The sequence below is a fragment of the Opisthocomus hoazin genome, chromosome 14, assembly GCF_030867145.1.
Source record: "Opisthocomus hoazin isolate bOpiHoa1 chromosome 14, bOpiHoa1.hap1, whole genome shotgun sequence".
Lineage (NCBI taxonomy): Eukaryota > Metazoa > Chordata > Aves > Opisthocomiformes > Opisthocomidae > Opisthocomus > Opisthocomus hoazin.
This window is the reverse complement of record NC_134427.1, coordinates 9,743,404-9,870,826: the sequence shown is the minus strand read 5'-3', so window position 1 is coordinate 9,870,826 and position 127,423 is coordinate 9,743,404. Positions and strand designations below refer to the sequence as shown.

The 127,423-nt window shown below is 47.0% G+C and overlaps 2 protein-coding genes across 6 annotated transcripts; both read left to right on the top strand.

Moving 5' to 3' along the window:
• Window positions 1–9,534: 9,534 nt before the first annotated feature.
• Window positions 9,535–96,704, top strand: DOCK11 (dedicator of cytokinesis 11). Of its 3 annotated transcripts, XR_012765466.1 has the most exons (54): window positions 9,535–9,690; window positions 28,263–28,379; window positions 28,603–28,692; window positions 29,402–29,484; window positions 30,643–30,712; window positions 32,915–33,010; window positions 35,820–35,954; window positions 37,207–37,384; window positions 37,837–37,916; window positions 38,483–38,566; window positions 40,613–40,753; window positions 42,449–42,658; window positions 43,028–43,150; window positions 44,157–44,239; window positions 45,729–45,851; window positions 46,029–46,105; window positions 47,062–47,246; window positions 47,349–47,414; window positions 47,582–47,674; window positions 48,078–48,201; window positions 48,870–48,991; window positions 49,452–49,538; window positions 51,390–51,479; window positions 52,961–53,079; window positions 55,309–55,378; window positions 55,458–55,583; window positions 56,133–56,204; window positions 56,597–56,743; window positions 57,216–57,299; window positions 57,702–57,813; window positions 61,486–61,664; window positions 63,769–63,885; window positions 64,601–64,676; window positions 64,976–65,079; window positions 67,106–67,217; window positions 67,350–67,416; window positions 67,942–67,989; window positions 68,507–68,649; window positions 69,312–69,427; window positions 71,255–71,392; window positions 76,896–77,078; window positions 77,751–77,864; window positions 79,463–79,678; window positions 79,760–79,817; window positions 81,288–81,394; window positions 82,378–82,500; window positions 83,383–83,496; window positions 85,274–85,420; window positions 86,455–86,665; window positions 87,007–87,197; window positions 87,872–87,972; window positions 89,918–90,056; window positions 92,614–92,989; window positions 95,933–96,704. XR_012765466.1 is itself a non-coding variant. In XM_075435132.1 (53 exons), exons 1-53 carry the CDS (start codon window positions 9,589–9,591, stop codon window positions 92,734–92,736), a joined length of 6,213 nt encoding a protein of 2,070 aa, XP_075291247.1. In that variant the 5' UTR covers window positions 9,535–9,588; the 3' UTR covers window positions 92,737–96,704. The 3 variants fall into 3 exon arrangements, 2 of the variants coding, with proteins under 2 accessions (XP_075291247.1, XP_075291246.1); XM_075435132.1 differs by having other exon boundaries at window positions 49,455–49,538; window positions 92,614–96,704; XM_075435131.1 differs by having other exon boundaries at window positions 92,614–96,704.
• Window positions 96,705–99,770: 3,066 nt separating this feature from the next.
• Window positions 99,771–117,267, top strand: IL13RA1 (interleukin 13 receptor subunit alpha 1). 3 transcript variants are annotated; one of them, XR_012765506.1, is made up of 11 exons: window positions 99,863–100,038; window positions 103,243–103,400; window positions 105,242–105,377; window positions 107,192–107,312; window positions 109,554–109,738; window positions 110,139–110,290; window positions 111,541–111,673; window positions 112,142–112,238; window positions 112,844–112,928; window positions 114,462–114,972; window positions 115,912–117,267. XR_012765506.1 is itself a non-coding variant. In XM_075435586.1 (10 exons), exons 1-10 carry the CDS (start codon window positions 99,957–99,959, stop codon window positions 114,576–114,578), a joined length of 1,266 nt encoding a protein of 421 aa, XP_075291701.1. In that variant the 5' UTR covers window positions 99,771–99,956; the 3' UTR covers window positions 114,579–117,267. The 3 variants fall into 3 exon arrangements, 1 of the variants encoding a protein (XP_075291701.1); XR_012765505.1 differs by having other exon boundaries at window positions 114,462–114,982; XM_075435586.1 differs by having other exon boundaries at window positions 99,771–100,038; window positions 114,462–117,267.
• The last annotated feature ends 10,156 nt before the right edge of the window (window positions 117,268–127,423 follow it).

Below are 127,423 nucleotides of genomic sequence, written 5' to 3'. Positions count from 1 at the left end.
TCTGTCACATCACAGGTGTCTGTAAGGTTCTTGTTACTTACCACAAACCGTGTCAGTATATCCCCAGTTATTTGGTGCTCTACTTAATTTATTCTGTAACAGCAGCAAGTAAAAATTGATGAGTGAATGTGCTTATTTACTTACATTTAAATTTTTCTTTTTTCTTATAGAAAACTACTGCCTATTTCTGTTTAAAGCAGTCAAGCTTGGGAAAAAAAAAATGTGCTTTCAAATGAGAAATTGGCTAATTCAGAGCAGCAGCAGACCTTAAAGACCTGTTGTTCTTCAAAGAAAAAACAAAAACTCTTAGGAGCCCATCCTATCAAATGTTGCTGGGTGTTCTAAAAATCAGTACGATTAGGTGGATTTCTTTCTAATTCAGAAGATATGGCAGACAATAGGAGGACATATTTTTGGATCTCATTATGGTAGACAAAATTAATTGGGCACTGTACTGGAAGTTAGTGGTTGCCTGAGGAGCAATGATCATGGCCTGAATAGATTCATTGTGGAACAGCCAGTGACCTTGACAGCTGACACTTTGAAATGGGTACTCTGCTAAAGCTGAAGAAAACTATAAAGAAAACTGATACTGGGGACGAAGTTGCTACCAAAATGGAACCTTTGCTGAGTTCTGTCCAGCCATTGCTTCTATCTGTTGTCCGCACACTTTTGCTCATTTGGACATTTGCTGGTACTTGAATGCAGTTCTTGAAACCAGAAAAGCTTTTTCAAAAAAACCCAACTTTTTAAAATTTTATTTTTGGTCCATCTGGCTGTTGTCTGTAAGCCTAAATAAATTTCTGTGGCATAGGATACAGTCTGGAGAGGGCTTCAAACACCGGATGCTGGAATAATTTGGAGCACTAAGTCGAGTACAGACCCAGACAACAGGCTGGTGTTGTTCTATTCCATCATTCTCTGGTTTGAACAGAAGATTTTTTTTATGACAGGAGACAATTAACCTTTGGCACCAGTGCAAAATGAGGAAATTCTTACAAGACTTTCAGAACACAGGCAGCATTTGACAAGCCCACTGTAATGTGAGTTTAATGTTAGGCAACATCAGGCTCTCTCCTTTAAGATAACCTGTGATTTCCCTGATGAAGACTCTAACCCATGAATCTGTGTTTTCACAAGGGTGGAAATCCTGTAGTTACGTTTTCCAGTTCAGTGGGGCTTGTGCTCATAGACGCTTTGGTGCCTTGAGAATAACATCTGCCTACCAAGTCCTGAAGAACTGAAGTAAGCACGCTGTCATCTGTGAAGCAAGAAAGGTAACAGACAAAAAGAAGATATCCACATCAGTGCTATCGCAGCTCACATGAGAACAGCCGGCTTGTGAGACATGGGTGGGAGCTGCCAAAGTGCTCTGCTTATGCTGCTGAAGCTAGGGAAGCTTTTGTCTCTGGAAGGAGAGATGGCTGCCTCCAAGAATTCACTGTAATGCCTGCTGCAGGAAAATTCCAACCAGCCATCACTTTTCTGCCTCTAAGGAAAGATGTAGAAAGCTTAGGTGGGTGGTGGGGGTGATGGCCAAGATTTTATTCCTCCATGTGGAAAAGTGGCTCAGGAGTGACAGGGAGTTCCGAAATAAATATCAATTAGAGCTTCTTTTAGACCAGGCCACTTTGCAGCCTGTTGTGCCTACAGTTCCCTCATATGTGATCAGTGCACTGCTGAACACTGCGGCAGAGCCAGGTCTGTAAATCAAACAGCTCTTTGTGCCTATTTGACCTGTCTTGCTTCTGGGCTTGGTCGAACATTTGCCTATGGAAGCATCCCCTTCACAACAGGACTTCAGCCCTGTTCTTGCCCTCTGGAGCACTGGTCAAAGTGAAGACAAAGCATTGTTCTGGCAGGGAAGAGCTCTGTAACGAATCTACTGTCATGCACACACCCTGGAGGGTCACAGTTACCCAAGGTGTTCAGAAAATGGAATTGGAAAGACCCAGACGGTCCCCAGCCTGCCGTGGGCACAACCTCAACTCCTGCTCTGTGTGTTCCTGCACAAGGAGCAGGAGATCCACACAGCTGCCCTTGTAGCTCCTTGCTTTTGCTGTCTGTAAACCGATATTCCAGACCAGTTACACAGTTCGGAAAGTTTGAAAAGGTGAGAGATTCTTATATTGGCCTGATTTAAGTGCAGTAGTTCATGCTCTAAAGCATATTGCAAAATAGATTTCTTTGAAGGATGGTGACCCCTTCGTACTGTTTTCCAGTTGGCCTAGCATATCTGTACACAGAAACAAACAACAAGGCAATTTCATCCCTTTTTTTCTTCTGCCTTTTCATGCAGACTCGTGCTGCAAAATACTGGGCTGAGACCAGGCAGCAGTGACATTTTGACATCAGGTGGGATGTCCAGCAGCTGTGTATATCCTCCTTTTAATTGCAGTCGTCTTTGTCCAAGCTAGAGAGATGCTAATGGGAGTTGTGTGAGATCTTAATAATCCTCTTGTGTGACAGTTACTGTAAATGATTTTTAAAGACTTAGAAGCAGAGGAAGATAAATTGGGGAATACTCATAAGCTGGATTCTGCTTCGTTACCATACAGCTCTACTTCTTAAACCCAAAACCGTACTTTAATGCCATCACTCTCATCTGCTTAGTTGTAGTCCAGGATGGAGAAAAAAGGGCCGACATGAAGAAGAGCGTGGCCAGCAGTTCAAAGGAGGTGATCTTTCCCATCTCCTTGGCACTGATGAGGCCGCAGCTCAGCGGCCACCTCAGTGTGCAGTGCTGGGTTCCCCAGTACACAAGAGACATGGATGTACTAGAGAGAGTCCAGCAAAGGGCTGCTCAGATGATGAAGAGCTTGGAGCATCTGACACATGGGGAGAGGCTGAGAGAGCTGGGGCTGTTCAGCCTGGAGAAGAGGCAGCTCAGGGGGATCTTACCCATGCATGTAAGTTCCTGATGACCTACAGACGACTGATACAGACTCTTCTCAGTGGTATCCACTGGAAGGCCAAGAGGCAATGAGCACAAATGAAATGCAGGAAATTCCATTTACACATAAGAAACAGTGGGGGTGTTCTTCCTGTCAGGAGTGGTCAGACACTAAACCAGACCCAGACCTCTGCACCTGCAGGTGTTCTCAGCTTACCCCAAGTGGTTCTCTCACCGGAGGACGTGTGTCTTTGCAATGCTCTGCTTGCTGGGGATGGAGCCTGCACGGGCAGTGGGACTGCCGAGGCAGTGCGGTTGCTGCTGCGTGCGGCCGTGCTCATGAAGTGCTGGTGCAGGCAGCAGTTCTGCAGTAGCTGTCGGTGCTCTCCACTGGTGCAGTGAGCCCAGTTAAGTTGCTGCCGGCCCTCACAGACAGCTGTGTCTTGACCCCTCTCCCCTCCACCATCTGGGTGTGCAGAATAACTGAAGTGATTAGAGGAGGTTTTATCTCTGTCTAGTTCTCTGTGGCAATATTTACAAAAAAAAAAAAAAGGATCTTAAAAAATGAAGAAGGGGGGATTTGGAGACAGAGTAGCTGTCTGTCTAATTTGTAGTTCTGTATCTGAAAATATTTAACACTAGGAGTTTCAGAAGCAGCATGTCTCTTGGTTTCATTATCTTAAATCAGATTTTATGATAAAGCATCTCATTTTCCAGGAAGTAAAACTTGGGAAAACTTTTACTTGATGTGTTTCAACAGAATACAAAAATCTAGCTGTCACTGGGCTAATGCTGTCTCTTTGAGGCTGGTAGCTGTGCTGGGGGCAGTGTGGTACGTTAAAGGGATTCACCATTACTGATGATGCCTCTTAGTGCTACTTCACTGGCCCTTAGTGCAAGGAGGAGTTTATCCAAGGCCCTGCAGAGCCTCGCGTGCTCTTCCGTGAAGGTGGGTGCTGGCGGGAGCTCGCAGGATGCAGCTCTGCCGGCCGTGGACGCGGTGCAGCTGCCGTGAGCCCCATCCCCAGCAGCCATGGCAGCTGAGTGCACAGAGCACAGCGGCCCTGGCACAGCGTGCAGCAGCGTTTGGTCCTGCTGAGCTGAGTGCTCCCCCAGACTGTACCCTCCTGGCAAAGGCAGCGCTCGGACTGGGCATTCCTCCCATCTTCGAGGAGCCGTGCCCATGCACTCCGGGGCGAGTCAGCAGAGGGCAGCCCTTTGACAGCAAGGACTTTTTAACCCTGTATGGAGCATCAATTTATTGTTGCACAGCGGCAGCATGCTCCCTTCACAGGCGTAGAGTAGCCAAAAAGAAGTGGCTGCTTATTGACAGTCCGCTTGGCAGCTCCAGGGGTAAGTGACACAAGTCAGTAGGCAGGACAGATGGCATATAGTACTAACAGCAGTGGCTATGGAGTCCAACGGCTGCTCTTGCCGTATCCAGCCTTCCTCGGTGTTTAGAACTGTCCTGGTGCCACAACTGCCACCTCTCCTGAGAGCACCAGAAGTGCTGGCTGGCTGCCTGTATAGCTAAGGAGTGATATCTAATCAGATTATCCAAAATACATAGGTTTTACCTTGATTTGTCAGGAGGCACAAGCTGCACAGATAAAATTGCTTAAGGAGCTCTTTACTGCAGAGGGATCTGGACAGGCTGGATCGATGGGTCAAGGCCAACTGTATGAGGTTCGTCAAGGCCAACTGTATGAGGTTCAACAAGGCCAAATGCCGGGTCCTGCACTTCGGTCACAACAACCCCATGCAACGCTACAGGCTTGGTGAAGAGTGGCTGGAAAGCTGCCTGGCGGAAAAGGACCTTGGGGTGCTGGTCGACAGCCGGCTGAACATGAGCCAGCAGTGTGCCCAGGTGGCCAAGAAAGCCAACGGCATCCTGGCTTGTACCAGGAATAGTGTGGCCAGCAGGAGTAGGAAGGTGATCGTGCCCCTGTACTTGGCACTGGTGAGGCTGCACCTCGAGTACTGTGTTCAGTTTTGGGCCCCTCACTACAAGAAGGACATTGAGGTGCCAGAGCGTGTCCAGAGAAGGGCAACGAGGCTGGTGAGGGGTCTGGAGAACAAGTCTAGTGAGAAGCGGCTGAGGGAGCTGAGGCTGTTTAGTCTGGAGAAGAGGAGGCTGAGGGGAGACCTTATCACTTTCTACAACTACCTGAAAGGAGGTTGTAGTGAGGAGGGTGTTGGTCTCTTCCTCCAAGTAACTCGCAATAGGACAAGAGGCAATGGCCTCAAGTTGCGCCACGGGAGGTTTAGAATGGATATTAGGAAAAAATTCTTTACTGAAAGAGTGGTCAGGCATTGGACCAGGCTGCCCAGGGAGGTGGTTGAGTCCCCATCCCTGGAGGTGTTCAAAAAACGTGTAGATGTGGCACTTTGCGATACAGTTTAGTAGGCATGGCGCTGTTGGGTTGATGGCTGGACTTGATGATCTTAAAGGTCTTTTCCAGCCTATGATTCTGTGATGCTAAGACTTGTAGACCTGGAGCAGTCTGTGTCTTGGCTTTGTTATCAAGAAAAGTCAATGTGCAGATGTGATTATAAGGCCACATTCTTTTTTAGGTTTTGTTCTTTTTTTTTAATCTTTAAGTATTTGAAATACATTAAAACACCACAGCTGTATCTCACAGGAATTTTGAAGCTGAGAAACCGAAGATGTAATAGCATTTATAATCCTCTCCCTCCCCAGCAAAAAAGCACGTCGGGATCTGTGTTACTGAGTCTTGCAGGTTGAGTGCAGGAACACAGGCCTCTGTCCAGTGGAGTGAAGCACTGGGATTAATCACCTGCTTAAGGTTAATCACATAGCTAAGAGTTTTTCTGGGACAGGCCCATTTGCAGGTGATAAAAAGGCCTTCAGAAAACCAGTGAAGGCAGTGCAAACCAGAGGATTATTTCCTGGTTATATTAAGTGACTTTTCTCTTGGATGGCTTGTGAGAAATGATATCCTAAGCCTGCCGCTAACCCTTCAACTTGTTTGGGAGGTTTTCAGCGCTGGACCAGGAGTCCCTTATAGCCCTTATATCAGTGTCAGCTGCAGACTGATGGATGTTAGCCAAAAAATCTTGATTCTTCCTTAATGCATCCTCTGTGCAGCAGTGCAACTGGTAGGTGGGAAGGATTCCACTATCAGTCTAACACGATGTCCTTTGCACATTTTGTTTTCTTGTAGTCTGTGCTGCCTACCAGATCTGGGGAGGAAGTGGCCCTTATAAATGCTTATAAATACCTTAAGAGTGGGTGTCAGGAGGATGGGGCCAAACTCTTTTCAGTGGTGCCCAGCGACAGGACAAGGGGCAACGGGCACAAACTGAAGCACAGGAAGTTCCGTCTGAACATGAGGAAGAACTTCTTCCCTCTGAGGGTGACGGAGCCCTGGAACAGGCTGCCCGGGGAGGTGGTGGAGTCTCCTTCGCTGCAGATATTCAAGACCCACCTGGACAAGGTCCTGTGCAGCCTGCTCTCGGTGACCCTGCTTCGGCAGGGGGGTTGGACTAGATGACCCACAGAGGTCCCTTCCAACCCCTAACATTTGTGATTCTGAGGCAAGCGAGATCTGCCTTCTAGCGCGTTCCCTCACGGGTCACTGCGAGCTGGTGCTACTGCTCACCCTTTGATCAGCCAGGAAGGTGTGGAGGCCTCCTATGGCTTGGGAAGCAAACCCCGGATGGTCTGAAGGCTGGATTTGGTTAAGAATTTAACTTTCTAGAAAGCTGTGTAAAGAAGCATATGTCTCCTTTTCCAGTTATCTTGTGTTGCACAATTGTGCTGTTTTCTCTGGGAACACTGAGATTTCTGGGGTGAAAAGATTGCGTGTAGTGTGGCATCATCCCTCCCCCTGTTTCAACTCTCCTCCTTGGCCACTGGCTGAAGCAGCCTGGGCAGCTCTCTGCCCACACCGTGATGCTGTGGGTTTTCACCGTCAACACGCGTAATGCAAAACACTGATATTTCCAGTGTTTTTCTAGTGTCATGTCACTAATTCCGTGCTTGCTGTAAGGATGGTTCAGGTTTTTTAAGGTTGATAGTCAAGGTCAAAAGCTGCTACAGGCTGGGAGTTTTGGATCAGCCAAGAGATCCAACCTTTTGCCTGCGAAGTCCACGCTGTTTCAGCAGATCCACTTCATTTCTCTTTCTTTTTTCTGAGTTGATATTTATGTTTTATTGAATTTTCCTTTTGGGTTAGGTGGGTCATAAAGCCTAGCCAGCAGCAGACCACATTTCTGTTGAATTTAATTCTTTCCTCAGAAAGAGGAGTTCACTGTCTGAACTCAGTGAGCAGAGGAGGACAGACAAAGCAAATGGGAAGCACTGCCTTTCCTGAAGACAGTATCAGCCTGCAGCAAAGACCTTCTTTCTTCAGAGAACCTGGTGTCCGCTGCAGTTCCTATGCTTCCAGTAAATGCCTGGGACAAGGGCAGTCAATCCCGTAGCCCGTTAGCTGGAGAGCCTGCTGCTCAGGGCTTTTGACTGAACCTGCTAAAGGCAAAAGAGAGGCTGCAGCTGCGTACATGGGAAGAAAACGCAAGCGATTTCAATGATGCTTATGTTTTGGAAAGGCCTGGGATCAAAATGATACTAGGACCCCAAGGCTCTAGTATCAACGAAGATGTGAAAATGTGTCTGCAAGTTCCCCGTGGCAGGCTGAGTTCGAGAAGGTTTGGTTATCAGAGGCAGGGCAATTCCCCAGTGCCTCCAGAATGGCCCCTGCATGTTCTTGGGTGTCTTTCTTATGCTGATAAACCATCGCTGGCCTTCCTTCCCTCTGCAAAAGGAGGTGAAAACTGAATCCTTGCAGCCTTGGGCTCGTCTTGTCACAGTGGTGCTGTGGCTGCTGTTTTCTTGCCTTAGTACTCCTTGTGCTTGAGACTCTTACTCTGATGTTTGGTCTTCCTGAGAGGGAGTCACATCTTTCTGCGTGTTGTTTTCATGTGATGTGTCCTTCCCATTGCTTCTATTTTCCTTTTGTTTTCATGCTTAGCTCAAAATTACAGCCTCCCTGTTCACTGGTCTTCCGTGGCTGCTTAGTTCAGCTGAGCGGGATGCTGATGTGCAGCTGATCAGGTGCAGCCCCTCGCTGGCACCACACCAAGCTCATGACCTCCGTAGGAACTTTTTGCTTTGGACTGGATAAACAAGGGGTGGGTGCTCTAGGGATGATTTTATTTCCTGTCAAGTGACCCATCACAGCACTTTTCTCCTCAGCCCCTTGGCAAACACTCGGGTTCTCCGAGCTGCTCCTAATCTCGCAAACCGAAGGCAGAAATGACACTGCCGTAAGCGCCGCTTACTGACCCCCAGTCAGCAGTGCCGAGTTGGCTCGTGCTCTCTGCAGTGCCCAGCCTGCTCTGAGGGACCGCAGGGGCCCGGGGCTCTCCCCTGCAGGCAGCATGAACGGGGCCACCCTGTTCTGTGACACACGCTGCTGTGCTGCCTGTCCTCTCGCGGCCGGGTGAAGGAGACCCAAGTGAGTTCACTTACTGGTGTAGCCGTAGCCCAGCTCATGGCAGCACGGTCGCTGGAGCTGTGTGGTGTGATGGTTTGAAGTGGCTGGTAAAATCTCTGCAAGAACGTCCATGGGTGCGGGGATAAGGAAGTGAACCTCAGCGCGCTGCGGCTGGAATTGTGTGTCACAGTGGTTTTTTGCTTCTTAATTGAGACGGATTTGGAAAAGCTTTGTGTTTGTGAAAATGCTAATTCTCCGGCTCATAAACTCTCTTTTTTTCTGTCCCTCATCTAATAGATGTCTGATAATTAACAATAAACTCTTAGATTTGTTTTGCCTCTGGTGTAAAAAATCAAAGCAATGTTTAATATGAAATGGTGCCTGCTGCTCCTTCAGTGAAGTGCTAAAAAGCAGAACAATAACCGGCCTGCATGCTTTAGAAGTCACAAATAACATTTTGAACGGTTTGGATCATAATAGTTGCATTCATTACACCCTACAGATTGGCTCTCATAGTCTAAACAGTTTCTCTATATGTTGTGTGACTGACAGCGTGCCTGTAATTCCAGTGAAGTCCTTGTAAATAGTATTTAATCAACCATATGGCACGATATGTGTAAATTCCTTAAGAGTATGACTACACGGCAACTCCATCCAATTCAGTATCTTGCTGTGAAGACACAGCACACCATAAAATAAGTAAAAAGATTGAAAAGTAAGGCTTTAACGTACAAAATATAAAGGATCAATGGCTCTCTATTATAATTTCTAAAGCACCACCCTCCAAAACAGTGGACGCTGACAAAGTAACAAGGACTAGGAACTGACCTCGGCCCTAAGGAACCTGCCTTCCACCTCCTCCCACCCCGCTGTCGCAGCCGGGCAGGACCCCGGCCGCTGCAGCCACAGCCCTTTCCTCCAGCAGCCCCCTCGGGCCGGAGACGCCCGCACCTCGGCCTGGCCCCGCTGGGCCCCGCAGGAGGACGGCGGGGACGCGCCCTGCCCCTGGGGACAGCGCCGGGTCGGCGGCCCGGTACCCGCAGCGCGGCGGGGAGGGCGCGGCCGGGCCCGGGCGGCACCTGCTGCGCGGCGGGGACAAAGCGGGGCCGGGCCCAGCCGCGGCCCTCCCCGGCCCCGCCCGCCGGCCCGCCCGCCCCGGCCCCGCCGCGCCCGCCGGCAGGGAGGGACGGAGGGAGGCAGCGCGGCTCGGCTCGGAGCGGCTCGGACCATGTCGCCATGTCGGAAGTGAGGAAGTTCACGAAGCGGCTCAGCAAGCCGGGCACGGCCGCCGAGCTGCGGCAGAGCGTCTCGGAGGCGGTGCGCAGCTCCTTCGTCCTGGTGAGCGCGGCGGCCGGCAGCCCCGCCCGGCCCGGCCCGGCCCGGCCCGGCCCGCGGTGCCTCGGGCAGCGGCCGGGCGGCGGGGCACGGGCAGAGCCGGGCTGGGGAGAGGAGAGGAGCGGGCTGGGGACGGGGCAGAGCGCGGGATGCGCGGGGCGGGGACGGGCAGGGCGCGGCGCGGCGAGGCGGAGGGGGAGGAAGGGGAAGGCCGGGCCCGGGGCTGGGTTCCCGCCTCGGCTTCCCCTCCGCGGGCGCTGTGTCGCGCCCTGCCGCCTCGCACCCCACCTGCCGTCACCCTGCCCGTCTGGGTGCGGCCGGAGGTGCGAAGATCACGGGGAATGGGCACGCATAGCACCCGTGCTGAATTCGTGCGTGGGTGGTGGGAGCGGGAACTGGGGAGAATCCCCCTGTGCGGGGCGATGGGCGAGCGGGTAACGGAGCTCACCCTGCCCGGGGGCGCAGGCAGCGTGACGCTGGCGAATAAAGCGGGCAGCGAAGGGCACGGCCTGGCGAGGTGAGCGGGAGGCGCGGGCGTGAGCTGGGAGCCCGCTGTATCCCGGGAGTCGCGCCCCGACGCCTGGGGAGAGCGTCACGCGCGTCCTCGGATGCGTTTCGTCCCGGCGGGTGGGATGCGGCAGCAGGTTGTCCGTGCTGCGCTCGCAGCTGTGCAAACGTCAGCTGCCGTGCGCCGGGTGGACACCGGGGTCAGCCCAAAGCTTCCCTGGGCTGGGCAGGATGGATTTCACTGGCGCTCGTTGAATTACTCTCGCATGTAATCGGCTTTGACCTTGGCTTTGACGGAAGGTTAGTCAGTGGGGTGTGCAGAAAGTGCAGTACAAGTTCAGTGAATAATTCCTGTTAGTTCTCCACAGTCAGATTAAATAACATGTGCTGTTAAGTAAATGGAGGATTTTAAACAACTCATTTAGAAGCAAAGATTTCTTCTAAATTTACTGATTTCTGAAGCTGGAAAAAGCCATGATGATAATCCAGTTTGATTTCCTAGTGCCACGGCTATTGCTTCCTACGTGCAGTTGTTTAGGGATCCTTACGGGCTCTCACATGGTTTGCTTTCCCTCTTTCATCAACAATACGTAGGGATGAATGCTTTGTACAAGCTGATGGAACCTCTCATTAAAAATGAAATTGTTTGTATAGTACCTGAAGAGCTTCAGTATCCTACAGGCAAATGGTTACTTGGTGCCTGTGCCAGGTGCCTTCTGCCAGAGGGGGAAGGGATGGGTGGGACTGCAGATGAAAATAAATGAAACCCTGACAGCAACCCAAAGGAGCCAGCAGAGTCGAGCATCCATCCGCAGCCGCTCTCTTTCGGAGCCTCTCTGGGGTTTCACAGCCCACACCATTGCTGCCAGCTCTCTTTCTGGCTGAGAGATCCCCAGAGCTGCTGTGCTGCCCAGTGTCTTGGCCGAGTTTCCTGCTTTTAGCAGTTCTGCAGCAAGGGATAAATCCCAGCACCTCTGCATCGCTGGGAAGAGCCGTAAGACACTGCAGCGTTTGGGGAGCGGGGAAGGAGGTGGCATAACCTGATGGGACTATCTCAGATGGCACTGTGGCCACCCTCAGGGATTAAGGATGAGGTTCACGCTTTCCAGGCTGCTCCAAGAAAAAGGTGGTTCCTCTCCATCTACCGGCTCATCGTCCTTGCAAGGGAGGGATGCCTATGTGCTGGTGGCTGCTGGGGTGTCAGTAGGGTGGCAAGGGCATCCCGGCAAATGACGGCGGGGAGTGGTGGAGAGAGGGGGAGACTGAAAAGCCGTAGTTTCTGACCCTGATCCCGAGGCAAGGCTCAGCCTTGGCGCTGATGAGCCGAGCTCACCCCTGCACTGGGTGGCCGGGAGTGGTCGATGGGTGCGTGGGGAGCAGGGGCTGGTGCTTGGCAAGGGGATGGAGCAGGCGGGCAGCGTGTCCCTGGGTGTCAGGAGCTGGGGCTTTCTGGCAGTCTGGAGCAGGCTGGAGTCGCACTAGGGAGCTCGCTTGGCAGGATCCCATCCCCTTCCTGCAGCCTGGACACAGCAGGTGATGTTAAGTCAATAGGAGCACGTGAATAGTTGAACACTCCCCGAGACCCTGGGGACACCTGGCCCATCGCTCGGCGATCCTGTCAGGTGCCCTCGCTGTCTGCCTGCCTGGGGGCGATCCTAGCCGAGAGCACAGGGATCTGTGGTGGTGAGCATGGGTGAGATGAAGGGCTGGAGAGCAGAGGTAGCACTGTGTGTACCAGAGCACACAGCTTCATCCGCAGGGGAGTGGGCACTGTAAGGCTCTTTCGGTGCATAGGTTGAGCTCGGCAGTTGGGGCATTCAGGGCACTCCCTCGAGACAAGGAACTGTCTGCAGTCAGAAGCCATTTGTAGTTGGTGAATGAAACATTAGTAAATGAAGACGTCTCGGTAAGGAAAGCTTTTAGCATCATGAAAGTGATCAGCTTGTATGGAGCCATAATTTGTGCGTTAAAGGAGACGCAACTCCAGCCAGGAGCACTGTGCTCCTGCACGGCCAGCCTGAGCAAGCGTGATGTCTGGTACGCAGCAGCTCCGAAACTGCTGTCCTGCAGGCGCAGTGAAGCTCTGGTCATCTTATTTCTGTTCCTGGTTTTCCGTTTATGCTTATCTAGCACCAGGAGAACATTTACGCTTCTCTTCGGTTTGCAAAGCTGGAGTGAAGTTGGTGGGAGTTTGGGTGGTGTCTACTGGCAGAGCTTCGCTCTGTTGTACCTGTGAAAGGGGAGCGTCGGATACGGTGGTGGTCGGACATCAGCAGCAAAGGGAGGTTGGCCCTTTCCGAGGTGTCCTGGGGTAGCCGTGTCCCACCCATTGCCCTTTGGACCAGCTGCTGGGATGCAGTCAGTGCTGTTCCTGTCGTGGTGTAAGTGGAGCTGCGATCTGGAGCTGTGGTGGCGAAAGTAAGCATAGGCTGTAACGGGGAGCTCAGAGGCTCATCGGTCCCCGTGGATGGGGAAGGATGAAGTGCAGCTTTCGCTCGGGGCTCTTTTGTTTCCTCTTACTGCGCTGTTCCCAGCATCCTGGCCATCGTTCTGGCCTTGCATCACGTTCTCAGACGGGCTGTGTAAGGGAGGTCTTGGTGAGGAGTGAGTTCGGCAGGGACCCCTTGGAAGCACGCACAGCCCCGTGGAGCGGAGCCGGCAGTGCCCGGGGCGCCGCAGGCAGCCAGGGTATGTGAGAACCCTGGTTCTCTCTGCGCACTTTTCTTTGCAAAGCTGTCGGGCAGATTGTATCGGTTTCAGCTTTGGATGGTCCCTGGTGTGTCCTACTGATTATAACTCATGGATGGCATTTTGGCAGAATAACTGACAAACAAGGTCACTGTTTAAAGAAACGGACAGATTTAGCAAAAGCATTGGGTTGGCAGGTGGGATAAATGGCACACCAAAAGAGGAAGGAGGTTAAAGAGAGGAGCAGTCAAAGCCGAAGTGTGATAACATAAACCAGTCTTAACCAAGAGGTTACCTGCAGCTTAAACTTTGGGGCACTGAAAGTAGTCTTAGAAGCGCAACTTCAGAGCCCGAGTACAAAGTGCTGATGATAGCTGGGAGAGACATCTGGGCAGACCTCAAGGAGAGCAGCCAGGGCCCTTTGGCAGCAGGTAGGTACGGGTGATTTTGGCTCAGATCTTCAGTGCAATCTCCCTCCTCCCATCCTCGCCACGCGCGGGGTGTTGCCAAGTATTGATGGGAAAGTCATGCGGCACAGCAGGAGAAACCTGCGCTGAGGCGCTGGCTGACACGGGACCCCGAGCACTGCGAGATGGAGCTCAGGCCTTGCCAGGAGGATGCACAGGCGTGCTCTGGTGTGCAGTCCCCTGGTCTGATGGAGGTGCCCATGCCCCTCTCCTTCACCCGTCTCTGCTTTCCCCCTGGAAGCGTTGTGGGACTTCGTGGAGTTGAGCAGTTTGAGAGCACACGCGCGTGAGTGAGATTTGTAATCTTGGGTCTCGAGGCGCTGCTGGGAGATTAGCAAAGGCTCTGCCTTCCGCCTCCGGACCCGAACCAGCTGCACGTGGTCACTCATTTCCCCACACAGATGTAGGGCTGAGCCAGAGCCTCCCTGGGAGCAGCGCGCTCGGCAGCGGCTGGGTCCCGCAAGGAGGGGGCCGTATCTCAAGCTGGTTGTGATTTCCAAAGGTGTCACTCTCTGCGTTGTGACAAAGAACGTGTGGGAGACATGAGATCAGAGGAGCAAGCACTTGACAAAAGCCAGCCAATCCATTTTCCCACAGTCCTGCCAGAACTAGTCATCTGGTGGCAATTTTGAGTCTCCCACAATTACTCTGATTTTCTTTAGATCATTTCTATACAGATTAACTGAAGATACATTTACTGCTTCGCCACAGAGATTTACAAAGGATGCAGACGCAGAGCATCTTATCTGAGAAGGAGCAGCTGCAAAGGATTTGCCCCCATTGAGTGTTGGCCAGCCCAGTGGCACGTCCCCGGGCACCCCAAGGCGCAGCTTGGTGGCACGCAGGCATGCTCGCAGCTCTCGGCCACACATCTGCCAGCACATCTGCCAGTACACGGAACTCCCAGCAATTTCACTGCGGGAGAACCTCCGTTTGCGAACATCCGCATTGATCTTCGCCATGCAGAGGTGTTCAAACCGAGCGCCTGCTCTCCTGCGTTACGTGGTGCTGTGGGATGTGCTCCCTGAAGCCTCACGGTGAGACGGCGGGCAGCGTGCCAGGAGGAGATGGGTTTTGTTTGATCCTGGCTGGGCTGGGCTTGTATGGGTGGCCCGGTTTCAGGCAGATGCAAAAAGGAGATAAAAAGCTCCTTAGTGGTGATATTAAGAAGGTTTTGACTGGAGGCAAAAAGGCATTTTGTTCTTTCTGTGTTTTTTTTTTTCAGCTTGAACTATATTATTAGTGTCTGAATTTATACTCATGCAGAGGAGATCAGCTTTCTGCATAGAATCCTCTTTTAATAAGCTAAATTCACTTTGATCAATGTGCAGACTGTTCATATGCAGCGTTTGTAGTGATCTTGGTGCTCAAGAGGGACACCGAATATATGCATGTTCCCCCTCGGGCGTAGTCAAGACGCAGTGTTTGCATAATTTACATAGAAAAAGAGGCGTATATGAAACACGGGAGGAAATTCTGCCCCTGCGTAAGTGGGAGGGAGTTTTGCTGTCAGTTCAGCCGGGGCAGGTTTTGCGCGCTGCAGCGGGGTGCCTCCGGAGTCGGCCACCGCAGCTCGCTCGGGTGACTTCTGTGGAAGTGCTTACAGAGAGATTATTGCTCACAGGGGCTTATTCAAGAAAACACTTAAACGCATTCTTAAAATTAATCACATGCTTTCCTGAACTGGGGCTCGAGTGCTGCAAGGGGCTGAATTTAACTCAGCGCTGGCGGAGTGCCGTGGCGTGGCCCTGGGCAGCGCGTGGCGTGGAAATGCTCCTGTTTGCTCCCACCCGAGCACACACCGGTTGTGCAGCGGGTGAAGGGCACCACTTTACGGAGAGGAGCAAAGCCCCGAGTACACTGTGCAGCTCTTCGGGGCCACTTAGCCAATCTCCGGCGTGTCTCCTACCAGTGCCCACTTCAGAAGAGCTGAAGCCATACCTTGCTGCCCCGCGCACGCCTGTGCACTGAGGAGTGGGTACTATAGGATGGGCTGTAGTCAATGCGTCCATTTCTTGAGGTTTTTGGAGGCTATGACAAGCTTTTGATGGGCACTCAATCTTATCCTTCCCAAGGCGTCATTTAAATATATGCGTCCTCCTGCCTATTGTAAGAAAGCTCTAGGAAGAGAGGAAAGCATCCAGCCCTTACACTTGCTGGGCAAGGCTGAGAGTGGTTGGCTCTGTGCTGGAGAGAGTGTCATGAAGGTGCAGGTGTCCCTGCATGGACAGGTCTGGCCCAACCTGCCACCGTCAGTGCAGTGAAATGCCTGGAACAGATGGTTGGTGGCGGTGCCTGCAGCTAATGCCAGCAATGCAGTTGCAGGCTTGGTGCTCTCAAAATCCAGTGAGAGGATGGCTCTCGGGCTTTGTTTCAGCCTCTTCTGGTACCTGGAGATATTTGCAGAGATACCCCCAGGACCAGGAGCGTTTGAACCTGGGCTACCTGCTGTGGTGCGTATTGTAGCATCCTTTTACATATGCAGCTTGGTGGCTCTTACAGCGTTTCACTTAGCCCGTTGCACGCTGATGGATTATCTCTAATGATGCAAAATTACACAAAGCTTTTGACATTTCTGTGGCCTGAGAATGCAAGTCACGGTCACACCCAGCAGCTGAACAGCAGCCGGGCTTGGGGCACACGTGTGCTTTAGCTTCCCTGGCTAATTGGCCTCCTCACTCCTGTTCTGTCCAAGGAAGAAAAGAGTAGTTTCATATGCCTTTGTGGGCATTGCTGCCATCTCAGAAATCCTGGAGTATGTTTCGCTGCCACCGTGTCTCTCCATCTCTTTCATTCCCTTAAAAAGTACAAATCAAAGCTCTCCCTTCCTGGCTCCTCTTCCCTTCAGCACAGCCCTGACTTATCTTTACAGCTTTTCCCTGCCTCCTGCTGCTTCTCTAATGGGGTCAGGTCTGCTTATTCCTGACCCCTTGCTCACCCCTCTCTCCTTTCTTGCTGAAATGCAATTTTTTCTCTCCCCTATTAATATCTCCTGCCACGGGGCTGTCCCTGGGGAGCGGCTGCGGCTGGAAGGAGACCTGCCTGTTTTGGTCCAGAGCACTCTCTGCTCCATCATCCTGCTCCTGGCTCTGTGCTGGGTGACAGTCCCCCCGCAGCCCGTTCTCTTCGTCCCCGGAGCAGCGGCACTGCAGGGTGCAGCCAGAAGGACGGCATCTCTCCTGTGCAGCGTTGGGACCTGCTCACGTCAACGTGCCGCATACATAACTGTATTTTGGCAGTGGCCGGGAGCCCGGGCTGTGGGTTGGAGCTGCGCTGCAGTGGCCGGGTAGAGCAGGGCACATCTCCTGGCAGGTCTGGAGGAAGCCATGGCTCTGGGTGCCGGCTGGCCCTGTGCCTGCCAGGGCTCTGCCAGCCTGCCGAGCCTGCGGCTCTGCGGCTCGGCCCTCGGGGACACGGGGTTCGCTGGAGCAGGGCGTGAGGGGAGCGTTGTGCCAGCTGGAACGGGGTGGAGGGGCAGTGGGAGGCCAGAGGCTTGGCAGAGGCTGGGTTTGTGATAGGGGCAAGTGGGAAAGGCACAGTCGGGAGAGGAGAAAGGAGCCTCCATCTCTTGGAGGGAGACGGTGGTACTGGCTGGGGTGGGCTGAATGCACGCAAAGCTGGTTTTCGGGGAGGCAAAGCCAGCTGCCGACAGCCAGCCGCTTTCCGTGGCAGTTTGGGGCTCCAGGAAAGTTGCGTTCGACTCGAGTTTCCCTCGCAGTTCTGCCTTTCTCTCTGTGCCTGGGGAGCCCTAAGCACTCCCTTGTCGCTTTGCGTGGTGCTGGAGCTTGTATGGATGTCTTCATCGGGGGGAAACTTTGAGGTGCTTCTGTCGACAACCTTGGGTTGAAACATCACCGAGCCCATCCATGGGCCCTCGTGCGTTTGCAGGAGAGAAAAGAGTTTAACTTTGCAGCCGCCTGCACCTGCGTCCGACGCCCGCAGCCTGAAGAGGAGCATCGATGGCGGCTGAGACTTCCTGCGCGGGTTAAACCACCGCTGACATCTCTGGGGTTTGGCTTTGCTGCTGGGGTGTTTGCCGTGTTGCTAAGGCCACCCAAAAACTGTCTTGCAACTTCCTGCTCTGGTTTTCCCCGGCGTTGCTGTGTGGGCTTGGGCAAGTTGTTCCGCCGTTGCCCGGCTTGCTTCGTGCCCCAGCGAAGCCGAGGAGCGTTTCGCATGCTCGCCTTCGGGGAGGGGCTGCGCAGTTGGCTTGGCCCTGCATGCAAGTGGTTTCTTGAGTGAAAAACAAGAGGTTTTAAGAGCAGGCAGGAAAGGGAGGGGTTCTGCTTATGTGCGATTAATTGCTTTAAGATGTTCTGAAGCTGGCTATTCTGGAACTGGATTCTAAATATAAAACTGATACTACATAAATAAATGATGAAATACTAGTGACATCTGAAAAGCACTTTGGGATGCTCCAGTTAAGAACTTATATAAATAACATGTATTATTGTCATTGTAATTACTGTTTTCCTTTTTTAGCATGCCTGTACTTACAGCATGCTTTGAGAAGTCATATCTGGCAGAAATTCAGTGTCCCATAGAAACCAGTACACTTTTGCCAATTTCTATTAATGCTGTTATTTTCAGAGGAGAAAATCAAAGCTGTGCTGTGTTTTCATGTGTCTCATGCTCTGCGGCAGATGCTCAGCCGGATGCAGGTGCAGCTCCGCTGATGTAGGGATGCACTGGTCCCTCGCTCTGCTCCTTGTGCAGGAGGGCTGGATTTGAGCCGGGCTGTACCTGGGCAGGCAGGGACATGCGGGACTTCAGGTGTTGTGTCTGGGGACTGGAGAGGCCGTGGCACTCTGTACTGAGCTGTCACTGCTGTCTCTCGCGTAGAAGCACTTGGTGACCCTGAGGAAGGCCAGGACACAGGGGACAAGGGTACTGAGCGCAATCTCAGATGCTTGCCCTGGTTCACTGCCCTGGGCAGGAGCAGCGCGGGATCGCCTCGGGTGGGTGCTTATGCCAGAGCCGGGCCATGCTGCCGCTCGCCTCCGGCAGTGCTTTTCCCACTGACTCCGTACTTGTTCAGGGCATCGCTTCCAGAGGTGATGTGCAAAGGGGAAGGGCGCATGGGCTGGAGCAGCAGCACTGCCTCGCAGCCTGGGCCACTCGCACCTCGGCTGTGATCTGGAGCTGCTTCATTGCAATGCGGCTTCTTTCTGACGGCTGTTTCCTTTGCTTAAGTGATTATGCAAGAATCTCAAGCTTTCAGGAAAAAACAGCGTTCCTGGCCCTTGCGGCTGCAGAACTGAGTTTCAAAATGTCATCTGCTAAAGGCTGTGAAGTGTGGAGTCCACTTCTGAGTAATTGGGAGGGAAATGAAGAGCTGTACACTGATTATCCTGACTTCCTATAATTTCTAAGCCAGTTAGAAGTTTACAAGGCCTGGATTAGTTTTATTTGCCAGGACTAAGCAGTAATAACAGGTAAATGTTTGTATGTCTACATATATTTGACTGTTTCTTCAAGCCAGCCTTCTCTGAGCTGGTGTCTTGCACTGATGCTACACCACTCTCTCAGAGACAGCACTGATAACTGCAAGCACTTCTGTTGTCACTGGAGAATTGGGCGTTACATTGAAAAAGGAGACATTCAAGTTACAAAATACCCAGAACCCAGTGTGCCCTTCGTGGTGCTCGGGCCACCCGGGGCCATCGAGGAGGGAGGAGGGAGGTGTGGGTCGGTGAGATGCTTTCGCACAGGACTTGAGTGGGGTGGAGGGAAGCACAGGAGAGGGGGAGGCTCTTGCTCCACGCGTTCCGATGGAAAGTGTGAGTCATTTGCACTGCAAGTGTTTTCTTGCAGGGTGCCAGGGCTATGCACCCATCCTCCCCTTCCCCGCTACGTGGCTTTTTGTTTCTCTGAGAGCGCCTGTCGGATACAGCCACCTCCACTGAACACAGAGCAGGGACAGAGGGGGGCACAGCATGTTCGTGCTGCCTGCACTGTTTTGGAGCTGGAGAGTGACTGGCATGTAACTCCTGTATGGAGGTGGGAGTGTGGGGGCTCTCACCCAGAGCACTGTCTAATGAGACCCCTGGAAGTGATGCACTTGCAGCTCTGTCTCCTGCAGTCCGTGCGCTGGGCTCTCTTTGCCCCGTGTACCCGTTTCTGGGTGTAAAAGAGACAAAGCGAGTCCTGCAGCTTGTCATGGTGATACTGGGGACTGGGGAAGGGAGAGTCTGCTTGCCTGGACCGCAGGTGGGGAAACGTTTTCTTCCAGGGTGTAGTGTGAGTACTGCAAGGGAAAAAGGCAGTGCTGGGGTACCCTGCTGAAGGCATCGCCAAACAGCTCCTTGGGGAGCCCGCGCTGCCCAAGGGAGGACCTGTTTGCTGCTGGGAGATGAGAGCCCTCGGGGGACTGGTGTGCCACAGATCTGCTCCCGCGTGTTGGGCCAGCCCGTGCAAGCCTGTTTCTTGCTTTCCTCTGTCTGCTCTGGGCCACAGAGCATCCACATGCATCCACGCATCCGCGCTGGCAGCTTCGCTCTGGGATGCCCAGGGCATGGGGTGGGGACGGGCTGTCCTGTGGCGGGCAGAGCCTGCTGGGCGGGCTTGCTGGAGCTGGCAGGAGTGGTGCTGTCTCAGAGGCTGCTCGCCCACTGCCTGCGAGAGGGCTGTGCAGAGCCTTACTCTGAGCCGTGTGGGCACCCGATCTCCCTGTCAGGCCCCTTTTCCTCACCTCATGCTTCGTCCCTTCCTTGTTGCCCACGGGGCTCCTTTCTCCTGTCTGCAGTGCACAGCCCCTCCGCCATTGCCTCTCATCTTCCCTGTCCCCATCTCCTCACTCTCACAGCTGCACAGCCCCAGCCTTTCCGTAACCCCCACTTCCCGTGACATGGCCCCAGCACTCACCTGCCTCCAGTGCGGCCCCATCCCGGCTGAGCCAAACCCGCATCCCCCATCCCGCCCGCCCCTGCACCACCCTGGAGCAGCTCCTGACACCCTTCCCTCTCCCTGCTTCCCCTCCTCCTCCTCCTCGGGAGGTTTTGCTCCCGGGACACTTCACAAAGCGCTCAGTGTGTCTGTGTGTCCATCCTACAGCCCGTCTCTCTGCCTTGTCCCAGGTGCAGACATCTCCCCCGGGGTCTCAAGCTCAGCATTTTTGTGCCTTCAGCACCACCAGGACTCCTGTCTGGGCATTCCTCGTGTGTTTTTAAACTTCCTTCTCTCTGGCCAGTGTAAAAATAGTTTTGGCCTGCTCATACCCATCTTTATTGACTATGTTTCACCCCTGTGGTTTTACCATAGCCCAGCTCGGCACCTTGCCCCGGGCCCTGTTGTTACATCCACCAGAGTGCTGGGTTTGCAGCAGGCTCGTGGGTGCGAGCTCCCCATCACCTGGCGAGAGCTGCTTCACTGCCTCTCTTCTGAATTCCTCCCAAAACGTGGCTTTGCTGAGCAGCCCACAGACCCCTTGGCAGCGGCAGGGCTGCGTCGTGTTGTGGCTGCTGCCATGTGTGCTGACTCACGCTGCCTCCCTGTTTGCCCTTCCTCCCCATTTCTGTTTCCACCTCTCCCCTCTTTCCTGTGCTTTTGGATGCGAACACTTTGGGGCGCAGATTTTATTCTGGCTTTGCACAGGGTTATGGTGGTTCCAGGCTCTGGGTAGCCACGCTCAGGGTTTCCTACTTTTCGTTGCTCTTTCTTATGCCCAGGCTCCTGGAATGATGAATTATGTGTGAATCTCGGCTTTTTTAAATGAAGCTGTGTGGCCTTCCTGCAAGCTGGAGTTAGAGCATGTAATCGGAATCAGACGGCAGTGCAGGAACTGGGGGCAGAAAAAGTGAAGAGTCACAACTGTGCTATTTAAAAATAATAATAAAAAAAGGTGATTAAAATTCACACAGTTTGAGAGAGCCCCGTCCTGAGATCTTGGGATCCCTGGCTTTGGAAAAGCTTTTCTATGGATAGAAATTCCACAGTTCCGTGTGCTCATGTGGGTTGCCAAGTGAGTTTTCTCAGCTCCCATTTAAATTCTGCCATGTACTGTCAGGTTTCATGAGCATAATGAAACATGGAGGGTTCTCTTTGCTGTCTGCGAGGTATCTTTGCATTTCCAGATTGCGTGATGTGGTGGGAAGTGGTCCCTCTCTGCCTTGGGCTGCTGCCAGTCTCAGGACTGACGTGACCGTGACTAGTATGTCCAAAGGGTAGTTGTATGCTTCCTTTTTTCTCTCCCCCTTTAGCTTTTGATCAGGTCTCCCGACTGACTTTGCCCCATATTTACTGTGTATTTCACCTACTTGGTCCTTTGGGATTTGTTTTAAAATTCAGGCTTTGCCAGGCTTTCCACGTAAGTGCATTACAAGGTTGCAGCAGATGAGGCGGTCAATAGATAGGCTGTAAAATGCTCACTAAATTTTGGGGAACAGTTGTACAGTCTGAGGCAACACATCTGTATGTACACGCGATCCGTGCTATTTCCCCTTCTTTCTTTGGCTGCTCTAAAGAACCATCACTTTTAACATTCGGATCGCTTGTGTCTCTCTAGCTGCTTTGTGGGTGTGGATGTGTGCACTGGGCTGAGCTTCGCTTCTGAGGAAGCGAGAAAACACCACGTCCCGGGTGCTGCCCACCCCGCAAGTGCTTCGGCGGAAGGCACGGAGGAAGCGCTGCAACCGGCTGTGCCGAGCGGAGATGGAGCCGCGTGTGTGTGTGCGCTGGCCCTGAGCACCCTGAGAAGCGAGAGTCGAGCTCGGTGCGGCTCTTGCGCTGGGCTGGGGGTTGTTCTGGGCTTGGCTTCCACCATGCAATGGGAAACGTGTGCTGGCAGCTGACGCGGGGCTCGTGTGAACACACAGGGATGAGCAAATTGGTTAAAGTGGAGCCAAACCAGCTGGGTTTCCCATTTACTTGTCTGGATATTGTTTTAAATGAGAGCCAGACTGAAAGGAATGAAAATACAAAAGCTTTCTGATAGTTTTCCTTTGGCTCCTGTTTCAAAAAAAGATGTCCCTGCTCATGGCAGAGGGGTTGGAACCAGATGATCTTTAAGGTCCCTTCCAACCCTTACCATTCTATGATTCTTGATTCAAACAAAACATTTTTCCTTCACTTTCTGTACGTTTGCATCACTTGGATTATACCTGTTGTAATTGTGGGAGAAAAAGATCCCAGAAAAACATGGATCATATAGTAAAATCATTGGTGCGCTTGTATGGTATACAAATGCAGAACGCTAGAAGACAGGTCGCTACGGTTTTTCGGGTAAAAGAAGTTTAAAATGACCTTTCCTGTACTTCCCCGCACAAAACTCCAGCTGTCATTATGAACCCTTGTTTGTAAAGCAAATATAAGGGATCTTTTAAGCTTTGCAAATGGATACAGAAAGGTGACAATTTAATCTGACTTCTTAAGATTCCCCCCTCTTGGCTGGGGGTAATTCCCCTGCTCAAACATTTCCTTTGGACTCTCTCTGGCGCTTTCTATCTGGTGGGAGCTCATGCTCGGGCTGGCGGAGGGCGGCAGGGTGAGCAGGGCACCGAGGACAAGGACCTTGACCTGAGGTTTCCCTTGTGCCGGGCTCTTTGTGCTCGCGCTTGGCCAAAGGCAGAGCCTTGCGTTGGTGTTTGTGGGCATGGTTCTGTTGAAGTAATGGCATTGAATTTCCTGTGAAAATGCCAGCCAGCTGGTGAGAGTCAATGCTCCAACAGACAGGCTGTTGTTTCGCCTGTGCCATTGTCCGAGTGGAGCCTCATGACCCGGCGCGGACGAGCCTCGACCCTGGCAGAAGACCCCCTTCCTCATTCTCCACATGGCCCCGTGCTCAGGGGAGCAGGAGTCTGGGGGCAGAAGCTGAGGGACACAAAGAGCAACGTGGGGTTTTGGGAACAGGCTGGGGTGCGGGGCTTGAACCAGTGGTTTTTTTAAGAGAGATGAGTGAGCTCAGCTGGGAGGGTACACTGCTCTCCTGTTATCTTTTGATTTAAATCGTGTTTGTGTATGTTTTTCCACTATGAGGTCTTTCCCACGGGTCTTGATTTTTATCCCGGTGCGGGGGGCTGCAGTGCTTTGGGCCGGGAGCTGCGGCGGGGAGTGCTCGGGGTGCTAATCATGAATGTTTGTATTTACATTAAGTTAGCAAATTCCTCACCAAATACTTTATATACAAAACTCAGTTTGCCCTTTGTGAAAGAGTCATTAAAAAGTTAAAAACCATAGAAATGCCAGTTAGAAATAATGCATTTCCGTGTGAACATGAGGAAGAACTTCTTCCCTCTGAGGGTGACGGAGCCGTGGCACAGGTTGCCCAGGGAGGTGGTGGAGTCTCCTTCTCTGGAGATATTCAAGACCCGCCTGAATAAGGTCCTGTGCAGCCTGCTGTAGGTGACCCTGCTTCAGCAGGAGGGTTGGACTAGATGACCCACAGAGGTCCCGTCCAGCCCCTACCATTCTGTGATTCTGTGGTGCAGCCACAGGGGCCACGGCGGAAGGCAGCTCACCCCGACCTGCCCACTCTGCTCTTGCACAAGAGGTCGGGGGAACCCGAGGAGCATCACAGTGCACCCATCTGCCTGCCCTGGGTGAACAGCGGCTGCACGTGTGCCGGAGAACAGCAGGGCGTTGGCACACTGCACGTTTTTTCCTGCAGAAATGGCTGGATTTTGTTGCTGGACTGGCAGCATTTCTTTGTGCTTGGATATTAGCTTTCCCTGTGGAGGAATTTGTGGTTTCTAAGACTAATCGCTTTCGTGTAATGGCTTTTCCTCTGCTTTCCTAATGACTTTGGTGGGTGCCATCTGCTGCGGTGGCTGAGCCCTGGGTGCTGGGAGACGTGTGCTTTAACCAAGCTCGTCAGAAAAACTAAGAGTTTGAAATCTGATTTTCAGGGCTTAAAGCTTTACCTCCAGCCCTCTTGGGACACTGTGCACTAGGGTGGGCCAAAGGGTGAAAAATATTGGTGATGGCTGCCGCCTGACTGCGCAGGTCTGTTTGCAGGGGCATGGGCACGGCTAGCCCTGGTTTGGGACGGGCAGAGGAGCCTGTGTTTCCTCGGTGGCAGGCAGCGGACAGGCCACATCCTTTGGAGAGGAGCTGCTTTGCTTGCAAACAGCTTGACCTACACCTTTTGGCTTTGCTTTAGAGACATTTGCTGTGGTTCCTGTTGTGGCACACGACAGCCTGGCTGCGTGGTGCTGGGCACGAGCGCAGCCGGCGTGACACCGGGCTGCAGGTGACGGAGGGCTGCTGTGTGCTGAGACGGGGCAATCACGCAGCCCGGGTCGGGGGAGCTCTGCGGACTGCGTTTCTAACAGCTCCGGAGGACAAACGCCTGTCTGTGGGTGCTGCAGCGCCCGGCTGGGTGGCAGCTCTCCGCAGCCCCGCAGCATCCCTCGCCTCCCGCAGCTCCCCGGGCCATCGGCTGCGCGTCTCGAGGCTCGGCACGGGCTTGTGGGGTGCAGATCACAGCCCCAGCCTGCACAGCACGTTTTGTCCCATGTCACTAAATCCACAGGAGTGGAAGGGCTGTAGTGAGTTATTTTAAGGAGTTTTTTCAAGTGTGTGGTGGGCAGTGCTGTACGGCTTTTGAAGCCTCTCATGTGAGGATGTGGGGATCCTTTTTAGTCCTCACCCTTTAATTGTCATCGAATCCCACGAGGGTCCCTGCCGGGACTTTGTCTTGCTGGTCATCAGAGATGTCAAAGCTAGAAAAGAAACGTTATCAAAAACTCAACTTTTAAAAAGAACAGCTGTAGAAACAGAGTCCCAGTTTCAGGACCATGTTGCAAAACAAAAAAGGACTAAAAATATTGTGTAATCAGGTCGTCTGAGTTCTGTGTGCCCAAAGCCACTATTTAATGCCATAGTGATGTGAAAAGCTCTTAGAGGGAATCTAATTTGCTGGTACAGCTGCTGCCGGGACGAGGTGAGACAGGGAGCGGGTGTAGGCGGCATTCGGGCTCATGGTGCTGCTTTAACCAGCTTACGCTGCTGAGTTCTGCCAGGACTGCTGCGGTGATTAGCAGGGAGAAAAGTAAATTGGACAGGTCAGCAGAGAGCCGTATGCCTGGTCTGTAGGGTCCTGCCTGGTCTCATGGGATGGCTGAGCTCTGGGGACGCCTGGCCCAGGACCTACAAATAGGAGAGCAGCTCGTGAATGTCCTGTTAATTCACATCATTAATTTGCAAAGCCTGGCAGATTTTCAGAAGCACTTAGTGTTATCCTGAAATAAGACTGTTTTTTTCAGATGATTAACCAAATTCAATTAAGCGTTTAAAGAGAATGAGACTGAGAGAAAATGGATTCCTTTTCTCCATCTACCTGTTGGGTTTTTGGGACTCCTCTTTTCCAGGTGATCTGTTTCAGAGCGCTCAGGCCCGGGAAGCGGGAGCAAGAGGTGCTTGCCGTGTGGTGAGGCTGGCAGCATGCGGCGCTGGGGCTGGCAGCACTGGCCACCCCGTGCCCCCCGTCCCCTCTGGGCTCTCTGCCGAGCTGCCTTTACCTCTCCGACCGGTAGCCTGGTGGGCTCCTTCTGCAATGGCTGCAGTGCTAACACGGCGCTGAGGCTTGTGAGCTTGCTTTCAGGACTGTGCGAGCAGCAGAGCAAAGTTTCCAGAGAGCTATTAGAGGGAACTGCGTCAGATATCTGAGCTAATCCATGCTGGATTCCGGCAGCATGGAAAAGAAGCATTTTTGAATGCAGAACTGTCTGGGGCAGGAGGTATGTTTTCCCCAGCTGAGAGTAAGAGCTGCTTTGTGGACAGCCAGAAGCACGGCAGAGCGGGTGCTCGGTGAAAGGCTGTGCAGAAATCTCTCTGCCCAGAGGCTTGCACGGGACCCAGGCGTCACTTACGTTAGTAAAATGGGCCTTAACTGCACATAGGCTCTGTGCTGTCCTCCATCAGAGAGGTGCTTGGATGTTGTTCTGCTGCTGGGATGCAGTCCTGCGAAACACAGTGTGAAAGGTACCCGCCTTGCATTTCTGAAGTGCTGCAGGGAAAAGCTTTCATCTCGGTTTTGCTCTCCGAACGTATTAAAAGCTCACCAGTTGTGCACCTGGGACAGAGGAATGGCCTCTGCTCGGTGGGGCTGGTCCTTTGGGTGAGAGAAGCCAGAGGCAGCCTGAGAGAGGGGACTGCCTTCACTGCGCCAGCCCAATGGACCATCCAGGTCTGCTACAGACCCTGGGTTTTTCTCTTTTCACCATGTACTAGAGTATGGCAAAAAAGGAAAGAAAATTCTTTTTTCAATTCTTTGATTTTTTTAAAGGTGGTGGTGTATAAGAAGATATCACCATACAAAGAATTTCTGCAACATTTCAGAAAAATATTAAAACAAGATTAAAATATGACCATCCCCAAATAGCTCTTGCCTGGGGCCACTACCCCCTCGTGCGACAACTGCCTCACCAAAGTCCCAGCACCAGCTCCCCTTCAACGCAGGAGATGCTCAGCTGTCATTAAATAAAACCCTGGCTCACATTTGCTGCAAAGGGCTTGAAAACATTGCTTAATGCATCCGAGAGACTCGGGAGCCGAAGCACAGGACAGAAACCCGTTGGCTATGGCTGGTTTTGGAAGAGCAGTATCGATTTCTTGGCTTATCTCATGCGTCATGGGCAATATTGGGCTGTTTGGACGCTTGATGGTGCAGCAGTTTGCCCCATGGGGTTACATGTTGCTGAGCTTTTCATCCTCATTTTGGACTCATTTTGTCAGGCTGCATGTTTTGCTGTAGTCAGCGAGAGACCTTGTACTGGTCTCATTTTTAACTCAGGGAGCATGCTACAGGGGGTAAGGTTTGCTGCCGATGGGGAAGCATCTGCCGTTCCTCTTCCAAGGGTGGAAAGCCCAAACATGCCATCCTGCAAGGGTGTTGTCACCAGAGGCACGTGCCATCCGGGCATCACGAGGTGGCTGGAAGCGCTTCGTAAACACTGTCCATGGCATGGCCAGGCGTCGACAGCCTTTTGGTCAAGACTGAAAACAAGGCGAAGCTGACGTACCTGAATTCACTTCCTCTTTTATTGTAACCATTCATATACAGAGTCATGGGTTTGCTTTTGGCGTGAAGTTTAATTTTCACAACTGCAGTGCTAAGTGCCTGGCTCTTGCTTATGAAATCTGAAGTCTAGGGCTGGGCAGCTGAGATGACATTTTCATCCTTCAGAAGTTTGTGTTTTTCTGGCATTTTTTTAAGTTCTATTTTCTGGACTTGCAACATGGACAAAAGTACTGCAATAACCAACACAATGGTATTCTCCTAATAGTTTTTACTCGTGACTCCAGGGATTTTGGAGAAGCTTATTTTGCTTCCCAGAAATGTAAGTCAGAGCAAAACCAGGCCCCAGATTTTTCCAGCCTTCGGCTGTGGCTGAGGTGTGATTCATGGAGAGAGCTTTCCTGCCTTACCAGAAGGATGCCACTCTTCCTTCCACGAGGCGAGACTCCTGCGCTGGAGGCCGTAGCAGCCGGCTTGCTCTCATCTCACCAGTGGCACGTTTCCAGAGAGAGCACAACTGTCATCAGCTCCTCCAGCAAAACCAGCTCCAAGCTGAGCGGAGGCAGCGCAGGAGGCCGTATTTCTTCTCAGCCGTACGGATGAGCTGCTCGTACATAAAGATGATGAAGCTTGCAGCTGTTAAAGCTGTGGCCTGTCCAGAAGGATTTCTTGCTCCATTAAGAAATTAGAGAATGTGCTTGGACGGGAGCAGCGCAGTGCTTTGTTTCTTCCCGTAGCTTATTACCAGGCACAAATACCATAACCCCTTGTTTCCCTCGCTATAAAACGTGCACAACAGTGGGTAGCTGCATCACGTGAGTATCAGATTGCTGAATTAGCGAGCAGTCCGTTGTAACACAGTGACGGTTTGAAATTGTCAGACTAAATTAAGCACAAAATATTAATTATTTTATATGTTATATATATGTAATTTTTTTCATCTTCTATTTTTCCTGCAGGAAAAAACCAAAGTGGTTGAACCCTTGGACTATGAGAACGTGATCCTTCAACGCAAAGTTCAGATCTACAGTGATCCCCTCCGGGATCTGCTGATATTTCCGATCGAAGATGTATCTGTGAGTTTGCACTGGCTATTTCTCATGTTTGAGCTCCAGTCAGCTCCAGTCCTGCTTACCTTGGAAAATTTCCACTGTTAGCCGCAAGTTGATGTTGGCTGCATTACTGACATAAAACCGAAATGACCCACTGATGATTTGGTCCCACCACATTTATTTAAAGCAAGTATCAGTCCCTGAAGACCCAGTTTGCACCGAAACCATGTTTTCCTTTTCCCTGCAGATCTCAGTCATCGGTCGGCAGAGAAGGACTCTCCAGTCTACAGTGCCAGAAGACGCTCTAAGGAAAGCTCAGAGTCTCTTCGTCAAAGAGGTAGGGGCGAAAGGCCACTCAACACCTGCCGCAGCCCTTTCTCCCTGCGGCCAGGTGCTCTGCTGCAGCTCCTGGTCTGTGAGGCTGCAGATCACTTGGGTTCTCCTGTGTGGCAGCACTGGTCTCTGGCAGGCGGGCTGCACGAGGCAGTTCTCACACGTGCCTCTTGCGCAGTGCTTCCTTCCCATGGGTTTTGTACGCAGCAGACGAGGCGTGTGGCTTCGCACCGCCTGCCTGAGCAGCAAGGTGCTGGCATGCAGAGCAAGGGGTGGACTCCACAGCCACCCCGGAGCAGCCGGGGTGCCGCGGGTTTGTTCGGTAAAGGACCATGCCCTCCAAGTGTGGTGGAACTAAATGCCAAGTGGGGGTCGATGTCGAGTTAGAGGCACTGCATTTCTGAGGGCAGAAAATTGGTGCTTTCTGTAGAACAGTCCTCTCCCAAATCACTGTTCCTTTTCTAAAGCCTTGGAGCGATGTAAATAGAAAATCAGTAGCTGTGTGGCAGGCCAGCTGCCGTGTGATTTTTGTCTCTGTGCTGAAAAGGTTCCGTATGAAATTCCGTGTTGCAGTGCCAAACAAGAGAAGCAGCCCTGTTCAGACCCTTTCCACTTGTGCTTACCTCACCCAGCAGCCTGTAACCTTTCAGACTTGTGCATGGTTTTTTTTTGCTTGGTGTAGCTTTCAAAGAGCTGTATTGTTTTCCTTTCAGTGCATTAAAACCTACAGCTCAGACTGGCACGTGGTAAACTACAAGTATGAGGAATACTCAGGAGACTTTCGGATGTTGCCATGGTAAGTGTCGTGGTCCCTTGGAATACTAATGCATGGTCACAGGGCCGGGGTTTGATCGGGCTGAGGAGAGACAGCCTGCCATTGTTCCTGATGCCTGTGCCACAAGCAGCCTCCCTCCAGAGATACATCACTCTGAAGGCTGGGGACCCAGAGGTTTGTGTTATCACGCCGTTGTCACTCAGCTGTGTCAGAGAGATGCTGACAGTGTTGCCAGCATGGGTCAGTCATTTCACATCCCATCAACCGGCGTGCAAACAGCCCCCTCCATCTGGGACCAGGACAGTCTGGGCACGTGGCAGGATAAATGGTGTCGGCGGTGTGTGCTCACCCCAAACCGGGAGCCTGGTTGTCCCCTTGGGCTGACGTTCTCTGCGTGCTAGACGTGGTGTTTCCATGCTGGGCAGACCCACTTCGTGCCCCCCGTCTCAGAGAAGCTGTTGTACAGCTTCAGTCCGGTGGTGTAGTATTGCTGTTAATGTTGGCAGTGCTGGGGAGTTGTCTGCTCTGAAATGTCAGGCTGTGCCAGCGATTCCAGCCCCAAAGCTAATCAGGTTTTTCAGACAGGCAAATACATCTCTGATTTCTGCTGGATTGTTATTTTTTCAGTGGTGGTGCCTGCTCTGCTCCTGCTCCCCATGCCCCGTGCGCGTCTGGACCACTGTTCAGGCTACTTGTGTGCTGGCAGCTTGTTAAATGCCTTTTCTTGTTAGCTGACTGAAGTGGGTCTGTTCTGAGGATCTCACAGGGATGTGAAGCAGCAATGGGGCAACGCTGTTAATCAAATCGTATTAAAGTTTGTGAACAACCTTGCAGTCTGATCTTGCTTCTTTTTTAGCAAGATGGAAGATAGACAGGCCTGCTGCATCTCTGTGTTGCATAAATGCAAGTCAGCAAAAACTCTGCAGAATCAGACAGCTAACATGGAGAAAGCTAATTACATACTACTTGTGCTTAATTTCCATGAAATGCACTCAGAAGTTACCTTTCTCCAGCTGTATGGGGCTGTAGGTCTCTTGAAATCTGTCTTCTGCCAGAGGACAGTTCTGCTGTGCTCTGTAGTTCGCATTTTGGCTTTGGTTCTGGATCCACCATCAGCTGGCTGGCTTGGAGGGCCCTTGTTTTCCAGTCATTAAAAATGACAATGTGTTGTGATTTCAGCAAATCCTTTAGGCCAGACAAGATTCCATGCCATGTGTTTGAAACTGATGAAGACTTTGAAAAGGATGAGGTAAGGAGAATTTTTTGTTTTACATATTCTGCTCTAAGATTTGTTTAAAAAGCAGATTTCACAAGGCAAAGTTCAAATTCAGTTCCCAGAAATGGTTTTCTGGTGAGATGTCTTGTACTGTGATTCTGTGACCAAAACTGAGACAGTGATTTATTTCAAAATATGACAAGATAATCTTTTGGAGCCAAGAGTCTCCTAAATTATCTGGAAGATTAGCCATCGTGTTTCTGATGGCTTTTTCACTTCAAACAGTGCAGCAGTGGAAGAGAAAAAAGGAAGCCAAATGGTTACCAAGTAAAATTCTTCACGTCCAGGACTAAAATTGAGTAATTTGGTTTTCAACTGTAGTGTGATATCAGGGTTCCCCTCTTAAAAAGTTTTGTGCACTACCACATAACCTGCAGTTTTTACTCAGTCATTTCTACCCAACGTAGTCCCGGTGTGTCAGTCCCGTTCTGTACGTACTGTGCAGATGTTCAGAGGAGTTTGCTTCCTTGGAAGTCGGCATGTGTGTGCTCAGCGGGTTGCAGAGCAGATGCGCAGCCCTGGAGCTCTTCCATGGGGGTCAGCTGGGGGCTCTGGCAGTTGGGCCATCTCATTTTGGACAATGCAGATGCCATGTTTCCTTGTGCATGTTGCATTTACTGCAAAAGGGAGGGTAGCATTTTTCTGTCTCAAGTACCATGTGAAGCTTAATTCACACATGTGACAAGAAGTTTTAGTTTACGGGGGGAAGAGTTTAGCCCAGCTGTTTAAAATCTGCGTGGCACCAAGATGCTGTTGCTGCTGAGGACTTACAGAGGAAAAGGGAAGTTTCTTTCTTGCAGAGCTGAAGATTTGAAGGGGCTGTTTCATGCACGTTTCTCACAATTACTGTGTGTGTCCCAGCACACCTCACATCTGGACTGGGATGACTTCTTCATAAATGGAAATGTATTATCAAGTTTGGCCTTGATTTTTTTTGGCTGTGTTGTCGGTTTGCATTACATCGTTAAAGAGGTAACACCTCAAGTTAACAATATCTAATTTGGGCTGGAGACAGAGCTGCGCAGTGTGTTATCAGCATGCCTCTAAAAAAGCAAAAGGGCAAAAATATGCTCTCAAAATTTCGTGGAGACCTTTTTTGTTCTGATCGGTGTCCCAAATACTCAACGAAGTGAAGTGACTGATGTTGGTTGTGGAAGAGTATTCAAAGTGCTTTGGTAGATATTTTGGCATTTATGTCTTTTGGCAAGGCCATATCTAAAGGATTCTGTTTACTGACAGAGTGTTTGCATTAGAATTACGTAATGGAAATTCAAGTAAAAGAAATCTCTTGATCAAAAAGGTGAACCATTATAAAGGAGAAATAATGAGTTGTTTTACCCAGGGAAATAGCACATTAGAAAATTTACTTTCTCACTGGAAGTTTGATAAGAAGAAAGTGAAAATCTGCCATTCGGGATGCGGGAGGTGATATAAACCAGTTGCTTCATAGCTCATCGGCAGACAGTCCAGGTCCATCTCTGCTGCTGAGTCACTGGAAGTCCCAGGGCGAGTTGTTTTCTTCTCTCTGGGATCTGGTTTCCCTCCCTCTGCAGTGGAGGTCACAGGTGTGGCTGGAGAGCCGTCCTCCATCTCTGAGACCACGGGACAGGAGCAAAGATGGAGATCCCAGCTGGTACACCAAAAACAACCTGGCTGGGTCACTTGAAACTTTTTTTTTGCTAAATGTGAAACCATTCAGTTACATTTCAGCTACTGGGGTTCGGTGGTTTTTGCCTAAATTTAAAATGGAGAGTTGATTTATACAGAAGGAAATGATGAAATAAGTCTAGAGTTCTGCATTTTGTGACTTTCTGGACAGACCATTTTGAAAATTTCCTTCTTCCCCAGGTTTTTGAAATGCTGCCTAAGAACCAACATGCGTTTCCTCATTGCAAAATTGCTGTGCAGCTCTGTGAGCGTAGATGTAATCTTCCTTTTTAGAGCTGACCCAAACTAGCCTGCTTTGCCTCTTTCTTGGAAAGAGAGGGCCCTGAAGTTTTGTGTGATAACACTGTACCTGTACATGTTAGACATGCATTCTACGTGTTACTGTATTGCTGTAGTTAAAACAGTATTGCTTTCTGGGCTGGACATACCCCTTGCCTCCAAGGGGAATTTTGCAAGGGAGGCAGTTCACCTGATCTGCTCTTTTTCTGATCTTTTGCTCTCTTTCAGGATTCCTCGTCCCTGTGCTCCCAGAAGGGCGGTGTGATAAAGCAAGGCTGGCTGCACAGAGCAAACGTGAACAGCACAATCACTGTTACCATGAAGGTGAGTTTGATCCAGCGTTATATTAATTGTGAACAGGGCACAAGGTTAAGCTGAGACCAGGAGTGCAACGGGTGGATTTGGTTTTGGATGGACATCCATCTCTCTTGTAGCATATCCCAAGGTGGACTGGAAAACCCAATCTGGTAACAGCTTTTGACCCTTCCCTGCCCAGACTATAAGGCCAATGCACTTCAAATCATGGCAGGCAAGCCGAGCAAAAAGGCAAAGCGTGTTCTAGTAAACTAAGATTGGTTTCTGAATGAACAGCTGAGGCCTGGAAGAGGAAGGCAATTTAAATAACTGGAACAGCTGCCCTGCAAAGAAGACTTTCTGAATTGATAGTTTCCTTGCTGGTAGGAAATACGTACGGAGGCCAGCTTTAAATTGAAATGACAAGTCTGTGCTTTGAAAGCAGGGCTGATGTCACTGAGGAGATGGAGCATTACTGACCTAGAAGCAACAGCTGCTTTGTCTCTAGTGTATGTAATCCAGCGTGACATTGCTTAGGTTTTGTGATGGAGGTTTTTAATAGTTCCACCGCAGGTTTTTGCTGTGGCAATGAGCCCGTCTGTTGTTCCACCACACAGCTGCCTTGTTACAGCGTAGAGAGAATATCAGGGAGTTATGCTCAACTGTGCATCTGAAGGATGGCTGCAGTGAGGCTGCTTGGTAGGGATATCAGTAAATCTCAAAAAGCTCAATTGTTCTGAGGCTCGATTCAATGAGTTATGCTTTCGTGAGAAGTGGAACAGGACAGTTCATAGCGCTAATTTCAATTTGAGTTTTAGAATGACTCCTCATGAGCTTGACGGTGAGAGACTGAACAGGGTTTTCTGATCCTCTGCTTTTCCGAGCAGCAAGGTTGAAGCCATTTCTGCTCCTGTAACTTCTGGAGGAGGTATCGTACGTGCTTAAAGCGGTTTGTTGGGTCCATTCTTAACTAAGCCTCTTATGAGTGCTGGTTCTTTCATTGCTGTGACATGCTGAGCTGTTGGTACCTCACTGTTGCTAAGCATGGGCAGAGAGTATATTGTGAAGAGCGGCCCACAAGCGAACTGTAATTAGGCTACAGCTGCCAACCTTTATTTCAGAGTAACCTTTCTTTTGCAGAGAACGTCCCTGGTTTGGCCCAGCTCTCTCGCTGTCTGTTTTGCAGCGTTTTGGTATGCTGCGTTACAACCACGGTGTAAGGATTTTCTCTCTTCCTTTCTTTCATCTCTGCCCAGGTGGACCTTCCCAGTTCTCCAGCCATCCATCTGCAGTTGCAATGCTCACCAACAGTGCCTGTAGCCTGATCAGAGGGGATGTTCCCTCTGCTCCTAGGTTTATAGTATTCATTTCAAATAATCATGGGCTTCTGACAGATATTTCTGACAGCAGTGCTTACAAGGGGGGAAGATCATAGGAATAGTGTTTGCTGCTCGCTTCTGCATTTCCTTTTGAACAGAATTCAGAAGATGCAAATGGTTCAGCATGAAATCCCATAACCACAAGGGATATCAACCCTGTAATATCTAGAGAGAGCATCCACTGCCAGAGTTTGAGGTTGATTCACTGAAGTGCTCAATCAGTGTTTAAGCTGGCTTATCGCTTTGCACACTCAGCTTTCCATGTATTTTTGTGCTTTGTTGAACTAAAAGTTTAGTTAAATCTTATAAAACTTAAAGCTCAACAACTCATGGAGCATCTCTACAGCTAACTGATCATCTAAATGATGCCAGAGGTTACCCTTCAGAGGGCTTAGGTTACCGTTCAGAGTGCAATGCTCCCTTCCAGTTCTGCACGAGTGAGCGGTTTTATTGAACATGTGCTAGTGTCGGTAATGATGGGAGCAGGAAGTTGCTAGCAGTCTCCCATCTGGGATGAAAAATGCTGTGTTTGTTCATAGATCTTCCCAATGTGCAGAACAGTGGAAATACTTAGAGAGCTGCTGGCCTCTGCTTCCGTCTTGATTCTCCTAACACAGATATCTAGCAACTGTGAAATGCACCCTGCTCCTTACAGACCTGACAGCATATGGTGCTACCATAATTGCTGACAAAATGTTCCCCTGGATTATAGTCCAGTGCTTACTGGCTGACAGACATAAAGGAAGGTGTTCTGAGATACAGGAGAGTTTGGGGATTTGGGGTTTTTTCTCCGATTTAATGCAGTCTTCCTAAAAATCAATAGCTCAAACATAGGAACACTTCTCCCAAACTTACTGCTTTCTGAGGTGAGAATTGAACACTAAGCCAAAGCCAGTTCATGAAAATAGGTTTGTATAAAAAATCGAAGCAAAAAAAAAAAAACAACACAAAAAGCCAAGCAGTTGAATGGATTGCAGTGTCTCTTGGCTTGCATTTGAGTGCTGGGAATTTCCACATGTCTGTTCCAAAGTCTTCTGGAAAATTGCTTTGTAATTCTAAATGAGGTCTTTTATCAAAAAGGCTCTGGAAATACCTGCTTTAGGGTGGGATGGATCTTCAGGTGATGTGCTGATCTGAACTTATCGTGCAACGTTACTTTGTAAGGATAAATGAGGCTGGAGCCAGCTGAGAGACAAGCTGCAAGCCCTGGGGCTTTGCTTTAGATCAGCAAACTTATCATGACAACAACAAAGACATTAAAATTAAAGAAGATGATGAAATCTCTCTTTACAAAAACAAGTCACACTCAAAGGGGTGAATCTGCAACACTCCAAGGTCATCGATGTTTCTTGTTACGGTATTTTCTCAGTAGCAGGAGGGCAGATACCGAAACTGAGACTGTGGTTTGTAATATACAACAGAGTGAGCGCTTGCATGAGCAAGATGTTGTTCTTTTGCAGGTATTCAAGAGGAGGTATTTCTACTTGTCACAACTCACAGATGGCTCCTATATTCTTAATTCCTACAAAGATGAGAAAATTTCAAAAGAATCCAAAGGCTGTATTTTCTTGGATGCTTGCAATGACGTTGTTCAGGTAGGTGTGCTTTCTGCCTGGCCATACATGAGCTTATGCACTGCTAGCTCCAAGACACAAACACTTTCTGTGCCATCAAGAGGTGAAGGCATGGATTTGCAAACTAACCCAGAGCTGGTTTGCTCTGCCAGCCAAGCTGATTAAAATCCAGGCAAGGAGTCTCATAAGGGTGCCATACTTTTGGCGAGGAAGACAGAGAGTGGAAGAACTGCTGCCAGAGTAAAATGGAAGCCTTTCACCATCACCTCATCTGCTGTCTCCCTGGCTCTGTCCATCTCCTTTACCTGGTTATCGTAGGTCAGTTGCCTTCCAAAACTACCTGAGGGTTGAAGCCAGTAAGTAATTGGTGTGACTTAGTCTTGGACACCTTCCTCCTCTGTTCACTGCTCACACCAGCTTCTTGTTTCTTCAGTTACATCCCAACAGGTCCATGCAAACATGCAGCCTCTTGGGACTTATGACCTGCAAAGGGCTTGTAAGGTTTTAGGAACGGGTATTTGTACAGGGCTTAAACCTGGGTTTGCTGTGTTATACTGAGAGTGAAGTGCAGCAGTGGATTGCTGCTGTGCCTTCTGCCATTGCTGTCTCTGCAGAAGCTTCAAGCACCGAGTGTGGTGGAGCCGATACAGGGCAGCTTAAATTACTCCGGCGGTTTGCTTCAGCATGGATGAGTCAGAGCTGTGTGTTTCCATTTATCTTTCTGAATACAGCAAAAGCAGGAGTGTGCATGCCTTGGTGATGTACAGGATGTACTTCCCAAGTTGCACTAGATTTGCCTTGGCTTCTCATTTGAAAATGCTGTTTAAAGGCCAGCAGAGCTCAGAAAATTTGCATTGAACCATTTGCTTTTAAGACAGATGCCTCTAATTGTCCTGAAGTGCAACATTACTTACTGTGTCAGGCAAATCCAGTTCCTGGCTTCTCTGGGTAAATCTGAAAGGTCTAACGACACAAGTAGCTTGCTCGCGCTCCTCAGTGCGATGGCTGTGGTTCAGCCTGGCTTTCTTCCACCCTCAGAGCAGCTGGCACCCGTGGAGCTGCGTGCTGCTGGATCGCAGCCGTGAAACCCTTTGCGATTACTGCAGGAGAGGCGCTGTGTCAGGGAAGGTGCTTGCATTGTTAGGTGATTTTCCCCTATTGTGATATTTCAGTTCAGGATGCTTTCACGGAGAGGACCCCCACAGCAGGTACTGTGCTGAGTTGTTGAGACAAATGTAATCCAATTCTTGCTCTTTCTTGTTTGTTTGTTCAGTGTCCTAAAATGCGCCGTTATGCATTTGAACTCAAGACAATAGACAAGTACAGCCACTATCTGGCAGCTGAAACTGAGCAGGAGATGGAAGAGTGGCTGGTAACTCTAAGAAAGATCATTCAGAGCAATACCGAGAGTTTGGGGCAAGAGAAGAAAGATACGGTGGAATCTGTGCAAGGTCAGTTTATAAATAAACACCTACCTTCCCCCCTTCTCCAGCAGGATGCAAGCAGTGTGCCTGGAGAATTATATACTTTTCTTTCTGGATTAATAGCAAGAATTGTGGCTGACACACAGTATCATGCCAAAGGACTTAGTAGAATGTAGACTATAGTCTGAGGAATAAAAGTGAAGGGAAACATGACCCTTCCTCTGGATGGGAAATCCATGGCAAAATTTCAGGACTCCTGGAAAATTTGCTTTGTGCTGAAGTTCTGCTTTGGAAAGACCTAGCAGGCTGTAATAGTACACTCTGGTACTAGTAATGTATGGAAAAATCTTACTCGTGAGGAATGGAAAAGTCTCCATGAACTGTTTCTCTGCTATTGTAAGCAAATATTGCAGGATGCTTTCTGGCAGAGCAGTGCTCCTGCAGTTGTTTTGAACATCTGTTTTTTTGTGTTCTTGCAGATGAGGAATCAAGCACTCAGGGAAAATCAGAGAACATCCTGGAGAGCCTGGAGAGAAGCATGCATCCGGAGCTGATGAAGGTATCGTGCTTGCAGACATCGCGCTCTCAGCCCGTAGCTGGTTCTCTCCACCATGTCTTTGAAAGGGGTTTTCCACATTCTGTGTCCTCAGCTCTGGGGGAGCTGGGCAGACGCCAAGCGCTGCTGGGGTCTCTGCTGTCTCCTCTGCCTGTCACATGGATGGGGCTCCGTGCTTTGAGGCTGCACGCTCCTCACCTCCAAGTGTGGAACCCTTAAGGAAGAACTTGGAGCGAATGAAGGGCAGTTGTGGTCGATACCGCTCATTCCTGCTCATCCAGGGTGACGGTCCCAGCCATGAGAGCGGAGGGGCAGTCGGGTGGCAGCTGCCTCGTGTATGATCCAGAGTGTGGTTGCCTACTTCTTTCTGCTTTCTCATTTGGCAGAGCCACATCACTTTACTTTCATTGCACCATGTTGGTGACTACAGCTGAGAAACCTTGGGTTATCTCATGTATTACAAAGGGAACCTGAAAAATAATTTTTTGTTTTGCTTCCGTTCTTTCCAAAGAACAAATGTTTGCCTCTGTGTGACCAGGCAGTAATATCAATGCTTTCCTTTGTCCTAGTATGGAAGAGAAACAGATCAGCTGAACAAACTGAGCAGAAATGAAGGAAGACAAAACCTCTTTTCTTTCGACCCGGAAGTCCAGGTAAACATCCCCATGTTTGCAAATGCGAGGGTTTGCTCTCTGTAAGAGCTCCCTTGGTGTCGTGCCTCCCCTGTTCCCTTGCACGGCCACAGCGTTCGCCTACAGAGGCGGTGTGTTTTTCTGTGGATTGTAGAGTAAAACTGCAGCCCATGTCCCTGTCAGCCAGAGCTGAACAACTTGTAAATGCACAGGTGATAGCTCAGATAAAGGGAGGACTCACAGCAGCCCCACACATGGCCTCCCTCCAGCTGTGCTGGCTTCTGTGTGATGCATCTTGATGTTGCTGGATTTCGAACGCATCATCTGGGCCTCTGGGACGTTCTCATGGTTGCAGAAGCAGCAGAAGTGGTATCGCAAGGACACCCGCGATGCTGCATGGGCTCAGCACGTCTGGAGTAGGGAGCAGTGGTGTTAAAGACCATGATAGCGATTTACAGGGAGAGTCTCAGTCTACAGGGAGTTTTCAGATGTAGGGGACATACAAACAGCAAAAACACCCCGTGCTGTTCTCGTGCACTGGAGTAGGGTTTCATTGAATATTGGCTTGTTTTCTTCTTGGCTTTGACGTCTTTGCTGAGCTTTCTGCCAAGGTCCAGATGTGGGATTTCAGTGGAATGAGCTGCAATTGTTAACACAGTTTTAAAGAATTGTTCCAAGTTGTTTCATGGTTTCTGGTTCTCCTTCTGGCATGCTTTGGCTTGTTCACACCTGTGAAAAAGAACATTCTTGTTTAACAAGGAAATGTAATTAGTCCTTGAAAGATTTAGTTGTACTAAATGAGCTTTTCTCTTGGCACTTCTTTGAGGTCTTTGACAGGAGAAGATAAGCATCCAGGAGGCTTTTTTTTTTTTTAATAAGAGAAGCTTTGAGAAGTCTCTATGTTCTAGTCAGATAATAAGAATGGAAATATTATTCAGGGCAGAGCATCTAAGATCTCTTTTTTTGCGTAACCAAATGGTTAGGCTGAATTCACTGCCCTTCCTCTATACCCAGAGCTCTTCATTCTGGTGTGGGTCAGCTGGATCTGCTGTAACACTGGGCATTCAAAATCACTGCCCTAGTCAATGCTGGTGTGTGCGTGCATGCTCGTATGCCTGGTGCTAGGGAAACTGGGAGCAGGAACGTAAACCTGCAGCGTACTTTCCTCATCGAAAGGAAACAGGGGAAACAATGGAAAGAGTTTCCCAGAATCAGATTAACAGCCTATTTTGCTGAAATTACGTGATTGTGACATATCAGTTTTGCAAGTGAGTTTCTGCAGATTTGAGGGGGAAAAAGGAATAGGACTGCGCCAGACTGTCACTGAGAGACGTGCTGGTATTTAGGGCTGCTTGGTAGCTCTCTGACCCCCGTGCCCAGTACGATGGATATGGTGAAGTCTGAGGGTCCTTATCCGGCCGATGGTATTTTGGTCATGTACACGTCTTCTCTCTGGGAAGGGCGGGTGTCAAGGCACAGACCAGGCGTGGGTGTTCTGGGTTAGGAAGGCGGTGATTATGATCAAGACTGTTTGGATTTCCCAGCCAGCTCTGCAGCCTTTGCTGTTTCTGACCACGCTGGTTATTGCTCTGCATCTAGAAATGCCTTCCAGTTCGAGATGTTGTTCACAATCCCAATGGCGTGTGCCTTCTCTCTATTTCAGGCACAGGGACCATGTCTTAAACTAGGCAAATCTTCAAAATGGAAGATACTTTTCTGAGTGTAACGACGGCTTATGTTCCGCTTCTTCCCCAAGCTCTAAATGGTGTTTGGGAAGATCCCCAGGGTTACAGCAAAGCAGGAAGGAACTGAAATCATACTGAGGTTTAGTTTTCTGTGCTCTACAAACCAGATTGCTAAAAGTTGATACATCCCCATGAATTCATGTCTTGAATACATTTGTGTAACATCACCAAATGGCACTCATTTGTGAATGTCTTGTACCTTTCGTACTGCTTTAAAAAAAAGTTGGTTAAGATAGTATTGGCTGTAATGTGATTCCTTAACATTATTCAGGGGTTTATCTTATTTTTTTAATGAGACCAGATTTGTTTGTTTGCTGTCTAGAGGCTAGACTTCTCGGGGATCGAGCCAGACGTGAAGCCATTTGAGGAAAAGTGCAGCAGGCGCTTCGTGGTGTGCTGCCAGGACTTCTCCCTCAACCTCCTCGCTCAGCTCAGTGACAGGTCGGAAGGAGGACCCACCAACGTAAGGGGAGCTCTGACATGTTCTGCTTTGTCTTCTTTCCCCTCACTGGCAACAAAAACACTTGGCAGATTAATCTGGGTGGATAAAAACATCCCATTTTGCAATGAGCTCCGATGGGATCTGGACAGGAGGTGGCTGCTGGTGCCAGGTCACTGCTGGATTTGTCTGCCCTGGTATTTTGGTGTTCCAAACGTATTCTGGGGAGGGGGTCTGTCCTGACGTGGCTAGGCCTGCCAGGAACTGGGGCTGCTGGGAAACCAGCGGTTCAGAGGCATAGGGAATGGGGAATGTGTGTCTGCCACGTTCTGTGTCCCTGTGAAAGTCCTGTTGGTATATGATTAAGCTCCGTCTCCAAACCACTCACTGCTGTGTTTTATTTCATTTCCCCTAATGGTAAGGGATTTCCCTGTTCTGAAACCTTCTTCTGACTCCCAGCCTAACTGTATTCACAGCCACTTTATTATATGCATTTGTCATGGTGCCAAAGTTGTGCCTTAGCCTAAAAAGCTCTTGCTTGTGTTTTCTGAGCCTCTGATGTCTGTAGACAGCTATTACATGGCTCCTCAGCCTTTGTTCCGCCAGGCTGAACAGACCAGGCTCCTCCAGTCTTTCCTCCCAAACCATAATCCTGATTATCATGTCCCGCATTTGCTCTGGCTGGAGTCAACCCTTTATGCAAGGGTGCCAGAGCAGCAGATAGCGTCACAGGGGAGGCAGCGGCACTGGCACTGACCGGTCTCTGCTGACGGTACTTTGTCTGATGCCTGTTAGAATTGCAAAGGCTTTTTTGTGATGGTTTCATGGTGGCAACTCCCAGCTGATACAGCAGGCTCGTTCTCCTTGGTAACACCAAGCAGATGAATGCGTTGCTGATAGCAGAGATTCTTGTTATTCATCCTTAATCAGGACCAGAGTCAGACCTAATCAGCAGATTTTTAGTATTGATGTAATGCCTCCAAGTTATGCTGTAATGTCTCGGACACACTACAGCCTTATCTTCAGGCCTCCACTTTATCTTTACATGAACACATGCCTGCTAGGATCTTTGAATTAAAAATACATGGAATTATTGCCACTTGCCTTGCACTGTCAAGGTCAATAGCTACCAACGGGTTGGCAGATTTTGCACATGTGGTTCCTCAGCAGGGTTAGCTTTGTATTTGAGCTCTCCTGGATGGGAGAGCTAACTTTGCTCCTGTGCCACCCAGCATTTAGCAGCTGAGGAACATTTTGAGTGTCTTGCAGTTGGGCCATCAACAGCTGATTGACTTTGGACAGTCGTGGAGTGGTCTTTAGCACGTGAACATAAACACTCTAAAGTTGATTTCTTTCTCATTGCAAAGGATAAACGGCTCTGATGGGTTTGGGTCATCTTTTCTTCCTAACTTCATCGTTTATCACTTCTGTAAAAAAACAAATGGCGGTCATTCTTTGTATTTCATTGATGGTTTTAAAGTAGCTTTGTTTAAATTGACTAAAGCAAAATGCAAGAAGATGCAGAAAAAAAATGATTTTATGTATTTACAAAGTGAATAAACATGGATTGTCTGTAAGAATTCTGTAAAATGCTGGTGTACAAAACTAAAAGAACAAACAGATGCAGAAGGGAAACCTAGCAGGGAAGGCAATGCCTGTGAATACTCTTGAGCCTGTACCATGCATTTTTTTGACGCATATATTCCATCAAATTTCCAGGTTGAGCCCTTTTTCCTAAGCTTGGCATTATTTGACCTGAGAAATAATTGCAAGATATCAGCTGACTTCCACGTGGACTTGAACCCTCCATCTGTCCGTGAAATGCTGCTGGATAACTCTGCGTCTGGAGCGGAGGGCACCAAAGGCTGTTCGCCAGGCGAGAGCCTTGTGCATGGTGTCCCCGAGTCTTGCCTGCGCTACATAAAACGGGTGAAGAACTGACTTTCTCCTCATTCTGTACCTCTCTTGAGACTGTGGCTGTTCAGTGGCATTGTGGTGTGTCATTATCGACTGTGTGGAGAAGCAGAAGCCAGCTTTTCTCCTGAGCTGTGGGGTTTTGGTCAGTGTCTCAAGAAAGTTGCCACTTTGGGCTCGCTGGCAGCAATGGGCAAAGCACCAGGTAGAGTTTTTCAAGACTTGACCATGCTCAAGCCTTGTGAGCCCCCATGGCCCATCCACAGCAACAGCCAGAGCAGGGTCTGTGTGCATTGTGAGAGGACAGCGAGATGATCGGGGCCAAGCCCAGCAGTGTGGGTAGGGTGTCCTGCTCTCTGACAGCCTACTGTCTATCTATTGCAGGGTGTTTTCTCTGTGACCGACCCACACGTGGAGATCTTCCTGGTGGCCCGCGTGGAGAAGGTGCTGCAGGGCAGCATTACACACTGTGCAGAGCCCTACATGAAAAACTCAGACCCGGGGAAGGTATTGGATGGGACCATGAGCGTATCTGCTTAGTGATGCTGTCTGCTGCTGTGGGGAGTACTGTGGTCTGAAATATGGGTTGTTTCTGCTGTTCTTCAGCTGCTTTCTGGCAAATACTGGTCTTCATCCATTCTGCTACTTGTGCTGTTCCTGGGCTGGCTTCAGCTGGGCTGTCCTGGGAGAAGTGGTTCCTTCCCCTGGAAGGAGGCAGAGGATTTTTAGAAACGTCCAAGCAGTTGGGGCAGGGAGACCTTTCACTTTACACTTCAACAAGGCAAAGCCTGGGCTGGCAGCAAAGAAGTGGGATGCTTCATCCCCTGAGAAAGGGGCTGCACTGCTACATCATTGCTACACACAGTGTCTTGGGCTGGTCCTGGCTCACACTGACTGGGAACAGTGATGTTTTAGTAGCAGCAGAAAATGGGTTTCACCCTGTATTCTGCTCACCCTGCCTCTGTCTTGCTCTATGCAGAGTGCCAAGGTCATATAAGCAAACTTATGCAAAGAGTGGTCATTGGTCCTGGTCCTGCTGGCATCAGTCTCTGCATGCCAGGTGGAGCTGATGCTGCCCTGCTGCACCTGGTAAAATTAGTCCCTGGAAAATCAGTGTATGGAAAACCTGGTGCGTGATGGCATTCCCTCGGCACACTTTGCAAACCTGTACAGGATGAGCCAATTACAGTCAGTGTTGGAAAATAACTACTAATACTCTTTGGAAAATAAAATACTAATATCCTGATGGTTTAATGCAGAATCAAGAGGAGTTTTAGTAGGACTGTGCCCGTGACGTGTTTGCTGTTGCTTTGCAAAAGTAAGAAGTGTGCATGGTGTGAAGTGACAGGGATGTCTACCAACTGCTTCAGCAACTGTTGCGCTGTGTGCCTGGGGACCTGTGCGTGCTGGAGTACGGAGAGTTTCTTCTCCCTGGAGAGCGCCGCGCTCTCTGCTCCTTTTCCAGGGCAGCGTGGGAGCCGCGGCGCAGGCTAACCTCCGTTGTGTTTTGCAGACCGCCCAGAAGGTCCATAAGGTGGCCAGGCAGGTGTGCAGCCGTCTGGGGCAGTACAGGATGCCCTTCGGCTGGGCTGCCAGGTAGGTCACGGCGGGCTGCGCTGTGGCGGGAGCTGCTGCTGCGCTTTGTCCCGGCGCAGCCAAGTGGATGAAGTCAGTGTAGCTGCAGCCGAGGGCAGAATCTGGCTCCGATTCCCAAGACCGAGTGGGGATTGGCCTGAAATGCTCTATCTACAATTAGAAACAAAATATTTGAAAAGTAAACAGTGCTGGGAAGATGCTAACCTTCCTGCTGACCTGTAGCTACTGCTGACAGGGCAGAACATTCTTGGGGAGAAATTACACCGTCCCGTGCTACCGTGGGATCAGCGCAGAAATTCCCTCCTGGCACCAGCCATTGCCAGGGACAGATGAGAGTGGAGGACCTCCTGGCCTGGCGGTGGCAATCAGCTGGGGTTTGTCTCCCATCTTAGACTCTGATTTAATTAATGTTCTTGGGAACGACTGGAGATAGTGATCCCATTCCCTCGCTATTTTTTTACTGGAACTGATAGAGTACGTCAGCGCTAACTCCCTTAAATCTTACATCAGAGGAAGGCCTGAAGGCGAGTTCATCTGCCTCCTATTGCTAAATTGCTGTTTGGTGCTGACAAAATGGAGAGCAGTGACGTGGGACCACCAGATGACTGTCACAGTGGGCTGGGATTTGGTGATAAGCAGCTTGCAAGGTGTATTCTTGAGCTGAATTTTCCTGTGACACTTTCAGGATGGTGTTTCTGGGATGCAGCTCGCTCCTGGGAGCCAGCACGCAGCCTGCGCAGTGCCTCAGCTCTCTTTCAAGTGGTGCCTCAGCATAAAGTTGGGCTCTGTGTGGGCATTGGCTTTGCTGGGCTTTGCATTTGTTCCTGCTGTGTAAAGAGCTGCATTTGAAGACCAAGATGTAGAGTGGCCAACAGCCTGGTGTGGGGAGCTGTGTTGCTCTGCATCCCTGGAACAGTTTCCCTGTGGGTTTCAGAGGAACCGTACAGAAAGGGAGTACAGGTGCTTTCATGTTCCTGCTGTGCACAGACACTCGCAGCCTTTATGTTCAAGGGCAAAGATGCGGGTATTCATCCAGGGCAGAGTTCAGTCTCCTGCTCTGGGTTCAGGAGGAAGCTGCTGTACGTCCTGAGACCGGTCTTCATTGCGCACTCCTTTCCTAGGAGGATTTCCATGCTCTAACCCCATGTGCAACCAGCAGGATGCTTTCCTTGGTGTTAGGGAAGTGAAGGGCGTTTGTGACTGTGGGCCGTGCTTGGAACTGGGCTGGGTGTGTAGTTCTCTCCTGGCTGGAGAGAAGGGAAACAGGTGATGTCCCATCCAATTTTGTGCGACATGGTGAGTTGCAGGCTGTGTGTGGTCTAACCACCATGTGAGGATGGGAGGGTGGTCAGGCAGTCTGGCGTGTTCAGAGTGGTCACAGGCCAGTGAAGCTCTCGCCTGGTAAACTGCCCTTCAGCCTGATGTGTCAAAGACCTCAGTGTCTGCGTATTTATCAGCATTTAGGAAATGCGTCTCTTCTTTTCTGCAGACCAGTGTTCAAAGACTCCCAGGGCACTCTCGATGCTGAAGGAAAATTCTCGCCTCTGTACAAGCAAGACAGCGGCAAACTCTCAAATGAAGATATGCTGAAGCTTTTAGCAGAGTATAAGAAGTAAGTGTAAGAGACTGGTGGAGAGGCTGAGCAGGCATTTTAATATACATTTTTAAACAGTTAAGTGTAAGCCTGAGATAACAATTTCTAAAATATCAGAGCGTAACAAAAAGCCCTGCTTGTGTGTTCAGCACCTGAGCTTTCAAGGTTCACACTCTTGTTCATTTCTCCCTGCAGACCAGAGAAGACAAAACTACAGGTCATTCCAGCCCAGTTGAATATCATCATCAAAGACATCCCGCTAGACTTCACAAGTAAGGATCTTGGATCTTATAATAAATGCTGATGACTCTAGCCTCAGGAGTTAATGCTTCTATGGGGGGTTTTGCTGTTTCATTAACAAGAGTATCTCGGGGCTGCAATGATGAATGAGTAATTCAGTACAACCACTGATTTGTAAGCCTTTCTGATGGATTCTGTGGAGGGATGTGGTCCAAGTGCAGAGGTTTACCTGAGGGGAGCATATGCTTTGCAGTTTGGCTGACACATCCTAAATCTGAAGGAAGCCTCCTGCCTGCTTTTGTTGTCGTTACACCAATCTCATATAGTATTTTTGATCCCCAACACCAGAGGGCTTCACAAACATGGTCAGTGTGATTCTTCACTTGGCATGTAAAGGAACTGAGGCAAAGAAAAGACTCGTAATGTGTTCAGTGTCACCCCATGGGCCTTCAGCAGCTCCTATCATGGGTTCTCTAGTCTCGCGAGTCTCAAGTCATCATCTCAGTAGCCTGTCTGCTTCAGTCAGGTGATGTTTGCATGACTGATAAAACAGTAACTTAATGGCTTAAGTTCCTGGAAGTCTCAAGGTGCAGGCCCTGGGCAGAGTAGCCACCCGTGCCTAGACACAGGTAATTCACAAGACCCGTCGACTTTGCCCAGAGCTACAGGAAAGTGCCGCTTCTGCAGTCCCCATTGGCAAGGAGAGCAGAGCCCCATGGTGCCTGTGCACCCGTCTTCTTTCAGTATTGCTAATGCAGTTGGGGACCAGAGATGTTGCATGATCAAGGAGAGAATTTTCCGTTAGTCATTTCAATGGGAGTGGTCCAAGTCCTGCTGGCTGGTCAACACACACAGCCCTCTGATGTCAAAAGAGCTGGATGCTCGAGAGCAATGGCAGAGTTTCAGACCTGCAAATTTCCTTTCATAAGGGCTGTATTTCTCATGTCTTGTGGGGTGTGCACTTAGCCAAGCTTTTCTTCTCTTCTAGATTGTGTCACAGCTTCTTATATTCCTATAAAGCCTTTTGAGAAGAGCTGTGAGGACATTGCAGTTGAGGTGGAGGAGCTTGTCCCAGAAGTTGCAAAATACTGTTATCCCTTCACTGTCTACAAAAACCACCTCTACGTCTACCCCTTGCATTTGAAGTATGAGAACCAGAAGGTATTTGCAAAGGTGAGCAACCTGGAGAGCAGTCTGCAGCCAGACTTGGCATGGTCTGGGGTGATGCTGCTGACCTGTGGCAATGGCTCATCCACCTGTTCTCCCTCATTTCAGGCAAGGAATATTGCTGTCAGTGTGGAGTTCAGGGATTCTGATGAAGCTGATGCCAGGCCATTAAAGGTGGGTACCTGTTATTTCTAGGGACCTGAGGCTCACTGCTGTGCACTGTGTGCCAGCCAGGCTGAGCATGAAAATAAGAAAGCACTGAGTTTCCCTGCTGGTTTAATTTGGCCAGCTAATTTACGGTGGCAGCAACCCTGAATCTGGCTCTTAATTTGTGTTCCCAGTGTATATATGGCAAACCTGGAGGCCATCTCCTGACCACAAATGCGTATGCTGCCGTGCTGCATCACAACCAGAGTCCGGAGTTCTACGATGAGGTAAAAACGAAATGGTGGGAGATAACAGATTTTCCTTGATGCTGCAATGCCAAGGGGCCTTTCAGGATATCTCTTTTTCCAGGGCTGGGTGAAATATGGGTAGAAATAGTCGTCAGCCCTTTGCCTTAGTAGAAGGGCTCACCAAAGCCAGAGACTTTGTCAATTTTTAATGCCAGTTTGTTTTCTGCTGTCTTTACTGTCACGCTTTGTGCACTCCAATCACACACTCCCATTAATAAGTAATGTGCAAATGTGATGAAAATGTTAGCCAGGAGTTATTTAAGATGGGTAAGAATGTGTCTTGTGTAACTGCATACAACATAACATTTGTGAAATAAAATACAACTTAAAATATTACTCCACAATTAAAAATACAGTCTTATCTATCATGATATCATTTTAGATTAAAATTGAGCTTCCAATTCACCTCCATCAAAAGCATCATTTGCTTTTCACCTTCTATCATGTCAGCTGTGAAATTAATGCAAAGGCAGCATCGAAAAAACAGGACACCGTTGAAACTCAAGGTATGTTCACTGCTTAAATTACTTCTGTTGGAGTGTAAGAATCCAAGATGAAATGAATGTAGGGACATGAAAAAATATTTTATTAAAATACTAGCTTATTTGAATTTTCTTTTTTGAAAGCAATCGAATACAAATCATAGGTCTAAAGTGGAATAAACTGTGATGGTTTTAGAGTATAATAAAGCTCAAATTTTTGCTGCAATCTGTCAGTTATTTCTGCGTGTTCTTGACTTGGCTTGTACGAATGGGCCTACTGTCAGTGAAGTCACCAGCAAAAACTTGGCGCAAGGTCAGGGCCTCAGGGACTGATCCTGCCAACACTAGGCATGTGTAAGAGCCTGAGCGTGCCCAGGTCCCACTGGTTGGGATGCCTCTCCATACAGCCAGTCCTTGGGTGGCTGAAGGACCCTTGTCGTGATGCACAAGACTCATACACCATTTCTGCCCCTCAAACCCACTCCTGATCTTGGTTGAACTGTGTCTGAATTTTGTTCACCGCGTAGAACGCTCTTTAACAAGGCTGATATGGTCAATCTCAGCCTCGTTGAAGCCACTTACACAACTGTGAGTTGGATTTTCTCAGGGTGAGACATAGCTCTTTTTGGAGCGTGAGCTAAACATGTATGGTGGTGTGTCTGCTAACTCTGGTCTGCTGGTTGCCTCCACAGTGGGATTCGCTTGGGTCCCGTTGTTGAAGGATGGGCGCATTGTCACCCTGGAGCGGCATTTGCCGGTTTCATCCAACCTTCCACCTGGCTACCTGGGTCTGGGCGACACAGAGTCGCGAAAGGTAAGGCGGCCGTTTAAAATGGGCTTAAACGTAAAGTGAAGAGGAAAGCTGAACTTTTGTTACCACTGTAAGTTCTGGGCTTGTATTTGCACTCTGCTAGGATGGAAGGATCCCTACTGGAGGGGAGCCCCTCAAAGCTTAATGTTCTTGGGGGTGGGAGACAGGACACTTTGAATTCCACTTTCCATGGCTATATAGGTTGCAGAGAATATTTTTGTGGCAGGTTGGATTGGGCTGTTGCATGTGGTGCAGAGCAGGAGTGTGGGCACGTGCTCTGTGTGCACGTTCTTGGGGGGATGCCTTTGCCCTGCCAAGGATACAGTCAGGTCGCTGGTGTTTGTGGGGCAGGGTGGCCTATTCTTCCACCCCAACCTGTACCTTCTGACCAGGTGGCTGTCAGCACAGAGCCACCATCTCACCCCAGTCTCAAACCAAGTACTTGAATGTTGTCTGTTCACAGCAGCCGAGTGTGGATGCGAAGTGGGTGGATGGAGCAAAGCCGCTGTTTAGAATCAGAATCCATTTGGATTCGACCATTTACACCCAAGTAAGTCAAGCACCTCGTTCTTAAAGACTTTCAACACAAATGCAGGGGAAGCAATTGCAGTATCTCCATGACTGCTACGCCACAGGCACTGTGTTTGCAGAGCAGCACTGAGATTCTCCTGTAGCAGCAGGTCTGGGATTACTTGCAGGGCTCTGCTCCTTAGCCCAGATGTGATGAAACAGTTGTGTGAGTGAATGAGCCTAGGGAGATGCTGATGTTTTCTTGGCCAATTGCACTGTAACTGGCAGGACCAAGGAAGCTTGAGCAAATGAGTTGCTTCAGTGATGCAAAAGAGAGAAGAACTGGTAGAAATTGAAGGTTTCCCTAGGTATTAGACTGTTCATTGAGTTTAAAAAAAAAAAAAAAGGTTTTCTGACAACAGAAGGCACAAGAAAACAAGAGTCCTGATTTCCCTTTGAAACCAGGCCAGGCTTACCAAGTCCGCATGTGTTCCACTGTCTTATGGTAGTGATCGACTTCCCCAAGCTTCATGTGATGTGCAGCAAAGATCCCCAGCGAATGCTCTGGGGGGGGGCACCTCCTGTCATCTCTGCTGATGCGGAAGTGCCCTTGGCAGAGCTTGTTGTCCCATGGTGATATAATCAGCTGCACTTACATTCACAGCAACTCACTTTCAGCATCGTCTAAACCTGTCTTACTGATTCTGTGCCGCACTGAGAGCACCACAGTAGTTCCATTCCCCACCAAATTACATTCCCAGATGCTTTTTCAGGGTTAAATAACCAAGGTAATTAAATTTAAGCTTGGAGAAGGGGAAGGGAGGGGAAAGGGGAGGAGAGCCTGTCTCAGATGGACAGCAGGAGGTCGGTGAGGCAGATGGTTAGGCAGTCTCAAAGAGTCGCAGCTGGGACGGAAGGGCTCCTGCTTCTCCAGACCAGTGTTGGACGGGGATTAGGGCTCGGGGTAGTGCAACTGCAGGAGAATTTTAACACTGCTGGCAGTTTTGTGCTAAATCTCGAGATTAGTTGGGAGTCGGGATGGGCAGTGGTTGGGTACGCTGGAAAATGTGGGGAGCAGTACTGTAGTCCTAGATGGCAGATGGGGACCAAGAGTGCCACTGGTAGTGACATGAATCATAGAATCATAGGTTGCAAAAGACCTCTAAGATCATCAACTCCAACCATCCACCCAACACCACCTTGCCTACTAAACCATATTGCAAAGTGCCACATCTACACGTTTTTTGAACACCTCCAGGGATGGGGACTCAACCACCTCCCTGGGCAGCCTGGTCCAATGTCTGACCACTCTTTCAGTAAAGAAATTTTTCCTAATATCCAGTCTGAATCTCCCCTGACGGAACTTGAAGCCATTGCCTCTTGTCCTATTGCTAGTTACTTGGGAGAAGAGACCAACACCCACCTCACTACAGCCTCCTTTCAGGTAGTTGTAGAGAACAATAAGGTCTCCCCTCAGTCTCCTCTTCTCCAGACTAAACAGCCCCAGCTCCCTCAGCCGCTCCTCACTAGACTTGTTCTCCAGACCTCTCACCAGCCTCGTTGCCCTTCTCTGGACACGCTCTGGCACCTCAATGTCCTTCTTGTAGTGCAGGGCCCAAAACTGAACACAGTATTCGAGGTGCGGCCTCGCCAGTGCCAAGTACAGGGGCACGATCACCTCCCTGCTCCTGCTGGCCACACTATTCCTGATAGAAGCCAGGATGCCGTTGGCCTTCTTGGCCACCTGGGCACACTGCTGGCTCACATGGGACTTGCTAGGGATGTGGCCCACTGCCACAGGTACATCAGCGAATTTTCAGGTGTAGGCTGCAGAGTAGGGGTTGACAAATACGGAGGCTGCTGTGTTGAACTTGTTTTTCTTCTCTTCCAGGACGTGCACTTGCACAAATTCTTCCAGTACTGCCAGCTGGTTCAGGCAGGAGCTAAAGAAGTCCCAGGAGAGCTTGTTAAATACCTAAAGGTGAACAGTGCCTGTCGGTGGGCTTCGTTCATGTGTTTACAAACCATCAGTAAATACCCAGAGCCCTGCCCTGTAGGAACACACAATCAGTACAACACTGGGACCGGTGCGGTGTGCACGATCCTGACTGTTACTTACTGGCACAACTGTCTGTGTGCTGCTTCCCACTGCCTTTCACAGCAGATACAACAAGTAGTCAGCGTCGCTCTGCCGTGCTGATGGCAAACCTTCCTCTTGGTGGGCTCACACACTCCTCCCCTGCTGCCCTAGATCTGATTCAAGACTTTAAGCTGTAGCACAATTCCTCATTTTCAGGATTATCCATTCAAAACAGGATTTTTTTTTTTCAAGCTGAGAAAGATCTTTGAGACTATCAGTCAGTTAAATTTGACCACAGGTGACCTGTGACCCCGACCTAGCTTTTCAGCAATCACTGCAGCATGAGTAAGGGCGTCGGAACAGGTCCAGGAAAGGCTTCTGCAGGGAATAGATTTCTTGGCTGTTTACTGTCCTTGCTTCCTTCCATAACTGCCTGTTTTTGGGAGTGCTGCTGTAGCAACAGCTCCACTTCCAGTGATGGGGATTTATCATCACAAGGTTACTGGGTGTGTTTCAGACAACGTACAAATATTTTAAGAAATAGAAATAATGGCAGGTTTTGAAGCTAAGCACTAAAAGAACAGTTGCTTTGTTGTCAGCATTTCAAGGGCTTGGGTAGGTCCCAGCCCTGCCCAGCCGCAGCAACCTCGCTGCAGTCTGCAGACAGGGAGACATTTACATGCTAACCACAAGTGAGGGCTTCTTACCACCAATACCTCAATAATTTCAGTAATTTAAATAACTAGATACAGATTAAGAGCCTTTCGTTAGATTTGCAGGTTTGAAAACTGAAAATGAAAAGCAGTGTCTTTCCTAGCCCCGTATTGTGAGATTCAGACAAAAGATCTGTGAGATGCACCAGATGACCTTGACCTGCGCCAAATCACTTAAATCTGATTTCTGATAGCAAGCTATGCCCTTTGGAGAAAAGTCTTACTACTAGTCATTGGGCATCAGGTTTCTTTGCTCCAAAGGCATTTGTGAAAATGGGACTTGGTCACTTCAAAAAACTGCCTGAAGCGATGAGAAGAGTCGGGAGCAAAACTTCAGCCTGAAATTCTGGATTGTTGGGGTCATATCGTAGCATGTGGCCTCTAATTAAGTCATAGCTGCCTGGGCACATCTGAGAGGAGAATTAATACCTGCCATGAGTGATTGATGTAGCTCCCTGAAGGCACGCAGCTGGGTTCTGTCAGCTGGAAGGCAGGCAGTCAGTGCTGCTATGGGTCCAAGTTCTCCTGTCCTTTGGCGGTCTGAAGCCCACACCCTGAAGTGTTTGCTAATGCCTGTCCTATTGCCACAGAAATGTCTCTGCACTATAAATATTGAACATCTGCAAAATATTGAACTAAAAGTGTCTGTGTTTTGAACATTTGTTTTAGTGTTTGCACGCCATGGAGATCCAAGTAATGATTCAGTTTCTACCTGTAATTCTTATGCAACTATTTAGAGTCCTTACAAATGTGACCCAGGAAGATGAAGTAGCTGTCAACTGCACCATGTGAGTGTCTGGTAAACCGTCCGGTTTTCTTCAGTTACGAGTGCAAAACCACAAACTAAAGTGCAAAGCAGGGTGCGGTTTCCCTGTACAAGGTGCTAAGTGACAGCATGGGCTGTCCCCTACTGCTTGCTCCCACGACGTGAAACACCGACCGCTGTTTTCTCCTGGCACAACTGGGTTGCATGGGGCCGTGGGGGGACCTTGTCCTGGGAGCTGCGTGGGGAAAAATGTGGCATTTTAAAGATACTGCTGGTTTGTTTTTCAAAAGAAAAAGGGTTTACTGGCGGGGATGGCTCTGGGAGCCCAGTTATTGGGGTGTCAGAAGGCTCCGGAGCTCCCAGGCACATCCCAGCTGCAGGCGGCAGATGTGGTTCCCCTGCGGGAGCGATGCCCCGCTCTCGTCCCCGCACACCGGTCCCCTGTGTCAGAAGTATTGCTGAAAATCCCAAGGTGCTGGGTGTGTGATGCTGCAGAAGGAGCCACTCCACTCGTTTTGGCTCAGAATCTGTGGCCAGAAGCGGGCCGTGGTTTGTCGAGCGATGCTCTGCCGTGCCTGCAGCCCCAAGAGGGCAGCACCCGCTCGAGCCTGGTCCCCCAGAAAGCCTTCTGCGAGGCCCAAAGGGAGCAAGAGGTGCAGAAGCACCTTCCCTGCCTAGCTCTGGCCATGGCACCCCTGTACCGATGGGTGCATTAAATGATCCGTCTTCCTCCCGTGGTTCTTCCTCTGTGAAGTGCTGCAGTGCGAAGGGGGATTCTGGGTGCCGCTCCATGGAGATCTTCCTCCGACTCCAGGAGGTACCGCACATCCATCTACCGAAAGCATCTCGCTCCCACGAAACTGGAGGTCGGAGGCTGAGCCCTGATCCCCCGGGATGCGGGGCTCATTGCAATCACAGCCCTGCACCGTGGGGTGCAGGCTGTGGGGACCTCTCCTGTGCAGAGCACTGTAATCCCACTCTGCTGGAATCACCAGAGGGCAAGGACAGGGGAACAAGTGACCCCAGCTACCTGCTTGGTGACCAGCTCCCACCTTCACTTCCAGAGATTTTTTTCAAAGTCTGACCTGATGCTTTCCAATTTGTCAACAGCTTCCTGTTTAATGACAACTGTTTTCTCATCCAGACTTTCAGAGTGGAATTTAAAACCCGCTTTATCTGATAAATGGCTTGTAAACTCCTCCTTGTGGTTTGGCCTGTGGGGTCTGTGGCAATGTGCAATAGTTTGTTGTTCTCTCTGGCTGGGACTGGAATGTAAATCCCCAGTGCTGGCTGGGGAAGCCGGGCGCTTGCTGCCTGCATCAGCCACCTGGAGCCCTTCCAGAGGGCTGGCATGTTCTCCAGGGTCTGCTGTCCCCAGTGAACTGCAAGGCAATAGCCCAAAAATGATCCAGTCCATGTAACAAGAAGCAAGGCAGGATACATAAGATGTAAATTCAGTAGAAAAGAGCCTTTCAGAATTAATAAACTCAGGGGAAGCAGGAAGGTATCAGACTATAACAATGATGGAGAATTTTTTTCCCTGCTTCTCAGCAGAGATCCTGGGGGAGGGGTTGAGTTCTTTTTGCCAACCTGATGTTGTAGTATAGCTGTTCATTGTCGCTTGTGTTATCATTAGGACAGGGCTACCAGTGAGGACAAACTCAGGCTGTACAGTATGGATGAATCTGTAGCATGTGCAGGAGGGACAAGTGGGCTTGCTCTCCATAGAGCAGGTCTGTAGACACAGCCAAGGAGGACTGGGTGCAAAGAAGATTAACTTAATATGTTTGTTTTTGACTTCTCTAACACCTGAGTGTTGTTCAGGTGCCTGGTGCTCACTGCAACATGAGTTTAAGTTGCTGCAGGCTTTAATCCTGGCATGCATGGAGGCCGAAGAGTAGGATATGTCCCCTGCAGAGAAATGCTCCACCTTACCCCTTCGTGCAGGGAACCTTGAACATTAAAGGCAGCTGGTCTGGGCGACACTGGTCCGACACCAAGGTGGAGACGAGGCTTTGGCCACCTCAGCTCCGCGTGCTCTGCCGAGGGTCTGTGCTATGGCAAGGATGGTGCAGCCACAGGAGCTGTGAGGGGTGCTAGCCTGCAAGTATTCTCCTTTTGCAAATGAGGCCGTGCCAGCAGTGAGGCTTTTGGGGTTGAGCAGGATTGAACACAGATGGTGTCTGCTTTCATGAGCTGGAGGAACTTGCCCTCACATTGCGTGCTGAACACAAACCACGTTTCTCCCCAGGGTTCTTCTGCACATCGTGTCCAAGTGCCATGAAGAAGGTCTAGACCACTACTTGCGCACCTTCATAAAGGTCAGTCATGACACACCGCTCTGCAAAAAACTCCCTGCTGGGAGCAGGCACACTGCTGACACTCTTCCTCTTGCCTCAGTACGTCTTTCGAGCTGAGAAACCCAGCGTCACGCAGGCGAAGATGACCCATGAAATCCTAGTCCTTTCCATGGCCACGATCTTGAAGCAGTCGGCAGATTTTCTAGCCATCAATAAGCTTCTCAAGGTGAAGTATTGGCAGTACTTGGCTGCCAAGGCTGGAGGGGAGAAAAGGGGGTCTGGTATAAAGCCCAACACTTTCACCCATCCAAACCCACTACAGGAGCAAAGCTACCAGGGCAGCTCCTCACATCCATGTCCTTGAGGTTCTGCGCTTACGACAAAAATGAATTCTTGTGGGGAACCCAGCTATGTTAAGGCTCATGGCAGGGCACAGCAAAGGGCTTTTAGTTTTGCCAGTTTTATCTGTTTTCTTCAAGGCACGCATGAGGGGTGTCTTACGGGTGGCAGACTGAGTTTCTGCCTCTCTGGGCCTTTGCAGGGCTTGCACCCCAAACTCTGCTGGCTCCTTGCAGAGTGCAGAGGGGATGGAGCTATTCCCACCCCAAGACTGGTGGGACTTCTCCAGGTGGCACAGGCACCCATGCCAAGCTAGCTGTGCAAGCCCAGCTGTGCTTACAAAATGCCATTTGAATGTGAGCTCTCCCTCCCACACTGCTGCTTCCCCACGTTTGATCCTGCTGAGAAAAATAATACTATTCTTTGTTCATTCTAGTACTCGTGGTTTTTCTTTGAAGCACTGGCAAAGTCAATGGCAATGTACTTACTGGAAGAAAACAAAATCAAGGTAAAAATAAATCTGTTCGATGCTGCATTACAGAGCCATCACAAACTAACTCTTCTCCAAAAATTTTTCTGAAAAACTATTTAACTCTCCTTGTTTAAAAAACCCTGATAAGCTGAACAGCTAGCCAGATATTTCTGGGTTTTTTTTCAATTTACCATTCCCTTCTTCCCCTTTTCGCTGTCAATTGTAATTTAAAAATTCCAGATCTCCGTATGGCTTGTGGAGCCTCCTTTCCTCTTACTAGATACCGTAATTTCAGCCAGTGCTTGCTTTATGCCAATGTTTTATTAGGAAACAACATAAACAGATGCTAAAGGGAACTTGTGCCTGTGCTTGGTTCTCCCCAGCTGCTGGCTTGCAGCACTGAGTGTAGGATGTGCTTTTGGTTTCAGCTGCCCAGAGGCCAGCGGTTCCCCGACTCCTACCAGCACGCCCTGCATTCGTTGCTGCTCGCCATCATTCCTCACGTGACCATACGCTATAACGAAATCCCTGAAGAGTCCAGGAATGTCAACTTTAGCTTGGCTAACTTCCTGAAGGTCAGCACTTTCTTTCCTTCTCCCAGGCTTATATCAGGAAAATAAAAACAACCACCCAATTAGAAATAAGCAGCAAGCAAACAATTGTGTTTGTACTTTATCATCTCTTTTGTTTCTGCAGTGATGAAAACCCTGGAGAGGATAAGCTTTCCTAGGAAAGAAAGTTTCTTTTTCTGAGAAAGAGACTATAATACTCTGTATGTTACCTAGGGTTTTCAGTCATGCCTAGCAACTGTTCAAATCCTGAGACGAAATATGTGTGCTCTCATTTCAAATATTTCTGTTGTCCACTGGAGATTTAAGGGATGTCATCCAAATAATTTCAGAGCAATAGAATCAACTACATTTTGGAAAGTCAGCAGCAGCCTAGAGAATCAAATCTAGCTGCTGGCAGGACAGTAGTATGGACATGATTTAGGATGGTTGCTTTTATTTTTAATGGTTGGTCACATTGTTGCTATTTTTTCTCCAGCGTTGTTTGACCTTTATGGACAGAGGATTTGTTTTTAACTTGATAAATGATTACATTTCTGGATTCAGCCCAAAAGACCCTAAGGTAAGCAGTATATTTCTTGAAGGGTGGTTTGCAGTTGTATGTATCTACATCAGTCAAAGCTCTGTAGTGATTATTTTATACCACCCTTGGAGGCCTTTTAGACACAGTTCCTGCAGAGTCTTCTGGAGGCAGAGACCTCTTTGTCTGGGCTGACAGCCTGTATGCAGAGTCAGAACTAAAGGAGAGGTTGGTTGACAGTCTGGATGAAAAAGATAAAGAAGTCCCAAGTGACAGTTGCATGCAGTGACACTTAGGGGGAACAACACAAAAATTTGCCTATTACTGCAGAGCTTCACCAAATGCTATTTAGATTCCCCAGTCCTTGTGCAACAAACACATTGAACTGGAAGCAAATAAGTCAAACTGTAACCACAGTTTGTGTTTGTCTTTTTTTTTTCTCAGCTGCTGGTTGAATACAAGTTTGAATTTCTTCAAACCATTTGCAATCACGAGCACTACATTCCTCTGAACTTGCCAATGACCTTTTCCAAACCCAAGCTGCAAAGAGTTCAAGGTATGTCCTTTATTAAGAGACCAGGTAGAGAGCTATAATTTATTAGTCTTGATGGCTTCTGACCAGATGGAATTTGGTTTGGTGTCAAGGAAAGATTAGCCTGATTTACATTAGCCACAGGAAAAGATGCTGTTCTGGCAGGTTTACATCATTTTGCTCCAGAATGGTATGCAGTCAATCCTTTCAGTATTTCCTGTATTTAGGTTTGGGTGATATAACAATATCCAAAAGAAACTGCCTGTGTTTCAGTAAATGCACAAACTGTGCAAGTGCAATCCCTTGTTCCCACTAGTGTCAGCAGTCCCTGCGAAGCAGGGCATCTCATCCATCGGTACTGTAGAGAATGGAGATACAGGAGGACAGATTGAACTCACTGCTCCCCTGCGAGCTCTCCTTGTGGCCACAAGAAGGTGATTTAGGTGACCTTCTGCTTTCATTTTGAACAAGAGTATAGTGGTGCACAGTGCATTCAAGATTGTACTCAAACCTGGGCTGAAGGCAGCCAGCAGAGAACTTGAGCCCCTGCCAAGTCAGCACGTACCAAGGGCATATGTTCTATGGCACCACCACATAGCCAGGCTGTTCTCACTGTCACACCACGTCCCCTTTGGGTCCTAATGCTGCTCACCATGGGGCAGACAGGGCTTGCAAGGGGCTGAGCTCAGGTGTGGATGGCTGCAGCTCTGCTACCAATGATGGTGTGGACCACAGTGCTAAGTCCAGCAGTGAGCCTCGCCGGCCTCCTAAGATTGCGATAGACATAGCCTCCTTCTCTCTGAGTCCTGATTTCTCATCTCTGCGGAATAAATACAGTAAAGATTGCCAGGTTTGGGTGCTAGTAGCCTGGCAAGAGAAGTACCGGAGAGGAGAATGAGGTTTGGGATTCCCCCGTGTGAAAGCCCAGTGGATTTATTCTGATGCAGGCAAGGGGGTCTTTAGTTGTGCCGCAGGGTGCAGCCATACAAGTCCCAAAGTGGTTCCCTTTGCAGCCAGGTGGCAGAAGCAGCAGAAACTGTCAACTTTCCCTTATTTTGGTATGTTTCGGACCGCTCAGAGCTTTCTGGACCAGCTGCTAATCTTACACTTACATCAGTTTGGCTACTTGCCTGGCATAGTTTAACACAGTGACTGCTAGAAATGGCTGAGAAAGAAAGAGAAAAACGCACAACCCCAGTTCCTCCCCGTTGCTTGTTAGTGGCATGATAACACAAGGATGCTCGTTCTTGGTTAACATTCGCCTTTGCATTTGCGATGGTTAAACTGAAAAGCTGTAAGAGCAGCTCATCTTTCCTCCTCTGTTTTACTGTGACTAGGAACTACCAGTTGAGGTGTTATTTTTTTAAGATTTTAAAATGGTGGCAGCAATTGTCATTCACACACAGCTCTTGACAGTAGAGCAGCCTCTCCTCAGGCAGCAGCAGTGCCTTTGCAGTGGTGCCTGTGCTCTGCCTGCCGCGGTAGAAGCATGTAGCGGTGCATCTCCATTGCGAACGTGTCTGGCTTTATGGACAGATCTGTGATTCCAGGGGACAGCGAGCGCAGAGGCGGGGAGCTATGATGTGCACATCGCCAAGGAGATATCCTGCTGGCGTGCCTCACCTCTTTGTCAGCTTACTTGAATGAAGAGAGGGGACATGCCCAGCCCCCTACAGCTCTGTCTCTGGGAAAAGAAGGAATAGCGCCCGGGAAGGTGGATAAAGAGGGCTTCTGCAGCAGAAGCTGCTGCAGAGGGGCCTGCAGGCAGACCACATCCCTGTGGCCACATCCTGTTGAGTTGGAGCGTTGTGTCTTGGAGCAGCGTCTCTGAAACCTCTCAGCTAATAAGGCTGGTTGCTGGTCTGCGTCCCTGCTGCCTCGCCTGGGGGACATGTGTGCCTCATCAGCCAGAGCAAACCCCGAGCCTGCCCTCAAAACCAGCAGCACAGAATTGGTTTTGCAATCTTGTGACAGCAAAGAACCCAAGAGATTGACAGAAACTGGGAGTTAAGCAATAGCCTTACAAGTAATATTAAAACATGACGTACTGTCCCGTTTCTCCAAGATTTAGAGCATTACTTATTCCTGTTTATTTTTGCTGTCTTTTTATTTGTCCCTTTTCTTTTTACACATGAAATATAGATTTTTTTTTTCATTTGCTGTGGAACGATTCACTTCAGTAGGTAGGTCCAACTGGGATCATCAAATCTTCTAATGTCAAATTAAATACACAGCTTCCAATCAATTAGCTTGCATCCAGCTAATGAAATAACCATGATGTGTGACACTTGGGCATTTGCTAACATGACTAACAATGAAAGCTAGATAATGCTCCAGATTGCTTTCTCTTTACTCTGAATCAGACTTTCACAAACCAGTACGTGTTACTTATGAATCAACGAACTTAAAAATACCTTGTGGAGCCACAGAGCTGTTGGAACCCTTTGGCTGGGATTTTCAAAGCTGTGTGCATGCACCCTGCCTTACCACAGAATAACTTTCACACTTGTGGGCTTTAAAGAAAAAAAAAGGTCTGAGCTGAGCTCACAGAATTTGTACCCTTTGGGGGAAGAACACACAGCTATAGGGTTATCCCCCTGGGAGGCTCAGTGCCAGAATGCAACAGTCAAACGGTGCCTGTCGTGGCTCTGGTGAGGCATATGGGTCGCCTGGCAGAGAGAACGGTGTCAGGGCAAGGTCATTCATAGCAGCCCAAGCGTGCACACACCCTGCACGAAATCTGTCTCTGTCGCTTCTCTGCTGCCTTATCCAGGCAAGTCAGTGAAAATGAAGCTGTACCCTTGTAGCAGCCGCTCCTTTGATCATAGTATATAGCCTGAATCTATGTGAGATGCAGGGTACGAGTTCAGTTAACCTAGGTGATAAGGTACTGAGCTGCCTTTCTCCTGGCAGTCAGCGCAGCTCTTAAGGAGCTGTGTTCAATATCTGCTGGTGGGAAGCTCAAGGAGTCTCACGGGTTCTGGCAAGCAGCTGGAACCCTTCTCTGGCTCCCTAGTCCTTGCAGCAGGCCTGGAAAGCTGGGCTGTGTAAACTGCTGGAGGATGCAGTAGCGATGGCTTGGCGCCATGCCCTTGGCATCCCTCATCCCAGCAGGAGCATTTACCTTTTCGCTGCTCTCTGACCTGGCGAGAAGAAATGCAGATTTCACGGAGGATATGGCACAAGCTGCAGGAATGGCACTTCTAGGGCTGGGCGACGGTGATAAACGCACCATCTCCACTGCCCGTTACCACCCTCACAGCTGCCTGGCGGAGGCTGGCACCTCCGCTGCCTGGGCAGTTTGGGAGTTTACAGTCTGGGGCAAAGCAGCCCCCAGACAGTAAGTTGTGCTGCCTTAGCCCGTTTCGTCCATCTCTGACTTTACAAATTGCTCTTTGGAGTGCTAAGCTTTGTAAAACATCACACTGCAGAAATCCTTTTAGCTGCTGCTGAAACAGTGAGGGCTGAAGTTGGTGATGAGCCTGAACTGGAAGATGCCAAATTTTTTTATATGACTGAGCTCAGTGGTGGAAAAAACTGTAGTCAGTTCAGGCTTTGTTGAAAGATCAGTGCACTGTAGGAGAGCGAGTGATGAACCTTACTCATAGACTGTTGTGGCTTACGTGACCGTTGTGTCTTGCTCTGAACAGATCCTCGGAACAGTTCCCTTAACCATTGCTTTGCTGTTTCTTTCAGATGTAAATCTTGAATACAGTTTGACTGATGAGTATTGCAAGCATCATTTCCTGGTGGGGATGCTTCTCAGAGAAGCCTCGGTTGCCTTGCAGGACAACTATGATATCAGATATACAGCCATCTCGGTCTTAAAAAATCTCTTGATAAAGCATGCCTTCGACAACAGATACCAGCACAAGGTCAGGCATATTTTGTTGGCTTTTAAACGTACTGTACTTGAATTTTATGAAAGAACACACATCAGAATTTTAGATCTTGCGTGGTTCACCAAGGGTGTTCTCATTACTTTTCAGGGAACTGTTTTAAGTAACTGATAGTGATGGCATAACAGTAATAGCTCTGAGAAATGATCTGGGAACACTAACAATGCAGTCAGATAACTGCAGTGCTCTTGTGCGGAGTATTTAGATAATAAAGCCATAGCCACAAAGGAACTTGAGAGTGTCATTAGCCAAGAGGCTGTTCAACAAAATTAAGCAACATCAATGTACTTCTGGTCTTGGGCTTAAATTAATATCCTGCATTAATAGAATGTAATTAGGAAATGGGACTGATCTCTGTTACAAGTCAGCTGCATGTTTTACTAATTGGTGTATCAGAGGAGAGGATCTGTGGATTCTCATGAGATGCTGGACTTCCACTGGGTTGATTTCAGCTTTCTTTGGTCAGAGGCTCAGCATGTGGTGTTGCTGAATGAGCCTAGAGATGGGCTTGTTTCCTTTCTTGGTGCTGTTCCCTGCTGATCCATACGTCCTTGAAAGTGCCCAGCTACCTGTGCAGACACTACCTGTCCCTGCTCTAGGCTGAAAACATGCTTTTGTTTAGAGTTTAGCTCCTCGAATTGCTCCTAGTGTGCTGCATTCCTGAGTTTTATCTGGGTATGAAGGGTGGGAGAACTGTTCCCAGTGTGCTCCTGCGCTCTGCATGGACCCAGTGCCAGCTCCTCTCCTCTCCCTCCTCTGCCTGTTGGGAAGGGCTGAGCGGGAGGTGGGCTTGCATTTCTCTGCAGCGAGGATCCATGGTGACTTGCACAGCCTGGAAGCAAAACTGCAGCCCGTGGTAGTTGGCAAGACTTGATATTTCAGGAGAGATTTGCCAGCTCTCTGCCAAGACTGGGTCAGAGTCAGTCTGTTTCTGCTCTTCTGGGTGCCTGAAAACCCTCACACTGACTCAGGAGCTGTTTGCAGCACTCTCCCTGCCTCCTCAGAAATGCCATCTGTCTTCAAATTGTCCCACTGGATTTTTGTACGTGTGTTGTGCTCCCGGCTGCGTGACCAGGAAACTGCCTGGAACCGGGACAGGATGCTCAGCTGGTGTCCCAAGACACCAAAGCAAAAGCTCACGTCACGGGCAGGACAGGCTGAGCGTTGGCAGGGTCTGTTGCTGCAGCCTCCCTCTGACCAAGGAGACCTCAGCTCCATCAGTGGCTGAGAGAGGGTTTTCTCAACCCACAGGCATTTTCGAGATTTCTTTTATCTTTTGTCGTACTGAAGCAGAAGAATAAGTTGGATTCTTGTATCAGTCAAAATGTGCCATTTAATTTGCAAGCCTTACATTTCTTTTTTTTTTTTTTTTTAACCTTTCTGTCAAGTCCAGAATAATACATTTTTAACAAAAAAGAACTGGATGTAAAAGAACCCTGCATTTAGAAAACGTCATTTTTTATCTGCATCACTTATTCCAAATTAGTCTGTTCCTACAAATTGTTTTAACTAGAAGTATTTGCTATGGCGAATTCCTGACTGGAAGCAATACCCAGCACCAGGAAAGGTGCAAATGTTTTTAGAACCATAGAATCATAGAATAGTCTGGGTTGGAAGGGACCTTTAAAGGTCATCTAGTCCAATGCCCCTGCAATGAGCAGGGAGGTCTTCAGCTAGATCAGATTGCTCAGAGCCCCGTCCAGCCTGACCTCGAATGTTTCCAGGCTGTTTTTGTTGTATTACCCCTGGGTGTTGCACTTAAATCAAGCTATGTGAGTGAAGTGCACGTTAAAGAGTTCGGAAATCCGGAATTTAGTTTGTCACACATCCTGTATGACCGGGAATGTTATTCAGCTCCCAAGATCCCTGAGTGCCCCAGGCTTGCTGCTAGAAGGGTAACACCCACCTGGCAGCTCTGGCAGTGGAGATGAGAAGCCAAACCAACCCATGTCCTCAGTCTCCATATATAGTGTGTAAATATATATATATATGACTATGTGTTTTGGCTCAAGAGTTTCCTTTTGTCACTGCATTGAAAGCCTGGGCTCTTACCTACATTTTTCTCCCTGTCTTTTTTCAGAACCATCAGGCAAAAATAGCGCAGCTCTACCTGCCGCTCTTCGGGCTGCTCCTGGAGAACCTCCAGCGCGTGGCCAGCCGCGAGGCACTCTACTCCTGCGCGGCCGCCTCCAGCCCCGTGAGTAAAGCCCAGCGACGCCTCTTGGCCCTCCTCCTCCATCCACCTGTCCCCGCATACCCCTTGGGCGGCTTCCACTGCCTGCAGCCAGGCTCAGCTTTAGAAATAAGGGTATTTTTCTTCTCCCCACAGCCTCATAATGGGCTTATTTATTTTAATCTGGCTTTTCCTGTGACGTTCTGTCTGCGGCTCTGCGCACAATGTCTCTGCCCTTTCGCATGCTATTGTTTAATGTGTTTCTTTACGGTATGCGTAGTTCCGTGAGGTGAGGCGAAGCCCTCTGAGTGCAATGAGTTGCAACAGGAGTCAGCCTCAGACTCTGGGGAGTTCTGGGGAGTTGCCCATCTGCCTGAGGGTTGTGTGTGGTTCCCAGGCGGGCTTAGCCTTGTAGACTAAAGTTTCCTCCTTGTGCGGGGGAAACAACAAAAAAAAGGCATTTGAAGAAAAAACCTATTCAAAATTTCACTTCAGTTGATGAAAAACAAAAGGGAAAAACCTACTATGACTTACTTTAATATTTCCTGCTATTCTTTGCACTCCTGACAAAGTCGTTAGTCTCTTTGTAATGGAAGTAAGGAAATAGATTTTTTTTTTTTTTTTTTAAATCCACATTTTAAAAGCTGCTCTAATTTGCTTTTCTTATTTCTTTATGCTCTTCTGTAAGAGAATGGGTGTTATCTTCCACAGGTCACAAAAACCTTATATTGCTTTACAGGCATCCAGGGATGAATTCATGTGCAGTTTTGCATCCCCCTCAAATAGATCCAGCCTGATTGCAGACAAAGATCCAGGTAAATTAATTTTTTTAAACTTTAGCTTTCCCATTTATTTTGAATGTAACTATTACCTGTCCCACAAACCCATGAACAAAACCTGAAATAGCTCTCTGCCTAAGGGCCTCTCAGAGCTTGTGTGCTTCTCCCTGGACGTCCTGTCACCCCAACTGTGCTTTCCAGGTTAATCAGCCTTCAACATGGGGCTTTTGCAAGCCCCATCTGTACTATCCAAATCGCATCCTCCAGTCAGTGTCCGTGATGCGCTGAGGAGTGCCAGTGCAAACGGGTTAATTGTGGGATTTGGTATTTTTCAGCCTGCGGAGCAGCACTTCCCAATGGCCATGCGATAAAGCGAGAGGACTCCAAAGGATCTCTGAACTCAGAAGGGGCAACCAGTTCCCCGGATCAGAGTGAACATGTAATGTATCTGGGGTTAGGAAGGACAGTGCTCACTGCACCGGTCTGTGGGCTTTGTTAAATAAGGGAGAGGGAAAAGGAGTTCCCGGTGGTAACGTTCTCAAAAGCCAGCTTATAAATATCTCTGGAAACAAACAGATTCATTTTTAACAGAGGAGGTCAGACTCACAGGTCTGGTATGCTTTCCCTCTTCAAACATCTCTGAGCCAAAAATATAATTGATGACAAATTACTTATCAAAGAAGAAAGGCAAAATCCATGGGGATCATCGCTGCTCCCATGGTGCATTTATCCGCACTCAGATGTGCTCCCTGTGCCAGATGGGTCTGAGCCTGGACAGTGCCCAGTGCACGGTGCTGGGAACTGGTTTCCACACACAGCTGGGAAGCAAAGCACCGTGATGTGAGATTGCTAGTGACTGCTGACTTAAGAGAAGGCAAGGTATTTGTAGGAAAATCAGCACAGGCTAGTAATCACAGCCCCAGACGTGCAGGTGACCATGGTCACACCTCAAAGAGCTCTGACCCCGCTGTTCAGACACGGTGTACTCTCCTCCTTGGCAGATTGCATGCATGGAAATCAGGTATTTGTGCAGACCAGCCCCTGGTTTTCCTCAAGGCGCTTTCCAGATGTCTTGGGTTGGCATGAATCATTGATGAATCTTTAGAAACTTTGGCCCTTACAACAAGCAAGGCAAAGATTATCTGGGCTCCTGCTGCCTGTGTCCTGACATGCTTAGGAGAGGTGGGGCCTTTCAAGCTCTCCCACATGAATCACAAAGCTACCAGACCAAGTATAGCCAAACACTTCACTATCAAACTGTTCATATTCAGCAAAGCTCTGAGCATGTGCTTCCACCCTGCTGGCAGCAATACCTGACGGGGTTTGCAGAAAGCCCTGTTGCTTGCAGCTCAGCTCTTGCCCACAGCTGGGCAGCCTCATCTCTGTCCTCTGTTTTTCAGAGCGGTCGAAAACAGCTTATCTGGTAGGGAATACAGTATCCACAAAACCATTAAAAAGCAGTGCCACTTGGAGGAGCACAGCTTTAATGCTGCTCTGCAGAGGTAGACACGTTGCTTATCGCCTGTTCCCCTGGAGTTGTGTGCTGACTTGATAGTTTGGCATGGTCAACAGCAAAGTTCTGGCTATAGCACTCTATCTCCAACCCGAAACTGTTCTGTTTTGTTGTGACTCACATCCACTGCTTGTCCCAGAATAAACAACAAGTAAGATCTGTGGATTGCTCTCCAAACATGTGAGGCGCAGCTTTAAGAGGAGTGTTCTGCTTAGAGAGTAATCATATCCATTTGTTGGGGGATATGGCTAGGGCAAGCATGGAAAGTGCAAAAAAAATTGGTAAAGCTTTAAAAGTCGTGTTTCCCACTACACAATGCCCAAGCCTTTCCCTCACAGATTGACTCACCAGAGAGTTTCACTTGTCTTTGCTAAAGACACTAAGTAGGAGGAAAAACAAGAGACACTTCCACAAATCAGGGGGAAAAAATGTTCTTTTCTTAAGCTGAAATTTCCTGAGTTTGTAAGAACTGGCATTTTGTTTTGAAGTGTATGTCTTTAACAGAAAGTTAGATTCTTGCTTTAAATTGTGACAACTAATGAACTACTTTGTTTGACAAGAACTGAGTTTAAAAATGTTGGGGAGCTTAGATGCTGCAGAGAGCAGGGGAAGTGAAAGCAGGGCTGCTGTGCATTTTGCTGGATAAGCCATCATTCTCTGCCCAGACGTTTTTTTTTTTTTACTGGGCAGAGAAGCATTCGGCCACGTGCCCAGGATTTCCAGACTGCCCATCACTGGATGGGCAGCGACCCTGAAGAATGAGAGGCCTCCAAAACATGTCAGAAATGGTGCTGTGGGGGTGCAGATGTAGGGGGACAGAAGGAATGCTGGCACATCTGGTAGGTGCTGGATTTGCTGTGCCTACGCTCCATGGTGTCTAGCCCCATGCTCTGCTCGAGCACAGCCCAGGAACCCATGGCCGCTGCCTCCGCGTCACATCCATCTCCATTAGATCCGCAGAAGCTCCACGAGGAGCAGCGTGTCGCACTGCAGCCGCCTGGACCAGTTTGAGATCCGGACGCTCCTGATGTGCTACCTCTACATCGTGAAGATGATCTCTGAAGGTTGGTGGGTCTTGCTCAGGGCAGGGGGCAGCCAGAAAGACAAGAGGCCATCACCGTCGGTTTTGGTCTGTCAGGGCCTCCTTTTATTTTTCAAAAATCTCGGTGCACTGTTATTTTCTTTCTTTCTTTCAGATACTCTTTTAGCTTACTGGAACAAATTCTCCCCCCAGGAGCTGATCAATGTCCTAGTGCTTCTGGAGTGAGTATCGTCAGGCTGCAATGCAACCACTGCGCCTTTGTGCAGGCGGCACAGGCAGAGAGAAGGCAATGTGAGGACAGTGTGCCTCGCTGCGGGCAGGCGGTCCTGTGCGACCCTGGAAGGGTCTGGCCAGGGTGTAATGACATGCTCTTCCTCCCTCTGATAGGACACAGGTGTATGTCGAGGGAGCACGGTGACGCAGTTGTGCCCTGTGCTCGGTCCGGACTGTGCAGAGGGTGTCCCACCACCCGTGGGCGAGCAGGGCTCACGGCACGGCCCCCCACCATAACTGGCACAACCTCCGCTTCGCAGCGGGTTTGGTGGAACAGATGGGTGGTGGGACAGGGGTGTGCTGTAGGGTTTGGAAACCGAGGGTGCAAGGTCAAGTAGCTTCTAACTACAAGCCCCAAACCCTCATGCACAGAGGAGAGTCTCTGCAGACAAGGACAGGGTAGATGTTGGGTGTTCGGGATCATTCCTGATCTGCAGAATCTGCACAAGATGCGTGTTTTGTTTTCTTTCTAGGGTGTGTTTATTTCACTTCAGATATGTGGGGAAGAGAAATATCGCCAGGTATTGTGTTCTTCTGTCCGGGGCCGGGGTGGGGGTCCGTCTCCATGCTCCCTGCCACAGCCGCAGCAAGAAGGGACGTGCACACCCATGTTGGGCAAACCCAAGCGGGCAGGAAGGCTGCGGGGCCAGGGCTTTGCTCAGCACCATGCTGCAAGCAGAGTCACCTCGTCTTAGCACCCTGCCCCTTCCCTCCCCTCCAGCTCCTGCATGAGACCCCCAGGCCCGGGCACTCCTGACAGCCCGCGCAGGTTGGCAGTGTCCCCCGCAGCCGGCTGCAGGTGAGGCACGAGTTGCGTCTCCACTCCCTGAGCAGCAGCACTGCTGTTTCATTAGCTCAAGGGCCACGTGGCGCAGGCGAGACCAGGGTAGCTTGGTCAGTGCTGCTGGGATTGTCTGGGATAAGCCGGATCAGTGCATTGGAGGGAGGCCGGGTCTCCATCCTGGTGCCTCGGGTAACCCTGCAGTGGTGTGGCCACTGCTGCTCAGCCATACCCACAGCCTGCACTTCCCCTTGCAGGGCGCACGACGCCTGGTTATCCAAGCACACGGGAGCCGATAGGAAATCCCAGACGATGCCAGCACTCCGCAGCAGAGCTGGGGGGATGCAGGTGCGGCTCCAGCATCTGGGCAGCTTGGAGACCTCCTTCACACTCAACCACAGTATGTACAGCAGAGCGGGATGGGGTGGTGGAGTATTAGCCTTCTGAAAACTGCGTGTAGCCATTTTCCACATGACGCTTGATGCTTTGGGATATTCAGACTCTGCAGAATTACAGTGGTCACCACTCCTCCCTGCAACATCCCTAGATTGGTGGGGGTGACATCTGAGCCAGCCCCTTAAAAATCACCCCTGGGACTTGTGTGGCTTTTTCCTCTCGCCTATCTCGACTCAGGTCCTTGGCTGAGTGTGTGTGCAGGTGATGCCTTGGTTTGGGTAGTGAGCAGGGCAGGCAGGAGAGCTGCCCTACCCAGAGACCTGGGCCAGGATCTGCTCTAAGCCTCTCCACGTGGCTGAGTTTTGCCCCATTGAAGCACCTTGCCATTTGCCCTCTGCAGATCCGACTTGGACACCTTGTTCTCTGTCTAGTTTTAAAGACAGCGAGATCAAGGGGAAATACTGACATTGGTTTTCTTGGTTGGCGTCAGTCTGAGACAGCTTCTCAGAATGGAACTGGCAAATTCAGCTTCTTGCTATTCTTACCTCATCTCCCAGACCCAGCAAAGTGTAAGGAGAGAGAGACCCTTGTCTGTATCAGCATTGAGATCTTGTGGGAGCTGGAGTGTTGAACACTGTTTCCTCCTGATTTGCTTTCCGTCCGCAGATGCAGGCACCTCAGAAGCAGATATTGTGCACCAGGCATTACTGGAGGGCAATATTGCCACAGAAGTGTGCCTGACAGTCCTGGACACCATCTCTTTTTTCACTCAGAGTTTCAAGGTCAGCATTAAAATCAACAGTATTGTAGAAAAGTGTGCTGTATTTCTGTATATGTGTTGATTTTGGTCATCCTTTCTCTCAGAGTGGCAGATTATGGAAGGCTTTGCAAAAGCAAATCAGTTGCAACTTGTTTATTTTCTGAAACGCTGAGTGTTTCACAGGCTCTCAGAGTAATTATGCACTTACGCAATCTTGCAATAGCTTCAAAACTGCAAGACCAGAGAAAATTATGTGGATGTTATACCATGAGTGTAGGCATTACAAAAATAGAATAAGAGGAAATGTACATCATATAGAAAGGAGGGGCTAGAGGAAAGGGAAATTAAGGTCTCGCTCTCAGAACAGTCACTGTTTTCTACCATAAATTGCCTAGAAGAGGGGCCCACATTTCTTTGAATCTCTGTATGTGAATGTCTCTGGGGGTGAGGCATTCCAGATGTGGTTACCAGTTCAGATAGGACAAGTAGAAGTCTTCTCCTCCATGTAGTGATTCACACTCCTGGCAGTCATTGTCATCTACAAGAATTAAAGCCTTTGTGGTGAAGAGAGCCCCAGGCTGGCAGCAAAGTACTGAAATACTGTTGTAGAAAAGCTCTTCCTCGAAGTGTGGTTGGAGGAATCCTGCTCATAGCAATGTGTCTTGCATAATGTCACAAGAACAACTCTGGATTTCAGAGTAAGCACAACGAAGATTTCCTTTTTAGATGTGTTGAACAACATGAAGACAAAGGTCATCATGTCCTCTGTTTCATATCCTTTGCTCTCTTTTGTTACAGAGCAAAAAAGCCATCCTGGTGCATATGTTAAATTACTCTTTAAAAGTCTGGCAACAGCAGAAGGATTAAGATGCAAGAGTTAAAACTTGCATGACTTTTTCAGCTGCCTCTTTTTGAATATGGCTGAACCACAAAACAATGTGATTTTCAAACCACAGGATAGACTGGATTCCCTTCCGCTTCAATGGGCTTCTGCTTTGCTTTTATGGTCATATGGTGTTACCGCACAGAAGTGTGCTCTACACTGCAGCGAAAGTGCTGATGCTGTTCTCACTGATGGAGTAAATTAGTTCAGTTTATAAGTATGGATCCTAAACTTACCCTGCTACAAGATATGTATAGGGTGTCAAAAGACAAATCTGAGCCAACCCAATCTCCTATTGATACAGGACATCCACATCCTTGCTGGGTGGCCACGATGTGCCAGGCTTCCTCTGCAGCAGCTGCAGGGATGAGAGCAGGCACAGGCAAGATAACTCTGACACCAAGCTGGATTAATTCTCTCCAAGTAATTCCGTTTTACTCTATCTCCAGAAGGTGCAAACTGTCAAAACTTTGCAGGAGAAAAGGGAAGTTTACTCACTTACTACAGCTACGAATCTGTCCAGTGAAAAGATATGATGGTCTTCTTTTTTTCTCTCTCTTTCTCTTTTGGGCTGCAAATGAAACACCTGTCAAGACAGAGAAAAAGAAATGGAAAAAACGGTGTGAATGGATAAAACAGTGTGATAGTTATGTTGGTAACAGCCTGTTTTATTTAAAGTAACTCTGGGCAACCTGTGAAAGTTGTACAGATTATTGATTTAGGTTATGGAATTAGTGATGCAAAAGTGATAAAATATTTTTGTTTTATTGTCTGCTATAAAAATAGCCTCTGACCAACTAGTGTAAGTTTGTACTGCTTGTTGCATTTATTGGCCATGTTTTTACTGAAAGCCCTGTTCCTTATCTGGCTTCAGAATTGATGTGATTAATTATGCAAAATTATCTCTGTCATTTCCAGCTTCAGGCACAACATTTCTGCAAAATAAATCCTCTCATTGTTTTCCAGACCCAGCTTTTAAGCAACGATGGACACAATCCACTCATGAAGAAGGTTTTTGATATTCATCTTGCTTTTCTCAAAAACGGGCAGTCGGAAGCAGCTCTCAAGCACGTGTTCGCCTCTCTGAGAGCTTTCATTAGCAAGGTATGTGTTACATGACTCCAAAGGTGCAGGAGAATGTGTATAGGTATGACAGAAGAGAACAATATGCTGAAACTCCCGTTAAACTGCCATTCTGTGCTGTTTGGAGATATGCCCCCAACATAAGAAGGACATGGATGTGTTGGAGCGGGTCCAGAGGAGGCCACGAAGATGATCCGAGGGCTGGAGCACCTCTCCTACGAGGACAGGCTGAGGGAGTTGGGGCTGTTCAGCCTGGAGAAGAGAAGGCTGCGGGGTGACCTTAGAGCAGCCTTCCATTACCTGAAGGGTCTGACAGGAAGGATGGAGAGGGGCTTTCACAAGGGTGTGTAGGGATAGGACAAGGGGGAACGGCTCTAAACTAAAAGAGGGCAGATTTAGATTAGATAATAGGAAGAAATTCTTCACCATGAGGGTGGTGAAACACTGGCACAGGTTGCCCAGAGGCGTTGTGGGTGTCCCCTCCCTGGCAGTGTTCAAGACCAGGTTGGATGGGGCTTTGAGCAACCTGGTCTAGTGGAAGGTGTCCCTGCTCATGGCAGGGGGGCTGGAACCAGATGATCTTTAAGGTCCCTTCCAACCCTTACCATTCTATAATTCTATGTTTTAGAAAACAGCTTCTGAACTGATTTTAAAAACAGCCCAGGTTAAGTTGTCTATTTCAACAATTATTTATTATTGGTTGGATACCAGGAAACAAAAGGAGAAATTGCGAGGAATTGCTTCACTTGCCTTGGTCACAAAACTGCTGGTAAAGACTAGTATCTGTTCGACCAAAAGCTGGTGCTTCTTAAACCTTTGCCCCAAACTGTCAATATTGCTGGCAATGCTATTGCTTGAATAATACTTGTACTGACAAGCTGCTTCTCTCCCACTGTGTTTGAAAGAGGGCAGTACCTGCTGAACCTCTTGCTACATTTTTATGAGCCCTGGGACGCAGCAAGGCTGTTTAATCCCATGAGCTCCAGCAGTGTCAAAGCTGCAGCTAGCCACATAAGAGCAGTGACAGATGCTATTGCTGACATTTGCCTTCATGCTTGTCAAAACCTGCTGCTTCTTATAAGCACATTTCTGAGACCAGATAGATGTACATGCAAACTCCGTTGCTTGCAAGCTGCACAGTTACCATAAATTCAAAATTAATTAAAAGCTCTCAAATCACTTCAATGCAACACTTTATTAATGAGGTAAATTCATGTGGTGTGAGATTGCAGCTAGGCAGGGCACAATATGTGAGTGATATGCAGCAAAGCGTTACTTCCAAAGGAGGGCTTGCACTAGTCACGGAGCAGAGTTTGGTCAAAGAAAGAGACTGCTAAAACTGTTCATCAAAGGTGGAAAAAGTCTGTGCTATGTACTTTTTACTATAACCCCACAGCAAAGCCAAAGGCTAGTATCAGTACATCTAGGGCTGAATTTCGGGTTGTCCTAGGCAGACGCATGAGCAGCAGAAAATGCAGAAGCCTTGCTAGCTACCTGTCTGGCTCCAGATAGCGTGGTCTCCTACGAGATGTCTTTCCATGGGGCTTCTGAAAGCCTGCCACATTGGCAACCACCACTGGCAGGAATCACTCAGTTTTTTTTACAGGGTCCAATACGTTGCTCTGCCTTTCTTCTGAGTTTTCTGCTTGAATGGGATCTGCTTAGCCGTGAGATCCATCCTGCTGCAGATCTGCACACACCTCTCTCGGACACACTCTCTCTGCACATCTCTTCCCCTTACAAGTCAGAAGTTTGTTTAGCCAGAAATATTTGGTTTGTGCCTATAGCAAATAAGAGACCTTCGTTGCCTCCCTGGCAAATTTTCCGTGGATGTTTAAATGCAAAGCCAAAGCTGCACACCTGCTCAATTTGATCTGCCCTTCAGCCTTCAAAACCTGGAGCCCTTCAGGGGTTCCACGCTCGCTTTCCAAAATGCTGATTACAGCAATGCCGGCGGTGTTCTTGGCTGCTGCGAGATGGGCAGTGTGGTCATTTTCTTGGATTTGTGCCAGCCTGAATCTACACTGAATTTGGCATTGTGGGTCTTCAAAGATATGAAAGATAGATTTCAGTTAATTTCTCACATTTCCCCTATGACAGGACATAGTGTTGCTTCTGTAAAAGCAAGATATGAGCCCAGCAGATGGTATCTATAAGGAAGTGTTTTCTTTGCCAACTCCGTAACCGCATGAGTCCCAAACTTCCTTCTAAGTTCTCTGAAGGGCTTTTCTAAGGCCTAAAGTGACAATAAAATAGCCGGGGGGGGGGGGGGGGGGGTGTCACTGCATTTCATGACAAGTGCAAGGATGGCACATTTTCCTGCAAGTTTGTTTTGAAATATGAAAGCTGCACTGCTTTCTTTTGAGTTGCGTATCACTGTTAGCTGTAAATCAGCGTTAACTTCAAGAAAAACAAAAGTGAGCAGCTAGAAGGGACAATTTGTCATTTTTATGACCTTCTGTAGCTAATAATTATAATGGAAAGAATCCCCCTCTTATCTAGGGTCATAGCAAATGGTTGCTGGAGGAGGAAAAACTCCTAAGATTTATTTTGCATCCCAAAATCTGAATTAAAAATACCTTTCTTTCTACATGGATATGCAAAAGACTTAAAAAAAAGGAATGGCGCAAGAAAGCAGAGAACAAACAAGTTCTGCAATTGTTTACATGTTTGGTTTTGGTTTTAGAATTAATCCTGCTTGCATGTATGTGTGCTGGGAGTTTGGGAAGAAAGCTTACTCTGTTTTACTGGCTGGGAAGAAGCAACAAAAGCTAGATTGCTCTTGTTTGGTACTCTAGGTTTTCTTAACAGCTAAATCCTTCTTTTCAGAGCATCACCTATGCATATGCTTAGGAACGGTCTTGAAATTAAAGGTTATGTAGGAAAACACGCACAGAGGAGAGGGCTGAGATAATTTGCCCTGCATTAAAGAGCAGCTCAGACACACAGATGTGAGAGTGACGGAAACTCCATGTAGCTGCCTGCTCCGTGCCCGCCTGTCGCTCAGTGCGCTGACTCTGTCAGGGCACGTTAGAGGCATCGCAGGTCCCAGGGCCTGGAGGACCAGGGCAACAGAGCCTTGCTCCTTTCCTGCACCAGCTGGTTTGGGAAGCTTTTCCCTGTCTGTTAGCAATTCCCCCTGACCGTGCCAAGCTGTGCTTTCCCTCCCCATTAGTGTTCTCAGGACGCAGCACCGTGACAGCCTCCTGCACGGTTGTGACCAGCGCTTGGCATGTCCTGCCCGCCGCTGTGGCTGCCCTGCCCTCATGCCCCTTTTGTGCCACGGCCTCTCTGGGAGCTGCTCGCTGCGTTGACTCCTGCTCTGGCCCTTCGTGTTAGAGCTGGATCAGAAACGTGCTTGTCCAGCACGTGCGGAGTCATTGCCACACGTGCTTTTTTGCAGCTCTTCCCAGCTCGTGTTCTCCTGCCAGCTGGAGAGCTGCAGGCAGCACCCGGCCAGATGTCCGGCAGGCACACACCTTTGGGTCCGCTGCCCCGAGCCTGGCGCCTGGAGCGATCGCATCTGTTGGACTGGGTCTCCAGAGGGCAGCGGCCTGGGGACACAGGTTCCCTGTGAATAGGGTGCAGGTTTTCCTCTCTGAGCTGGTGCAGTGAGTGAGGGATCTTGGGCTTCTTCTGCAGCAGATTCTCGGACAAAGTTTTTCTCCCTAGCATTGGGCTGGAAATGTCTGAAAAGCCTCTGCAGGCAAGCAGTGGTCCCTGCTGAGAGCAAGTTCCCAGCCCACTTGGTGCCCGTGTGCTGCCTGTGCATGCCCAGTCACACATCGCTGTGGCCAGCTCTGGGCTGATCCCAGTTCTGAGCATGACCCCGTCTCGCTGTGGGAGAAGGATTGCATTACAACAGGCAACAATTACTTAACAGCTCCTTTCCCAAGTGCACACATGATCCTCTTGGCCCTGTATTACTATGATGTTTGTTTGCTTCTTTTCGTTCTCCCATTCTTTTTCTGAAAATATTTTTGGCCAAAGGCAGTGAACACCAATGGGCAATGTCTTCATGCTGCCTTGTAACCTGTGTGGCTCGATCTAATCCCAACGGTGTGGTCAAGCTAGCCACAGCTCCTAGATTCCTGGTTTGAGACCTTTTCACCAGCATGCCCACAGCAGCACCTGCAAGCTTTTCTGAATCATATGTACTTAATACAAGGAGTAGAGGGCCACAGTAACAGCTCCAGGCTTCGACTTGGAGGATGTGAGTGAATACTCTGATGGTATTTACGGTCAAGGTAGCAGGGCAGCTAGAAGTGGCTCATGGACCATGCCCCGTGAGGACTGCTGGGTCTTGAATGAACTGAGCACATCTTTCCTCTGAACAGATAAAAAGCGTGGTTGCCCCTGTTGCCTCTTTGTGCCAGGAAGTTCCCCGGGGCTGGTTCCCAGCTGCATCAGGGGGAGCAGAGTGCTGCTGTGCAATGCCCGAACAGCCCCCGCTCCCTCCGGGAGGTGTTGGCATCACCCCTCTCCAGCCAGGTCCCTGCGGTGGCTGCAGAGGCAGCTGCATGCCAGCATAAAACCCTTCCTTCTTCTGCTTCCCTGTGCCCAGCCCGCTGTGGCCGGGGTGGCAGGAAGCCGAGTGCGGTGCCCCGTCCCCACCAGCCACCACTCGTGACCGCAGCCAGACGGATGTCCGTGGTGGTCCCCAGCCTCGGCGAGCCCTGCGTGGAGGCTGCTGCCCACCAGGGCAGGACACCACTGCAGCTGCCTGCTTTTCAGGCATGGCTGTGCATGCCCCCACAGACATGCTCGGAAGTCGGTGTTTGGTGAGGTGACAGGCGTGCTATGGCGGTACGGGGTGCTGGTCTTCCCCTTCTGCTTTTCTTCACCTTGCTGCAAATCTCTGAGCCCCATTGCTACCCGAGGTAGCTCACGCCACAGTTTGGCCTCATCCTGCTGCTCCCTGGGGCCGGCTCGTGTTGGGGGACGGGGCAGGTTGCTGTGTGTTTTAGGGTCTCTGGGACAAGCGTGTCTCTTGTTTGCATTCCTGAGGGCAAGCACGATTTTAGGCTTTTTTGGGGGGATTTGTAGAAGTAGCTGTGCGAGCATCGCAGGTCATGTTTCCCAGTGAAGCTTGAATTCTGTGTGGGCTCCAGCAGTTTTTCTGATGTCCCAGATAACAGCCTTTGATGGGAACGTCCGTGGCACTGCTCCTCTCTGCTCTGCTGCTGGTGTTTATGGCTTTTGTAAGAACATAAATCTTCTGTTTGTCCAATTTGGTGAGAAATTGCCAATGACCCCTAAAGTTGTTGGGGGAGGGGGTAGATGGACATACATGAACACATCCCCAAAATGTGTGACAGCAAAGTTCACATTGCTCTAGGAAAGATGGTTAAAAATAGGTCCTGAATTCATTCCCACAAATACTTTCAGGCTCAAAACTCTGGCAGAAGTTTTACTGAGGCTGTCCAGGCTGGAGCCCACTGTGTTGTCCCATGCCCCTTCCCGTCTGAGCTCTGTGGCTGTAATTTAATGGTATAGTTTCTAATATTTTCGTCCTCTTGTGAAGTTTCCCTCAGCGTTTTTCAAGGGAAGGGTGAACATGTGTGCTGCCCTCTGCTACGAGATCCTGAAGTGCTGCACTTCCAAGGTGTCCTCCACAAGGAATGAGGCCTCTGCTCTTCTGTACCTTCTGATGAGAAATAACTTTGAGTTCACCAAAAGGAGAACTTTTCTGAGAACGCATCTTCAGGTCAGTGACTGGGGAAAAAGTAGACAGCAGGATACCTCAGACTTAATGAACAGGTATTTCAATATACCTATGTCACCTCATATCTGCAGATGATCTTGCCGTTGTTATATGGACAAAAATCCTCTTGATTTCTAGGCTTTGCCTAATTCCTCTTTCCAGTGATTGGCCCAGGGCCCTTTGGGTAAAATACACTGCCATGAAGTACTCCAAGCTGTTGTGTTTTTGGAATCACAGACACAAGACATCTCTGCCCCGGAGGCTGACTGGGCTGGGGTGGAAGGGATGGCAAGAAGAGCTGCCCTTGAGTCAGGAGGAGGGACTTTACTGGAGCTGCTATTGCAGCATTCGTTTTTTGAAGCAAATTTAGATACCTCAGGGCGCAGATGAATACTGTCTGGGTTGTAATGAATCTCTGAAGAAGGTAACTAAGGTACAAACAGGGATTTGTGTTGTGGTTGTTATGTTGCTAATTCTGTGAACCTGCTGTTCGGCAAAGCCGTTTGATCGTCTGGAGAGTATTTTCCTTGGAAGATGTGACGGCAAAGCCACAACGATCATTGCTTACGTTGTGGGAAAGACCTGATGTTTTCCTGTGAGCATTGTATGTAACTGTGACAATAAAACTCCTCTATTAGGGCTCGTTTAAACAAAGTCCCTACCCTGTCCTAACAGATAATAATTGCAGTGAGCCAATTAATAGCAGATGTGGCACTCAGCGGTGGGACGAGGTTTCAGGACTCCTTGCTCATCATTAACAACTTTGCCAACAGTGACAGGCCTATGAAGGTAAGTTGCAGACATTAAATCACATCATGTGCCATCAGCCATTAATACAAGACTGGGGATGCACTCAAGGAAAACATGTTTAAGGGTAAGGCTAATGATTGGAACTATGATTTATAAGCTCCTCCTGGTGTGTTTGCTCAGTAAACAAATATTATGCCAACAGCGATAGGGCCAGCTGCACAGGCAGGTCACGCTCCAGCCGTGAGGCCTCACACCAGCAGAAGGGAGCTCTGCAATTCAGGTTGCGCTTTGCAAAGTGTACTGCTTATAAGGGTGTCCAAAGAGCTTGCCAAGAACTTCCAGCTTTGCGAGGAATGACAAGGGAATTATTGCCTGAAGGTAATAATTAGCAGGAATTAATTTTAATTAGCTGAGTGTCAGTAATATTAAGAAAGCACTCTTTCGTGGAGATTAAGGGTTGTATTTCTTTGGAAAATAATTGTCTGTCTTTGAGGTAGAATGAACAGCTTCTACCAAAATCATTGAACAATATATCGTCACTGCAGCTTGCTCCATTGCACACAGTGTAGCTGCCAAGGTAGGACAGAGGAAAACGGGAACCGTTTTTACAGTTCTGTGGTTATCCTATGACCTAAAGGTGGAACGGGAACCTCTGTTAGGTGTTGAATTGTGCTATAACAAAGTTATAGGTGGGATATACCAGGCAAAAAGCTCAGTTGTCTTCTGTACACAGGTGTTTGTAAGTGTTTTACTGAGCCATACTTTGCTGATTGTATTTTACATCACAAGACCAACGTTATATCCAGTTTATGTATTTATATAAGTGCAAGAAACTAACTGCTGCTTTCCACTACCAAAAGAGAGGTTATAAAGACAGGAGGTCAGGCTCTGCTCAGAGGTGTGGTGTGGCAGGACAAGAGGCAGTGGGCACAGGCTGCTGCAAGGGAAATTCCAACTTTACTTAAGGAAAAAATTTCCCAAGAACAGGATGCAGCCCTGGGGTGGGGCCCAGCAAGGAGGTAGGATTTCTGTCCTTGGAAATCGTAAAACTTTGCCAGACAAGCCTTGCTGTAAGTCAGTGGTGGCCCTGCTCTGAGCAGGGGATCAGACTGGAGACTGTGTTTCCTTCTCCATTTGTTACATTCCTGTGGTGGGAAGCTCTGTGAATGCCTTTGGTGCTTTAGGGATTAACGAGTGACCACATCAGAGACGAACAAGCTGGATGTCGAATGACGTGACAAGTGCTTCGGGCATGGTTTGTTGTCCCATCCTGGGACACTGGCATGCACGGAGCACTTGTGTCTCGCTCTCACGCCAGCTCCTCAGCGTGTCAGAGTACCTGCCTTGCTGCAGCACCGGAGCAGCCAGCCTGGCATCCTGCGCGTGACCGGGAGAGATCGGCCCCGTGCACGCCCAGATTGAGATGCCTCTAATTGCATATGAAATGCTCTACTCTGTCTGAAGTATGAGTTCAATAAGTAAAAGCTGCGGTTGGTCTTATCTCCTGTGTTCTCGGCGTTTTCAGATTGGCACTAAGTGGAGTGTTGGCTGGAAGGGTAGCGACAGTCTTTCTTTGGCAAAGCCTGGAACACCATTTATTTCTATATTTGCTTCTAATGAGATTTGTTTTGTGTCAGGCAACTGCTTTTCCTTCTGAAGTCAAAGATTTGACAAAGAGAATCCGTACAGTGCTTATGGCTACTGCTCAAATGAAAGAGCATGAAAAGGATCCAGAAATGTTGATAGATCTACAATACAGTTTAGCCAAATCTTATGCAAGTACCCCAGAGCTCCGGAAAACGTGGCTGGACAGTATGGCAAAGATACATGTAAAAAACGGAGACTTTTCAGAGGTAATTCATGTCATTAAAAACTTGGTGCACAACAAGACAGATGTACAGATGATGTTTTAATTTTCGCTTTGTACTTTGCAGGCAGCCATGTGTTACGTTCATGTAGCAGCCCTTGTTGCAGAGTTTCTGCACAGGAAAAGTAAGTGTGTGCTGTTTGGGAGGCACAAGTGATGGGTTTTGGAGGAGGATCAGAATCTTTTTAAAGACAAATTCCTCTTGATTTGGTTAATTACTATTTCTGAAACAAGCAAAAAATGAAAAAAAAAATGTAGTGGATAAAGCTAGAAGATGAGTACTTTTTAAGAAAGGAATCCAAGTGTTCATACACAGGCATTTACTAGGCTGGCCAGGTCTACTTAGACAGTCATGTTGTCACATTGCTGAGTGAAATAACAACTGACACATCATGTCTCGGTTTAAATGTTCAGTTTTACATTGGGAAATGTGCTCACAGGGGAAGCCAGTGTTAAAAACTGGCTGTCAATATGTTCATCAGAAGTATCACTGTAGGCAGTACGGAATACTATAGAATAAAGCAGTCAAAATTCAGTCAAAAAATGAGACCATAGCCTAAGTATACAGATATATAAAGAACTATCAGGAAAAAAAGAGAGTGTTGTGGTTTAATGCAAAACAGGAAGGAAAGACAGACTTGTGTGTTCTCAAGTAACACCACTTTGCAGGTTTTCTTTTAAATATCTGTTCTACAGTTGATATATTGACCCCATTTCTCATTACCATGTAAGGGAGTAATTGTTGAAATGGACACAATATTTCAGTAAGTTACAACTGCAGAAAAGCTGATTACATGCACTGCCTTCACTGGAGAGGTCTTAAGTGCCTTGCTCAGGGGGCTTGGAGTCCCTCCAAATTCTGTACTTTGTCTTGGCTAAGTGGGAAAAATCAGGACTTGTTTTTCTGATACGTATACACATTTCACATGGCTGCAGAGGGGAGAGTATTGAAAGTTGGCATTTCTTTATTTGTACCCTGGAGGCTTCTCACCACCACCAGTGGCAAAGGAGAACTTCTAAAAAAGAAGAGAGACAAATCCAGAGGAATATCAAGTGAACACATGGACTTATCTCTGTCACTGGCACTCTTTACATGTATGTGGGCTGGAAAGGGTTCAATAAAGGCTGAACTGCTCAAAGTTTTGGGGTACATAAAGAACTATGCTTTCTCCTAGGAGTGTACAATCCTTTTCACCTACTACCTAGTTCTCCAGCATCCAGCAATAGCTTTCACCTTGCATCTTCTGTGCAAAAATATACCCTGTCCTTCTCTCCTGACTTTCAGTTGATTGCAGCCCATTAGGTTGGTCAAAGATGACTTCCAGATAGCACGCTGGGAAATCTCTTGTGCTTGGTATTAGTTGGTAGTTAGTTAGATAGTAGTACTAGGAATGACTCTAATGGCAAATGGCTGAGGAGGTTCTGATGTGTTTTTAAGTCTCATATCACTAGCAAAAATCAGTAGCAAAAATGGGAGTCGGGTCCCCTGCTACTTCTAGGGCTTCACTATCAGCTAGACCGCCTCCCTGGCCATTGAAGCATGAAGCGTTTGAGATATGTTATTCCACTAATCCATTTGCTTTTGCCTGCTCCAGAACTCTTCCCCAGTGGATGCACTGCCTTCAGGAAAATCACTCCCAACATTGATGAAGAAGGTGCAATGAAAGAAGATGGTGGGATCATGGATGTACATTATAGTGAGGTGAGGTCCTATAGTACAGACTGCAGGATATTTGACAGCTGATTAGGATTTAGTTTTAGACCTTATTCATGTAAGCTCTAACAAATTATAGCTGTCAACTGGCATCTGTAAGGAAGACTGTTCCACGGTAATTTCCCAAGAGAAATCTACATTGAAGGATTTTCTGTGTACAGTTCAGATTGGTAAAACCGGTGTAAGTTCTTGATTCCTTTGAAAGGCTTTTCTAGCACTGAGACTGAAAAAGCTACACCACAATCTTTGCCTGCTACGTTATGCAAATGCTAATTCTGCCAGCACAGGGCAGCACAGCATGCTCTTTCCAAGGAGGGACAGAACGCAAGTCAAGCTCTGCCAAGCGAGAGGTCAGCTGAGGTTCCCCTAGAGTTAAGGCTGTGCTGCAGGACACCACGTTAACAGAACAATCCAGGGCACTGGGGAAGTGGGTAGATCCTCCCGTGAGTCATAAAGTCTCACAATCACTTCTGCACCATCCCTGTACAACTGCGTTGGGTGGGCCGCGTGGCTGAGCGAGGTGGCCCTGCAGCACAGCTGCCCAGCTGCCCAGCTGCCCATTCATCAAGACTAGGCTTGAGGATCCTTAGCATCACATCCCACTGCTATTGCACACATGTTCCTTGGATGTGCTGCTTAGACATGTACCTCTGATTCCCAGTGTTGCCATCTCCGTATCCTCCCAGAGTTTTGGCATTCTCCTGGGGAGGTAGCTAAATAACCAAGACATACTTGCTGGTTGTTGGGCTAATGATTTATTAAGAATGAATGAACTTTTTAAAAATAGCTTGTCCTTCCTCCCCTCCCCCCCCCAATTTAGAATACCTTTGGAAACGCCAGGATCACACAAGGTTTAAACTTATGTAACTGTGGCTACTCATACTGGGACCTGTTAAAGTATCTGAAGTTAAAATGGTTTTTTCTTCTAACTTTAACTGTTATTAACACCACCCATTTGGCTGCTCTTGTAGGAAGTCCTGGTGGAGCTGCTGGAGCAATGTGTAGATGGCCTGTGGAAAGCAGAGCGTTATGAAACAATTTCTGAAGTTTCCAAACTGATCATTCCTATTTATGAAAAGCGGCGTGAATTTGAGGTAGGCATTTTGAACTAGGTTGCATCTATTGGGTAGTTTCCTAGATCATTAGGAAAAAACAGGAGGCTTTTTTATTTTTGATGTTATGAGTTAACGGATTGGTGTCAGTAAAGCGTGCAGCGTGCTTCATTGCTTGTCATTGAACGAACTCATGAAAGCTGTGGTCTGGAGGGTAATTATGAAAGCTAAAGACATGGGACACTCCCTAAAATAAAGCTGTCATCATCCCATATGCTCATCAAAGCCGGATTCTTTTTGAGACTTGAGCATTTTAAGGGTTAAAACCAGACTGAGACCTGTTCAAAGAAAGGACTAGAGCTGCAGGTAATTCAGTGGCAAGTGGAGAGGAAGGCAGGCAGCTGCCACCAGCCCTCTGCCTTGCTCCTTCCCAGCGCCTGCTGCCAGCCGTGCTTCAGCCCAGGCTATTGCTCATCTGCTGAGCAGCGCTCCTCTTCCCCTCCCTCTCCCATAGCCTCCTCTGCACCAGGACAGCATCCAACTATACCACTGAAGCTAGAGGAAGCCTTGATCTGTTTTTTTCGTCATAAAGCTGGTTTTAATCAGCAGATAATTTCTGGGTAGAAAACTGGAAGCTGCTTTACCCTTAAAGGCTCAGTCAGGGAACGTGCTGAGACAGTAGGCTCAGCCTTCTCTCCAGAGACAGTGACGCTATTGCAGTCTGCGGTACCTTTCAGACCTGAAGCTAAGCATGTGCTTAAGAATGAGGTTTTTCAAAGAAAACTGCATGAGTTCAACCTCTCTAGAAATTCAAGTTTGAATTCTCCAGAGGACTGTGTTCAGATATCTAAGTAGCTTCCAGTGGTAGCTCAAATTTCCTGCTTGCAAAATTCTGCTTTAATGATGTCAAGATTTGATTTCCAGAAACTTACTCAGCTGTACAGAACGCTTCATGGAGCATACACTAAGATATTGGAAGTAATGCACACAAGGAAGAGGCTTCTTGGCACCTTTTTCAGAGTAGCCTTTTACGGACAAGTAAGTATATACACTGGGGCTCGCCAGCTGCCCCTCACCAGGCATCCTGGCCCCTAAAGCTGCTGCTCTGTCAGACCTGAAGCTGAAAAGCCAGTGAGCTCTGGTGCAACCACTGGTACGACTACGCGAGCACTGCGGTATTGCACCCTGGAGGTGAGGGTTTGTGTCTCTCTCCGGGAGCAGTTTGTGTATTATAAACTTTATGATTTCTGCTGCTGGGATTTTCATAAAACAACTCAGCAGTTAGGAAATGGCTTAGTGGGTTCAGAAAACGCTAGGGGTTTTTTGGTAGTTATAGTAATTATAAGTTACACAAACACAATTTAGTGTGTATAGTATATAACCCCTAACAGTATTAAACCATAGTGTATAAACAGTAGTAGTAACAGACATTTTCTTCTACAGGCAATTGCTGCTCCCTTCTAGATTTTAGTAGAGTAAAAGGTTATATTTTACTGGAGGCAAAATATGCATCAGTGTTGGTTGCATACTTGTAGAGACAGATGGTATTTTTTGTTAGCTGAGGTGGTTGGAAAAATGGACAAGATCTGGAGCTCAAAGTCCCAAGAAGGAGAGTGATTTTATTATATCTGACAAAGTCTCCCGAGATGAAAGCAGTTGCTTTTTTATTTTTTTCGTAATAAAGTGTGTTAGCACTCATCTCCCTTGTGTCTCTGAACTACCTGCTTCTGCCTGTGGATCCATAATCATGGGGGACATGCAGGACGCCTCTTTAGAAAACGCTATGTAAATTATATTAGCTCTGCCTTTCCTGGTTCCTTTTTTTAAAGGAGATTATGAATACCCCTGAAACCACCCTGGATTTGTACCTTTGAAGACCACAGTCATTATACACACAATATATTTGAGCATTGACTTTTGCTGCACCCAACATACATTTTATTTTTTCCACATCTTATCTTCAACTTTGGATATGTAAAAAGTGAATAAGGTTAGCAATAGGTAAAAGGAAACAACTGCTAGCTTGCTTTTCTAGAAGCTGTAGAAATAACTGGATTGGATCCTAAACTAAGCTATGTAACGTATCATCCTGACAACCAATACTCGATCCAGTTAGTCACTTTAAAGCTTTGCCAGCTTTATATGCCAGCTACACAGAGATAGTTTTAACACTGTCACAATTTCTGGCTGGAACAGCTCACCAAAGCATGAAGCTTTCATGCTGTTCCCACTACTGGGAGGACTGGTGATGCAAGCACGACCTTTAATGCAATTTTGTCTCTATTTACAGCAAACACACTGAGTTCCACTTCCCTGAATACAAGAGGAATCAAAGCAGAGGAAACACATTTCTTTCTTTATTGCTTGAAGTCCATTTCAGCCTACATAAAATCCTTCTCTGTAGACTGTTCATGTGGCCCTGCTCTCGGGGCTTCTTCTTCACTGTATGTGTCTTTCTGCTCCTTCTCTGTGCCTTGTTTTTGTGGTTTTTCTTCTGCTTGTTTCTTTGCAACTTCCCTGAAAGCCAACTGCTGGCCAAACCCCTCTTCCACATTGTTTAGATTTCTCACTGGTCATACTCAAGCCTTTGTGCTCAGCAATGATGTGTTTGTGTTGGTTGAGGAATTTTAGGCTTTTTACACAATTTTTGAAGGAACCTATTAAACGGGCGAAGTTCAGTCAGACTTTATGCAAGCCATAGCCTTCTAAGCCTTCCTGACTTTCTGAAATGTTAGTGGAAAGTTGCTTTCAAAGTAGAAAATGTAAAATAAACTTTTCCAACTATTCCTCACTACTTGTTTGTGATTAATGCTAGACATTCTTTGAAGAGGAAGATGGGAAGGAATACATCTATAAGGAACCCAAGCTGACAGGCCTCTCGGAGATCTCCTTCAGACTTCTGAAACTTTACGGAGAAAAATTTGGGTCGGAGACTGTAAAAATTATCCAGGATTCTAACAAGGTAGAGTTAAACTGCATGAACAAGCTAACGCAGTGCCATTGGCAGTGAACATCAGGGCCACATACTAGAGAGCGCGCTGATGAGCGTGACAAAAATATTGGTTGTATTCTGACAGTGCTCAGGGCCTGGGACTGCGCTGCCCTAAGCACTGTGCAGACAGGCACAGAAGGGCGAGCTCTGCCCCGTGCAGCTGAAGATGGGAGATGACAGAGCATCCCTTCCTTCTGCCAGTAGGAACGGAGGAGTGAGCCCTGTCTTCTGCCCTCTTACAAGCACCTTGCTTCCCACTGCCCCTCGCGTCCTCACGCTCATGTGTGGACATGTGGCACAGCTTGACGAGTTTTGGGGCTGAGCTGACTCCCAGGTGGAAATAAATGAATTGGGAATTATGAATGGGAAATTGCAGTCCACATCTCACTGAGCCCTGTTGTTGGGAGGCGTTCGGAGCCAGCAGAGAGGAGCAGATGATTGGAAGCAGAGTCACTTATTGTTGCTTTGACACTGCAAGTCTAAAAAATCATTTGTGGCCTTGCAGCCACAGCTCCTTCCTTTTCCTGTGGAAGCACCGATTCTGCTCCCTGCAAGGGCTGTTCACACCCTCAGGTTGCAGCCACGGGTATGTCTGGGTTACCGAAGACAATGCAGGTGATCCCAAAGCTTGCTTTGTGCAAGCCCGCAGATTTGCATGCCACAGCACCGTGCGAGTGGCTTAGAAGCAATGCGGTCATATTAGAAAGACTGAGCAGCTCGGGCATGTGCTGCATTGCTGGAGAAGGTGATATGGCTCCAGATGCAGCTTGTTTGGCACCAGATGAGGTATTTCTTGTGCCACACCTCCTTGCCTCGTGTGTCTGCTAGCAGATGGTCTAGACATCATGGCTGAGGTCAAAGGGAGTGTTTGGTGTGTCATTCGCCTGTGTGCAGTGGGGCTGGGTCAGCAGGGAATCAGTTTAAATCTGGTCCCAGTAGATAAATTAACCAATTAAAAGTTATTAAGCTTTGTTCTTCTAGCAAGTAACCCACTTATTTCACAGGTTAACGTTAAAGAGCTTGATCCTAAGTATGCCCATATTCAAGTGACTTACGTGAAGCCCTATTTTGAAGACAAAGAAACCTCTGAAAGAAAGACTGAATTTGAAAGAAATCATAACATCAATAGATTTGTATTTGAAACACCTTACACTTTATCTGGAAAAAAGCATGGCAGTGTGGAAGAACAGTGTAAAAAAAGGACAATTCTAACTAGTAAGTACAAACATCTGAACATGAGACAGTATGTATCAGCAACTATTTTTAGACTATTTTAGCTCATGAAAATATCCCAAAAGAGTCAGAAATTCTCTCAGCTACTTAATCAGAATTGTGATACAATATTCTGGTTGGGAGGGGGAATTTACCTTCTATTTCTATGTGCATATTTTTACAAATTAATAAATTGTGCTGGTAAATTATACCCTTGTTCAGGATTTCGCACACACCGAGTAAAACCCTGAGGGCAAGGATCTGCGTGTATATGTTCTATGAAGAGCACTCCTATTTGCTGCATGACTTTTCAATCTGTAAACTTCCTTTGCTGTTTCTGCTAGCTTTGAACTCCTTTCCATACGTAAAGAAGAGAATTCCAGTCAATTATGAACATCAGGTTAATTTAAAACCAATTGATGTCGCTACTGATGAAATCAAAGACAAGACAGCAGAGCTGCAGAAACTCTGCTCCGCTGGTGATGTTGACATGATCCAGCTGCAACTCAAACTGCAGGGCTGTGTTTCTGTGCAGGTAAGGCTTGATGTTCATTCAAAATTACATTTCTATGTACAGCTCAGAGCGAGCCATCTTTTCACAACGCAACACATTTACTTCCCAGAAACCATTAGCTACCTCGTCTGCAGCACGGCAGCCATCAGCCTGCCAGCACAGCCTGCCCGGCCATGTCCAGTGGTACCTTAGCGGGTGGCTCGTGGCAAGGAGCATTTTGTGCAGCGATATTCAGTGTCAGGTCCAAGTGTAATTGCACATTAGGTGGCTGTGGGTGAATGCTGAAGTATACTCAGTTCTTGAAGATTGCACTGTAAATGTCAGGCATAAATATCCTTTTTGTGAGCCTGACTTCTCAGGCTGAATAAATGGCCTTGAGACACAGACCATACTGCTTTTCCAAACGGAAATAAGAGGAAAGTATGAGGAAACAGATTGCATCACTCTTTTTAATCTCCCTTTATCTTTTGGTCTTAAAAAACCTAGCTAGAAAGACTAGTACTCAAGTTTTGAAACTTCAGGTGCCTCCGGTGACATTAGTAATGCAGAGTTGGTGGCATGCAAATAATATGCTAATAGTTTTAGTTTAAAAAAAAAAAGGCAAAACGAAACAAAAATGTTATTCCCTTCATAACTGCCTTTAGCAACTCAACAGAAGTTCTAGCATAAATGATTTCTTACTTCTTTGGTTCTAGGTTAATGCTGGCCCCTTGGCCTATGCCAGAGCTTTCCTAAGTGACAGCCAGTCCAGCAAATATCCTGCTAAGAAGGTGAATGAATTAAAAGAAATGTTCAGGTAGGATTTCTAATGTACTAAAAACTGGCCAGCTGGCTGGAACATGGTACCTGCTTTGCTGATGCTTTTGTCTGTCTCCAAAATCAGCAGATGCTGAAATGCTCCAATGTGCCTTATAAAGATCCAGGTCTCACGGGCTTGTGGGTGCTCGATATATGAAAAAAGCCAATATAACGATGTATGTTTAGAGTTCCCAAGCTCGAGGCTGGGATCTACACAGGGAGTTGAACGCCTGCTTCAATGGTTTGTGTGGATATTTGAGGTTATAGTGTGAAGAAAGTATGTTTGAAAGCCAGAGGTCTGAGAGTCTTTTGTTCAGGGATCTTTCACGTTGTGTGTTGTTTGCCAGTCTTTCCAAAGGGATTTTTCACTAGATAATAATGAAATTGAAATATTTTAAAGCAAATCCCTTTCCAGTTTATGGGCAACCATCATTCTTGTTTCTGTTGCTGATTTTTGAAACTACGTGACTTTCACAGGCGTTTTTCTAACCCTTGTCCCTTAGGGTGGATTTTATCTCCCAATTGAAAGTGGCTCCCAAGATACAATCAGGCAGCTCCTACTTCACCTTGGAATGATGTGCCTTTGCCACACTATTTTCTGGACCTCTGGGGAGCAGCCAGTTGCCAATCAACTCCTGCATTCATTACTGGGTGCTAGTGACTCCCATTTCACCCATCGGTTACTGTACAGAGCAGGCAACTTTTGGGCCAATCCTATTTCCTTCAGTGTATAGAGTAACCTAGCAAACCACGGAACAAATAAGGGAACAATCCCTGCAGACCTGTCACATGGGGATGCAGAACAGAGGGAAGGCAGTTTTGCTTTCCAGCCTTGCAGTGTAGCCAGAAGGACAAACAAAATCTCTATTTCATGCAAAAAATCCCAGTCGTGCGGGTATTTTCATTATAGTCTATAAAAAAGGAGAAATATGCATGTGAAATCATAGAATAATAGAACCGTGGAATCATAGAATCATCAAGGTTGGAAAAGACCTCTGAGATCATCAAGTCCAACCATCAACCCATCACCACCATGCCTGCTAAACCATGTCCTGAAGTGCCACATCTACACATTTTTTTATCACCTCCAGGGATGGGGACTCCACCACCTCCCTGGGCAGCCTTTTCCAATGTCTGACCACTCTTTCAGTAAAGAAATTTTTCCTAATATCCAATCTAAACCTCCCCTAGTGCAACTTGAGGCCATTGCCTCTTGTCCTATTGCTAGTTACTTGGGAGAAGAGACCAACACCTGCCTCACTACACCCTCCTCTCAGGTAGTTGTAGAGAGCAGTAAGGTCTCCCCTCAGCCTCCTCTTCTCCAGACTAAACAGCCCCAGCTCCCTTAGCCGCTCCTCATAAGATTTGTTCTCTAGACACTTCACCAGCCTCGTTGTTCTTCTTTGGACACACTCCAGTGAATCAAATGAGTAACAGTAACCAAGAAAACAGTATTACAGCTCCCCATGATCTATGTTTCTTTCTGGAAGGTGTGTCTGCTGTTAGCAACTTGTCCTCAAGTACAGGTGCTACATCACATACACCCAGATCTGTCACGCCCTGCGCGACTGATTTCCCTCCTGTGCCTGACCATGGCCTCCCTCTGTTTCATGACCCCACGTGCAGCTGGTTGGGCTGGTCTGGGACCTGCAGGCTGTGCGTGGTCCTGCAGGTTGGGCAGAAGGTGGGAGACCACTGTGGTGCACTGCAGATGCATGCCCCATTTACTGAGGACCTAGGCTCGAAGGAGCGCCAGTCGAAAGCCCAATCCTGTGTTGCAGTCCCTCCCCGTTCCCTGATCCACCGTGCGAGAGATGCCCCTAGAGTGTGACTTGTCCCCAACATTGGAGAAAAGGGGGGGGAAAATGAGATATGCATATCTGTTTGTTTTGATAGAAGACTGGACTGCTGTAACACCCAAAGTTCATTCCTTTCCTCCCCAGGAAATTTATACAAGCCTGTGGAATTGCTCTGGAGCTCAACGAGCGACTCATTAAGGAGGATCAAGTGGAGTACCATGAGGGGCTAAAATCGAACTTTCGGGACATGGTGAAAGAGCTTTCGGACATCATCCACGAACAGGCACGTACTGCATGTCCGGAGCCCACAGGGCTTCCTGTGTTTGAACACTAGCTAATGCCGAAAACTGACTGAAAACTAATTGAAACGTTGATAACTCCTCATGTTATATAGCTAGATATGAAAAGGAGAGTAACTGAAGGTGAAAAGTAAACAATACGCTTGGTGGAGTCCTAAAACTAGTTTCTGCTGATTGAAAGTCTCAGCCTGGTGTTGGTGTACAGCATGCTCAAGGCAGATCCTTCGCTGACACATACCATTAGTTTCCTGGCTGCCATGCTCATCAGAAGTCCTGTGCCATGTTTTCCCTCATGTTTTCTACATCGTAAGAATCCTGTGAAAAGTCACAGGTCAAAATTTTCTGGCAACATTTCCATTTCCTCAGTTCTATCCAGCTTAAGTTCCTTTTTTATTATTATTTTTCATTAAAGGATGTTTTCTTTTAATTTTGCACTAATGCCAACATGCTATTTATATGCATTGTTAAAATATTTGTGCTAATTTATCTGACCTATGTTTAATGTTTTCTTGGATCTTTCTAGGAAAACACATGTGAGTAGTAGCATCAGAGGGGTGAAAGATTCAAAGAGCAGTTGCACTTCTACCTAGTGTCACGCTGTGAAATTAGATTAAAACTGGCTTTCTGAAGTCATCTCTGTACCTCTGCTCTTTAATTTTGCCTTCATTATGACAAAAGAAATCTCATTGTAGATTTATAGTATCAAGCCCATAAAATGAACGATACAGACTGCATTGTGATGAGTAGTATATGAAATTTAGAATAAAGTTTTTGAAATCTCCCAGTTAATCAACATACAGTCCATGTCTGACTACTAATTTAAAATATCACATTTTAAGTCACTAAAAATATATAGGCAAATTCCACAAGAAGTTGAACACTTGTTCAAACTAATGCAAAAATATGGAAGTGGCAAAATAATACAGCTGCACAAGGCTGCTATTTGTAAGTTAGGTTTATTTACAATAAAATAATGCTTACGGGAATCAAACAGAGTCTTGTTATGGAAGAGCAGAATCTCGTTTCAGGGAAACAGTTGCATGATGGGGCTGAATTTTATTGTAGGAGTATAAGGGGGGATCCATTTGAGAACAAGGGACTGCTGCATCCCCCTCGCTTTTGTTAGATTTCCTTGCTATTCTGCTCATGACCACCATTTCTTAGGGTGCAAACTACTAATTTTGTACATTCGGCACACTCATTTTTTTCATGTACATTACCTACCATGTATACTCCATGGCTGAGTTTTGCTCAGAGATGTTCATTCGTAGGAGTTGCCACCTGCTTACTTTAAGCTGTTTGCAAGTAAACCTTTCCAAGATGTTTAATTTGCATGCAGGTGCTGGAACTTCTGTGGTTTCTGAATTCTGCCATAGTCAAATCAAAACCAAATCACTCAGTTCTGCACCCTCGCAGTACAATAGTTAAGATTATCTTAGAACAAAGAAGCATTGTTAAAGCACACCCCCTGTTATCTTGATAGATTTACACATCCACTGTCGTGTCGTCTTTGGTTAATGGGCAAAATATAACAGCAACTGAAATGTCAAAGTGAAGGGCTCACGGGGAAGGAGATGCTTTTCACTTTCTTCTTGTATTAGATCAAAAGGCAGCTTAAAAGATCATGTTTACAAGAACTGGATTTTATGGTTGTACAACATTATGTAGATAACTGCTGACTTGAACTTTGTATTGCCATCAAATTACTTAAGTATCTAACAAATTAAACTTTATGGAACATGTTTTCCTCTGCTCTGTTAAACATGAAAAGTATATTACATTAATTTAGGTTCTTGTTGCAAGTAACATGCTTTTCTGAATATTGTCAGTCCCTCAAAACACATACAGTACACTTAGCTTGAGATGGGTCACTGGGTCAGCCTGTGACCTATCCACAGATCTTTTAAGTTAGGGAAATGTGAACATAAAAAATTGGTAAACTGCAGCTGAACAGGAACAGAAAGCCTTGGAGAGTGGCAGAAAGCTGGATGTCCAGAAACTGGTTACGCTGGCCAGTGATCTCAGTTTCACTACTGTCAATTCAGGCTAGCTAACTTTTGTTGACTGGTGAACCACAGGGTGAAAAACAAATACACAGTCAGCTCTAGAGCAGCTCTACCAGCGCAGTTAGATCCTCTGCTGGAAGAACGTCCTTCAGGTTAGAAAGTGCAAAATCTTGCCACGCGGCACGGATGTAGTGTTTGCTGTATTTAGCTGCAGGTACTCCCTGTGCTTACCAAAAAGCTGTTAGAATTTTGTCACTGCTTAGGCAGAATAAAAAATTGCTATACAGAGAATTGTTTCTTTCCTATACTGGATAGCTGTAATTAAAAATGATCCAGTAATACATAGACCAGTGTATATATGCGTGCTACAGAAATTGCTAAATTACTCTTCTTTCTCATTTCTTTGTTATGCTGCCTTTGCGAAACAGCTTTGAAGACAAGGTTGGATATCTCTTTTGCATACCTTTTTAAACAGCTTGATTATTATAATGAGCTGAAACTTTTACTGAATTTGTGGCTATTTTGTTTTGACTAGATCTACCATGAAGACACAATGCATTCGCCGTGGATGCATGACTCCCTACACGTCTTCTGTGCGATCAGCGGAACATCTGGCGATGGAAGTTACTGTTCACTCAGACCCACTGCTGAAATATAAACATATCAGTCATGTTTTTACAGTGCTTTCTCAGGAATACTTCGAACTGTACAAAGGATGCTTAAAAAAATCCATGATAAGCAAAGATTCTTTTTTTTTTTTTCCCCAGAAAAGTTGTCATGCTTTCAAACAGGGTGCTTGCTTATTTTGCTGAGCAACATTGAAAGTGCCTGGACATTGCACCACTGTGCTTGTTTTCTACTATTTTTTTTAAGCTAAATGTATAACAGGACATGGAAAGGCAGTTATCTAAGTATGTATTGAATTGCTGAACTATGAATTGAAATCATGACGGTACTATGTAAAGTTGTACAATGGAATATAATAAAATGTAAAACTACTTTGTAAATAGGAGGAGCATAGAGTATATAGAAATTAGCATTATATCATATTTGCTGCTAAAAGTGTTTTGGACAGGGAACATGAAGGAGAAATTGTAGTCGCTAGGAAGAGACCTTCCTTTTCTAAAAAGTGACCTGGGGTCCAGATGCCCCTGTTGCACTCACACGATGAGACTAAACTCGCCCTAGTCTGGAGTAACTAAAACCTAACTCAGAAATGATAATTTTCATACTTCCTCTGAACAGATAGTTCTAAAGTGACCTCCGTGACTGCTGAGCTATAGCTGATTTCAATTTTGGGTAACCTTTCCTGCTGCAGGAGGGTAGATTGTAGTCACTGAGGACAACCTCAGAGATTTGTCATTTGATATGAGTTTTTCTATTTATCACTCGTGGTCTCACACAAATATAAACCCTGAGGACACCTTAAATTGAGTTGGGAATTATAAACTGCTTTAACACCTTTCAGAAAAATTCTAATCTGTGAGATGTGCTTTAAAAAAAAAAAATGCAGTGCATGAAAACAACTCATGCAAAATTGAGGGCTGTTTTTTAATATCATATGACATGCACTTTCCCTCCTCTTAAACAGATCTGTTTGCTGAAAGCCCATTATTTTTGTCTGACAGGTGGTTGGAGAAAATGTATTTTCCAGGTTTCTTTTATTCCTTCTTCTCCTCCCCAAAGCTTTAATACATTATCTCTGCCTCTTATTAAAAAGACACTTTCAGATGCAGGAAGAAGAAAACATATCATGAATTCTTTTACTCAGCAACAATTTTGACGTCCGTGTCTTTCAAAATCCCATCAATTTTAAATATGATTCCGGTAGTTCATATGGGAAGAGTGGGGTTTTTTAAGGATAGGTAACAGAATGCCGTAATAAAAGGACTCCATCTGGGTGTTCAGCTTGGCTATAGTGTGTACATAATGTTAAGCTTCTAATTTCTGCAACAAAAATTATCTTCAAATAGTAACTGGACCACATTTCAAAATGTTTATGATGCATGATTCTAAATACTTCAAATTAACTGTGGTCTGAGAAAATAATGTTGTGGTCCATAAATTCATCCATTAGCTGTTGCAAGCAAAATACAGATGTGCCCATGTAACAAACACACCACATTTCTGCTTGTGTGTGCTTTTGTGCCAGGCAGGCTCTAAATTTAGCTTAACAGAAAGAGGAAGAGAGACTAGCATGTTTAAATGGTTACCACCTTATTGATTTTCATCTTTCAACAAATAATACGTAAAGGCAGACAGTGAGAGTTTTCCAAATTGCAGTGCAATTCTTATTCATGTTTTTTGACGTCTTTAATGTTCTGAAATAATTGGGTGAATTTTTAAACGTTATCCCTTATTTTTCTGGAATTCCACTGAAATTCTTACTCATATCTTCACATGTCTTTAATGGTCCAAGATGAATTTTTGTATGAACTTCTCAATTTATGGTTGGTATTGGAGTTGTCCTGTCATTTCAATTTAACATACTGGAAAGCTGTCTCAGTAGTTCAGCCAAAAAAAGGATTTAATACTAGTCCAATTAGGATGCATACAGTCAGTACAGTTCAGAATACATGCTTATATGCAGTTTTGATGAGTAACAAAAATTATCATGCCCTAAGGATTTGCCTTCTGTCCAGCAGGTAAAAAATTCGACTGGATTTTTAACAGAAAAATCTCAAAGGAAAATTTGTCCTTTTTAGATGGGTTATAAAAAGACTGGTAACAAACCAGCTTGGTTTTTCTTTACATTTTTACCGATCTAGAAATGATAGGGAGTCGTCATTAGATATTTATAGCTGCATCTGGACAACGGTGCCAAGACGTTTTTCTCTTCCTATCCTTTTCCTATGTAATTGTCCCAGTTTAATGAAGTCCTCCAGATGTTTTTCTTATTTCTGGTTCAAATATCTGAATTCACAGATATATCTGGGGAGTGTGCTATGTATGTGTCTGTTTTATGTAGCTGGTATTCACATTTGGTACTTCCTATTTGCTGACTTTTTTGGAAGAATATAAATGTTTATTGTTCATTAGCCCTTTTGTTTTCCTTATATTGCCTAAGGAATGGCAGGAGTTTTTTGGTCTGTAAAAATTAGTAGACATATTTCAAATTACAACCTGGCACGCACTCTTTCTGTGTATCAATATAGCTACACATACATATTTTGTATATACCCCTCTAATTACTTTTGCTGCAAAACTGCTGTATAACACGTCAAGTCTCCAGAATGGATGCATTGGTAATTTTGCAATCACTTAATTGTTTGCATAAAAGGAGAAGAAATAGGATAAAGTATCTGTCAGTGAGAGTTAAGAGCACTCGGCTACTCTCAGTATCAGGACTGTGTTGGATTATGGTCTGTGTTAGAGCCAGACTGTTTGCAGATAGGACATGTAAAGCAGCACAGGGTCTGCCAGCACGAACATGTTTTTAGAGATTTATATACCTAGACAGAGTTAGTGAAGTGTAAACATTACTCTGTTCTTTGACTTACTCGTTTTCTCTCTGCAGAGAGGTTAGAAAGTAGTATTTTAATACAAATAACTTCAGAGTTACATTTCTTTCCCCCAAAAAATGTGGAACATGGCATTTACTGCAGCCAGGGATATATTTCTACATCATACTCAATGTTCTAAATTTCTTCTGATAACAGAAGTTTTGATGAGATAAGCCAAGAAATGGAAAATCATGGCTGTGAGAATACCTGTGGTGTGTGACGTGTTTATTTTGTTCGAGAAGCCTTTTGAACATATGCCACATGGTATTTTGATACAGAATAAGAGTTTACATAAATGTACCGCCTTTTGTCTCAAAGTAGATAAAACATGTTTTTTTTCCCTTCCTGTAGAGACAGAGTCCCATGGACTTCACAGCAGGCTTCAGAATAACCCTACAACAACAGCCCAAAAGACTGGAGGAAAACATAAGTGGAAGTCACGGTCTCAAAAGCCACGCAAATTAAACCACATCTAACTCAATTTCTGCACTTGAGAAGAGTAGCATGTGCTCATTTGATGTTCGCTGAGCTGAGTTCTTCTAATTAAACAAGGGTTCTTACTGGACAGAGAAATACTGTGTACAGCTAATTATTGTGCAGCCACAGACTGTAGTATTTAACCTTTAAATAATAGGCTTGTGTCAAGCAATGGTGAACCAATTATGATATATACATAACATTTCAGCTATTCTGGATGTAATTTACTCTCTTTCCATGTAAATTTAACACCTCATACTACATATTCATAACAGAAGTGCTTTTGTCGTGCATGTTGTATATAATATGTGTGTTGTACAAGCCCTGTTCAACCTCCCGCGTGTGACGACAGAACGGGACATCCCGTTTGCCCCGGTTGTTAAATGATGTGCCTGTGACACCGAGTAATACACAACGCTGCTCCAGAGCTTTTGGAGACCAGCGATCCTATATGGCTCTTTTTATTCTCATTTTCTTTTTCATGAAGAATCAATAATTTTGACAAGAAGCCAGGGCAAAATCCCCATACAGTCGATCCAGATAAAAGAGAGTTTATTCCAGGTCAAAATAAAAGACTACAAAACTAGGAAAAATAAGTGTTGCAATAAACATGTTTCATTAACGGTTTTCTTTCGCTTCACAGAACAGGATGAGGGATCTGAAGCTAATAGCGGTGTAAGATTCATGGGACTAAAACCTAGTCAAATGAGCTGTCACAGATGCTGCCTCTAAAGAAGATTGCTATAATAAATCTTCAAATCCATAAGTACATCAAATGAAACTGTTAACACTAAATCATTCAGTGGCAAGTAGAAGATGTTGATTCAGAAATCCTGAAGGAGCACAAATGCCCCACATCCAGCTCGGAGGAGCCCAAAAGCACGATTCATCAGGAAACCTGAGACAGACCTAGAAATGCACATAACTTTATAAACAGAAATAAGGTGTGAATCACTAGGAAGGAAATGTGCCAGCAAATCACCCTACTTTCCTAAACAACATTCAGTAAGTTTGCGATCAGGCTTCTGCTCTGTTTTGCAGTTCCAATTGTCAAACCCAGGCTTTTGCTCTTTGGGAGTGTATTTGCTGTCGCTCTTCTCCAGCTAACTCAACTCACAGGGCTGGTACACTCATCTATATGCCACGCTCGGGCAGCTGTACTGGCTGTTGCCTGATGTAATGGAAGTCACGTATAACTTTGGTTATTTACCTCACCGTTAAAGGACAAACTGCGTTTTCTAATGCTGTCTTCTTACCGCCGAGGCTTCCTGTACAGGGCTCTGCAGGCCTTGGCCAAACAGCTGTAGGACCAGGTTCATGCCCTGCCTCCCTTGATGGGTGAAGGAGTGACTCCCTTGCCAAATAAACAGATGAATTAAATAGACCTTGGTATTTCGGGAACTGTGAGCAGGAAAGTTGAGGTGTGGACCTGCAATAGCAATTTATTGGAGAGGGATACAATTTTTGCATGAGTGTACTTGGTTCCGCATCTACCCAAAAGTGCTCTTCAGAGGACACAGTTTTTATTCCGCATAATTTCTGATTTCCGGTGATGCTTGGGCAGCAGCGCAGAGAGCACTTGCAGAGTTCATGGCCGTTTTGAACACACGTATCACAAAACTCTAGACATCCCCCAAAGAACACTGAGGTCGGAAAGGGAGAGGCCCGCTGAGTCAGACTGGGTTTTTTCAGCTCACAGTTTTGGATTTTTGTGCCTCAGATCCAGCTGTATTCTAATTGAGCCCTTTTTTGACCTTACCCCAGCCATCTTCTGAAGAGCCTAGAATTATGTCAGTTGAGACTGAAAGTATTCGCAGAAGCTGCTGCAAAATCGGAAACGATAGAAGAGGTATCTCACCATCAGTGTGGGGCAACTAAGGACTCTTCTGCTCCTGAAAAGGACAATTCCCCACAGCCCCATGCTGCTAATTACTGCTCCCTCTTGTTGGACCCAGTAATCATGCAGCCACGCCCTGCATCGATGTCATTCGCGTACAGAAAAAAATTATTATCTGATTTTTTTTTTTTAATGCACCAGCAAACTCGCTGCAGCCCCCCCCACGATCGCTAGCTTTGGCTGCGGGGGTGGAAACAGCGTGAGCACACGGCCGAGGGCAGATCACCAGCATGGCTGGACATCAGTTTACACCGAGCGTGAAGCCATACCCCAAGTACTTGTTTAACAGATCGTTAGATACCTCAGGTGTGTCTGAAGGAGTTCCAGTCCCTACAGTGCAGGCGTATTGGCTGGCGAGAACATGAGCGAGCGTGAGATCTGCAACAGAAAGATGCAGGACAGGACTCAATGAGGTTGAGAAATGGGCAGGCTCGGGTAGGTGGCAGGGATCAAAGGCATTGGCAGGAGTTCCGACTGCGGTGCAGCAGGGCAGGAACGTGATGAGAAGCCGAGCGCCTGGGGAGGAGGGAGAGCGCCGGGGAAAAACATTTCAGCTGCCTCCGACGATGGGCAGGCTGCCAAAGGCGTGTGAACCATTGGATGTGTGCTTTGCACTGGCTCTCCCAGGAGAAAGAGTGGACAGAACAGAAAGAAGGAAGGAGAGAAAACACCAGCAAGGAAACCGAAAGCAAGAGGCAGGACACTGTATCTCGGGTCAGCTTTGCTCTACAAAGGCCATCGCTGGCAGGCACGCTCCACGCTGGCTGTCGGTAGTCGCACAGTCTGAGCGCGGTCACACAGCTTAAAATTCTGCGTCCTGGAACTTCAGGCCACAATTTTTATTTCTTTATAATTGCAAGCCCTTGGGCACTTTCTAACAGCAACCAGGAAAGCTGCTAAATCCTCTTCTTTTCCCAGGAGTGTGAAAACAAACAGTCAGAAAAGCAAAAAACACCACATTAACACAGGATATTCCCTGCCCTATCCTACAAAGATCCGCTTCCCTTTTTCCGAAACGAGTGTCGAGAATGCAGATGAACTCTTGCAAAACTCCTTCAAGAGCTGAGTAAATACTGAAACGTCCTCTTGGCTTGGGAATAAGTAGTTTTCACTAATGAAATTTGGTTTGCCTTGGAACTTCGCCAAAGTTTCCTCTCTGCTGGATCTGTACTATTTTTATAATACCTGTATTGGGGTGGCAACCAGGAGCAAGCTTGCTAACTACCACCAAAATCTAGTTCAGAAGAAGAGGCCTTATCCCACATGTTTTCTTACCCTGAAATGTATCGAAATGTGACTTGCGTGATATTCCCACCTCTGTGACAACCTGGGAAAACTGCTTGCTGCGTCACATTGGTAAAAGTGAGAGCAAAATTGCAAGTGACCGTCTCACGTTTGGAAGGGGCTGAAGCAGAGGGCGTGGGGTGAAGTTTGTGGAGAGCAGAATCCGTAGCAGCGGATCAGAAAAAAACCCAAACAGTATGGGTTTTTTTGTACAGATGAGAACTATAGAAATGACCTGAATTAGCAGGCGGGATTTTGAACAGAGGAGCCGTGCCGGGGGGACTGGGTGACCGGGTTTAACATCGAGAGAGCTAGCGGGGGGGTGCTGGCGCGGCCGGTGTCCTGGTGCGGGGACACGACTCCTTTCGGAGTCTGTGGCCGTGCCGAAGTGCAGCGCGGGGGGAGGTGGCTGGGTTGCGGGGGGAGGCGGGCGGGCTGCCGCGGGGGAAAGCAGCGCTGGAGCCGGGGAAGCGGCGCGGTGCGGGGTGACCGCGGGGGGTGGGAGCGGGAGGCCGGCTCCGGGGCGGGCGGTGCTGCGCAGGTAGCGGGGCCGCCCCGCTGCCTCCTCCCTCCCTCCCTGCGTCCCGCCCGGCCGCCGCTCCCCTCGGCTCGGGTTACCTTGGGCGGGCCGCGGCGCGGTGCTTCCCGTCTGGCCCGGCCCCCGCGACGGGAAGTGGGAGCCGGGGGCCGCGCTCGGACGGGCCGGACGCCGGAGCCATGGACGGGCCCGCGGCCCCTCTGCGCTGCCGGCTGCTCCTCGCCGCAGCCTGCTGCGTGGCGGCCGCGGGGACGGCGGCAGGTAGGAGCGGAGCGGGGAGGGGAGCGGGGCCGCGGGTTGCCGGCCGGGACTGGGACAGGGACTGGGACACCCGCGGGGAAGCCGCTGCGAGGACCTTCCCGTGCGTGGGTCCGGGGCAGCCGCGCCGCCCGCTCGGCTGCGGGCTCGCCGCACGCCTGGTCGCGTATTTCAGCCGAGTGCTGTCGTTCTGTAGTGGAGATGGGCCGGAGCGCGGCAGCCGTGTGCGGGAGCAGCGGCGGTGCGGGCTGCGCCCAGCCGGGCGCCGGGCGGAGGAGCGGGGCGCCGAAAAACCCGCTCCTCTCTCCGTGAGGCCGCGGTGGACGGGCTCGGCAGGGGTCTTCAGCTCTGCCTTGGACGGGCTCGGCGGGGGTCTCCGGCTCTGCCTTCAAACCCGAAGCGAAGCCCGCCGCCCGGCTCGCTGTGCGTCTGTGCTGCGGCGGGGCCCGGGACGCGGTGCGGGGCCGACCGCGCTCTCCGCCTGCTCCCCGGCGGTTGCCGTTACTCCGAGTTTCCTCGCTTTTGGAAGCACGAACGCTCAGTTGTAGGAAAGGTGTGTGTGTCTGAGAGGGTTTCGCGTGAACCGGGGCCCGAAGCCTTACGCGCTGTCGCCGCTAACCTTACGCCAAAGCGCGATGGCAGACGGTACAGGGTTGGCACTTTTCAACCCGCTCCAGTTCGTTTTAGAGCTACGAAATCAACCTTCACGAGACTCAGGAGAACAAAATACAAAGTCTACTTGACAACACTTTTATGCTACTTGATGCGAAGTATTTGTTGATGTTTCCACGTTGCCGCTTTGAGAATCAGACGCTGTCGGGGCGGGATTGCCTGGGCTGAGCTCTGCTGGTCGCTGCTGCGCTTTATCAGGAGCATCACCAGGGTTTTGTTTTTATAGAGTGAAATAACGGCTTGCCTATGTTTCATAGCTGTCTTTGAGTTGTTCCGCTAAATTGCTGCAGTGGTGAGATCTTAATAACAGAAGTATTAGACCGCATGTGTATTTTTTGCAACAAAGGTACAAGACCAGCCAAGCCTACAAATAAAAGCAAATCTTCAGCTGAATCCAGCGTTAAAGCACGAGCTTCGGAATTGTAGAGATTGATCTAAAATCTATTAGATTTAAACTTTTTATGTTAATACAATCTATTGATTTATTTATAAACCTCGAATATTCCAACTTCTTACTTTATGCAGTTAGAAAGCTCCAAGCGTAAACATAATTACTTCTAACCAAACCAATTAAAAGGAAATGTGTAGGACTTCAGAACGGCAATCGGGGATGACACTAATTTTTTTTAATGGTTTGTGGCTTTTGTAGGCAAGAAGAAGTTTGATCATGAAAAGACAGAATGCCTGGAGATGTGTAGTTCTGTTGAATATTTTTTTTTTTAATCTAAAGGACTTGGTGTTTGCAAACTTAAGGCCTTGATGCTGTTCCTAGAACCCATCATAAGTTTTTGTTAGTGGAACAGATAATAGGCCAAGATGTTCTGGCTAGGTTCAGTTTTCTCAGATGAGACTATATTTTTATAAGAACAAAAATTTCTCTTTTCTGCTCCCGAGGTCAGCTGTAAAACTGAACAAACAAACAAAAAATCCCGAGTGGTTTAAGTACTCAAAAAAGCTAAGCTTATTCAGACTAAAACAGTAAATCCTAGTAATTATTCTAATTTTCTGTGCGCGCATACATTATCCGCACATACACGCAGATGGTAAGAATGTCTGATCTCTACCATTGCCTGTCCTTTAACTATGCAAAGGTCTGAGAGAGCTCCAGAAGTCTGATGAATTTTCTTGAGGCTTTGGTAGCTCTGGCGACATGTAAGATAATGGTGTCGTGGATGCTTTGAGCAGAATTCTTGCTTAAATTAGCTCTTTTGCCTTTCCATCTGCCCTCTCCTTTGTGCTACGAAAAGGAAATGGGGCTGCACCATGACCTGGATGGGAAACCTGCTCTTAGTGGAATTATTCTGCCCTTTCCCTATGCGCTCCCCTAAATGTTGGGGCGGGTTGGGCCTGGTTCCCAGGGATGAGCAAGTTCTTTGGGATGAGGAAGACCTGCAGCGCTAGTTGATATCAATTTGAAGTGTTTGTGAAACTACTGCGTAACAAGGGTACTTTCCTTCCACAGGCAAGTAGGTGGTGGTGCCTCAGTGGTGATACCTGTAGGTACCCTTGAGAAGCAGTCTCATTTGGCCTCTTGATATCTTCTACTAGTACACATTAGAGTAGCCTTCTAAAAAAAAAACAAAATTCACTTTCATTTTCTTAGGGAATTACCAGCTGGTAATTTTTTCTCAGATAGGAGTCTAACACACCCTTCAACTTTTCCTGGCAGTTTTCTGTTTTCTGCTGTATTTCCCATCTTTGTTTTCTAACACGACCTTCAAGCTGTGTGAGTGGACATTCAGCAGGCTGTGACTCAGTGCACAAGCTTAAGGAAGGGTCAAGGCGCAAATGGGTTTATCCCAGCAACTATCTCTGAGTCATGGCTCTTCCTCTGCTTCTATCTTGCTTTTGGGGAGGTGAAAAAATACACTGCTGAAGTGCGCCAGCAGTGAATTACTGTTTGTCCCACGCTGGTTTTGCTCACAGTGCCAGAGCATAGCATTAAAAGTTTAATAGGTGAGTAATTGAAAAAGCATTGTGGTTTCTTTGTTGTTTTATAACATTCTCGTTTTTGCTTGGATTGGGCTAAATTGTGGTTCTAATCTACAGCTGTCACTTGCAAGATGTAATCACTTGTCTTTTTAAAGTTTTCTCTTTAAAGCTGCATTGATGGATATTTTTTGGGTAAAGTGTTAATTGCTCCACAAGATGCATATCCTATTTTTACTAAAGATTCAATATGCCTGATGCAAACTCACAACAGAAAAGAACTGAAACATGAGACTCGTCTTCCCTCCATGCGCCTAAATTTCATTACCACAGCCACTACGTTGTAGCATGCTGCAAATTCTTAAAAATTACTTTTAAGTTATTTTTGTGTGTGTTTCTTGTAATTGTTTAAATGATTAATGGACTGAGATAACAGGAATAGTAGAAACAATTTAGTGGGCAGTAGCTTGTCTGATAGCAAATGAGCTGATGAAGTTGCAAAGTCATTTGTGTTCTTTTGTGTTGGAGAGTTAAAAATCTGTTGGTATTAGTAATGGCAAAATGTGGACCAACAGGACTGTTACACTGATAACTCCTTTCTTTTAGGAGCAAAAGTTCTTCCTCCTCCATCCAACCTGGACTACTCGTTTATCCAGATGTGCACCCTGAACTGGACGTGGAACCCCCCAGAGAACGTCAGCAGTAGCTGCGACCTGGAGTATTCCAGCGACATCGTGATTGATGAGGTCCCTCAGGACAAAAGAGTAAGTGCTTCGCCTCTTTAAACTCTGCTGTGCTCCCGTAAGTGTCTTACTCTGGTAAAATGGTGTGTCTGTATGCATATATACAGCTATAAATATATATAAATACAGTTTTAATATAGCCTTGAATGCTTGTCATGGAATCAAAACCTCAAAAACGAGTCACACCAGCATGTGGGATCTTCAGATCGGAAAAATCTGTCACTCTCTGATAATTGAGCTGCTACTGATAACACCGAAGTACCGTAATAATGTGAAAAGACTTGTTTCAGTCTTTGCTTGTGCAGCTTTCTAGAAAAAATATAATACATACAGGGCAATCTACATCCTTAAGACTTAAACGGCCGTTTGCAAAGGCTGATCTCGTTCACTCTGAGCTCAATTTAAGAAAGAGGTGTGCACATTAACCTTGGCGTAGCTGTCGTTTGACCGGACAGTGCCTTCTGGAGGTAATGCCAAGCATTAAGGCACTCCTGCGTTTGCCCCATCCGAGTGCCTGTGCTTACGATTATCCATGGGAGTGGTGTTGTGAAGACAACATGGAACACATGTGTTCCCTGGAACAGAAATTGTAAAACTTCTTTGGTTTTGGCTTTTGTTTTTATTTCTCTGTTGGATGGTTTGCAGCCCAGATGTGCTCCTTGGTGTGGATTAACAGCTGTTTGGTCAGGACCAAGAGCAGCATTTCCATGGCATTGAAGGGGCTGTAGGAGAAGTCTTTTTACAATTTATTGCCAGCAAGATAATGTGCTATGGGTCCATAATTCCAAACCGTCAGAATTTGAAGCCCTGAATACGCACTGACTGTGGATTTGGCAGCGCTGCTGTTTCGAATATGGTGAAAATCGATATGAAGTCCGTTGAAACACTCCGTTGTTATTGAGCCGTGTCACGGTTTTATGGCTTGCTGTCTACAATGGGCTCTTCACAGTGACTGCCGTTCTCTTGCTGATAGCTCCAGAATATCCTGAACTTGAAGTAAGGCTGTGGTTTCACAAACAGCTGAGCCAATTTAATGGCTTAACATTGCTAAAAGGGTGATATTTCACCTCTGACACTCCCTTCTCTAATGATCTCCAGCAGACCTTTAGATAAGCCAGTCAAACTTGCTAACACAACAGAAACCTATTTACCTCTTCTGATGGGTTCATTAGCAAATTAACAAGTTGAAAGTCTGCTTGGTTAATGAGCTGAATGAGTTTGTGGAAGGGTCTAACAGATGTTAGGGTCAGCAGCTGTGAAAGAGCTGTGGGACAGCAGTTTCACGCGGCATGATGAGCCAGACTGTGTAACATCTTGGTTACATCTTTTTGCATTGCAGCTGGTAGAACTAGTCTGCTCACTGCTGTTTGATTTTCTTGCCCTCTCATTAGTGCCACTGTATATATATATTTTTAATACACAAGTAGTTACACCATTCTTTGGTCATAACAAAGATTTTTTTTGTGTGTGTGTATCCTGTTTCCAATTAAGTTATTAAGTTAAGATTCCAGTTAAGGTATCCCACTAGTCCAATGAAAGATGCTCAAGAAAGCACATGAGAAAAGGATAAGCCTTCTTCTCACACAAACACACGCTCTCTTCTGAATATAGAAGCTCGTGGACTACTTGGGTCTGATGTGGTCTTGTAATTAATAGCCACTTGTGGATTTGTTCTGAGAATTTTTTTCGTTCGCTTCTTAAATCCATGCAAACTCTTCTCCTTGCTTTTTGGTTATGGCTTTGAGTTGCAGTCTTGTTCCGGGGCTGTAATGTACTCTTACACTAATAGTAATTCTCATGTGTCTGATATGGTATGCCTGATGTTCAGGTTTTCTCCCCCCCCCTCCCCCCCCTAAACCCAGGAATGGAGTAAGAGTCGCTTCCGTGTGACACATACGTACTTGAATGAGGAAATGCGTTTCAAAGTGAGAAGTGAATGCAAGTACGATAACACCAGCGAGCCCAGCCGATGGGTGGAGACCGCTCTCCTGCCAAAAGGTAATACGTGCTGTCGCCAGACCCGGGACAAACGTGCCCCTCTCAGCCTGGGGAGACACGGCCTTGTGTTCTGTCCTATTTTAACAAAATATCGTAGAAATACATCATAGAGAAATAGGGAGATACCAGACACAAGGGCTAGTTCAAGTGATAGAGCTTACACAGAATGATGATCCTACATTTAAACACAACCAGAGTCTTCTGATGCTTAAAACCTTATGGGCAGGCTTATAAAATTTAAATGCGCTTCCAAAGCAACAATACGATTCCTGTCCTTCTTCTTGTCCCTGTTGACTTCGTGACTAACATCTAAGTAAGTTTATTTTGTATGATTTTTCTGTACGAGCCTAAGTCCCTAAAATAGCCCTACATTTGTAAATGATAGAGCGATGAATCTAGCAAATTTAACAACTTGTTGAATAAATAAGTGACTTCATTAAATAATGATAGTAGGGTTCTCTCTTTTGAAAAAGAGATGACTGAGGTCTACAAAGCTGTGCCTAGCAAAGTGAATAGAGAAAAAATATCTTTTTCCTTGACATCCAGAAATAAGGGGCCCATAGCAAAAGTGTTAGGAAGCAGACTTTAAGGAATAATGTGTTCTGCTGGATGCTGGAAGCTAGGAGATACAGCAAGGAAATAGAGCCTCTTGCCTTGAATAGTAGAAGTCTGTCTAACCCAGTACTGTGACTCAATGTGCACCAAAACTGCATTTGGATGGGAGAATCTGAGACCTGATCAGGCTTATCTGTGTGTCTGTCAGAAGGGTATTCTGGAAAATCGGAGCAGCAGATCGTTAGGACAGCATGTACTAAACGGGTTGCAGCTTTTACAAGTCTGCTTGCAGATAAAGTATCTTTAAACACTTCTTGGAATAGGAAAACCAGTTTCATTTTTCTATACTGTTAGACAGTCGCTACTTCAGGAAGAATGCAAGCTTGGAAGTAGAAGGCAGTTTCGGGTTTGCTATCAAGAAAAGTCTGGACTGTTGATAAAAATAACATTTTTTTTTAGTTCTTGGAGAACTTGCAACTTGTTGAAAGGAAAAATATCTAATATGCTATAATATGATAATACAGTATAAAGAACATGTGCCACAGATATGCAAGATTGAATATTAAAGACGTTATTCCCTAATTGTTCTGCCTGGAAGATACATTGACAACTCTGTTCACAACTGCTGTGTAGTCATTTGTATTTACATCCTATAATTTGGGTCTTCAATATGTTGAAGTCAAATGTCTAGACACATATGTGTCTCAGGTAAAAATTTAATTTACCCCAGTGTTGCTTTTGTCCATATTTAAGATCTACAGTTATTTCCGTATTCAGAATACTGAGAAACTAATGTTGTATGTGGAGAAGATAACTGTAATTAAATGCTGACTATTTCAACATTGATGGCTGTAATAACTATAACAAAGCTAAGTGCTATCCCTATAATTGCCAGTTACTTTAACTCCTTCTTAAAGTATCTGAAGTTTAATAGAAACAAAATACTTCCCTGACTCAACACCTCGTCCTTAGCATCAGGTAACTCTAAGTAGTAATTCAGACGTGGTGGAAACTTTAGATCCGCTGTTACGATTAGCTTGTGTTTAGAAGTTGCCCTGCTGAGATTTCAGCTCTTGCTAGCAATAAGCAACTGGAATTCACCGTTTGCTGTGCTGTGACAGGCAGTGCAGGCTGAGAGGTAGCCCATCTTTGCCTTCCAGTTTCAGTTATGTAAAAAGGGATGTTTTACTTCTGGAATTTGGGGAGAAGACTTTGCTGGCAACACAAATGTGAAGAGAGCTTTCCAACTTGCCTTGCAGGTATTCCAGGTACTGCTGCTGTTGGCTTGAACTGTGTTTGGCACAATTTGGAGTACATGGCTTGTATGTGGCGTCCTGGGGAGAATGCAAGCCGTGATACCAACTACACGTTGTTCTACTGGTTTGTATCAGCTCTGTATTCCCAACTCTAAAGTGCTTTAGTGCTAATCTTTAGTTTGACATTACACATTTTACTTGTCTGCTTCCTGTGGCTTTGTATGATCCCAGGGCACTGTGTACAAGTTAGTGCTGGGTCCAGTCCAACAGACAACTTCACTGATGAAGGGTCAAGAGGTTGCTGTTGCTGAGTCATCTTGGGAAGCTGCTCTTATACGAAGCACTGTCTGCTTCTGTAGCCCATTTGAAAACAACTGCTGTTGCTTTCTAACTTTTTCTAATTGTGGATTCGGAGAGGGAATAATTGAGAACGGAGCTAGACCAATATATTAATTGCTTTCTTTGCAGCCCAACAGACATGGGCCACTTAAGTCAGAATCACTCACTAATGTCTGTGTCAGCTCTTAAATCATTGGAAAATGGTGTGAAAGCACTAATAACATTTAGCAGTAGTCTTGTTTGTAACTTCTATGTCTTAAATAACCGATTCACCTTGAAAGTTATGGAGAACATCTTTTTATCATCATCAGTGCTTGCCAGCTGACTGCCATAAATAGACTCTTGTTCCAAAGGAACAGAGTTGTGGTGTGAGCAAAAACTTGGCAGGAAGATCTGCGCATGCTGATCTATGCATATGTCTGCATGTTGATGGGGCTTGTGAAATGCCAGATTGCATTAGCTTCTGTAGAAATATTGAAGTTTTTGTTCTGAAAGAGCCTTATTGCAGTTTTAAATCTCTTTCTGTCTTATCTGAACCGACTACATAAACTGTTCCCTCTTCCCGTCCAGTGGCAGGCGAACTGTTCAATGTAGTGCATTTGGACAGCAAACAGCTGAAAACTGGCTGCGTTAGTTAAATGCAGGGAGAACTCTTCTCTCTCTAAACTCATACTCAGAGAATTTTTTTCTTTATTACAAGAATAGTACCAATGAGGCATTGAAGATCTGAATTTCTGGGTCTATGGATACTTATTGGAGTAATGCCTTAATTAGATCTATATATTTTTAACTTACCCCTTAATTTTAATGAAAAATGTAGCTGCAGTGACAGCAAAGTGTTTTGATTCATGCTGCTGAGAAAGAAGACAACTTTTTTTCTTAATTGTTAAGCTGAAAGCTAAGGAAACACTTGACTTTTGGACTGAAAGATACATTTTCCATAATGCAGGTGAGAGTTTGGTTTTCATTGTGTGTTTGGGGTTTTTTGTCTTCATTTTGTTTTTTTTTATTTCCAAGAAATGACTGAACAATGACCTGAAAAAATTATTGCTTAGTTCAATTCTATGTGCTTCTTGATTGATATTTTCCTCTAAAACCCCGTCTCTTCATCCAAAGTGAACATGACCACGACATTAGCGTAGATCAAACAAAGCCAGTCCGTGCGCAGTAATACTTGCTGAAACGTGGGCTGGTGGGAGCAGGGTGATGCATCAGCACAGTGCTGTCTGCTCTGAATGCTGCCCGTCTTCATCAGCCCCGGGGGGGAGGTGAGAAGGGTGGGTAAAAAAGGGGTCTGGGCATGAAAGGGCAGGAGAGAGGGTTTTAGCTGCCCCAGCCCCTGCACAGGGAGATGAGAAGTAGGGGAACATCGCTCCTGTTGTGCTTGCAAATGAAGCTCTTATTTGACTCTATGTCCCTTAAAGAAAATAAATCAAAAGATCATTTTTCTGTGGAGAAAAAGCCACTGGCATATTTTTAGGTGGAACTTGGGGAACAAAGAGAAGCAAGGCAGAAGGTTGTCACAGCTTCTCTGTTATTGGAAGCGAGTACTGCCATTTTGAAAAGCAAAGGCAGGCAATAGGTGAAACTCCACCCTCTCAAGCAAGAGCTGCGACACCTGAGGCATCGCTGAAGGAGACTGATCAGCTCATGCTATGCCAGAAGTGAAGTTTTGTTGATGGGAAGTGATCCAAATTAGTTTGCTTTCTAAATACTTTTTTTCCTGAAATTTTTTCCCATGTGGAAAATGTGAACCAAAGCTGAAAGCAGCTGTTACCTTTGCTTGGATATAAAGCAAACCTGCCTCTATTTCTGCTGCTTGACACTCTTTACAAAAATAACATTCTTTCTAAATCTTGAGATAAATGAGGAGCTTCTTACTTTGCTTAGCTTTACTTTTATATGTGCTATAGCACAGCTTTAATGCAAGATCAGTCTTTTTAAAATTCGTAATAGGTCTAAAAACAAGCTTGCCCCTTGCTGTCCTATTCTTTTGAAGTTTAAAAAAGCATTTTTATTCCTGTAGGTTTGATGGTTTGGAAAATCAGGAGAAGTGCAACAACTATTCTGTGGAGCAAGGAAACTTTGAATGCGTTTTCAAGCTTAGCTTCCCAAAGCTCACCAATACTTACCCGGCTATAAGTATTTTGATTAGAGATGATTCTGAAGACATTAGGCCCATGTGTGCGAGTAAAAATCCTACCACCCTTGGTAAGTTTAACACTACATTATGAAAAATATAAAGAAAGAATTTTACCAGTGTGTCACTGTGTTTGAGAAGCTTGCAACTCAAAAGCTGTTGATGAGACGTGATTAGATGCTCCCTGCTTTTATTGATCTTCGATTTAGGGTTTTTCGGGGATGGATGTTGGATATCTGGTGTTTGGGGTTTTGTTTTTTGTTTTTTTTTTTTAATTTTTGTTTATTTTCAACTCATTTTTACTCTTATTCTTTTGTTGTTTTTATTCTTTCTTTAATTTTTGTTACTAACTTTTTCTTCTTTCTGTTCCTAAACTAGTGTAAGTGTAATATTATGCAATACAAGACTTCTAACCGCTTTCGTTACCGGTGAGACACAATTTTTAACTAATTCTTCAATTTTGCATTTCAGTAAAACCTGCTACGCCAAGAAGAGTCACACTGTCAAAGATTAATGATGACATACATGTAGAATGGAGTCATTCAGACACCTTTCCAGAAAATTGTTTATTTTATGAAGTTAAATATCACAATGGTGATTTGGACACCACTCCGATCATTAAAGTAACTTTTCATTACTTACCATTAACTGATTTTACTTTTCCCTATGTATCTTTTATAATTTGTGTTGATATTCACAGTAACTCAAACTTTTGCTGTTTAAAAATGAAAAATTGTATATGCTGCATGTGAACAGGTCTGGTGCGCTAGCTGAAGTGTTGTGTGGACGCAAGATTTTTCTCCCATACAGTAGGTTTCTGTTAGTAATATCTAGACGACGCAACTTATACGAGTCTTGAATCCTTGCCGTCATTTGTTATGGCAAAGCAGTAATATATAAAAACATTCTTGATAAAGGAGTAAACTAAACGACACTTACCAGGAAACAAACTGCAGTGTGTGTACCTGCTTGATTCTCAGTGGTACGGGACTTTGGTCCGCTGGTACTGGGGTTTGCTGTCGTTGGTCTGCACTCGGTCAGATGACTGCCTTGCTCTTCCGTGACTTGATCACCATAAAGCAAAGTTAATTGCTGGTGCACACAAGAGCACAGAATGTTAAACAGAAAGCAAGGGGATAAAAAGACCGTGGATGGGGCGGGAAGAAAAAGGTGTGTGCTCTTACATAAGCGATTTTAATGTACATATAAAAAGCATTGAATTCGGTGTCTGGATGTTCTCATGCCTGTATCCACATAGCCAAACTGACTGTAGTGTTTGATCAGAATGGTAAACAACATGATAAATTTAAAAGTAGGGTGGCAGTCTTCTCCTGTGGAGCGTATTTAGCTGTTTGTCCTACTTCCAGTTTAGCAAACTTGAATAATATCGACATTCCTCAGGAAACTGGCATTTTGGATCAAAAAATAAGTGAGGTTCGATCCCAGCTAGTGTGTATGTGTGTCTCTGTAGAGGCATCACAGAAGACGACTTTGGTGTGGTTAAAGTTGGATCAGCATTGCTGCCCTGACAGAGTGAGGAAGGCAGCATAAATCACAGATGTTTCTCAAAACAAAAAAAGGCACTGTTCCAGATACTGAGTCTTAGTTTAATCATTGATGCCAAATGCTGTATGATAGATGTAGCGGTGAATAAGATTGATTCTTAGTTTTGGAATCTCTGTTTAGGCAATCTGTGCTGGTTAAATTCTACGATGAATGCTACTGTGTCCTTTTTATGAAGTTCAGTATTCACAAAAAGATCTCCCATCAAAACATTCAGAATACATCACCAGCACAATGAAAATAGGCTTGTAAACGACTGAGAATACGTTGGTAATTGAGCAAAGCAAATTATCGTTTCTTTTTACCTTAGGTTGAAAATAATTATACATCAATTCCTAGCATTGATCCTAATAGCAAGTACATCTTCAAAGTGAGAGCGAAACCAAAGCCTGAGTGTTACAGCAGCGAGCTCTATAGCGACTGGAGTGAAGAAAAGAGTATTGGTGAGAACAATTGCTACTGCAATTTGTGCACTTTATTCTTCATCTGTAAGGCTTCTAATACCTTTTTGTCTGCTAAATAAATGAGAGTCGAGGATCATCTTCCTATGTATCTATTTAATTTTAGGTGAAAGGAAGGCAAGAGTTCTAGTCCTTCAGCAGTGCCACCAGTTACTGCCTGTACTGCTGTGTATGTTGACGGGATGGGGTTGCCATCCGTGTAGCTGTGCGATAACCCCTTTCCAGTGCTGCCAGTTTTTCAGCCCTCATCTCACTGGTTTGCATTTTCTTGCCAAATGTATCTACGTTATAATATCATGCTTTGAAAAATTAGTCCTTGCCTACAAAAGTGCTAGTGTATTTGAAAAAAATTCAGTCTATGAACAAATTAGAGTATTAGTTAATTTGTTGTCATTATTCCTAAAAAGTCTCTCAAAACTTCCCTAAGTTTCTACGATTTTTGTTTTCCAGGTGAGAAGATGGACTCTACATTCTATTTCGTTTTAATAATCACCATTCCATTAATAGTAGCAGTATCTACGATAATTCTACTAGTTTACCTAAAAAGGTAAATAATGATCTCCCTTTATTTACAGTCCACTAATTCTGATTGGCCTTTGATTTGCATTACAGTACATCTCTCTTGCAGGTAACTGTCCGTGATGTGGCATGTTTCAACAGCATCTGTTTTATCCGTAACATGTATTGCATATCAAAAATGGTCGTACCATTGTTCATCAGTCATTAGAATTAGGTTTATAGACCGTACACGTGCTCTGTCTGGTTGCACTTGGGTAATCTTGCTTATATCTGCTTACAGTTAGATTCTTGTTGCACTGCCATTGCATCCCATCTCTTTAAGCAAGTAAGTCTAAATTCAAAATTAAGCTTAAATATAAAGTATATTTTACCATACTTTTTTTTTAGGAAAACTTGTTTGCTACTGTATTTGTCAACACTGAATGTTATTTAGAATCTGTCTGTGTAAATATTCCCATTTCCTTTTGGTTTGGGGAGTAAAAATAAGAATTGGATACTGTTACACAGAGAATAAAGGCTGGCCAGTGATGCCAAGGCTGACTCCACAAATTTTCTTGTCTGCACCCAAGTATGACTTTGAAATGATGAGTTTTAAATTAATATCTTTCATCTAAATCTTTTCTTTTCCTGAAGGCTGAAGATACTAATTCTTCCACCAATTCCAGACCCTAGAGAAATTCTTAAGCTCATGTTTGGAGACCAGAATGAGGATTCCCAGGTTAGTAAGAAGCTGTTGGGCCAACTGATCTGTTGAACCAGAATCTGTACGCTTCCAATTTTCTTTTTCCTAACACCTATGTCTATCTTCAAACCAACTGTATATGAGGAAGTATATTGTATGAAGATGAAGTGTTTGCAATAGCAGGAGTTGTTCAGAAACAATTACCCAAAGCTGAGAGGGATTTTTTTTTTTCCCCTCAAATTGCATATACTTTTCTGGATACATTAGCAGAATTGCAGTATTCTGTTATTTCACAGACTGCTAGTCCCTTGTAGGTGTTTTGGATTGGTGTGGGGGTTTTCTGGTGGTTGGATTTTTTTTTTTTGGTAGGTATTTTTTTGGGGTTTCTTTTGCAACTCCATTAAACTACTTCTCCTAAACATTCAGGTCTTTATCTACTAGTTGCTCGTATTTATGATGCTGAATAAAGCTATTCATATTTGACTTCTAGAAAATTGTATTTTTAGCACTTTCACATTTATTACTGTCAGTTAGCCATGAAGTAAATCAGGACGTTTAACTTCTCATTCCAAAAGAACAACACTAACTATAGCTGCTTCAAGTTTTGGTTGATGAAAGACTTGCTGTAGGCCCTTATTTCAGAAAGAATAAACTTAGTACTGATTATGGAAACTTTTGTTTCTAAACAAATCTAACTCTTTAGCTCTTTATAAAAAATCCTAAGGGAAGTACACTGACAAGCCCTAATTCAAACCTGCACGTGAGGCAATGTGTGTTGTTCTCTGAACAGTCCTTGTATGGAAGGGACCTTCTGACTCGCTGTGGCATCGCAAAATTTATGCCACCTGTGAAAGGTTTGTAGAGACTAATGACACTCTGGGTGTCTGGTGCTGCAGGTGCATGGGATGTTCTCAGTTGAACAGGAGTTGCAGGAATCACTGACTTTTTGAAAATAAGTCTCCTTTTGTGGCCTCCCAATTGCAAACGGAGTCAGGGTTCAAAATCCAGTATTCCCTTTTTTCACAGGGGTATTCTGAGTTCACCTAATAATAAACCAGAACTATGTGGAAAGCGTGGATCTGGCCTCCTAGTTTACTACCTTTTAGATAAATATTTCAGCATGTGTTGGTCATGGTGGGACTCTTGACTGTGAGGATCATAAGTATGGCAGCTGTTACACTTTGTCATGCTTTGATAAGTGCTTTGTTACTGACCCAAGTAACGCTATGTTCTTGTCTTGATCTCCTCTATGTGCTCAGGGTCTCAGTGAAAGCTCTTCTGAGCCTGTACATCCTCACTTCTCCATCCTCCTGCCTGAGCTTCACCCCTTAGCCTACAGCTAAGATGGGGACCAACATTCTTCAGTTCTTTGTCCTCTCTGGAGATGAGAACTCTTCTGTCAGCCAGGCCTAAGCTGTGTCCCTAACAAGCACAATTTGTTGCCTTGCTGCCTTGGCTTTTTCACTGTAATGCAGGCTATATGTTGTGAAACATGTCTGTCTTACTGGGCTGAAAAAACCATGCTCACCATGAAGAAGCGCTGTTAAAAATGTTGTTCTTCTCTTTTAGGGCTGTGCAAAGGATGATTCTGTGAATACATACGACAGGTTAATTAAGGAAGAGGAAATACATTCTTTAGTTTTAACAGAAACTCCAGAGTGCACTAATTCTGAAAAAGAAAACTGATAAACTCTGCTTTACCAGTGAAAGATGAGGAAATTTTCATTCGAGCTCCCATACCTCAGGTGACGATGTAGATGTGAAGAGGCCTGCAAGACATTCAGCAACTTTCACTTCACTGAGTCCTTTCTGAGTCTTATTTTTATGATGCTCAGAAGATACCTCACTAACAGTGACCATTTCTCCATCTCTGCTAGAAGTACTCATCTTGGATCGTTTGAGATGAGCGTGTACATAAACTTCACCTGCCTGCATTGCAGTGTCTCTTGTTCTGGCTCCAGCCAGCTCTGCCTACTACTTGCCATTTGCACTTGCATTTGTGCCTCACATTAGACTGTAAATGGATTTTTGGAGCAAGCACTGTGGCTTCTCTGAAGGATTTGGCTCTATTTTGCAGCAGGTGAGATGAGGTGTGTTTACGGTAGATGGCTCATTAGTGCAGCTACGTGGAACTGCTGCCAGGTAGGATGCCAGGTCATGGACTGTTTGTGGATGGCCTGTTTTGTGTGCCCCAGGGCAGGGCACTTTCCAGATGGCCTTTACGGACTGACCTTCTTGAGCTTCTGGTTGATGTGCGTCAGCTGTGGCCTGGTCAAACCCCATATAAGAGGGTTGTTTTTTTCTTTAAAAATGTGTATGAAAAGTCTCTCTGCTTTCGAGCTGGTATGCAGACTGTTCGTAGAAGAGTCTTAGGTTTTTATCCTTTCGAGTGCCTGTCCTTAGACGCCTTGCCTTCATGGAATTCTTGGGTTAATTATACTTTGTTTAAAACAAGAAATAGAATTTTTTACCTGTGTTGTGTAGTGGCAGATAACTGTATTGAGTCTTGCCAGACTGGGATTCTAGTTTGGCCATATTGGCCTGAAAACACCTGATTTTTGGAAGCTAAGTTATTCTGAGTCCGTCCAGCAAAATTACTGGGATGGATGCATGAGTCTAAGGAGCTGTGGTCAAACGACTTTGCAAGTGCTAAACCACTGATGCCGAATTAATTCAAAGACTTCAGGACCCATCCTTACGGCTGAGCTGATAGATCTGGGGAAAGAGGGGGTGGCAACCTTGGCCTGCTTTCTAAGGTATAAGCTTAATTCTTTCTGTAGTGATGAGGCTGTTCTGAGCTTCCCCTCTAGGAACTTCGCAATTAAAAACAAGGTGCTGATTTGAATTTTTTAAAAACTTGCTTCTGTATTCACTGCAGGAGCTTGATGACTTTCTGTTTTAAATCATTAATTGATTTGTTCATTTTTTAGATGGTTATGTTTTGAGGTTGCTTGACGCAGCAGAGCTAAACAGACGTTTTCTGGCAGAACCGTGACATTACTTTGCTCTGAATTCTCAGCATTCGTTTCTACCGTGTGCTGCAAGGAGGTGAACAGCAGGACCTTGGCTGTGCTGGAGGCAGAAGGCAATGTAATGGGGAGCAAGGGATCCACGCAGGCTGGTTATGTGTTCAGGAATTTCTTGCTTCTCCCAGCTAAGTGCGGACACGTGAAGCATGGATACAGTCAGTATCGGCAGACTGGGAAGAGATCTCCTCAGAAGTTTGCTAGGAACAAACCTTATAGCCACTAACCTTTGAAAGTTCAGCCCTGTCCTCAAACTCCATTCAATCAAGTATTTGAAATGAAATGCTACATTTTTAGAATATACTGTTCTGCGAGAAGTAAAACTAATGGAGATTGCTTTTTAGCTACAAATTTACATCCTTTACCCTCTTATGTATTCCTTCACTCTCTTAAGAAATCCAGTTCTTTCCCCAGTCCCCACTGAGCCTCTCAAATATACAGTTTCCTCCATATCTCTTATCTACCTCTCGTTACTGGTGGTAGAAAGGGGAGGAGAAATGTAGCAGAACTAGCAGACACCATATTAGCTTAAATCTTTTACTTAAAATCAGGCTAAAAAAAAGACATTGTAAAGATTGGTTAATGAGACAAATTGCAAATAAAGCCTCAGGGATTTCAGTGAGATAAAACTCAGGTTATACAAAGTCAGCGAACAGCGCTATCTGATATTCCAGAGGTAAAGGAATAGCATGGAGGAGCGAGAAATTAAATTCCTGTGCCAACTTCATTCCCTCTCCCCCACAACATGTATATCATTAGAGATAGAAATATTTCTCAAATCTACCTCATCTAGAATGTTGCTCATCATAGACCCCTAGACAAACAGAAATATATGATTTCAAGATAAGTAAGAATAACAGTGTAATATAAAGTTTTGTGGCTTTCAGTATAGCAATCTGGGAAGATGATCCTCAGTACTTTACCCTAAATTCTTTCGACTTTTGTTTTGGTGTTTATGGTAAAACCAAAGCTTACTTGTTTGGGAAGGTGGGGAAAGCCACAAAAACCCCAAACCCCCAAATCCATAAAGCCAAGGGTGTTAGGCCAAAAGGAAAACTTAAATGCAGAGGATGGTTTAGATCACTGTATAGAAATGTTTGGGGTAATTCTTTGTTTCCTGAATAACAGTGATTGACACACTTCCTAATGGACGGATTTCTTGAGCCTGTGTTTCGGCATGTAAAGTAAATGTCTGAGTATATTTTCATCTATAACTTGTCTTGTTTATGGTTAGGGGTTTTTTAGCTTGAAATTTTCAAAGTTTTGCTATTATTTGTTTGTTGTTCATTGCAGTTACTTGATCTGTGAGTTTGTTTAAAGAATGAATAAATATATTTGAATGTTTTTCAGTATGTTTGTATGGCATTTCATTCGTGGGTTGAGAAGATAAACTGAGACAAAGAGGTGCCAATGGTTTAATGAGAAACCATGATTGAGGCATGCAGAACCCAGAGAAGAAAAACTTGAGTGTTGCTTTGCCCTCTTCCCTTTCAAAAGTGAACTCAGCCCATGCAATCCGTGTGGAATGCTACAGCTGCCGTTTTTTTGGCTGGAGTAATGAGATGGAGATGGAATGGTGCACAAGACTTGTGCTCTTATCCTCTGTGTACTCAATGCCCTGCTGCTTTCTTACATTGGCATGTTTTTTCATAACACTGTGGAGATTTAATAAATTCTCGGACTGGACTGAGGTTGCTGTAGCCTTACCAAACGTAGCTGCAATATTTTATGTCTTTGTTAGGTGCTGAAGCTATTAAAAATGCCAGGCTGCTAAACTGATGAAAGCCATTACCTGGTTGCTGAGACCCAAGCGTGTTCCAGTGCCAGATAAAAACATCAGCACTGGCTTGTTTCAAAGATTTGGAGAAAGCATGCTTTGTTCTCTTCATGTCAGTGAGCACATCATTCAAAACTAGGGAATAAACTGTGATGTTAAAAAGCAAGTCCATTTGGATTTTTCTTTTCCAATTCTACAGTATTTATGGCCATAATGATTTTAACCGCTCCCCATAACCTTTTCCTATTTTAATACATTATGTTAAATAATTTAAGTTTTCTGTATTTGGCATGATAGAAAAATTAAACACTTCATTTTTTTTTGTGTGAATTTTAATTTATTTCAATAAAGGAATGGCATGACATAGTTCGATAGCTTTAAATGAGTCAATAGATGAGCACACTGAATTGTAAGCCAGGGTGTTTCAGTGTTCACTAGGTAGAACTATTCACAGGTTGGGTATTTCCATGCACTGGAAAATATTCAATAAACTTAGTTCTGAATTGGAACTTCAACTATTCAGAATTTCCCCTAGAGGGGAAATGTTGATTTATTTTTCATTTAAAAAAAAAAAAAAGAAGATACTTTCTGTTCCGGAGGGTTTTCCCCTCACCCAAGCAGGAGTGGGAGGTAGGTGAATGGAAGCCCAGGTAGGGTGAGGGTGCTGCAGAAACCTCCCTCCCTTCTTCACGTCCCAGCACCACGGTCGGGCAGCAGCTGGGCTCCCAGGCCCATTCCAAGTCCAGGAACGGGCACAGTGGGGCTGGGAGGAGCGGATCTACCAGGGTTATTGAAGGTTCATCCAGATGATTCTCAAATACTCTGTTGTACTCAATATCTGCAAAAAGTGTTTTGTGGGAGCAACCCCCCTTGGTTGTGTTGCCAGCTTTAGAAATGTGGCTTCTTGATAACACTTAAGATCCAAACGCAAAACCAGATTAAAATCTCTCTATCTGGATGAGCTTCATGCTAGCTATGTTGAATCATGGTGAAAGTAGGAGACTTGACATCGCTTTGATGTAACTAAATCCGCGCTGTCACCACAGCAAAGCAATACGGGTTTGGGTGGGAGGCGCAGGAGGGAGACAAACCTTCTTTCAGGTCCGGAAACTCTGCCTCAGGTTTGTAGCATGTAAGAGCCAGAAAGCTTGTTGATGACTTTTGGGGTTGGGGTTTTTTTTGCTCTCTTTTCTCATGACTATGTTGGCTGGGTTAATGAAATCCTTTCTCTTTGCTTGTAAAACTGGTGCTGTTTATCACTAAAGCACCCCTTCTACTGCTGTACTCTGATTATTGCCAGGTCGTCCTCGGAAGGTAGTAACTCGGTGGGAAAGGACGATCGCTGCTGTCACCGCAGAGCTGTAAAACAGCCAGTGTATTCTAGTAATACTCTGCTCCTTGTTTTGCTTTTGCCAAAGTACTGCAGTTATTTTGATGACTCTTGCACAAAGCATCTACAAAGAGATGCTTTCCAGTTAACCAGTACTTCCAGTAATCATACTCTTAGCTTATTACATTGAAGTTTTCCTCTATTTAATTTGGCTCAAACTGCCAAAATGGACTTGGCTAAGAGCATGATGAGATTGAAAGCTTAGTGAGAAAGAGGTTTTGTCAAGCTGAGGTGCTGTCACTCTTTGGAACCTGGAAAAAATTCACCGAACTAGATCAAAAGTTAGAAGCAGCTTGAACCAGGAGTTAAACTAATGTCTTGCTTTAAACGTAGAGCTGGCCCTACAGCTTCTGTGCGAAAAACCTCCCAGCTGAACACGTGTTTCATGCCGGCAACAAACTGGTGTGTGCAATGGGCATCCTTTCGTATTGATCTAATAAAAGCTCAGTTAGATCCCATGCTGTCAGCAGTTGCTGTCTCAGAGCTCTCTGCACATGTACAGTGTAATTCTGTAATGTCTGAAATACCAGGAATGTGGAGTTTTTAAGGTATTTACCTATGTCATAGCCACTTCTCCTGAACCTGTTTTAATGTAGCAAGTCGAAACAAAATCCGCTGATTTTTCGACAACGGCAGCGAGAGCACCAAAACTAGCTCGTGTCTGTTTTGCCTTTTGGAGCCTTTCTCCCTCCTGCACTTCAAAGCTGCTTAGCTTCACTAGTTTCCTTCCTTCACACAAAATGTCGGTGTAGAAACTTCAGAAATGCTGGTTAGGTACTCTTAAAAGGTGTGAAACTGCTCGGTCCGCCAAATGTCAAAGTCAGCTACGGGGAAAGTTATTCAGGGTATTTAGTTTTAACTTCACATTCTGTCATGTTCTAGGAGAATATTCAGATATAGATAACCCTGACTACACCGGCACGTACTAAAGCAGAACCATTAGCTGATGTTTTTCCACAGCTGATTTTCATAACACTTTCATTACATATAAGATTTTGATTTGTTTTCCTAGGAGGAACAAAAGGTAGAAAAGCTGAGAACATACCAGTAAGAGAGAAGGGAATCTGCCTTTCTGTATGTGGGACTGCAAGGCTGTGTTTGAGCTTGGATTGGAGCAAAAATCCTGCAGCCTTGGAAACACTGGAGCATTTTTATTAGGTTTGTAATGTTATTTTTTTGTTTGTTTCTGGGATGTATGTAAAATGATATTGATCATCCGTTTATTGAAGCTTAGGTAGTGCTGGAACAGTTGTCGAGGTACCACCTGCCCCGTGCTCTTCTGCTGAGCGGGGCCAGGCGGTGGAGGTTTGTCCAAATTGGAAAAAAAATCCCTAGTAAAAGAATCTCCCAAATGTTCTGTGCCACTGCTGTATTCTCCTTAATTAGAAAACTCTTCCAGTAACTGCCTTAAATTGATTTTTCTGCAAATTAAGTTTCCTTCTCCTCCTTCCTCCCCTCGCTAGGGACCATGGTTGTTTGGCATCTGGTTTGCGCTCTGATCACGCTGCCTCGAGTTCTGTCTCTGCTCTTTTCTGCTTTGAAAAAACATGCCTGATTCTTTCAACCTCATCTCCTAGGTTATGTTGTCTAAATCGTTCATCATTCTTGTTGGTCTTCTCTAGAGCGGAGCGTGTTGCTGTCTAAGCCAGACTGCATCATCCCCAAGCCAGCAGAACCATTACCTTATTTGTCTCTCAGTCCTCTCTCCCCAGGTTCATCCAGAACGAGTAGCTTCTCCTTCTTTCTGTGGCAACGGATTGTTGTATAGCTGCTCCTCAGTTTGTGCCTTTCTACGATTTCTGAGCTTTTTAGCAATGCTGCTGCCCTGTCAGTCACTCCTTGTGCAAAATTGATTTCTCCTGTCTAAGAGGAATGCTGTTAACAATTTTATTGGGTTGCATTTTTGTCACTTGTGTTGCTGTGCCATTTGGAAAACTGCTGCAATTTCTTTTGTATACTCTAATTGTGTCTCTGGACATCTTTCCAACCATTCCTCCTTTGATATAATCCATGGAGTGCCTGCTTTCACATGATCAAATTGTTTAAAACACTGGATAAAGCTGCTAACCTGACAAATTCGTGCAAAACAGCGGCCTTTGCTGTCCTGCTGTGTGGTCAAGTGCTCTTTAAGAGGGTTGATTTTTTTTTTTGAGTTAGCTGCATACCCATCCCAGTGATTAACTGTTTTGTTTCCTCAAGCTGATTAGTAGGATGTTGCCTCATATGTTAGGCTTATCAAAAAGGGAAACTGGATTGGTTTGGCACAAACTGTTCTTGATGTCTGGTAAACAACAAGAAGAAGGGATAAAAAAATTGTTTACTTTGTTCTAAAATTACTCTAGGAATAAAAGTTGGACAAATGGACTGATAATTTCTTGGATGCTTCCTTTCTGAAGACAAACATGATGTTTGTCCTTCAGTTTTAAAAGACTTCTTCTGTTTGCTACAGGCCTCAAAGAAAACTGCCCGTGTTTCAGGTTGCATCAGTGTTCAGATCATTACATGCTGCAGGATTAATAAGACCCTGCCCACATGAAGACATCCACTTTATCTGAATGTTCTCCAGCCTGTTCATCTGGATGTATGCTTGTTTGCTTGTTAAAGTTAATTTGCTCTGGTTATAGATAAACCTTTTTGTAAAGACTAAAACAAAACAGAAACTGAGTGCACCAAGCTTCACTGCAGTGCTCTGATCTTTCCCATCGGGTCATGAGCCTGCACTTCATCTTCCTTTGGCTTATAGGGTAGCCAAAGGCTGTTTTTCTGTCTGCTTTGTCCCCTGCTAATTAGGACTCGGTTTAGCCTGTTGCTTTCATGCCTTCGGTCTGCTGGAAGCTGTGGTTCAGAGGCGGGTCCCTGGTGGGGTGAGGGCTGGAGGGCAGAGGAAGGGCAAGCTCAGAGCAAACAAAAGGCATCGGGGCACCGAGATAGTGACCACAAATTACAGCCTATACGAAACAGGCTTTATTGTCAACTGCCTGCCAAGCCAGGCTTTTCCTTCTGGTCTTCTGTCCTCATTACTCTACCAAATATGGTGCAAGTGCCTGGTGGGACGGTGGCGAGGCAGAGCGCTGCCGGCGTGCACGTCAACCCGTTCCGACGCGCAGATTTCCCCTGCTCGGAGTGCTTTCAAAGGTGGTTCGATGTTGCTCCTAAATAGTGTGCTGGCTTGTTTTCTTTACATACTGTGTATTCTGGCACACCGCCCAAGGTAATTTTAAAAAATGTTTTAAAAATATTTGGAAGTGCATGTAGTGCAAATTTGTGCTCTGTTGCTGTGCTCTTGAAGTAGAACGAAAATGGGAAGTGTACTCTAAAAAACAGCAGCCAGAGAGTTCAGGGCTCTGTGGTGCTCGTATGATGCACTGTAAGTAATAAGAGATTTTCAGCTTGCTGGGGCCCAGCTTCATGATACTGGTCTTTAAATGCTCTTATTTACACCTGCAACCTCTTACTTTACCTGTAAGTGGGAAAGCTGTATAGCAACTTCTTAATGCACATGGGTTTTGTAGCATTCATTTTATTTATGTGAAGAAAGACTTCCAGAGCTGCAAATTTAACTTAATAATGGGGTGGTCCGTGCGGACTTATGGGTGTTAGTAACACTGAGATTGGAGTGGATGTCTCTCCCTGGGTGGCAGAGGTGTAGTTTTCGCAACCCGGAGCTGATTCAGCTGTTGTATGGCTTTGCTTCCTATTGAGGAAATGTAACACCCTGCCTGGGATTGGGAAATGCAATTTTTTAAATTTTTTTTAAACAATTAGGAGGAGGAAGTAGCCAAGAGCTTTGTTGCTAGTGCAGAGCAGACCTTTGCCGAGCTGTTTTCCCTCTGGCAGATACGGGTAGGCAGCCCAGAAAGGGGTGCGATGCTGGCCGGTTCGGAGCAGAAGTTGCTCTGGTGTTCCCGGCCCCTCCAGCTGAGCAGCGGCCGAGGAGCCAGCACCCATCCTGCTCCGCTCAGCCTGAGGCGTGGGCCAGCCAGAGCGGGGAGCTGGAGGCAGCTGGTCGCTGCTTGCCGCAGCCCTGTGATTCCTCCCCGGGCATCTCCCGGCGTGCTCGCCCCTGGGCATGGCTGCTCCCAGCCTTACAGCTTTTCCGCCCGTCTGTACTGACCCAGCTTGTCTACACCAGTGGGCACGGGAGCAATTTTTCTCCTGTAATGGGCATGAAGTGTCTTTCTGGACGATCCAGAATATGACCATGATTCTTCATATTTAAATAACAGACATGACAGAGCAAAGGCATTTTCTGAATGATTTTATAAATGTGCTTCTGCTTATATTGTCCTTCTACTACATTTATCTCCTGACTTGTCAATTGTGTTTCCACTTTCACTCCTCACTAGGTCAGACAAGTGGAATAAGCTTGCAAAAGAAGCATTTTCTTCAGCTTGCATAGCTCATGATACGAGGACAGACTTGTTCGCAGATCCTCCTACCGAGGTCCCTGACGCTATTATAAATGAGTTGTGTGCGTCCTCTACAGGAACTGGCACACAATTAATGCTTTTATCATACTGCTTAACTGTTATGAGATGCCTCTGAATGAAGGATAGACACACAATTAAGGAAACTCGCTGTGGTGTGTAAGCCAAAGCAATACATTTTAGTTTGTAGTCCTGTTTTGATTCCTGAGTAGCAGGAGGGAAACGAAAGGGAAGGGCAAGGAAAAGGGAAGGGGAAGGGAAAGGAAAGGAAAGGGAAAGGGAAAGGAAAGGAAAGGGAACCCTCTGTTTTTACGGCTAAATCCAGACAAAATTAAAAGCTTTAGCATGTTGTATCTCCAGAAGCACAGAATCCAAACTGACTGATTAGGATTGATACAATACAGATACAGATGAGTCACATCATACCAGTTTTTTTTTTCTCCTGGCTTCTTTGCCTTCTTGGTGCAATCAGGTCAGTTCCTGGCTCTCCCTTAGTAATAAGGAAGGTAAACCTTTGCTTTCTAAGTGAAGCTGTAGCCATCTGTCTGCAGGACGTGGAGCTTTGGGAAAGTGTCAAACACTGTGAGACTTATGGCAGGCCGTGGCGTTGCTTGCACCTTGTGTACAGATACTCTGAGGCAATGCTATTGCCAGCTGCAGCTTGGACATGTCCGTGTGCCGTTATTGACGCCGGAGGATGACTAGCTCCTGGGGAGAGCTTGGGCTCCTGTTACACTTTAATTTTGTAGCCTGGAGGATGGACAGGGAGAAAGGTACCATACTTTCATGCCAACGGAAAAGGCTGTGAGCACTGAAATGAATGAAGCCTTGATTCCCGCAGGCCTGTGCTGCGCACTCCCCGACAGCCCCTCGGCAGGTCTGTGTGCTTTTGTCCCTGGCCTGGGACGCATTCACAGGGCTCAGCCCTGTCCTGTCTTGCCAAGCTGGTAGGAGCAAATCCATGGAGAAGTCCTTTCAGCCCTTTAACAAAGTCAGCTGAAAGCGGCCAGAAGGTCCAGAAGTTACTCCGGAGAGGAGGGGAAGCACTGAGCCCCTCCGAAAAGCCAGGTTTACACAAGAAGTGGAAATGTAAAATTGGAGTGCGGAGGTGACAAATGACCAGAGAGCGGGGGGACAGGCCTGGGGGTGCCACTGTCACCAGCCGGGAGACCAGAAGGCAGGGCCAGCGTGAAGGGACAGAGCCAGTGTCAGCGACGAGGAGTTTGTCCCTCTCCCACCCACGTTCAGGATGCTTCTAAGGGCTGGGTGTGGGGGTTTTCGAGGGGGTGGTTTTTGGGCGTGTGTTTGGTTTTTTTTTTTGGGGGGGGGGTTGGGTTTTGGTTTCGTTTTGTTAAAGTGCTGTTTAAAGAGCTGTTCGGCTGCGCAGCCGTCGCCAGCCCCGCGGGAACGGGGGGGGGGGGGGGGGGGGGGCGGGACAGCGGGAGCGCGGCGCTGCCGGCAGCCGACGCTGGGGGGCGGGAGCCTCCCGCAAACGGGTCCCGCCCGGTGACCCCCGCCCTCCACCGCTGGCACAGCGGCCCCGGAGCGCCCCCCGGGCATGCCCAGGACCACCCCCCCCCCCGCATGTCCGGCCGCCCTTGTGCATGCCCAGGACCCCCCCCATGCATGCCCGGCCACCTTTGTGCGTGTCCAGGACAACCCCCCCCATACATGCCTGGCCACCCCTGTGCATGCCGAGGAACCCCCCCATGCACGCCTGGCCACGCTTGTGTACACCCAGGACCCCACCCCATATATGCCCAGCCACCCTTGTGCATACCGAAGACCCCCTCATGCATGCCCGGCCACCCCTCCATGCATGCCCAGCCACCCTTGTGCACACGCAGGACCCCCCCCCATGCATGCCTGGCCACCCTTGTGCATGTCCAGGACCCCCCCATGCATGCCTGGCCATGCCTGCGCACGCCCTGGCACCCCCCCACGCACACGTTGCCCCCCACCCGGTGCGTGCCCAGGCACCCAGCAGCCTTGCGGCTGGTCGCACCAGCGGGGCTGGGCGTGCAGGTGTGCTCATGGGCACGCAGGAGCGCTTGGGGGGGATGCAGGTGTGCTCCGAGGCGTACATGCGTATTCCAGAGCATGGCAGGCGCTGGGGCCGATGCTGGGCGCCCAGCTTGGCAGGGGGGCAGAGGGAGCGCACCCCTCCAGCTGTTTGAATAAACTGCGGGGTGTCTGGCTGTGAGGGATTAACAGCTCCAAGAACTTCTCAGAGCACGGGGACCTTCTGCCTGGGAATGTCCCTGGTCTACAGCCCCTGCTCTTCCCGCTTCGCCACTCACAGCCCTGTCCCAGGCACTGAGCAGCACCCAGAGAGACCAGAAGGGTCTTTGGTCAAGGTGCAAAATGCAGCCCAGGGGTGGGAAGGGAGCAGACAGATGGATGGGGAGGCCTCATGCTGTGCACTTGCCAGGAGCCGCCTACAGATCCATCTCCTGAAATTTAATTTTTTTTTAAAAGCGAGTGCAGTGGGTGAAAGCTGCCCTTGGCTGCATTACCCAAGAGTTACCCATTGTCAGCAGCAGGTCTCAAGTTCCCTTTTGCAGAGAGGGCTCTCGCAGCCACCTTCGACCCCCCCACTCCCTGGCAACAGCCAGTCTCTGATACTTCAGCAAAGTCTGTTTTTCTTTGCCTTAACAGAACCTGTGTTTTCTAACAAGCAGGACCCAGCAGCCTGTGAGCAGCCCCTCTGGGACGTTTGACGACGTGCTACACCCTGCTCCAGGGCTCCCAGCAGCAGAGGATGGGTGCTGTGGTCGTGCAGCATATGGCCCTGATGGAGCCACCTCTGCTGCTACACTTCACGGTGAGCAGGTGACCTCTGCACCACGGGCTTCCTATGGGATTGCAGACATCCAGCGCTGGCTCCTGGAGGAACATCTGTCAACACAATACAAATATGATTTCTGCTCCTGCCAGATCAAGAGAAATTGGTGCAATGGGACAAATAAACCGGAAAGGATCCGAGGATGATCTGCTGGGACAGCATGAAGCATTAAAGGTAAAGTCCACTTGGGAAGTGCCTCAGGGGCAGAGAGCAGAGCGCGGTGCCCAGGCCCTGTTCGAAAGCCTGAGATGACAGGGGAGGGTGCCATTTTATTAATAAGCTACTAATGACCATCCCTTTGGCATTTCCTGAAAATTTTATACTTCGGCTTTTCGGTGCTGTCTGCTGAGGAGCACTCTGATGTCAGCAGCCAGAAATCCTGCTGAACCGGCCTGGCTTGCAAATGAACAAAAGTCAGATAATCTGCTGTCTTATCTCTCCTCCTCCCCCCCCCCCCCCCCCCCCCGAATTGCCATCCACTTCAGGCAGCAGGGAAGCTAATCGACTGCTCAGCTTCCTTGTCGTGCTCAGGCACCTCGGCTGACTTGGGTATTTTCTCTCATTTTGTTTCCTAAACAAATCGGCTTCAAAGGTGGTGCTGGTGCAGGTGTTGGTGAGATGCGATAAACATCTACCAAATAACTGGGGGAGAGGCCTTGCTCCACCAGGTGCTTGCTGCCTCTCCTGGCTACCCCGGGTGAGGGTTAACACTGGGGAGGGACATCGGTTGCTGCTCACCTTCCCTCTTTTCCCTTATCCCCCAAAGCAGAGGAAAGTGGGGACTTCTGGGTGGAAAGGGCTGATGTGGCTTTCCAGGGAATGGTGACTTTTGCAGGGATGCGGCACTGTTTCTCAGAGTAGCTTTTGTAATCAGAAGGGCAGATGTCTGTGGGAATGGTCCCCTGGCTGGTGGCTGGACCAGAGGGGGAGGCTCCCATCTCCACCTTACCTGGCTCAATAAGGTCTGACTGACCCTCGTCCTCCTCCACCCTGCAGAGTGCTGGACTGGGCACACTGCTGAGCTGTGTTTTCCTTTGCCAGGCTGGAGACACAGCAGAAACTTGGA

Bases quoted from the DNA above. Each gene is read 5' to 3' on its own strand.
- IL13RA1 (XM_075435586.1), top strand. From the start codon at position 99,957: ATGGACGGGCCCGCGGCCCCTCTGCGCTGCCGGCTGCTCCTCGCCGCA. The intron at 100,039-103,242 runs GTAGGAGCGGAG...CCTTTCTTTTAG, and splicing joins GGCCGCGGGGACGGCGGCAG to GAGCAAAAGTTCTTCCTCCT. The intron at 103,401-105,241 runs GTAAGTGCTTCG...CCCTAAACCCAG, and splicing joins AGGTCCCTCAGGACAAAAGA to GAATGGAGTAAGAGTCGCTT.
- DOCK11 (XM_075435131.1), top strand. From the start codon at position 9,589: ATGTCGGAAGTGAGGAAGTTCACGAAGCGGCTCAGCAAGCCGGGCACG. The intron at 71,393-76,895 runs GTATGTGTTACA...CCTCTTGTGAAG, and splicing joins TGAGAGCTTTCATTAGCAAG to TTTCCCTCAGCGTTTTTCAA. The intron at 86,666-87,006 runs GTAAGTACAAAC...TGTTTCTGCTAG, and splicing joins AAAAAGGACAATTCTAACTA to CTTTGAACTCCTTTCCATAC.